This window comes from Bufo gargarizans, chromosome 2 (genome assembly GCF_014858855.1).
Source record: "Bufo gargarizans isolate SCDJY-AF-19 chromosome 2, ASM1485885v1, whole genome shotgun sequence".
Lineage (NCBI taxonomy): Eukaryota > Metazoa > Chordata > Amphibia > Anura > Bufonidae > Bufo > Bufo gargarizans.
In genome coordinates this window covers 162,679,866-162,808,693 of record NC_058081.1, presented here as the reverse complement: position 1 = coordinate 162,808,693, position 128,828 = coordinate 162,679,866, and the positions used below count along the sequence as shown (strand labels likewise).

The window sequence follows — 128,828 nt, the reverse complement described above, 5'->3', positions numbered from 1 at the left end:
GATGGAGACGCAACCAAACGGAACGCATTTTGGAGCACTCAGTTCAGTTTTGTCCTCCTTGACGATGAATGGGGACAAAACGGAAGCGTTTCCGCCGCTATTGAGGTCCTATGACGGATCTCAATATCGGAAATGGAAAGCGCAGATGTGAAAGTAGCCTTACAAAGAAATGCGCTTTGTGACGAAGTAGAATTTATAAATACTTTGCTCGCCTCTAATCATAGACTCATAAAGTGCATGATGTGCTGAAACCATATGTTGCTAGAGTCATCACCTTTACCAGCAAAAATACCGGACAGGTTTAGGACGCGTTCACACGCTATAGATTTTAAAAATTTTTTTTGCAGAATTTAGCACATCTGAAAATCAGTTCCATTCACCTGAATGAGGCTTGCAGAAATCCATGTTCTTGCCGCATTCAAACAAATGAAACTGATTTCAGTTGCGGGAAAATTCTGTAACAGAATCCGCAGCAGGTGAAGGCGCCCTTACAGGGTAAAAAAGGGCATGGATTTAGGGCTGCGCCTTTGCGGGCTTGATTAAAGGGGTTCTGCAGTTTGTTTTAACTGATGATCTATTCTCTGGATAGATCATCAGCATCTGATTGGCGGGGGTCCGACACCCGGGACCCCCGCCGATCAGCTGTTTGAGAAGGCAGCGGCACTCCAGCAGCGCCACGGCCTTCTCACTGTTTACTGCTGGCCGAGTGACATCACGACTAGTATCAACTGGCCTGGGCGCGGCTAACCTCTGTTCACTTGAATGGAGCTTAGCCCCGCCCAGGCCAGTTTATACTAGTGGTGACGTCACTGGGCCTGCGGTAAACAGTGAGAAGGCCGCGGCGCTGCTGGAGCCGGACCCCCGCCGATCAGATGCTGATGATCTTTTCAGAGGATAGATAGAAACATAGAATGTGTCAGCAGATAAGAACCATTTGGCCCATCTAGTCTGCCCAATATAGATCATCACTTAAAACAAACTGCAGAACCCCTTTAAGGCTTCATGCACACAGCCATATGTATTTTGCGGTCTGTAAAATATGGATGATGTCCGTGTTGCATCCATTTTTTTTGCAGACCTGTTGACTTCAGTTGGGTCTGCGGACCGCATTTTGCGGCCACATATAAGACATATTCATCATCTGTGTGCTTTCCGTATCCATATCTCTGCTCCACCAAAATATAGAACATGTCCTATACTTGGCCGCAAAATTCACTTGAATGGATCCACAATGACGGAGATGTGAAACGGAAGCACTGATCGGAACCCCACGGAAGGACTACGGAAGCTTCCGTGGGGTTTCTGTCCATGCCTCCGCACCGCAAAATAATAGAACTTGTTCAAGTTGAATGGATTTCGATCCGTCCCGGCCGCCACATGGACGTTGCCCGTGCATTGGGGAACGCAAATTGCGGTCCCCAATGCACGGAACGGATGCACAACTTTCGTGTGCAAGAGGCCTTTCTTGGAGGGAGATGGGAAAAAAACAGCAGAACTGTCACTGAGTTTTTACATTGGCATTCATTTTTCAGTATTTTATTCTCTGGGTCAGTACGATTACAGCGATACCAAATACTTATAGTTAGTTTTTTATGTTTTACTACATTTGTGCAATAAAACCCCTTTTTTTTAAAAGAAGAAAATCTTTTTGCATCGCCGCTTTCCAAGACCGATAACTTTTTTAGTTTTCTTTCTAAGGAGTTGTGTGAGGTCTTGATTTTTGTGGGACGACTTTTAGTTGTCATTGGTGTCATTTTGGGGTAAATTACTCCTTTTGATCGCTTGTTATTAAGTTTTTTTGGTGGCGGCTAAGGGTACTTTCACACTTGCGTTGTGAAGATCCGGCAGGCAGTTCAGTCGCTAAAACTGCCTGCCGGATCCGGAAATCCGTGTGCAAACGGATAGCATTTGTAGACGGATCCGGATGCGGATCCATCTAACAAATGCATTAAAACACCGGATCCGTCTCTACGGTGTCATCCGGAGAAACGGATCCGATATTTATTTTCTGCATTTTTAAAGGTCTGCGCATGCGCAGACCAGAAAACCGGATCCGTTTTGCAAGACATCCTGATGCATCCTGAACGGATTACTCTCCATTCAGAAAGCATGGGGATAAAACTGATCAGTTTTTTTCCAGTATTGAGCCCCGATCTTGACACACAATGTAAGTCAATGGGGACGGATTTGTTTTCTTTGACACAATAGAAAACGGATCCATCTGCCATTGACTTTCAATGGAGTTCATGACGGATCCGTCTTGGCTATATAAGACATAATTCAACAGGATCCGTTCATGACGGATGCATGCAGTTGTATTATTGTAATGGAAGCGTTTTTGCAGATCCATGACGGATCTGCAAAAAACGCTAGTGTAAAAGTAGCCTTATCTTTAACATAGCCAAGACGGATCCGTCATGAACTCTATTGAAAGTCAATGGGGGACAGATCCGTTTTCTATTGTGGCAGAGAAAACAGATCCGTCCCCACTGACTTGCATTCGGGGTCATGCTGGATCCGTCTTGACGGAAAGCAAACTACAACAGTTTACAGTTTTTTTCTGGTATTGAGCCCCTATGACAGATCTCAATACTGGAAAACTAAAACGCTAGTGTGAAAGTAGTGTGACACAGTGGGAGGTTTGGTCTGGGAAAACAGGTATTTTCCTTCCCGCATGTGCTGCTGGGCTGATTTACAGACAGGTGAGGTCAAATACCTGATCGGATTTTAAGTGCCGGTCTGGGTTTCGGCAGCACCTGGCTGTCCTTAAATAGGCAGCTGGGCTCAGAAGCCAAGTCTCTGTGTTGGGATCTGGGAGCCTTGTGTCTGGATGAAGGCTTGCTACCTGTTTGGCGTGAAAACAGGTTGGTGCTGCTATCTGCAAGGAGTCTTTGAGGCAGAATTGCCGCATGGTGTGAATTACCACCAACACCGCAAGGTGACTTTTTGTTTGAATATGACTGCTTGTTTTGTCACTTGCCTAAAGTGTGAATAAAACACTGAACTGTTTGATCCAAAGAACTTGTTGTTGCCTCTATACTGCGTCCGCTAATCCTGTCTACCAGAGCGAAACCCCACAGTAGCCTAAGTTCATTTTCAGGTAATGTGAGAGAGAATAAAGTCTGATTATGTGTTGTTTTGGCTTCAGTGCCATGCATTATTCATCGTCTCCTTCACCAAAAATATCAGCACAGAGACCAGTATGGTAAAAAGTCCCCATGATGCCAAATTCCTGCCTGGGACCTCCACTTTGGATACTTCACATTCATCATCTGCTGGATTCTACTGACCAAATCAGAAAACCAAATAGCGTCCCCTGGAGTGTCTCAGCCTCTATATTGTGGGCAGCATGGTGGCTCAGAGATTAGCATTGTTGCCTTAAAGCACTTTGGTTCTCGTGTGGGTTTTCTCCGGGTACTCTAGTTTCCGCCAACACTCCAAAAATACACTGATGCGTTCTTTGGCTTTGTACCAAAATGACCCTATTTATCATACCATCAAGTGTCCAGTGATATTTATGCATTGGATGTTTTTAAATAAAAATGTCTACAACATATGCATTATTTCTATTTTTTTTTTATTTTTTTATTTTTAGGGGAATTATTAAGAATATTTTTACGCAGCTTTTTATTGACGCAGAGTTTGGAACATTTTCCATTCTGAAATCCATGTAAAAATGCTTATACAACATGTTGCGTTATGTTCAACTGCATTTTTTCTCCATGCACAGAACTAAATCATGGCAGAGGTCCCACATGGAAACTGCGCCAAATAGCCACATGCGGATTAGCCCCAGTGAAAGTGGCTAATCCTCCACAGTTGATATCTAGGGTGAGCCACAAATTTCTGCCACAATTCCACAGCATTTTTCCAATGTGTATTTTGGCCCCATGAACATGTCCTTAGGTTTCCTCTATCATAACCATTCCTATAAGGGCTCATGCACACGACTGTAGAATGTTTTGCAGTTCACAAATTTCAGATCTGGAAACCGGCTGTGTCCATTGCACATTTTTCGGAACGGAATGTATTGCGGAACGCAACGTACTGCCCTCTATAGAACAGTCCTATCTTCGTCATTAAAACAGACAAAAATAGGACATGTTCAACAGAATGGACATACGGATGCGGACAGCCTGCATTTTTTTAGAAATATATAAAATGGAGGGCACTCTGCTATCTGGTGTTGCACAGATTGATCAAATGCGTATTTATAAACAAATATTTATTATCAAACAATAAAATAGAAAAGAAAAAGAAAAATTGAAAGTTAAGGGTACTTTCACACTTGCGGCAGGACGGATCCGACAGGCTGTTCACCATGTCGGATCCGTCCTGCGGCTATTTCGCCGTGCCCGCAGACTGCCGCTCCGTCCCCATTGACTATAATGGGGACGGGGGCGGAGCTCCGGCGCAGCACGGAGCTGCACGGAGAAAGGCCGCCGGACTAAAATTACTGCATGTCAGGCTTTTTAGTCCGGCGGCTTTCTCCTTGCTGCGCCGGAGCTCCGCCCCCGTCCCCATTGTAGTCAATGGGGACAGAGCGGCGGTCCGCAGGCACGGCGAAATAGCCGCAGGACGGATCCGACAGGGTGAACAGCCTGTCGGATCCGTCCTGCCGCAAGTGTGAAACTAGCCTAAAAATATAGCAGATAAAAATAATTGCACATAGTTCACATCTATATCATAATTAGCTGAACATGTAGGTTAGTTCACAGTCTCAGTAGCAGCTGGGGTGTTGTGAGGGTGTGAATCTGCATTAAATCTCTGAGGGAATTACTGTCTACATGGATAGTTGCCGTGATGTCATAATAGTGGATAGCACGTCACTCCCTTCAATTGATCAAAAAGGGTTAAAAATAAATACAGATAAAATATGAAACAGTAAGTGTCCACAATTACGAGCAAAGAAAACAATTGCAATCCTCCTTTTAGTTATCTTGCACCGCCAGATACTGGATAAATAATGGATAGATAACCAGTCTGATATTTATAGCTATTAATCTTAAATGATAATCCCACTTGTAGATGAGTTGATACTTTGTTAGAAGTAGAAATAGATTCCGTCTATAATAATAACATCATTTCACTTGTATTTAGGGCTCTTTCACATCTGCGTTATAGTCTTCCGGCATAGAGTTCCGTCGTCGGGGCTCTATGCCGGAAGAATACTGATCAGCATTTTCCTAATGCATTCTGAATGGACAGTCCGTCCTTCAGGATGCATCAGGATGTCTTCAGTTCCGGAACGGAACGTTTTTTGGCCGCAGCAAATAGCGCAGCATGCTGCGCTTTTTGCTCCGGCCAAAAATCCTGAAGACTTGCCGCAAGGCCGGATCCGGAATGAATGCCCATTGAAAGGCATTGATCCGGCCTTAAGCTAAACGTCGTTTCGGCGCATTGCCGGATGCGACGTTTAGCTTTTTCTGAATGGTTACCATGGCTGCCGGGACGCTAAAGTCCTGGCAGCCATGGTAAAGTGCAGTGGGGAGCGGGAAGCAGCATACTTACCGTCCGTGCGGCTCCCGGGGCACTCCAGAGTGACGTCAGGGCGCCCCAAGCGCATGGATCACGTGATCGCATGTACACGCCATCCATGCGCCTGGGGCGCTCTGACGTCATTCTGGAGCACCCCGGGAGCCGCACGGATGGTAAGTATGCCGCTCCCCCGCTCCCCACTACTACTATGGCAACCAGGACTTTAATAGCGTCCTGGGTGCCATAGTAACACTGAAAGCATTTTGAAGACTGATCCGTCTTCAAATGCTTTCAGTACACTTGCGTTTTTCCGGATCCGGCGTGTAATTCCGGCAAGTGGAGTACACGCCGGATCCGGACAACGCAAGTGTGAAAGAGGCCTTAGTTGGTTTATAATTGTAGCAGTTATTTGTTATCTCATTAGTCAGTTCATGTTTTGGTTACAAATAAACTGTGTACGTTACCACTCATTGTGGACGGATCACCCCTATAGCCAGACTGTGGCTTAGTATAGATGTCCGCTGAAGGATCTCTAGCTCGGCTGTAGCAGCTTCCCACGTGGCGTCCCACGTGTTTTGGAAGCTGTAGCTTGAATCGGCCGCCGGCTAGCGGTGCAAGATAGCTAAAAGGAGGATTGCAATTGTTTTCTATGCTCGTAATTGTGGACACTTAGGCCCCTTTCACACAGGCAAGTATTCCACGCGGGTGCATTGCGTGATGTGAACGCATTGCATCCGCACTAAATCCTGACTCATTAATTTCTATGGGGCTGTGTACATGAGCGATGTTTGTCACGCATCACTTGTGCGTTGCTTGAAAATCGCAGCAGGTTCTATATTCTGTGTTTTTCACGCAACGCAGGCCCCATAGAAATGAATGGGTCTGCGTGAAAATCGCATGCATTCGCAAGCAAGTTGCTAGGAGATGATAGGGATGAGCAACCCCGGACCCCATTAAAGTCTATTCACTGTATTATTTTCCCTTATAACATGGTTATACGGGGAAATAATAGCATTCTTAATACAAAATGCATAGTAAAATGTGCCTTGAGGGATTAAAAAAGAATTGTCTACTTTCTTCTTCTTTCAGGACCTGCAAAAGGACCTTTGGTGACGTGGTGAGCGCGATTACATCATCAAAAGTTCCTTTTGCAGGTCCTGAAAGAAAATAAGACGATGCCAGCTGTTATAAGGGAAAATAATAAAATCTACAGAACACCTAACCCAAACCCGAACTTCAGTGAAGAAGTCCGGGTTCGGGTCTGGGTACCACATTTCGTTTTTTACTATGCACATGCGCAGGAAAAAACTGAACAACGCAATCAAAACTGACTGAAATTGCGTGCGCACTCGCGCGAGTTTCCCGCAATGCACACGCGACACATCCGTAGCAAATCCGGGACGCCCGTGTAAAAGAGGCCTTACTGTTTTTATATTTTATCTGTATTTATTTTTAACCCTTTTTGATCAATTGAAGGGAGTGACGTGCTATCCACTATTATGACATCACAGCAACTATCCATGTAGACAGTAATTCCATCAGAGATTTAATGCAGATTCACACCCTCACAACACCCCAGCTGCTACTGAGACTGTGAACTAACCTACATGCTCAGCTAATTATAATATAGATGTGAACTATTTTTATCTGCTATATTTTTAACTTTCAATATTTATTTTTATTTTCTATTTTATTGTTTGATAAATATTTGTTTATAAATACGCATTTGATCAATCTGTGCAACATCAGATAGCAGAGTACCCTCCATTTTATATATTTCTAAATTACTCGGTCGACGGTGGGTGTTGTGGAGTGCGCACCTGGACCATAATTTTAGGCTGGTTGAGCCACTGTGACCTTGACTCATTCAGCCTGCATCTTTTGCATCCCCATTGAAGGGAGTGGTTCCGCATTCGACCCGTACAAAATGCAGATCGGATGTGGGACAGATTATTTTTTCTCTTTCCTTTGGGGGGGCACTATATGGGTCATTACTAGGGGAAGTCCAGACAGAATGCAGAGTTGGGTTTTTGCTGTGGCCCACATCTCACCTCATAGGCCCCCTGCTCCGTATCTTTATTAGAGACAACTGGTGCAGACAAATACAGAAGGGCAGCTTCTGGGGCAGTATATTGTGCTGTACTGTGGTATTTGGTTCTGCTGGGGTAGTATTTTGTGTTGGAATTGCTGACCCTGCCTACTTGCGTTTGCCCCATCTATTTGTGTTGCTCACCTTCTGTCAATTTGGACCTGCCTACAACATGGGGGCCACTTTAAATTTTTTCCAGGGCCACATTAAATTCCCAGTCCGCGCCTGGCCACAGCACTGGTTTTGTAAGTGTGGACCTCCAAGAGGGAAGAGAGGTATGCGAATATTAACTGTTAATACTTCACTGGATTCCTTCTCCTCAATGACTGCATAGCATTGTCCTTTATTGTGCCTAGTATTTTCTTCTAAAACTCAGGAAAAAGTATTTCTGAAGAGTGCTCCATGTGAAGGACTGATAGCCTGCCAGTAACAAAACCAACATTAGATGAGATCAAATAGAGTCTGCCACCAGGAAATTCACTGATAAACCAGGCATAGTGATCAGATCATCCGCTTAAACTTTTTACACTTGCGGCAGGACGGATCCAGCAGGCTGTTCACCCTGTCGGATCCGTCCTTCTGCTGTTTCGCCGTAGCGCCGGACTGCCGCTCTGTCCTCATTGACTATAATGGGGATTGGGTGGCGCTCCGGCGCAGTACGGCAGTTCGCGGTCAGAGGCCGGCGGACTAAAAATTCGGACATGCAGGACTTTTAGTCCGGCGGCTTTTCGCCGTGCACTGCCGTACTGCGCCGGAGTGCCGCCTCCGTTCCCATTATAGTCAATAGGGACGGAGCAGCGGCACGGCGAAACAGCGGAAGGACGGATCCGACAGTCGTCTTTAGCCTCTTCCATTTTCTAACAATTGCTCCAACAGTTGATCTATTTTCACGAAGCTGCTTGGCAATTGCCCTGTAGCCCTTTCCAGCCTTGTGGAGGTCCTCAATTTTGGTCTTGTCCATGGTAGTAGTTGGCGTCTGACTGACTGTGGGGTGGACAGGTGTCTTTAAAGAGCTCAGACAGATGCTACTAAGTTAGATTAATGAGTGGAGTATAGGTGGACTTTTTAAAGGTACAGTAACAGGTCTTTGAAGCCAGAATTCTTGCTGTTTCTCAGGTGTTCAAATACTTATGTTCTTCAGTGCAAGACAAATAAATTCTTTAAAAATCATACAATGTGATTTCCCGATTTTTTTTTCTTCCTTCTGTCTCTCAGAGTGGGAATGCACCTACAATGTGAATTTTAGACCCCTCCATGATTTCTAAGTGGGAGAACTTGCAAAATCGCAGGGTGTTCAAATACTTCGGTTCCTCACTGTATTACAGTTATAGCTTGACGCTCAAAGCTGTAGTGGATGGTGAGATATGGAGTCTGAAAGTCAAAAGTTCAAAGCATTGTTACCCTTTTGCTCGTCAGTGTATGTGTAGTTTTTTTTAAAACAAAAATTGTAAGGAAAAACCTGTATTTTTTTATTTGGATTTTTTTTACGTAACCCTTTAGTCCACCAAGAGACTTGTACCTGCAATTGTTTGTTTGCTAACATAATACATTGTGTGGCGAAACCAACCTCGCCACTGGGTTTTGGAGAGGCCTGTTTACCAGCCTCTTGCCTCAGGATTATGGCCCATACTAACTTTTAAACCCCTGAACCTATTCAAGTGAATTTTGGATAGGTTTGTCCCCGAGTTATACTGGTTAAATTGATGTAAGTTATATGTATGGACAATGTAAACTCACAAAGTTGTAACAATTTATAATAAGTCTAACTTGTCAGCTTGGGAGATAGTTGAGTGGATAGACAGAGGGGAGGAATATGCTGGGTGTGTTTCTTATTGTCCCATTGTTCTATTGGCCCATTGTGTGTTCAAATAGTGATGTCTGTCCTGTTGTCTCCACATGTGTATTGGCGATTTCCTTTTGTCCTGAGAGATAATTGGATTGCTCCTCTGTTGTCTCCAGGGCACAGAGGAGGAAACCATGATGCATTGTGGGGATGTGTGGTGTCTGTATCCTGAATTGCTACATATCTGTCCTGTGTCGCAGTCTCCCTTCTGGTCCCCTAGGGGCGTGAACGATTGGTTGCTGTACTTACATTGTATGTGTTGTAATATATTGATTGGTTGTATTTCAAAACCCTGTGGGCAGTACTATGTTTGTGGTTTGTGAATAAAAGAGGCTGTACGTGAAGTACAGTCAGTTCCTGTTTTAACCCTCAAAGTGAAGTGTCGTCTCATTCTTGGGGGAGGATTTATGGTATGCTGTTCCAGTTTGACTGCTAGGAGCGTAAACCTATTCGTATGGTTTCCTATTCAACTGTCCACAGCATTCATATGCTTGAGGATTTATATGGTTCTTCGGTTCGGTGATGGTGGTGTCTGCCAGAGTGCTTGGAGACCTCAGGAAACGCTAGGAGCATCCATCAACGGAGGTACTCAGTCGGGGTGCCAGGTGATCCGTTACACATTGCATTACCTATACCTATTAGACCAGGCATGGCCAACCTGCGGCTCTCCAGCTGTTGTAAAACTACAGCTCCCACCATGCCCTGCTGTAGGCTGCTAGCTGTAGGCAGTCTGGGCATGCTGGGAGTTGTAGTTTTGAAACAGCTGGAGAGCCTCATGTTGGCCATCCCTGTATTAGACCTTCCCTCTGTTGCAGATGGGACCCAGGGGTGCACCACCAATGAGCACCAGGTAGGGGCAAGAGGGGGGGGGGCAACGGAAGGGCCATGGTCAATGAGCGCTTTCATTGTGGCAAAGGGGTGAGGTTAGAAATTGGCATTGGGGGTTGGGGCGCTGTTTCAGTTTTCGCCTCAGGCAGCAGAAAGGCTGATTATATAATCCCCACTGATTATATTCATTTGGCCAAGTGTCTACTTGTACTACACCACACAGTTTTGCTAGAATAGTTTATGGTTTTTTGCTAATAGTTCTGTTATCACTTGTAGACCGCAATGATTCTAGGGTTTATTCCTAATATCTCTTGTGGTATAGGTTGTTGAAGAGTTAAATAGTATTATCTGAGGTACTCTAAGGTAGTTTTAAAGAGATCTGTAACCTCTCCTCTCATGTTTGTTTTAGCAACTAGATGCATCCCCTTTGGGGCTTGTGCACACAGCAGAATTTGCCAGCAGAATTTTGTCACGTGGTAGGCAATTCTGAAGTTTGTGGGCCAGTGGTTTAAAGCCATGACCGCACTAGGAAGTGACATATCCCTTCCTAGACAGCGTCAGGACGTAGTGTACCTAGGCGCCCACTATGACCTGATGCTGTGCAACGTCAAGTCACACACAGTGCACAGCAGGGCCTGGAAGAAGACCAGGGAAGCGAGCGGTCCTGGAACTTCAGCACTGTCCAAAAGTAAATGAGGTAAGCTTCTTTATTTTTTTTAATGTCTGAGGTCTGATGAGGGTTTGATCTGAGGATGCTGGAGGCTGGGTGGTCTGATGGAGAGCTGATCTGAGGCTGATGAAAGCAGGGGGGGGGGTCAGATCTGAGGCTGATGGTGTCTGATCTAAGGCTGATTGGGGGTCTAAACTGAGTCTGATGGAGGGTCTGATCTGAGGCTGATGTTGGCTGGAGGGTCTGATGACAGGGTGATCTGATCTGTGGCTTACAGAGGTTCGGGAGAGGACTGATCTGAGGCTGATGGAGTTTGGGGGTCTGATGAGGGTCTGATCTGAGGTCTGATAAAGAATGGAGGTCTGATTTGGAAAGCTAACCACGAAACGTGTTTTGGGGTGTGGTGGCCCGCTGTAGCACAGACTTGCTCATTTCTGGACGGTATTGTTATTTTGATTATATTTTATAATAATCATTTATCTATTCATGTATGGCCATAGATGCCAAGCGAACCATGTTTACATTAGCCTTTGTCTAGTTACATAGTTTCATACCTGTGATTTGTAATACGTGCTTCTTATACATAATGTTACTGCCAGCTACTTTACTATTGCACTAGCACTTTATATACGTTTATCCTGCCTTCTGACCACCACTATATGTGTTTGTTTTTAACCGTTTTAATTGCCAATCATGTTTATATTTTCATGCTAATAAAATAAATTGTTCAATTATATTTACAATGTGGTGATGTAATTTTTTTGTAGTACTAAAAATCTATATATTCTTATTGGTTGTGGTCTTGGTACGGTATATGGGTTATGATTACTTTGTGTGGGAAAGTTGTTTTTGGTGTTTCAATTGTTTGGTCTGCGATCTGAGATATGATGGAATTTTTTTTTCTTTTCTTATTTTCCTCCTCCAAATCCTAGTGCATCTTATAGGTTTGTTTAATGGTCCAAAAATATGGTACTTATAATGGCACATTTTGTCTAAAGAGCAATTATTGGAAGAAATAAAATGGCCGCCGTCCTATTAGTACACACGAAACCTGTCCTAATCACACAGCAGGACAAGTTACTTCGCAACACTGAGGTAAAGAGCTGCCTCATCCTCCTCTCTGCTCTACTTGTCATAGTGCTTCCGATCCGCGCCTCCGTTCCTCACTGTATCTTCCGGATTGCGGACCCATTCAAGTGACCCACTAAAGTGGCCTCTGTTTGCGAGCTGCAATATGGGCACAGCCGGCACGCGGTCATGTGCCTAGGGCCTTATTGTGAGGCAAAACCAGGTGTAGGTCAAACACACAGAACAGGTATAGATGTTACCATTATACCCTATCTCTATGTAGGCTTCACCAGGGGGTTTGGCTCACAATGACTGATGGAAATAACGGATCAAATAACAAAAGTGTGAACTCAGCCTAAGACACCCAAGACTTGTCAAAAACCAACTGAGCAAACAGACAAACTTCAAAGCAAAGCAATGAAAGAATGTAGGACTACAGATCCCAGGAAACTGATATAACATACTAACCAGAAAAAGATACACACAGCAGTCTAACCCTAGCACTACAGCAGAAAAAGGCTTGGACATGTTAAGGCTACTTTAACACTGGCGTTTTGGCTTTCCGTTCGTGAGATCCGTTTAGGGCTCTCACAAGCGGTCCAAAACGGATACATTTTACCCTTAATGCATTTTGAATGGATAAGAATCCGCTCAGTTTGCATCAGTTTAGTCTCCATTCCGCTTTGGAGGAGGACACCAAAACGCAGCCTGCAGCATTTTGGTGTCCGTCTGACGAAACTGAGCCAAACGGATCCGTCCTGACACACAATGTAAGTCAATGGGGACGGATCCGTTTTCTATGACACAATCTAGCACAATAGAAAATGGATCCGTCCTCTATTGACTTTCAATGGTGTTCAAGACTGATCCGTCTTGGCTATGTTACAGATAATACAAAGGGATCCGTTCTGAACGGATGCAGGCGGTTGTATTATCTGAACGGATGCATTTGTGCAGATCCATGACTGATCCGCACCAAACGCGAGTGTGAAAGTAGCCTGAGCAATCACCAGCTGTACCCAATGTTAACAATGCTAAGCTAGGTGATAACCTAACCAAGACAGATGCAAGGCAGTTAAAAAGAAACTTTCCCAAATGCTAGTAGATACAGTAGGTGAACATGAACCAACAGCTAAAGTCCTGTTGCTCGTACAGTAAAGGAACGCCCAGAGAACACTTAGCAGCACATGACAGATTAAAATGAATTTTTCTAGGTCATGCTCCTATTAAGAACATCCAGATAGGTATGTTTAAACTGGATTCCAGGTCACTTATCTAGTGATGTCAGCAGTTATACAGGGTTAAACTGCTGACAGATTCACTTTAAAGGCGGTTTCCGGGATTTTTTAACTGATGACCTGTCCTCTGGATAGTTTATCAGTATCTGATTGGTGGTGACATGACGTGAGGAGGTGTGTCGCGCCGCGCAGGCGCATAACGACGGGGTAGGGAAATTTCACAGCAGAGTTAGCTGGACACCGGCCGACACTGCGCATGCGCTGGGAGCCTCACCAGCGGTTAGGAAAGAGAAAAATTACGTGCCAGTGCTTTTTCCCTACCCTAACCACTGGTGAGGCTCCCAGCGCATGCGAAGTGTCGGTCCATCTGAATGGACCCTAAGGCCTCCTTCACACAAACGTTTTATTTTCCGTTTATGTTCCGTTTATTGCCCTCCGTATACGGACCGTAAACGGAACCATTCATTTCAATGGATCTGCAAAAAAATTAAGATACTCCGTATGCCTTCCGTCTTCGTATTTCCGTTCTGTTCGAACATAGAACATGTCCTATTATTTCCCGCAAATCACATTCCGTGGCTCAATTCAAGTCAATGGTTCCGCAAAGAAAACTGAATGCATCCGTATGTCTTCCATATCCGTTCCGTTTTTGCGGAACCATCTATTGAAAATTTTATGCCCAGCCTAATTTCTTTATGTACTACAAAGAAAAAAATGTGGGGAGTTCAGTCAGCACAACCTTGTATGCAGGTGCACATTGCTATGGCGAAATACACATACAAATGCAAAAACACAAATGCAATCGCACTCTGCAACCAGCACTCTGCCCTGCCTCTATGCTGGATGTTGAATGAGGCACCCTGGACTTTGTGTGGCTGTCATGGCCCATAACAGGTAGGAACTAGTGTTAGGAACCACTCATAGAAGCGACCTTGACGTGGTAAGTGGCTTATTACGCTTTAGCCAAAATGTACACCAATGCCTTATTCAGCATCCAGCATAGAGGCAGGGCAGAGTGCTGGTTGCAGAGTGCGATTGCATTTGTGTTTTTGCGTTTTTAATTTCTTTATGTACTGTTTTACATTATTGTATGCTTTTGTTTCCGTTGGCAATCCACAAAAAAGGATCACAAACGGAAACCAAATGGAAAAACGGAACGGAAACATGACGGGGGTACTGGTTATTTACACTTGACCCTTCACCCCTTTTTACCTTAACTCACGCCATCCCACTATATCCTCAGTATCCCAACCTTAACCCAATAATGACACAGACACCATATTTTGTATTAATTTGGCCACAGCAGCCTTTTATTAACAAACATACAAAAATTAACCTTTTTCCAGATACCAACATTACAAATGTTCAGTCCCCGAGGGGGAGGTCCTTGAAGCCCCAAAACCACTGAATAACCATATTGGGGTGAGCCACAGCCGCCCACCAACCAATGGGAGTCCAGCCCCCACCGTGGGGCCCTCCCATCCTCATCACCTGATAAACTCACTAACTCCAAGGACCTCCCACCGCCCTTGCCGCCGTGACAATTACCCCCCAATATGCCCTCCAAAGCAACCCTCATAGTTGCACGATCCCAACTGTATCCGGCAACACAATGCCCCACCTCCCTTAAGGCCACCTGCCACAAAATAACAAAGGGGAGGGTGGGTGGCAGGTGTTCCTTTTCCAAAAAATGGCCCCTCTTTACCGGCCGCCCTCTTCATTTAAGCCCATAACTCCTCCCCGACCCCACAAATCTCCCAATCCCTACCCAGGGTCTCCTTAAACCACCCCCCCGTCATGGTCGCCTCCCCCTAGGCTATAGCCCTCAGTCCGGCTCTTCTCTACTGAAACGGAAAAACGTATCTGTTTAAAACGGACCTTAGGGCTCATGCACACGAACGTATTTACTTTCGGTGTCCGTTCCTTTTTTTTTTTTGCACACTGTGTGCATTCCGTTTCCGTATTTCTGTTCTGCAAAAAAATAGAACATGTCCTATTATTGTCCGCATTACGGACAAGGATGGTACTATTCTATTAGGGGCCAGCTGTTTCGTTTTGCAAAATACGGAATGCACACGGACGTCATCCGCATTTTTTGCGGACCGCAAAATACATACGGTTGTGTGCATGAGGCCTTATTTGTGGATTTAAACTCTATTGAATGTTATGGTAGAAATTTGTGGAAAATCTGTGAACGATCCAAGATAAAGGGCATGCTACAGATTTGATGAAGAAATCTACATCTAAAAAATCCCCAGCATGGGAAATTAGGCTTACAGGTTTGGAGCTCTGCTAAGTACTTGGGCAATGTAAACAGAAAGAAGCAGAAGTGGTGCGCTCACCTGAGGCAAATAGAGGATGCACGGACCATGCCAGGAACCTTGGCGTGAGGGTATATATCCAATAAAAAAAGAGAAGGGTCCAGCTTCCAAATAACGTGGAATCTTTTAATTATTCAGTGCAGTAAAACCATAAACATCCAAGTCTACGCGTTTCGGACCTTAACAATATAGATCCTTACTCATGACAATGTGGTTTGCCCGATGTAAAATAAAAAGGTACCTCCACCCAACAACACCCATTGGTTTGGCGATCAGCTGGTTGCAACTAAAATAAGTTTACCAGAGCAAGAGATCCTCTCTGTTAGGGCTCATGCACATGAACGTATTTTCTTTCCATGTCCGTTTTTTTTTTTTTTTTTTGCAGATCATATGCGGAACCATTCACTTCAATGGGTCCACCAAAAAATGGAAGTTACTCCGTGTGCATTCCGTTTCTTTATGTCCGTTCTGCAAAAAAATAGAATATGTCCTATTATTGTCCGCATTACGGACAAGGATAGTACTGTTCTATGAAGGGCCAGCTGTTCCGTTCCGCAAAATACGGAATGCACAAGGATGTCGTCCATATTTTTTTCAGACTGCAAAATACATAGGGTTGTGTGCATGAGCCCTTAGTGGCTTGCTGTAGGGCCTTATTCACATGTCAGTGAATCATGGACATGTGATGTCCGTGTTTTCTACTGAGATTTGAAGTTTTAAATATTTATTTTAAAACTTTGAATTTTTTCCCACTTATATTAAGTCCCCTTAGGGGACGTGAACATGTGATCATCAGATCGGTATTATCACTACTCGCAGACATTATCCCTGGGTGTCTCTGTGGGAAACACGCCCACGTCGCCTGCTCTGCTCTGGAGCAGGCGCAAGCTTTACAGCGTGGATATCCATGGTACATGTACAACAGATATCCTTAAGACCTCGTTCACATTTCTGTTTTCACTGACGTGTGCTGTCCGCATTTTCTGCTGGAAATTAATTTTCAACTGAGCAACGTTAGTGAATTACAGATGACACACGGATGGTAAAAAACAGACACACGGAAGAACCACAGATCCTTCACGGACAGCTTCAAGGATGAAATACATACATTTTTTTTCACAGACGTGACACTGACCCTGAGGCCTCTTTCACACGGGCATGTGCATTGTGGGAAACCCGTGCGAGTGCGCACGCAATTTCAGTCAGTTTTGACTGCGATTGCGTTGTTCAGTTTTTATCACGCGGGTGCAATGCGTTTTGTACGCGCGTGATAAAAAACTGACTGTGTTAACTGAACCCGGACTTTTTCACAGAAGTTGGGGTTAGATGTTCTGTAGATTGTATTATTTTCCCTTATAGCATGGTTATAAAGGAAAATAATAGCGTTCTTAATACAGAATGCTTAGTAAAATGTGGATTGAGGGGTTAAAAAATAAAAAAAATTAACTCACCTTATCCAATCGATTGCGCAGCCGGCATCGTCTTTTTGCTTCTTCTTTCAGGACCTGCAAAGGGACCTTTGATTACGTAGATCCTTCTATCTTCATTGAGCAGGACCTGCGCTGACGTCACCACGTGGTGAGCGCGATTACATCATCAAAGGTCCTTTTGCAGGTCCTGAAAGAAGACTATGCCAGCTGCGCGATCAAGTGGATGAGTTAATTTTTTGTATTTTTTAACCCCTCAATCGACACTTTAGTTACGATTCTGTATTAAGAATGCTATTATTTTCCCTTATAAAATAATACAGTGAATTTACTTTAATGGGATCCGGGGGTTGCTCATCGCTATCATCTCCTAGCAACCATGCGTGAAAATCGCACTGCATCCGCACTTGCTTGCAGATGCTTGTGATTTTCACGCAGACCCATTCATTTCTATGGGGCCTGGGTTACGTATAAAACACACAAAATAGAGCATGCTGCGATTTTCACACAACGCACAAGTGATGCGTGAAAATCACCACTTATGTGAACAGCCCTATAGAAATGAATGGGTCCGGATTCAGTGCGGGTGCAATGCGTTCACCTCACGCATCGCATCTGCACGGAATACTCGCCCGTGTGAAAGGGGCCTTATTGTTCTGTCTCTGGTTCTGGTACACAAGAAATAACATCTGGAATTCCTGTGGGGGGGTCCTAGCCGGAGAAACCACAGTTCAGCTGTGAGCGATGAGAATTCACATGGACATTGGATGCTGCTTGGAAACCGTTCTCCTAGAGGCAAACCCCTGTAATCTGAAGAGGAAATGCAGACATTTGGAACACATTACATTTTAGCCATTCCTGGACAACATTTCAAAACATGCAAAACAAAAATGTGACCATGAAGAATTTGAAAAACACGTTCATTAGAAACGTTTACTTAAAGGGAAACTCCAACTAAAGATTTACTTGTGTAAGGCCTCATGCACACGACAGTATTTTTTCACTGTCCGCAAAACGGGATTCCGTTGTTCCGTGATCCGTGTCCGTTTTTTCTTCCGTGTGTCTTCCGTGATTTTTGGAGGATCACCAGAGAAAAATGTCGCTTTGGTGTCCGCCTGGCCGTACGGAACCAAACGGATCCGTCCTGACTTACAATGCAAGTCAATGGAGACGGATCCGTTTGACGTTGACACAATATGGTGCAATTGCAAACAGATCCGTCCCCCATTGACTTTCAATGTAAAGTCAGGAGTCCCTATCAGAGTTTTCTCCAATTCGATGGTATATTTTAACTTGAAGGGTCCCCATCACCATGGGAACGCCTCTATGTTAGAATATACCATCGGATTTGAGTTACATCGTGAAAACTGAGATCCGACAGTATATTCTAACACAGAGGCGTTCCCATGGTGATGGGGACGCTTCAAGTTAGAATATACTAAGAACTGTGTACATGACTGCCCCCTGCTGCCTGGCAGCACCCGATATCTTACAGGGGGCTGTGATCCGCACAATTAACCCCTCAGGTGCCGCACCTGAGGGGTTAATTGAGCGTATCATAGCCCCCGTAAGAGATCAGGGGCTGCCAGGCAGCAGGGGGCAGACCCCCCTCCCTCCCCAGTTTTAAATTCATTGGTGTCCAGTGCGGCCCCCCTCCCTCCCTCTACTGTATTAATTTCATTGGTGGCCAGTGCGGCCCCCCTCTCTCCCTCTACTGTATTAATTTCATTGGTGGCAAGTGTGGCCCCCCCTCCCTCCCTCTACTGTATTAATTTCATTGGTGGCCAGTGCGGCCTCCCCTTTCCCCCGCTCATCATTGGTGGCAGCGGAGAGTTCCATCGGATACCCAGTTTAATCGCTGGGGCTCCGATCGGCAACCATGGCAACCAGGACGCTACTGCAGTCCTGGCTGCCATGGTTACGTAGAAATATTAGAAGCATTATATTTACCTGCTGCGCTGTTTGTGACCGGCCGGGAGCTCCTCCTACTGGTAAGTGACAGGTCTGTGCGGCGCATTGCTTAAGCACAGATCACAGGCCGCACTGGCCTCAAATGAAATTAATACAGTAGAGGGAGGGAGGGGGCCGCACTGGCCACCAATGAAATTAATACAGTAGAGGGAGGGGGGGGGGGGGCCCGCACTGGGCACCAATGAAATTAATACAGTAGAGGGAGGGAGGGCTGCACTGGCCACCAATGAATTTAAAACTGGGGAGGGAGGGGGGTCTGCCCCCTGCTGCCTGGCAGCCCTTGATCTCTTACAGGGGGCTATGATACGCACAATTAACCCCTCTGGTGCAGCACCTGAGGGGTTAATTGTGCGGATCACAGCCCCCTGTAAGAGATCGGGTGCTGTAAAAAATCTTTTATGCAGACGGATCTTCGGATCCGTCTGTATGAAAGTAGCCTACGGACACCGATCACAAAAGCGGATGACAATCTTGTATGTATCCGTGTTTTTTCACAAACCCATTGACTTGAATGGGTCCGTGAACCGTTGTCCGTCCAAAAAATAGGACAGGTCATATTTTTTTGACGGACAGGAAACACGGATCATGGACGTGGATGAACAACGGTGCATTTTCCGAGTTTTCAACGGGCCCATTGAAAGTCAATGGGTCCGCAGAAAATCACGGAAAACGGAACAACGGACACGGATGCACACAACGGTCGTGTGCATGAGGCCTAAGTCTCAGGCCTGTTAGATCCAACTTGCGAATGCGGACATCCGGTTCTATGACGTTCTCCCAGTATCGCGAGACCACACTCAGTATAAATACCGGACATGCGCAGGCCCCTTAGCGCAACGCCACCTTCCTCTAATCAGCTTGTCTCAAGGTATGTAAGTGACATGAATGTATGCAGTTTATTTTATGCATTATTCTCTATGTGTGTTCAGTACTTTCTCTATCTTAAACCATTAACTGATTTAGATTCATCCAGAAAGTTAAACTATTGTTGTACTGACACCCATATAGACTCAATGATCAAACTGTCTGCAGCCCTTCTCTTTTTCTTTATATACAAATGTTCAGATTGCGACTGTTCCTTGGAGCTCTTACATCTAATATCATACTCATTATACTCATTATACCCATAATCGTACTATATCTCTATTGGGAGTATTTCTGATGTAAATTCTTGTGTTTTCATGTACTTGCTTTCACCACTTTGATATTCCTCAATGTTTTTGAAATAGACTATTTATTGATTAATTTCTGTGACCACTATCCCATTATCAGTATATTTATTGATTTTTTGATGTACATTTGCAGCTTTGATTATCATAGTAGTATTGTATTCTACTATATATATATAGACACATGTAAGACTTGCCCCTAGATGTTTGTATAGTCTCTTTTTTGTTAAAAGTTCTTATTATTATCTTTTCATATTATTTTTGCATTGTACTGATTGTATGCTATTATAATTAATAGGCCGTGACCAAGGTCCGGGAGGACCGAAACGTTGGCCCTTGTAACTGACGTCTATCGGTGGCATGTCAATACAATAAAAATTATTTCATTCATTTCAAGATTTCGAGTGCCGTGAATTATTTTATGGTATTATTGGAGGCAATCTCCATCACTGAGCACCGAAGATACCATTTAGTGGAGTGCCAGCCATCACTTCTGTTAGATCCAACCACACTGCATAGGAGCTGTCTGACCAGGCTTCTGGACACGCTTTCTTCTCTTCAGAACATGTATGACGTCATTACATGGACTGTACAATAAACACAAGTTCCTATCAGAGTTAGGGCTCATGCCCACGAACGTAAGGGCTCCATGCCTGTGCTACGGATCCCATACGGCGGTTCTGCAATACACGGGTCACCAGTCCTTGAATGTGTCCGCTAATCCGGAGATGCGGTGCGGAAGCAAGGTTCGGAACCCCACGGAAGCACTATGAGTCCAGCGTGAAAGAGCCCAGCACCGCCCCGCATCTTCAGAATCTCCTGCTTGATCCCCGACGTCATAAAGCTAGTGCGCCGTAATCTCGTGATGAGCGAGCTAGCACATGCGCTGTTCCTTCGCTGAAGCTGATGCCAGCACAGGGAAGAAACACTATGAGGATACTGCGCATGCGCTAGCTCGCATATCGCGAGATTACGGCTGATGAGCGAGCTAGCACATGCGCAGTTCCTTCCCTGAAGCTGATGCCAGCACAGGGAAGAAACACTATGAGGATACTGCGCATGCGCTAGCTCGCATATCGCGAGATTACGGCTGATGAGCGAGCTAGCACATGCGCAGTTCCTTCCCTGAAGCTGATGCCAGCACAGGGAAGAAACACTATGAGGATACTGCGCATGCGCTAGCTCTCACATCACGAGATTATGGCGCTCTAGCTTTCTGTTGTCGGGGGGCAAGGAGGAGATTCTGAGGATGCGGGGCGGTGCTGGGCTCCTTTACGCTGGACTCCTCTCAAGTTAATTTGCATATGTATCAAATTGCTTTTTTTTACACAATAAAAGCACACAGAGCTATGGGGACTGGGTATTGCGGATGTGCTAGCGGCCATCTAGAAACCCATGACCTCAGCTCTATACACAAAATCCCGGTGACAGGTTCCCTTTAAGGTGCCCATACCAAATCAACATTCATCTAACTGTATGACCGCTGATGGCAGGGCATGTGACCAGACCCATTCATCAGCCGCCTATATTAAGGCCTCATGCACACAACCGTATGTATATTGTGGTCCGCAAAAAAACGGATCCACAAAAAATACGGATGACGTTCGTGTGGATTCTGTATTTTGAGAAACGAAACAGCTGGCCCCTAACAGTACTATCCTTGTCTGTAATGCGGACAATACTAGGGCATGTTCTATTTTTTTGCAGAACAGAAATACGGACATATGGAAATGGACACTGAGTACCTTCCTTTTTTTTTTTTGCCGGACCCATTCAAATGAATGGTTCCGCATATGGTCCGCAAAAAAGACGGAACGGAAAGAAAATAAGTTTGTGTGCATGAGGCCTAAATAATACTTCACACGGCAAGAGTGAACCACAGTACCATGTGCAGTGTATCCAGTGGAGGTCACATGTTGACACCACAGCAATGTAAGGGGAGGCACTTTGCAAATCAAGACCTTGGCACATATGTTCTAATAACATTACATTAGTAAGTGAATTGCCGTTTTCAGTTCACATTTGGAAGATAAATTGGTCAAACCCTTTAAAGGGGTTTTCTGTGACATTTATATTGATGTCCTATCCTTTGGATAAGGCCTCTTGCACACTACTGTATGCCCTCCGAGATATACGGTCGGTGAGCGGGCAATATGTCCTGGAGCGGCAGTGATCGTGCGGACGGGAGCACACAGCATCATAGATTATAATGATGCTGTGGACGTCGGGCCGCCCACGGGAATATTATTGATCATATGATCTTATCAGTATCTGATCGGTGGGGGTCAGCTGTTTGAGAAGGCATCGGCACTCACAGTAGTGCCGCGGCCTTCTCTCAGCTTTGCCTAGGTCGTGTGATATCACGTTCACTGGACGCAGCTCAGCTTCATAGAAATGAATGGGGCTAAGCTGTGATACCAAGCACAGGGGCTATACAGTACTGAGAGAAGGCTCACAGTAGCGCCGATGCATTCTCAAACAGGTGATCAGCGGGGGTCCCTGGTGTCATAAAACCACTTTAAACTCAGAACACATTTGCGGAGATTTGCTAAGCTAAATGCACCAGATTTCTGACTTAAAGGGGTTGTCCACCTTTTATTTATTCTCAGGATAGGCTATCACTAGCTGATCAGTGGAGTCATGACACCCTGCACCCCACCAATCAGGTATTCGGCTTCAGCGCTGGAAGCAGACATCTCCATCAGCTTTGTCGCTGCAGTGCTACTTCAGCGCTGTAGTAATGCTGAGAACTGAGGAGTAAAGCCACAAACAGGCTGATGGCTCAAAAATGCAACAAATCCACAGCAAAAACTCCCTGTGCCTTAAGGCTCATTCACACGACAACATGGTCGCTGTGCCCGTGTTGCGGACCGTAAATAGCGGTCCACAATGCACCGGCAATGGCCGTGTGAATCCGGTATATCGCGACACTGACTTGAATGGACCTGAAAGCCCATGGCAGCGCTTCTGAGTGTTTCCGATCCGTGCCTCTGCTCCGCAAAGGATAGGACATGTCCTATCTTTTGCCATACTTTGCGGATCGCAGACCCCTTCAAGTTCACACGGCCAGTGCCTGTGTATTGCGATCCGTAATACAGGCACCACGGCCATACGGTCACCACTGTGCAGATCATAAATTGACAACTTGCAGATATCAAATCACCACATAGGGCAGTTAATGCTGTGGTTTTCTTGCGCAGCGTGTGGATGAGATTTCTTAAAAATCTGTACAATGCTGCGGATTTGCCCCTGGAAAATGTGCAAAGAAAATTTGTGAACACACCCTGATTGTGCTGTAAACTGCTGCGCGTCTGCAATTGGAATTTGCACTGAAAACCTGCCACCGGCGTACCAGGGGTTTTACTAAGACCCAGCTGGAGTGCAAGTAGGTGCAGTTTACTTATCTAATACATACTTTCTTTCATTTCAGTATGGAATTTGTGGGAAACATCATTATTATTAGGTCATAATCAGTGACGTCACCGTGGAATTCCTAGAAAACCATGAATACATCATCTCCTCATAAATCCGCCCTTACTACCACAGTGTGACATAATCCATCTGAAAACTACGATTCCCATGATGCTCGTCTCTAGAAGAGCTGACGTTAACTGACGTACTGCTCGATCCCTGTGAGGTGACATCATTCAGCCCCCAGTGTCGGCCATCTTTACTACTGGCAACACGGCGGCGATTCAATTTAACCTAGGCTACAGAGGCCGTTCTTTACTAATAGTGCTCCTTATTAAACTCACTCTGATATCCGCGCTAACGTGTGATAAAGCAAAGCAGCCTAGCTGAATAAACCAATCTTTCCTATACCTAAGTAAAGATGGCGGCTGCCCGATCAATGCTTTGTATACGATACTGGAATGCCGCCACCTATTGGTCGGAGGATAGAAGCGGTACCCTGGACATCACTCACTGCAAGGGATTACAGGGAGACTGCAGGGTAAGATCAGCGATGCTTCTTTGTACCCGTCGTGCTGTTCATGTGCATGTCTTACAGGGTGGTACCAGCCATTGGGGCACAGATGGTTAATAATATTGTGTTCCCTTCTGTGCTGCACCTGTAATAAGGATGGCAGCTGGGTGGGCTTGCTGCAGCATAGTGATAATAGCTGTGAAGTCATGCTTGGGTCTGGATAAAGAGGCATTAGCCTTCTGTGTGCAGCATGGGCATGGGTGCAGTGGATGGGGGCACACTGGTGCAGGTGGCAGCGCTGTATTGGGTGTGATGGAAACTGGGTGTGTGTAGTGCTCTCCATCACACTGCACTGGTGAGCGGCAGACACTATAGGGAAGCAGGGAGGGGATGATTAGTCGTGTAAAGGTCTGTCTCTTGGTTTGCTGCAGGCAGTGAAAACCAATGGCACAATAATAGGTGATAGCTGTCTTGATACTGTATATATATATGTGTGTGTGTATGTGTATATATATATACATACACTCTGTACAGGTTGTGGTGCTGAAAGTAAGCTCCATGCGGCAGGATGAGTGGCCGCTGCAGCAGGACCCAGTGATTCCTCTCTACCTGTTATTTATAGGACAGATTTGGGGATTTCCTCCTGGCTTGTCATGCCCTCCCTCTGTATTATGTAATGCTGCTATGATTGAAATAAAGGAGGATTACTAACAATCTAGAGTAACACTGATCTGTGGTCATAGTAGGATAGGTAGAATAATAATCCTGATCAAGTCTAATAAATGCTATTATTAGTGGAATAGAAAACATAGATCAAGCATAAAGTAGAACACACAGAGGGCTCAGCTAATATTTATATGCCGGGGTGAACTGGAAAAAAGTGGCCCTGGAAAAGACCCATAAATTGGCCCCAAGTTGTAGGCAACTCCAAATTGACAGAAGGCGTGGCAACAGAAGTAGGCAGAGACAAGAGAAGTAGGCAGAGACAAGAGAAGTAGGCAGAGACAACACAAGTAGGCAGAGACAACAGACGTAGGCAGAGACAACACAAGTAGGCAGAGACAACACAAGTAGGCAGAGACAACACAAGTAGGCAGAGACAACACAAGTAGGCAGAGACAACAGACGTAGGCAGAGACAACACAAGTAGGCAGAGACAACAGACGTAGGCAGGGTCAGCGATACCGTAGTGCAGGACAAAATACTGCCAGCAGAACCAAATACCATGGTGCAGCATAAAATACTGCTGATCACCTTACTGAGGACAGTGATAGAGTTGAGTTCAGGAGGGCATAAGGACCTGATACTCCTAACGTTAATTAATGCTGAGAGCATCGGATTATTCTGTACCTGGCCTGGAAATTTCCCTGTAGGGTATATGGACTGTTCACTCCTGTTTAGATGGATTTTATGGGTCTGGAAATTGTACTCTAAGGCTTCATTCACCTGACCGTATGGATGGGTCCACATCCGTTCCGAAATTTTGCGGACCCATTCTTTTCAATGGGGACGCAAAAGATATGTGCAGCACACAGAGGGCTGTCCACATCCATAGTTCCGTTCCATGGCCCCGCAAAAATTATAGAGCATGTCCTATGCTTGTCTGCGGACAAGAAAAGGCATTTTCTATATAGCGCTGGCCCTGTGCGAGTCTGCAAATTGCAGAACGCACACGGCCGATATCCGTGTTTTTCAGATCCGCAATTCACGGACCGCAAAACACGGCACGGTCATGTGAATGTAGTCTAAATTATATGTAAATGGAGGTGGTCATCCATGATAATGTTCTGTTCTGGGATCTGAGCAGACAATGCCAACCATAGACATAATACAATTGTTTCGCCAGTGCATCCATACACAGTTTAGTCTACATTGGACATTAGGCTGCTTTTACACAGTGTTTGGTCAGTGTTTGATCAGTGATTTCTGTCAGCGATTCTGAGCCAAAGCCAGGTTCAGGTCAAAAACACAGAACAGGAGCAATTCTTTCCATTATATCTTATCTCTATGGAGACTCTGCTTCTGGGTTGGCGTACAATCACTGATGGAAATCACTGATCAAACGCTGATGTGTGAATAATGCCTTACTGTTCAGAATGGACATACATGATCAGTGACAGTAGGCGAAGGACGAACAATCTTTTAGAGAACGTTTGTGGATGGAAAATCTTAGAAAATAAGAACCTTCCTCTGACTATTGGGTGAAAGTCGTAAAGACAGATGCCTCCTTTCCAGGAGTATGTATTCAGTTGGCCAAAGAGATTGTTGGTAAATTTCCCCTAAACCTTCATTTTGGTTGGAATTAACTGGTTTAGTCAACTTTAGCCTAATGTGGTCTCAGTGGTGAAAGCTTTGTTGAATGGTTAAGTACCCCACCAATCTCCACTAGACTACTGGAACCGATATGTTCTTCACTCACATCCATGTGCTGTACAAATCTGTTCAGAAGTCACAGTCCTTCTATATAAATGAAAAGATCTTCCATATCTTTGACAATGGAGTACAGAACCACTGACTGTTTCCATAGGGCAACCAAAAGTATTAAAAAGCAGCAGTTCATATGGATGGATATAGCAAGAAAAATAAATCAGCAGACAAAAGGCAAAAGTAATGCAGCATTGCTCAATGTTCTTTAGAGTAGAACTAGCAGAAGGACCCGGCTTCGAACAGGTATATTTCATCTATTTCACTTATTGTTTGTGTGTATCCCCCATAACAGTGACCTCTACAGCACCCCGCCCCTTTAACAGTGAACTCCACAGTCCCCCACCCCTTAACACTGCCCCCCCATAGTGCCCCGCCACTTTAAAACGGGACCTTCACAGCAGCCCATTCCCTTAACTTTGACCTTCACAGCAGCCTGCCCCCTTAACAGTGACCTCCACAGCACCCCACTCCCTTGACAGTGACCTCCTCAGGGGCCCGCCCCCTTAACAGTGACCTCACAATACCCTGCTGCCTTAACAGTGACCTCACAATACCCTGCTGCCTTAACAGTGACCTCCACAGTGAACGCCTCTTTAACAGTGACCTCCACAGTGCCGCCCCTTTAGCAGTGACCTCCACAGCGGCCTGCCCCCTTAACAGTAGCATCCACAGTGTCTGCCACTTTACCAGTGACCTCCACAGCGGCCTGCCCCCTTAACAGTAGCATCTACAGTGCCCGCCTCTTTAACAGTGACCTCCACAGTGCCGCCCCTTTAGCAGTGACCTCCACAGCGCCCTGCCTCTTTAATGCTAGGGCTACACGACGACATGTGTCGCGCAACAAGATGGATTTTTCTGTGACTGTCGCATCGCAGTCACAGGATGTCACATGTCGCAGTGCAACATCTCAGACTATCATTATGAAAATTGTTGTGCCCATCAATGTCGCGCAACACATTTAGCAGTGTAGTTGTGCCCTATGTGTCGTGCGACACATGTCTTCGTGTCGCCCTAGCCTAAAGCTGACCTACAGCAGTGAAGAAAAATGGCTTGATTGTTATGGAAACCTGGAGTAAAACTGTGTCTATGTGGAGACTAAGAGCCTGCGAGCTTCTATTGGCTTATAAGGGACATGTGACAGTGTGTTTCGGTTGGGATATGAAGAGAAAGACTTGCAGGCTTGTATTGGCTAATGCAGGTAATTTTTTGGGAATATCTCAGGAACGGTAAGTCCTAGAGAGCTGCGACCCCCACAAGATTTCTTTCCAGGTAGCAAGGGATGTGTATACCAAGTTTCAATGAAATCGATGGTTGCGTTTTTGAGTGATTGCGGAACATACATATATACGTCCTTCTTTATATACCGTATATAGATTACACCTTTAGACAGGGACGTAGCTAAAGGCTCATGGGCCCTGATGCAAGAGTCCAGCTTGGGCCCCCCTTCCCTCAGCGCTGTGTGGCCAGGGGCAGTAGAAGCAGCACCCCCATGCCAAATTTTCCACCTAACCCCTTCCCTTCAGAAAGAGGTGTAACGACCAGTATGCACTTTCTATAATACTGGTGTCTTCTTATACGTCACCAGGGTCTTTGGGACCCTCAGGCTCCTGGGCCCAGAGCGACTGCTATCTCTGCACCCCCTATAGCTACACCTCTGCCTTTAGCTTTGGCTGTTGGCGCTCACCCTACCTTCGTGATTCCTATGGTGCCCCTGTTTCTAAAATGGAATGGTGAACCGTGATGGATAAGCCTGACTTGGGTCTCACTTTCATTAGGTATTGAGCAGGCTAAATCTTTATGCTATCCATTTTTCCCTGCACCATGTATACGGCATAAATAATGTTGCGATTATTTTAATAGAGCAACTGGTTTTGAAAACCAACAGAAGGTTCTACTTAGACTTTATCATGGCCGCTCATAGCCTTCAATGGTGCACATACCGTAAGTGATTTATTTCCAGAACATCCTCAGTAAATCAATACCTGCAGGAAACACATATGTTTGGGGCGGTAATGGAAGGTCATATCATATGCATGAACTTTCAGCTGCTATTAATTGGACAGTGGATTCGGAGGAAATCAATATAAGTAAAGCTGTATGACAAAGGGAAATGCCTGTTTGCAAGCTAGACGTGCATGTCCTTAGCTCATAATGTTGATGCCATCTCATTCAGGTCTGATGAGCATAATGTATGCAGCGTCCTGGAAAACAGGGGCCGCCAACCTGTTGCTGTCCCGCCTGCTGTCAGGACATAATGGGGGAGATTTATCAAAACTGGTCTAAAGCTAAACTGGCTTAGTTGCCCATAGCAACCAATCAGAGTCCATTTTTCAGAGCTGCTTTGGAAAATGAAAGGTGGAATCTGATTGGTTGCTATGGGCAACTAGGCCAGTTCTACTTTACACCAGTTTTGATAAATCTGCCCCAATGGGTGATGTAGTCTCGCAATAGATGGAGAGCTAGAAGTTGGAGACCACTGCTGTTGAACATAGTACTGTACATGTAGACCCCTCACAAACCAGTTGTTACTGGTACATATCAGTTTTATCTAATCATTATCTAAATCTGCATAAATACATACATTTTGTTTGATTTTCTTGTAATTTTCCACTAAAAACTTTAAAAATAAGTGAAAAGAACATAATGAAGATGGATTGTATAAATGTCTGGTTTTACATTTCATGACTTGACTATATAATCAACTGATAAAAAATAATAATAATCCGGTACTTTTATATGTATGGCCTATCCGATCGGCTGTTCTGCGGTAGCTCCGGCGCCGACTTCCTGCTCCAGTTGAAATAAATGGGATTAACGCTGCAGTAACCAGCTCCGTTCACTACACAGTGGTGCCAGAGTTACCGCCGTACAGTCACCTTATTTCTGTTGGTTTACGTCATATGACGACTGCTGTTCTTTTTTTGTGTTTCTGTTCCTAGAATGGCACAGAAAACGGAAGAAACAACACAAACGTGAACATAGACTAATTTAGGGTCCATTCAGACATCCGTAGTTCAGGGTCCGCATCCGTTCCGCAAAAAAGATAGAGCATGTCTTATTCTTGCCGGCAATCGTGGCCAAGAATAGGCATTTCTATCACAGGGCCGGCCATGTGCGGGCCGCAAAATGCTGGACGCACACGGCCGGTATCAGTGTTTTGCGGATCTTCAATTTGCAGACAATAAAATACGTGCGGACGTCTGAATGGACCCTGATTCTATATTTGTACAGAGGAAGGCACCAACAGTAGATACCTTGTCTCTTTTAGATTGAGAACTTACATTATAAAAGATTTTCATGGAAAGATGTGTCGTTTTATACAGTCTTACATGAATGTGATTATTAGGCTATTATTTATAATGATGAGACCTTAGTTTTGAAATGGAAAGGGAATATGACAATGAGATCATTGTGATTGTCCTAATTTCCTCATAGACTTCAAAAGCTTCCAGGTCCTTTGGAGAAGACAAGAGGGTCATCTCTAACAAGGCTGTTTTTAAAGAAAAATGGCTCAGAATAGGCTCAGGGAATCAGGTTTTAAAATTTAAAAATAATTTAACTCACCTTAATCCACTTGTTCGCAGAGCCGGCATCTCTTCTGTCTTCATCTGTGAGGAATAGGACCTTTGATGACGTTAAATTATTATTATTATTATTTTTAACCCCTCCAGCCCTATTTTACTTAGCATTCTGTATTCAGAATGCTATTATTTTCCCCTATAACCAAGTTATAAGGGAAAATAATAATGATCGGGTCCCCATCCAATCGTCTCCTAGCAACCGTGCGTGAAAATCACACCGCATTCGCACTTGCTTGCGGATGCTTGCGATTTTCACGCAGCGCCATTCACTTCTATGGGGCCTGCGGTGCGTAAAAAACGCACAAAATAGAGCTTGCTGCGATTTTCACGCAACCTACAAGTGATGAGTGAAAATCACCGCTCATGTGCACAGCCCCATAGAAATGAATAGGTCCGTATTCAGTGCGGGTGCAATGCGTTCAACTCACGCATTGCACCCGCACTGAATCCTGACCCATTCATTTCAATGGGTCTGTGTACATGAGCGGTTTTTTTCATGCATCACTTCTGCAATGCTTTAAAATCGCAGCATGCTCTATATTCTGCGTTTTTCACGCAGCCCTGGCCCCATAGAAGTGAATGGGGCTGCGTGAATAACGCATTGCATCTGCAAGCAAGTGCGGGTGCAATGCGTTTTTCACTGATGGTTGCTAGGAGATGTTGTTTGTAAACCTTCAGTTTTTTATCACGCGCGTGAAAAATGCATCAAAACGCATTGCACCTGCGCGGAAAAAACTGAACAACTAAACGCAATCGCAGACGAAAATGACTGAACTTGCTTGCAAATTGGTGCGAGTTTAACTGAACGCACCCTGAACGCATCCGGACCTAATCTGTCACGCTCGTGTGAACTCAGCCTAAGGCCTCTTTCACACGACCGTTTTTTTTTTCCGTTTTGCGGGCCGTTTTTTGCGGTCCGTATACGGTCCGTATACGGAACCATTCATTTCAATGGTTCCGCAAAAAAAACGGAATGTGTTCCGTATGCATTCCGTTTCCGTATTTCCGTTTTTCCGTTCCGTTGAAAGATAGAACATGTCCTATATTTGGCCGCAAATCACGTTCCGTGACTCCATTAAAGTCTATGGGTCCGCAAAAAAACGGAATGCATACGGAAATGCATCCGTATGTCTTCCGTATCCGTTCCGTTTTTTGCGGAACCATCTATTGAAAATGTTATGCCCAGCCCAATTTTTTATATGAAATTACTGTATACTGTATTTGCCATACGGAAAAACGGAACGGAACAACGGAACGGAAACGGAACCACAACGGAAGCAAAAAACGGAACAACGGATCCGTGAAAAACGGACCGCAAAACACTGAAATGGACATACTGTCGTGTGAAAGAGGCCTAAGGCCTCGTTCACACTTCAGTGTTTGGTCAGTGATTTCCATCAGTGATTTGTGAGCCAAAACCAGAAGTGGAGCCTCCATAGACATTAGGTAGAAGGGAAAGATCTGCTCCTGTTCTATGTTTAGAGCTGCACCTGGTTTTGGCTCACAAATCACTGATGGAAATCACTGACCAAACACTGAAGTGTGAACTAGGCCTAGAGTGTGGCCACATGGGGTGGATTTTCTGCAGCAGAATTTCTTCTGCGGACCTTGCTATGCTTCTACAGAAGTCCACTGTTAGGCCACTTTCACATAGTCAGTGTTTGATCAGTGATTTTCATCAGTGATTGTGAGCCAAAACTAGGAGTGGAGACTACACAATGATACGGTGTAATGGAAAGATTTGCCCCTGTTCTGTGTTTTTGATCCACTCCTAGTGTTGACTGATTGATGGATCTTTGATGGAAATCACTGACCAAACACTGACTGTGTGAATGCGGTCTTACATGCAGATTTATTATGGTTTTGCAAAGGGTGGAATCTGCAGTGGAAATCTGCTGCATAAATTGGCATTAATTTAAAATCCACACCACAGTTTAACTTAAGCTTTACACCGGATATGAACCAGTGCGCCGTATAGTCTGACGGAAAAATCACAATCTCTCTTTAGACAGCTGTAGATGTGTAATAGATGTAGTACATACTTACCAACACTTTAGTTGGTAAAAATCAGGGCTTCTAGGGCTGCCATGCCCCGCCTGGGAACACCCACTTATGGATGGGGTTTGTATTCGCCCCCCCCCCCCCCCCCCCCACCACCTCCCATCCATTTTGAGCCCGAGATAGCCCCTGAATTTGCTGGGACTGCCTCTGAAAATCAGAGACAGTCCTGGCAAATTTGGGATAGTTTGCAACTATGTGTAGTGCGGTCAGAAATGTTGTGCCATAGGCCTCATGCACACAACTGCATTATGGGTCCACCCACGATCCACATTTTTTGCAGATCGCACGTAGACCCATTCATGTCTTTGTCATCCGCGTGCTGCCCGCATCCGTGCGGCCATTTCTCAAATTATAGAACTTTTCCTATTCTTGTCCATTTTTCAGACAAGAATAGGCATTTCTAAAATAGGGTCCAAGAAAGTTTGGGATGCACACGGCCGGGATCCATATTTTGCAGATCTGTGGCTTATGGACTTCAAAACGGCAGTGGCCATGCAAGTTATGTACAAGGCCAGGATCGAGAACTAATTTTGGTGCAAATCTACGACTGCTAATAGCAGGTTTCAATGTGATTTAATGACTTTTAGACAGAACCAGTTACACCAGATTTATTAAATGTTATGTGCTATTTAATACATTGGTACAAATAACTTCAACTATCTTTTTTCTTAGATTAGTGTAAGGCCTCATGCACACGGCCGTTGTTTGGCGGCTCGGATGCGGACCCATTCACTTCAATGGGGCCGCAAAAGATGCGGACAGCACTCCATATGCTGTCCGCATCTGTGGCTCTGTTCTGCGGCCCCGCTAAAAAAATATAACATGTCCTATTCTTGTCTGTGCTTTGCGGACAAGAATAGGCATTTATATTGCCGGCGCCCGTTCCGTTCCGCATATTGCGGAAGGCAACACGGGCGGCTTCCTGTTTTTGGGGATCCGCGCTTTGCGGACCGCAAAAAACGGCACGGTCGTGTGCATGAGGCCTTAGATGCACAAATCTTAGTAAATGTGGGCAGTTGAAAGAGATTTCTGAACATCTAGACAGAGCCTGCAAGAAAGGAAAGGGCGCTTACAAGCTTCTGGAAGGTGATGAAGGTACCACCTTCCTCTAATACAATAATATTAGGCATATAATATATAGGTTTATGGAAAACCATAGGTTAGCTTTAAAAAGGACACTGAGCTTTCACAAAATGTTTGATATGTTATAGTGACATATGAAATGTTTTAATCAGTGGAGGTCCTGGTGCTGAGACCTCCACTGATCGCTAGAACAAGAAGAGAGAAGTTCTCACATACAGTTAGGTCCAGAAATATTTTCACAGTGACACAAGTTTTGGCATTTTAGCTGTTTACCAAAAAATATTCATACAGTTATATAATCAATATGGGCTTAAATGAGTTGTCTCACATTTATCATGTAGAGAAAGTTAATACAAGCAACTTACAAATGTATTGTTATTATACATATTGCTTCCTTTGCTGTCTGGATCCATCACATTACACTGCTCGTTTCCATGGTTACAACCAACCTTCAAATCCATCAGTGGTGGTTGTGCTTGCAGAATATAGGAAAAAGAACTAGCCTATGTGCACTCCCATGGTCCTGGCCACCAGAAAGGCTAATGCTTTTTCCTTCAGTGTGCAAGCACGACCACCACTGATGGATTTGAGTGTGGTCTGTAACCATAGAAACGAGCAGTGTATAATGTGATGGAAAAATGAATCTAGACAGAAAAGGAAGCAATATGGACAATAACAATACATTAGTAAGTGCCTTGTATTAACTTTCTCTACATGATAAATGCCACTTGCTGAAGTGAGACAACCCATTTAAAGTGCAGACTCTCAGCTTTAATTTTAGGGTATTCACAACCTAATTGGAGAAAGGGTTTAGGAATTGCAGCTCATTAATATGTAGCTGCCTCTTTTTCAAGGGACCAAAGATAATTGGACAAGTATCTTAAAATCTATTTAATGGGCTGCATTGGCAGGTAAAAGGTCTGGAGTGGATTCCAAGTGTGGTATTTGCATTTGTGAAGCCACAACGTGCGGTCAAAGGAGCTCTCAATGGAAGTGAAACAGAACATTATTAGGCTGAAAAAAGGAAGTAATCCATCAGAGAGATAGTGGAAATGTTAGGAGTGGCCAAATCAACAGTTTGGTACATTCTAGAAAGAAAAACTGAGCTGGTGAGCTTAGGAACTTAAAAAGGCCTGGTTGTCCATGGAAGACAACAAGGTGGATGTTTGCAGAATCCTTTCCATGGTGAAGAAAAACCTGTTCACAACATCCACCCAAGTGAAGACCACTCTCCAGGAAGTAGGTGTATCAGTATCTAAGTCTACCATAAAGAGAAGACTTTATGAGAGCAAATACAGTGGGTTCACCACAAGATGCAAACCATTAATACGCCTAAAAAATATCAAGGCCAGATTAGACTTTGCCAAAAAAACATCTAAAGAATCCAGCCCAGTTCTGTATTCTTTGGACAGATGAAACTAAGATCAACCTGTATCAGAATGATGGGAAGAAGAAAGTATAGAGAAGGCTTGGAACGGCTCATGATCCAAAGGACAAATCATCCTCTGTAAAACATGGTGGAGGCAGTGTGATGGCATGAGAATGCATGGCTTCCAATGGCACTGGGTCGCTAGTTTTATTGATGATGTGACTGAAGACAGAAGCAGCCGGATGAATTTGAAAGTGTGCAAGGATATACTTTCTGCTCAAATGACCCATTACATACTGCGAAAGCAACCCAGGAATTTGTCACCAGTTTTATGATGTCTTAACTAAGTGCAACATAAACTAGTGACAGGTCCCCTTAGCAAAATGCTTGGTCACGTTCTTTCATTGACTCTGATATTGTGCCAAAATCTTATGCTAAACAGCTCCAGCTTATATGGAAAAGAAACTGCCAGATGGAGGAGGGCGGGGAGAGCCGTGAGCTCATGAATATAGGGACTCATTGGCTTGAGCTGGAGATGTTAGGATTTAAATGTGAGGGCAGCAGAAAACTGGTGACAGATTCCCTTTAGGGCAAAGAAGAGCACTATTCTGCAATGGCCGAGTCAATCACCAGATCTCATCCCTATCGAGCATGCTTGTCACTTGCTTAAGACAAAACATAAGGCAGAAAGACCCACAAACAAGCAACAACTGAAGACAGCTGCAGTAAAGGCCTGGCAAAGTATCACAAAGGAGGGAACCCGAGCCTTTGGTGAAGTCCATGGTTTCCAGATTTCAGGCAGTCATTGCCGGCAAAGGATTCTCTACAAAGTACTAAAAATGAACATTTTATTTATGGCAATGTTAATTTGTCCAATTAATTTAATCCCCTGAAATGAGGAGGCCTTGTAGAAAAATGGTTGCTATTCCTAAACATTTCACAGGATATTTTCATTCAGCCCCTTGAATTAAACCTGAAAGTCTACATTTCAATATCATGTCAGTTGTTTCATTTCAAATCCAATATGGTGGCATGCAGAGCCCAAATCATGAAGATTGTGTCACTGTCCAAATATTTCTTGACCTAACTGTAGCTGCAGGAGAGGAGGCGAGACGAACTACGAGTGCTTCTTTTTCTGTTCTATTGATCAGTTTGATTTGTTCTCAGCACTCAGACCCCCACTGATAAAAACCCTTGGTATGTTGCTATGACATATCAAAAGTTTTGTGAAAGCTTAGTGACACTTTAAAGTGAATTTGTGGGGGCTCACATGTCCTGTTGCAAGGATACTATGCGATAGGTAAAGACCTACTTTGTGCAATATATCTAAATCCTGGCTCCTACAATCACTAGTGAGTCCTGGGAGCAGTCCTCGTACCCAACTTCACAGCCCTCAGGTAGGGCAGGTTATAACCCTTGACAGGTGCACCTTAAAAAGGTTTTTCAACAAATATGAAGTACTGTATTGCACAATATCTCATACTTTCCATGTAAACACGGTGTAGAGGCCAGTGTGCATTCTACCAAACCTATAGATCCAGTAGATCATAGATTTTCAGTCTTTTTCTGCTGGAGCCTCACCAGCTATACCATGGTTATGCCACATTTTTTCTAAAGATTTCACTCCTGAATTTAGCAGAACATTAACATACTGTATACATACAGTTATGTACATTTGAAAAGGCAGGTACAGTATATGATAACTTATGTCAATGCGGCCTCCCCAGCTGTGACTTACCAACCACTGGGGGGTTCTTCACCAGTGGGGCCTGCCTCGGAGTTTGAGAAACACTACAATAAATGAAAGGTTGTTTGGACTAAAAAGATGATACCTTTAAAGGCGAGCCAAGAAAATACAAGTGCAGACTTTCTTCTAACTCCTTCTCAAACACAGAGCTATGGTAGATGAATCTGTTGCTTACATGCCACACAAGAACTAAGATTAATAATGTATCGACATAATCTTGTTGGAGCCATTTCAAAAACTGCTAAGTGTAAACTATGTATTACACGAGTCAACATTTTCATTAGAAATTCAACAAGTAGCCTCTATGGCTAATTGCAAATATTTTACATTGTATTGTATATGTTCCACTCTGTGGCAGCCGATCCCAAAATAACCCCCAAATGGAAAGAGTTCTCTGACAGAACTTTATGGTGGCAGAAAATGCTGCAATAAAGAAGATTATGTAAAAAACCTATAGTTTAAGAACTGGGAGTTGTATCCCAAGTCCTTGGTATCTATTATTCTCCTTTTATGGTGTTTATAGACATAGAAAATACATTTATACATATCTAATACTAATGTTTCTATGAGATCACACCAGGCAGTCCTATGGAAATCCATATTTGTTTGTAGGTAGATGGATTAGTTGAGGGAGTCAGAGAGATTGTCATAAACCTGATAATCCATTCCTGCAGATAAAAACAGTGTCATCTCCATGGAGACATTTTCTTAATCATTTATAATGCGCTTGCTTCTTTTCCTCTGTAAGATATATACTGTCACCCTGTCACTAAATCTAAACAGGTTAGGGGATAATCAGCATGTTCCCTGATGAGTATAGAATAGTATTATGATTGGACTACTGTATCTCATTTTCGAAGAATGGAGTGATTCTGAAGATGTAAGCCCAACCAGTACCTTCAGAGGGCACATTATCAAGTTTCAGTTCTGATGTTATATTACATGGCATCTCCTCCAAAGAGCTGGAGTCAGGAGTCAGACCCTAGCCGATCTGATGTTGATGACCTAATTTAAGGATCAGAAAACCCCTTTAATGATATTTACTAATATAGATGACAAATGAAAAAATAGAAGCTCTCCTAAGGTTAGCCAGAAGCAAAAATCCTTGGAGGGATATCCACTGAACCATCCCCTAGTCTACCTAAACATCAGTGTTTATTCAAAAATAAAATTAAATCCTTCCTTTGAGTAAAGTGATATATAAGTAAATGTGATTTACCAATAACTCACAGGTGCACAAGTGTTCATCAATTAAAATTCAGTAGGTATATTAAATGATGTGAGGTGCTCACATAGATCCTATGTGGTTAAAGTTCAGCCTCCTATGATGACAACTGCGTTTGTGTCTGCGAAACGTCAACAGCAGGGCAGAATGATCATCATGATGCAAGTAGATTATCATTGCCCATGCGCACGTAAGTGTCCATGCGCGTGGTGTAACGTCAGAACAACCTTGCCAGTATTACAAATGGTACCTACTGCATAACTGTGCTGACCGCGCATGTCCATGTTGTGGGGGCGGTAACCATAGAAACAATAGCAACGCTAATGAAAAGATAGAGACATAACAACGCTAATTAAAAAAATAATAAGAAATCAATAAATGATCTATGCTTAACGTGCCACAGGCATTCTCCAGAGTATAAAAGGGAACCATGGTGAAACTCAGGGAATGCGTGGTCTCTGGTAACAAACCAGGGGGTCACGCCTCCACTAAAATAGGGTCGGGTACGGGGGCACCATAAGTGTCCTCGGTCTCAGCCCTAAAGTCCCCCGGACTCATCACTATAAATTTATTGCCAGCATGAAATGCACCATGTATCGACAATGTGTATGGAATTCACCAAGGGAGGCAAAGCCCCAGTGGATCCGGAGGTGCCCAGAGGAGTACCATTCAGTGTCCCCCAACGCAGAAAAAAAGTGTTCCAAACAAATTGTACAAGTGTTCCAAACTGGTTGTATAGAAAACCACAATATTAGTGAAATAGGAGAAATAAAGTATGATGGTCAGCTACATGTACATTACAGACCAAAAGTTTGGACACACCTTCTCATTCAAAGAGTTTTCTTTATTTTCATGACTATGAAAATTGTAGATTCACACTGAAGGCATCAAAACTATGAATTAACACATGTGGAATTATATACATAACAAAAAAGTGTGAAACAACTGAAAATATGTCATATTCTAGGTTCATCAAAGTAGCCACCTTTTGCTTTGATTACTGCTTTGCACACTCTTGGCATTCTCTTGATGAGCTTCAAGAGGTAGTCACCTGAAATGGTCTTCCAACAGTCTAGAAGGAGTTCCCAGAGATGCTTAGCACTTGTTGGCCCTTTTGCCTTCACTCTGCGGTCCAGCTCACCCCAAACCATCTTGATTGGGTTCAGGTCCGGTGACTGTGGAGGCCAGGTCATCTGGCGCAGCACCCCATCACTCTCCTTCATGGTCAAATAGCCCTTACACAGCCTGGAGGTGTGTTTGGGGTCATTGTCCTGTTGAAAAATAAATGATGGTCCAACTAAACACAAACCGGATGGAATAGCATGCCGCTGCAAGATGCTGTGGTAGCCATGCTGGTTCAGTATGCCTTCAATTTTGAATAAATCCCCAACAGTGTCACCAGCAAAGCACCCCCACACCATCGCACCTCCTCCTCCATTCTTCACGGTGGGAACCAGGCATGTAGAGTCCATCCGTTCACCTTTTCTGCGTCGCACAGTCTCCTCTTAACAGTTGTTCTAGAGATGTGTCTGCTGCTAGAACTCTGTGTGACATTGACCTGGTCTCTAATCTGAGCTGCTGTAGTGTTAACCTGCGATTTCTGAGGCTGGTGACTCGGATGAACTTATCCTCCGCAGCAGAGGTGACTCTTGGTCTTCCTTTCCTGGGGCGGTCCGCATGTGAGCCAGTTTCTTTGTAGCGCTTGATGGTTTTTGTGACTGCACTTGGGGACACTTTCAAAAGTTTTACCAATTTTTCGGACTGACTGACCTTCATTTCTTAAAGTAATGATGGCCACTCGTTTTTCTTTACTTAGCTGCTTTTTTCTTGCCATAATACAAATTCTAACAGTCTATTCAGTAGGACTATCAGCTGTGTATCCACCTGACTTCTCCACAACGCAACTGATGGTCCCAACCCCATTTATAAGGCAAGAAATCCCACTTATTAAACCTGACAGGGCACACCTGTGAAGTGAAAACCATTTCAGGTGACTACCTCTTGAAGCTCATCAAGAGAATGCCAAGAGTGTGCAAAGCAGTAATCAAAGCAAAAGGTGGCTACTTTGAAGAACCTAGAATATGACATATTTTCAGTTGTTTCACACTTTTTTGTTATGTATATAATTCCACATGTGTTAATTCATAGTTTTGATGCCTTCAGTGTGAATCTACAATTTTCATAGTCATAAAAATAAAGAAAACTCTTTGAATGAGAAGGTGTATCCAAACTTTTGGTCTGTACTGTATACAGTTGTCCATTCCATTCATAAATAGAATTAATCATAATTCAGTAAAGATGTAAAATCACATGGGAATCCATGATGAATGGTTTCCTCACTCGAGTACTGCAGTATCGTATTCAAAATGTTTTCCTAAAATACCCCCAAAAAAAGAAAATCAATAATCCATCGTAGGCACTGGTCTAGTCAGGGGCGTAGCTAGAAATGACTGGGCCCCATAGCAAAAAAAAATTATGGGCCCCCCTCCCGGATCTACCACCCCCACATACCTCTCAGACCTCCCACCCCTTCCAGAGCTCCCACACAAATACCCCTCCAGGACCTCCCACCCGAACATCCCCACACCACTCCTAGACCTCCCACCCTCACACCCATCCTAAATCTCCCACCGCCAGTCCCCAGATATAATGGTCCAGACATCAAGTGTCCTGCTCCCCCCTCCTGCCTATATAAGGGTCCAGACCTCCAGGTTCCTGCTTCCCCCTACTCCCCATATATAATGGTCCAGACATCCAGGGTCCTGCTGCCCCCTATATATTGGTCCAGACCTCCAGGGTCCTGCTCCCACCTTCTCCTTAAATTAAATGGTCCAGACCTCCAGGGTCCTGCTCCCCCCTTCTTAAATATAATGGTCCAGACATCCAGGGTCCTGCTCCCCCCTTCTCCTTAAACATAATGGTCCAGACCTCCAGGGTCCTGCTCCCCCCTTCTCATTAAATATAATGGTCCAGACCTCCAGGGTCCTGCTTCCCCCTCCTCCCCAGATATAATGGTCCAGACCTCCAGAGTCCTGCTCCCCCTCAATAAATTGGTCCAGACCTACAGGGTCCTGCTCCCCCCTAAATATAATGGTCCAGACCTCCAGGGTCCTGCTTCCCCTCCTCCCCAGATATAATGGTCCAGACCTCGGGGATCCCACTCCCCCCTCCTCCCCAGAGATAATGGTCCAGGACTCCAGAGTAAGTTTTACCAGTCCCAGCCAGAGTCAGCCAGCCCTCACCTCACAGCCACTTGAACGTCTGCGCACCCACACTCCAGCAGCGCTTCCAGGCCCAGCAGCGCGCAGCTTTGCTGTACACACCGCCTCCTCCACTTCCAGCCAGTAGGACTGCGGCCCAGACTGGGAGCGGGACCACTCCCTCTCCTCACTGCAGGTAAGCCTCTCTGCCTCCGGCCGCCCCCTATCGCACCGCCCACCGCCCTGCAGATAGCGCTTTCTCTGTCTGTCCTGGAGGGGCCTGCGATGCTATGCCACATGAATAAAAAAATAAAATAAAATCCTTAGCCGGCGGCCTGGGCCCCCAGTGGCGTAGGGCCCCATAGCCATTGCTATGGCTGCTATAGTGATCCCTACGCCCATGGGTCTAGTCCTACAACACAAGAGAAATTAGGAAATCTAATGCGAGTATGAGGGTTAAGTCACCCTGAAATCTACATTCAGACCTTTTGGTTTTAAGGATTGTAAATGGAAAATCCAGTAGAGTCTCTGTTATTGTCTCTATCTTTTCATTAGCTTTGATATTGTTTCTATGGTTACAGCCCCAACAACATGGATGCGGTCTTGGGCGTGCGCGGTCAGCACAGTTGTGCAGTAGGTTCCATTTGTAATACTGGCAAGGTTGTTCTGACGTTACACCACGCACACGGACACTTACGTGCGCATGGGCAATGGGAATCTCCTTGCATCATGATGATCATTCTGCCCTGCTGTTGAAGTTCCGCCGACGCATAGGCAGTTGTCATCATAGGAGGCTGAACTTTAACCACATAGGGTTTATGATGGGAGGTGAGCGCCTCACATCTTTTAATATACCTTGTCACGAAATGGAGGGAAGAGTGCAGCCCTGAAATCCACCCACACCTCTATCCCTACCTACCTGCACGACCCGTCCTAACTGGCGGTGTACAACTTGGGGGCAGTCCCTAGCTTATGTACATGTAGGGGCCTAAAGATGATAGGAAAAACCGTGAACAGTCAGGGAAGCAAAAGTCAAAGCCAGGAGGTCACGCAGGTACACCGGGAAAAACACAACAACAAGGTCAATATAATTCAAAGTCAGAAGCCAAGAGGTCACGTCAAATCCAAGGAGGTCACAAGGTCGAGGTCAAAATCAGAGCCGAGGTCAAAACACACAGAGTACACAATATAACAATATGCTGTGTAGGGTAGCAAGACCAATCACAGGGAACCTGTGGCCAGCAGGCTGCCTGTTTAAATAACCCCTGCAGGTGAGTCACGTGACGTGGCCAGCATTACGTGACTCGTATTGCGCATAATACAGCTGAGCGCCGATTCATTATTATCGGCGCTCAGCTCCCCTGCTGCTCGTTGTCTAGGGGATGAAGGACGGCAGCCACGCTGAGGAGGCGTGCATAGCCGGGTCATCCCCTCCCCCTGGTCACCATGGAGACAAGGACGCCGACCGCGTCCTCGCTCTGCTATATGCGCGGGATGCCGGCGGCGCTGCCAAGGAAGAGCGCACCGCCGGCTCCCCATGACAATACCTATTGAATTTTAGTTGATGAACACTTGTGCACCTGTGAGTTATTGGTAAATCACATTTACTTATATATCACTTTACTCAAAGGAAGGATTTCATTTTATTTTTGAATAAACACTTAAGTTTAGGTAGACTAGGGGATGGTTACCTTGGGATGTGCAATATGAATTATCACTGTATTGATTATGTAAATTAATGTTCACTTTTTAATTAAGTGTATTATTGATTAATCATGACAACCTGTATTGGCCTTATATAAACTTGCACTGGGCACTGTTATCACTGCTTGACAAAGGCTCCATTGAGATGAGCTGAAACATTGCATTGGGTGTGATAAAAGATCCACATATTTTTCACCAAGACTGGAGTGCTGCCTTGTTCATCTCTACCTACTAATATAGATGACTATTGCAAAATACAGGTATACATAATAGAAACATAGAATGTGTCGGCAGATAAGAACCATTTGGCCCATCTAGTCTGCCCAATATACTAAGTACTATGGATAGCCCCTGGCCCTATCTTATATGAAGGATAGCCTTATGCCTATCCCATGCATGCTTCATACACTCCTCCACTGTATTTGCAGCTACCACTTCTGCAGGAAGGCTATTCCATGCATCCACTACTCTCTCAGTAAAGTAATACTTCCTGATATTACTTTTAAACCTTTGCCCCTCTAATTTAAAACTTTGTCCTCTTGTAGCAGTTTTTCTTTTTTTAAATATTCTCTCCTCTTTTACCTTGTTGATTCCCTTTATGTATTTAAAAGGTATTTATGTCTCGTCTTTCTTCCAAGAATAATAACTGCAGTAGAACCGATTAGACATTCAGTGTTGGACTGGCCCACCAAAGTACCAGAGGATCCTCCGGTGGTCCCATATACCATAGTGGGCGCCAAAGGTCCAGAGAATAGAGGATTATTAATACAAAAGGAGGAAAAATAACATTGTGCACTAAAAATAATAATACTACTGCTGGTATAATGAAAAACTATAGTGAAACCTCAGTGAAACGGGCACACAAAATTGTAAAAATATTGTGTTTTATGGAGGTTGTCTTCTCAAAGAAAAACAGTATACTGAATGAAGATTTAAAGGGTAACTATTGTTTCCATGAGTACAAACAAATATAAGAAACTTTATATTATATTTTATTACAGACAGGGGCGTAACTAGAGGTGAGTGGGCCCCACAGCTAATTTTTGTATGGGCCCCCCCGTGTAAACCCCGCTCCTTTGGCTAGTCACGATCTAGACCAGACTAGGCTGCCATGCCATCCTTTTCCTATTATATATTATATACATACACACACACACCCTATCTGTCATGTAGTGTCATTCTATCATGTCAAAGTCTTAGGCACCTTTCACACGGGCGAGTTTTCCGCGCAGGTGCGATGCATGATGTGAACACATTGCATCCGAACTGAATCCGGACCCATTCACTTCAATGGGGCTGTGCACATGATCAGTGATTTCCACGCATGACTTGTGCGTTGCATAAAAATCGCAGCATGCTCTATATTCTGCGTTTTTCACGTAGCGCAGGCACCACAGAAGTGAATGGGGCTGCTTGAAAATTGCATTGCATCCACAAGCATTGCGGATGCAATGCGATTTTCACGGATGGTTGCTAGGAGATGATAGGGACCCGAACTTTATTATTTTCCCTTATAACATGGTTATAAGGGAAAATAATATCATTCTTAATACAGAATGCTAAGTAACATGTGGCTTGAGGGGTTAAAAAATAATAAAATAATTAATTATTCACCTCATCCACTTGATCGCGCAGCCCTGCTCGTCTTCTTTCAGGACCTGGCAGGAAAAGTACCTTTGGTGACGTCACCGCGCTCACAATGTGGTGAGCGTGGTGACGTCGGAGCAGGTCCTGCTGAATGAAGATAGAAATCTTCTATCTTCATTCAGCAGGACCTGCGCCGACGTCACCACGCTCACCACCAGGTTGCAAGGAGATATTGTTTGTAAACTTTTAGTTTTTTATCATGTGCATGAAAAATGCATCAAAACGCATTGCACCTGCGCAGAAAAAACTGAACGCAATCTTAGACAAAACTGACTGAACTTTCTTGAAAAATGGTGCGAGTTTCACTGAATGCACCCTGAACGCATCTGGAGCCAACCCGTATCGTTTGTATGAAAGGGGCCAGCCATTCCCGTATTGATGACCGCATATGCGGATCAGCAATAAATGGGCACCCTTCCGTGTGCATTCCGCATCACGGATGCGGACCTATTCACTTTAATGGGGTTCCATTCCGCACTTCCGTTCCACCAAAAGATAGAACATGTCCTTTTTGCAGAATTGTGCTTTCCTGGGTAATATACCCGGAGAGGTGAACATGACATCACACTACACTGTATGTACAGTATGACCCCTGCTGTAGCATAGGCGCCCATTCTATGTATTGCTGCAGGGCTGACATCGACTGTAGTCTGTCCCTATGGTCTGAGCCCCTGGTAACCAGTCGAGTAGCTAGAAATGACTGGGCCCCACAGCAAATTTTTAAACGGGCAGGCAGGCGTCATACAGTGGCATTTGATTCTTTAACATACATGTGTTTTTACTAGACTATGACGTACACAATACAAAAATAGAGTACTCCACGTTCTTGTATTCTGCACAATCCGGTAAAAAAAAATATTATATATTTTTTTTTTTTTTTTTACAATGAAACTCTATGGTGAACGGATGTCACTGTCATGGCATCAGTATGAGTATCACGATCGGCGTAACTGTCACATACGTGACACGGAGGGAGGAAAAGAGGGAGGCCCTGCCCTAGTGAGAGGGAAGGTGGTGACCCCTGACTCACCTTGCGTCTGGCACCTGGCTGCCCTGTCGTCCCTAGACGGGTTCCTCACCCGTACGCCGATCACGTGCCTAAAACCCTGGCTTTCCCTAGGATGAGCCCTAGATAGTGAACAGGGCGGTGGGAACACTAGTCCGCACCACTAGCTCTAGAGGAAAACACCAAGGGGAGGACAGACAATACAAACTAAACATATAATCCCAGGAGGGCAACAACAGGAGACAACAAAAGCCCAACAGGGATCCGGAGGGTAGCACTCTGGAACAACAACCAGATTCTCAGCTCCAGTGGGTCAGCATAGATGTCCAGGCAGGAAGCTCTATAACTGGCAACAAGAGAAGTGTGAGAGGAGAATATAAGGAGTTTGGGAGTGGCAGACAAGAAACAGCTGAGGAGGAGAAGCTACGGATCCCTGAGTGAGACAAAAAGGATAGCAAGGCAAACACAGAAAACAAACACTAAGAAACACCGTGATCTTTAGACATAGAGCGCGCAGCCACCCGCTGCGACTTCCTGACCCCGGGTATAACGGAGTCAGACGTGGCTCTTGACACCCTCGTGACAATGAGGCATCCGAATATGTTTTTTTGTATACGTTAAACGGATGGGAAAAACGTGATGTGAACCCAGCCTTAAAGGGGTTGTCTGGGTTCAGAGCTGAACCCGGACATCCCTCCATTTTCACCCCGGCAGCCCCCTTGACATGAGCATCGCAGCAGTTCATGCTCTGATGCTCTCCTTTGCCCTGCACTAAATTGTGCAGGGAAAAGGCATTTTTTGGAGATCTGGTGACGTATCGGGGCTCTCCATGGGGCTGACAGGAACCCCGGTGACGTCACTGGCACTGATGGGCTGGACTTGGCTCTGCCCTAGCCAGTAAAACGGCTAGGGCAGAGCGAAAGCCCGCCCCTCAGAGCCGGTGACGTCACCGAACACACTGCCGGGCGGAAACAAAAGAGCCCGTGCCCTGCGCTATTTAGCACAGAGCAAAGGAGTGCATCGGAGCATAAGAAAATAAGCTCTGAACCCGGACAACCCCTTTAAATGTTGGACAAAAATGTGATGTGAATAGTGGTGCATTGTACAGTTGTGGAAAAAACCATACTCGCCTGCTCCACGCCGCTCCGTGATCTTCCAGTCCCCATTCTGGCCTCATACTGGTGTCCCCAAGCTGCACATGGGCGCCCAGAGGAGTGTGGCATCAGATGGATAGGGGGCCTAGAGGGCAGGGCATCAGATAAGTAGGGGGCCCACAGGACAGGACTGGGGGGGCTTCTGAAAGGACAGCAGATGAATGCAGCTGGGGGGGCTACATGAGATGCAGGACAGCTAGGGTTGGCAGGCATAAGCCTGGAATGTATGAGCTCCTGATAGTGACACAGCATCTTCTTTCTGCAGCACTTCCTGTCACTATTCAGTCTCCCCTCTCCCTCCTGTTACTGCCGACTACAGAGCAGTCTCTGTAGCAGGAGCTGGGATGTACTAATAGTTAGGAGAGGGAGGGGAGACAGGATCTCCCTGCAGCACACTGTACTGAGCCCTGGCTACACTATCAAGCAGCCAGGCTCCTCTATGAATGGTCCGTGCTGATGGGCGGGGCTTAGCTCCCTGCTCTGCTCCGAGGACATTCCAAGCAGCAGTGAAGTGAGTGTAGAGGGGGTGTGGCCAGTCTAACTGTTTACTACTGCTCCGGGCCCCTTGTCAGCCCGGGCCCCGAAGCAGCTGCTTCCCCTGCTTCCCTGGTAGGTACGCCACTGATTACAGACCACATGACCTTCTTCCATTGCTCCAGAGTCCAATCTTTATGCTCTCTAGCAAATTGAAGCCTTTTTTCTGGTTTTCCTCACTGATTGGTGGTTTTCTTATGGCTACACAGCTGTTCAGTCCCAATCCCTTGAGTTCCCTTCGCATTGTGCATGTGGAAATGCTCTTACTTTCACTATTAAACATAGCCCTGAGTTCTACTGTTGTTTTTCTTCAATTTGATTTCAGCAAACGTTTAAGTGAACGCCGATCACGATCATTCAGGATTATTTTCCCGCCACATTTCTTCCTACAATACGATGGGTCCCCACTATCCTTCCAGTTTTTAATAATGCGTTGGACAGTTCTTAACCCAATTTTAGTAGTTTCTGCAATCTCCTTAGATGTCTTCTCTGCTTGATACATGCCAATGATTTGACCTTTCTCAAACAGACTAACATCTTTTCCACGACCATGAGATGTGTCTTTCGACATTGTTGTTTAAGAAACGAGAAGCAGTAGATGTACAGAGAAGGCGGTGGCAAAGTTCATTAAAAAGTGGAGAAGGTTAGTTGAACATGCTTTAACGGGGGAGGAAATGTAGGAACTGATGACCCCCTTTACCCAAACAAAATGGTACCTTGAGGCAAAGGTTAAGGGTACGCTGGGTAAACTGGAGATATAGAGGCGTTGATAAATAGTGAGAGAGTAGTAAGACTGATGGTTATATGACTTATATTCTCAGTACTATAACATGAACGGCAGAGGTTGGGGGGGAGTTATGGAGATCAAGGATTATCAAATGCTGGAAGGGAAAAGAGAACAATATTTGTCTTTGTATGCAATTGTACTTTATGTACCGCAAATATTGTTTTTTAAAAGGAGGTACTAAATGTGATGGATATATGGCATGCTTGCCAACAATGTGTATGACCTGTGATTTACTTCCGAATAAAGAAAGTTATAAAAAAAAAAGAAACGAGAAGCAACTTATTGCTCCAGTTGGGGTTAAATGAATGGTTGCCAGCTGAAAGATAATCGCCCATGAAGTAATTATCCAATAGGAGGCTCATACCTATTTGCTTAGTTAAATCCAGGTGGCAACTCTTTTTTGGACAGGCAGTGTATAAAATCGTTTGCTTTGACACAATAAATGCACACAGAGCTATGGGGTTTGGATATTGCGGATCTGCTAGTGGCCATCTAGCAGCCCAAGTCCTCAGCTCTATACCTAAAATCCAGGTGACAGGTTCCCATTAAGGGCTCATGCACACAAAAGTTTTTTGCGTTCCGTATATACGAGCCGTATTTTGATTCCGTATACGGTGCGTAAAAGGAACCATTCATTTCAATGGGTCCGCAAAAGATGCAGACAGCACTCTGTGTGCTGTCCGCATCCGTTGCGCCGTTCCGTGGCCCCGCAAAAATTATGAGGCATGTCCTATTCTTGTCCGTTTTGCGGACAAGAATAGGCATTTCTATAATGGGCCTCCAGTTCCGTTCCGCAAATTGCGGAAGGCACACAGGCGGCATCCGTTTTTTTGCGGATCTGCAATTTGCGGACCGCAAAAAACGCCACGGTCGTGTGCATGAGCCCTAAAGGTCATCATGAAAGCCTGAGCAACAAAGTACTATTGAGATTTTAGTTTTTTCATACTTCCATACATTTTTCTTACTTGATCTGGACAAAATATATGCAATGTATTAAAATAATTTACTTCCATTGAGGTGCATTTCATGGAGCAAGAATGTTCAGCACATTTTTGTGTTGTATCTTTGATTTGTGTATTTGCTAAGAATTGTGATTCCATAATGTTTGCCAGAAGTTGTATGAAAGGATCAAATGTCTCCTCTTCAGGGATATTCCCACACCTTGGCTGGTTATGTGGGAATAGTTTAATCAGTTCAAGTCAACTCTTATGTTACAGTTTCAGTGCTGGACTTCACTTACTTCACTGTTCTAAGATTTTTAATTTTTCACAAACTGCAATACCTCAGTATATGTAGAGCTCCTTTACAGATATAACCCAGAATTAAAAAAGCATTGTGGCCAAATGGACTTGTGTATGCATTTAGTCAGTACTTTATTTGATTTAGAGCTAAACCAGGGGGCAAGTCTAAAGTGCGGTCTTCTCCCTTAACCCACAAAGAGGTATGCAATTTGCCACAGGGAAATCCCGGGTTACTACTCCTGGAGTAGTCTTCTTCAGCTGAGTCAGGCAGGTGATTTCTAGGTACTGTAGACTAGGGTTGTCACGATACCAACATTTTGATTCGATTTAGATGCCATAAAAAAGTATTGCGATACTCGATACCACGTGAAAAAACCACCACCCCAAAAAAGCCATGTGCATTCCGCATTTTATGGAATGTCCGGCCCATAATTGAACAGTCCTATCCTAGGGGAGAAGGTGACTAAAAAAATGGCGAATCGCACAGTTTTTATTTATTTATTTTTCTGTTACGGCTTTCACTGCATAGGGGATTTTTTATATATTTTAGTAGTTTGGACTTTTCGGAAGTGGCGATATGCAATATGTTTATTTATTGTTTATATATAAAATTGGGAAAGGCGGTGATTTATATTTTTTATTTAATAACTATTTCCCCCCTTAGGGGCTAGAACCTGGGATCTTTTAATCCCTTGTCCTATTCACCCTGATAGAGCTGTATTAGGGTGAATAGGATCTTACACTCTCCCTGCTGCCCTGTGCTTGGTACACACAGCAGCAGGGAGCTTACCATGGCAGCCAGGGCATTAGTAGCATCCTGGCTGCCATAGTAACCGATCACAACTGCTACTGCACCACCAGAGAAGAGGGCGGAGGGGACCCTGGGGTGGAGGCATGAGGGCACCAATGTTTTTAATACTGGGGGGGGGGGCGCACTTTGCCACCAATGATAATTAAACTTAATACAGTTGTAGAAGGCGGGTGCCGGCTGCAAAATCACATAGCCTGCACCCTGCCTCTATGACAGGGAGCTGCGATCAGTGGCAGTTAACCCCTCAGGTAGAGATTCAATGCCGGTACAAAAGTATTGATTGGGTATCGATATTTCTATACCCGGTGCAACGCTACTGTAGACAAAATATGTAGTAAGATGGTCAAGACGGTCAGAGTTAGGCTACTTTCACACTTGCATTGTTAATTCCAGTATAGAGATCCGGCAGAGGATCTCTATACCGGAATTAAACTGATCCGTTTTGATTTTGGACATCAGGATGTTCCGTGTGTGAAATCAAAATGGGCAAAAATTGATCCAAACTAAATATATTGAAAGTCAATGGGTGACGGATCAGTTTTTGTAGGCTCCTAAAAAAACTGATATATCACCATTGACTTACATTGTTTTCAGTGCCAGATCCATTTTTTCCATTTTTATGACCTGACACAAAACTGCAGCTTGAAGGGGTTTTGTGTCCGTTTACAAAACTGAATGCTGATGTAGCAGAAGGCATTCTGAATGGATCTTTTTCGATTCATAATGCATGAGGACTAAACGGAAACATTATTTTCTGTTATTGAGATCCTCTGCTGGATCTCCATACCGGAACACAACAACGCAAGTGTAAAAGTAGCTTTAGGTTGGAAGCAGAGACAAAAAGCAGAGGTCAGAAAGAGCAACGGAAAACTAGAGAAGATTGAGGTAACAAGCTTGATCGGTAATGTAGAATTCAAGCAAAGAAGAAACTTAATGGCCCTTATTACCCAGTATTATCCTTTGGCAGAGGTTAAGAGCATACTGGCCCTTTAAGCTTGAAGCTGGAACATATGTGTGACCCAGGGACAGAATGGCGCAGTGCAAGAGGAGAGTGGCGGGTTTGACATAACATGACAATGTGACTGCTGTCCTTGGCTTGTGTGTGGTATTGTACCTCAACCATTCAAGTACATGAGGCTGGGTGGCACTGTTTTTGGAAATGAAAAAAAAATAGACCCTTTATTTTAATCTTGTGCCGTACTAATTTTGGACTATTTCTTTCACGGGTACGTGGCTGTTGGTAACTTTTTTTGTTTTGTTTATACCAACCTAAAAAGGTAAGAGCCGTTTTTTAGGAACCCCCTTTTGGCTTTGTAAATTGTGCAGTGAAAATAAAGTACAGGGTGGCCCCACGAAAAAGTAGCCCGCCTCCAATATCTCCAAATCAAACTGCCAAATAAAAACATGAAACACAACCATGGGTGACAGTAGCCAATTGAGTATACACACGGTGGTGTGGCTATATAGATAGACTTCCCAACATTCTATATGACTAGACAAGCTTTTCTAATTACAAGGAAAGAACTAAAGCTCATAGGCTTCCAATAGTGAAAAATAGTATACTTTATTCATTACAAAAAATCTATGGATAATAAATACCATAAAACTAGGGGAAATAAGGGAGCACAAACACCATCCCAGCATTACAATGTCGACATGAATAACATCATCAATAATTAGCATGAAATTGATAAACATGAGTCCTAATATGGAGACATCACGGCAATTACCGGACAATATACAGTAATTGTAGCAGGTAGTATCCAGGGGGTATTTCACACAGGAAAACCCGCAACCACAAGCGGTTGTATGAGCCCACTGGAACTATATAACAGAAGCCAGGAATGAAGATGAAAATGACATGGACGCTGCTATCGTTTGGTGAGTCCATGTCATTTTCATCTTCATTCATGGCTTCTGTTATAAAGGCAGGCTATAGTTTCAGTTGGCTCATACAACCGCTTGTGGTTGCGGGTTTTCCTGTGTGAAATACCCCCTGGATACTACCTGCTACAATTATATTGTCCGGTAATTGCCGTGATGTCTCCATATTAGGACTCATATTTATTCATTATTTCCCCTTGTTTTATGGTATTCATTATCCATAGATTTTTTGTAATTAATAAAGTATACTATTTTTCACTATTGGACGCTTATGAGCTTTAGTTTTTTCGTTTTTTTCCAAACTGCCTAATAGTAAATCTGTCCTAGTTGCCCATAGCAACCAATCAGAGCTTAGTTTTCAGTTCCTACAGGGCTCTGAAAAAATTCAATCTGAGCTCTAGTTGGTTGCTATGGATAACTAAGACAGATTTACTATTAGGCAGTTTGATTTGGAGATATTGGAGGCGGGCTACTTTTTCGTGGGCCACCCTGTAGAATAGGGGTCTTGACTCTGATTTGCCCCCTTTAAGGTACTTTAAATAGTACAAACACAGTTCTCATGATAACACGTTTTATTAGGAACGTTTCTTAAATAATTTGTTCATAAATGTCTTTTGACGTATGACACTTAACTTATATCATAGCATGTGATTTTTCAAGGTTTGTTTTCAGCCCTACCAACAGTAACATGATTGTTTTGCTAGGGCCAGAAAGTACAAAGCTGTTGTTGAAGAAGACACTGACATTACACAGACCCCAAACAAACAGTCCCATGTACTACATATGTTTTGTTCATTTTCTATCTTCCAGTTCAGGGTAACCAGCGGTCATGTATTCACAGATTAGAATGATATTACTGTATAAAGTAGTTAGAAAAAAGTCCAACTAACTATTTTACTTAGTTGTTTAATATATTCTTAAGACTCATCATGCACCAAAGTAGAATGATAAGTAGTTCTTTGGTTATAAGGTCAGTAGATGTGAAATTTAGCATCACTGTAATATGTATCTTTATTACCTTTTTACTGTTTTACTTTATCTTTAGTTTGGTTTTACTGTGTGCAATATGGAAAGAAATATATTTAGTTCCTACCTGGGTCTGGTCAGGAATTTTGTTAATACTAGGGCCAGCATGATTCAGATATGAGATCCTCAAGATACAATGGCCTCAAGATACAACATTTTCAACATACGTAAGTTGAAACTAGATTCAACATACAATGCCTCAGACTCAGATGCAACCAGTCAACATGTCCTGTATTACCCCCTGTCTGTGCCAGGATACTTTGCTTCTTTGGACACCATTTTTTGGTACAAGTATGAACTTTGCAAGACCCTGAAGAAGCTCCTGCCCTCACCATAGAAATGTACAGCTTACAGCTTTGATTCCTGTCTGTTTTACGTAAGGACTTGCTTTACAGGCCTTGGTTATCTGCTTAATTTTCTTTAAACTTTACTTTTTCTTATTTCGGGGTGACATTTTTGGACTTTGGAACCAATTACCAGTTTTCTCTAGAGTGATGGACTCAGGTTACAATGGTTTCAACATACAATGGACATCCTAGAACCAATAAATATGGTAACTTGAGGAACCACTGTATATAATCTATAAATATGATTACTGCAGTTGTACCTTCAGAAACTCTCACGCAATACATGAATGGCTAGGTCTACCAGAGAAAGGGCCACTGTGTGTTAGCCACTGTTTGCTCTGGCTAATAGAGGGTGTTCATGAAACAACTGCTCTAAAGAGGTTGTCCACTCCTTTCATCATCTGATCAGCAGGAGTCTAACCACACCACCACCGATCAGATGTTTCAGAGTATCTCAGGATCCAGAAGTAGGCACCGAAACTACACAGCCCCTTCTACTGTGTAGCGGATGGAGCTGGTTAATGCAGTGCTGCAGTTCCAAGCCCCTGCTGGCCATCAGCACTGCAGCTACACTACCCTGAAATAGCTGATTGGTGGGGGTGCTGAATGTCAAACCCCAGCAAATCAGATTTTGATGGCCTGTCCTGAAGATCAGTAAAGGAGTAAACACACCCAAGATGTCAAAGATCCACATGGTACTTACAGTAGTACTCCCCAGTGCATTTAAACTATTTGATAAAAAAAACATTTTACAGATAATATATCCCATAACAGAATCTTGGTGATTTTCTCCAGATAGGAATAAGTTATTTTTTAAACTGTGCAGAGAGGAAAAAACACTAAAAAGTGAAAGTTGCAAAAACGAGTAATATAGAAGAATTATGTGGCACAGTATCTTCACATTCAAGTGTCACTGTTATAGCAAAGGTAGAGTGTGGCGCTGTCACAGTGAAAGGAAAGAGTGAGCAATTAGGTCTGCAGCAGCCAGAAATCTCGACAACATCCCCCTTTAAGGCACCATTGTAGAGATCACAGTAACTGATGTGTAAATTCAGATATTGAGCAGATCTTTGGGAGGTTGTTTTTGGAGATGATTGGGGCTCAGCAGTTGTAGGGAGGGAGTATGTTAAAGCTCAAGAGGGGAAAACAATTACATGGATTCTCTGGGCCTACAAAATTAGGCCATCAGTGTTCAGATCGGTGGCTCTCCAACTTTTGGCACCCCTGCTTTTTTACCAGGCACAGCTCCAGTCAGTGGAATGGAACTGAGCTGCTCTGAGTTGTAATACTTTGCACTGATGCTACTAAAAGTATGGAGCTGAGTGATGGGGGTACAACCCTTCAATCAGCAGAGATGCCAGGTGCCAGACCTCCATCGGTCTGATATTGATGGCCTATCCTAAGGATTGGCCAACAATTTGTAGTCCTGAAGAACTCATTGGTAATTTATTTGGGAGTCCTTAGGCTGTATTTTTACAGTCAGTTCCCATATGTAATTGCTTAATCTAGGTGAAGATATTTAGACAAGTGCCCTCTGTGCCACTTCGGGTGCTTCAAGGACTTGTCTGTATGAAACTTCACAAAACATTGTGGCATTGGCAATGAAAGGAGGGGATCTTAGCTGCCTTGTCAAAGGGAACATTCTCCATGGATACAGTGCATGAGGAAGGGCTTAGACAATCGCTACACTATTCTTAAAAACCTTGCTGTTTGGAAAGCCTCAGTGTGAAATTGAGAACTGCAATGTTAGCTCTTACTGTATTTCTTATAGTTTAATTGTCTAGAATTTTCTATTTTTAGTAATATATTATTTACACATAATCATAAAAGTAAAAAATATTAATTAATTAATTAGTGGAGTATTCAGATTATCAGACTTAAAGGGAACCTGTCATCAACTTTATGCTGACCTTGAAAAGAGTCAAATCTAGCACACAAGAGGTTAATTGGTGAAGGCAGGAGCGAGCACATATAAGGAGAGTGCCTAGTAAGACCAACTAGTTTTCCTGACGAAGGACAGCATACTGTCCCAAACGCGTCAATAGGTATTGTGGTATCTGCAACCATCTGTAGTTGTAGAAGTGACGTCACTGGCTGCTCCGTGCAAGCGCGAACCACGACCCTGTACTCACGCCAGCCGCGCCACCAGCCGGGGTGCGACTCCCGAGTCTAGGCACTTAACCTGTGCCTGCAATAACCCCATACCTGCGCCGTGGAGAAATGAGGATCCCAGAAGGTTTGAAGTTATCAGTAAGGTAATTTAGACTGAGCAGATCATCAGGGGTATCTTTCAACAGGGGGGTGTTTTGCGTGCTTTTTGGTTGTAGGGAGAGAAAGGTATTTATATCATTGTACTTGATCAGATTTGGCGATATCTAAATGTCCCCTGTTCGTCACCCTTTAATTTCACAGTACTGTACTGATGAAGTCCCCGCTTAGTCCCCGCTTAGCACAAACTCTAGCATTTTAGCATTTTTTTTTAGCATTTTCACAATTTGCTCAGTCTTGGGCCTCTTGCACATGAACGTATTTTCTTTCCGTGTCTGTTTTTATTGTGGACCATATGCGGAACCATTCATTTCAATGGGTCTGCAAAAAAAACAATTGAAGTTATTCCATAACATTCCGTTTACGTATGTCCGTATTTCCGTTCTGCCCAAAAAATAGAACATGTCCTATTATTGTCCGCATTACGGACAAGGATAGTACTGTTCTATGAAGGGCCAGCTGTTCCGTTCCGCAAAATACGGATCAGTTTTTTGCGGACTGCAAAATACATACGAGGCCTTGCACGGGGTGGGACAATTTACCAGTCAGCCATTGTGGCCTGGGAAGGGTTTACCACTTTATTAAAGCCGTTCCTGCTTTTTCTATTACTGTCACTATTTCAATTCTCTTGTAAATTTGCAAATGTTTATGAACGATTTATTCTCCAGACCTCTAATAGGCTTAATGCTCTTAATCATCAGAGTATCCTTTAGTTAATCTCCAGTTCTTTTAAGCACAGGGAGCTAAATATAGTTTGGTTTTGTCCTGGAATGTATTACTTTCTGTCTCTTGCTCTAAAAAAACAGTTACTTTTTTATCCTGTTCTTCTGAAATCTGATCCTAAAGCCAGAATCTATGATAGGCAGTCACAGGACCCCCCTAAGGGTCCATTCACACGTCCTGTTTTTTTCATCCTGAAAAACGGTCCGTTTTTTGCGGATCCGTTGTTCCTGAAAATGTTTCCGTATGTCATCCGTATGTCATCCGTTTTTTGCGGATCCGCAAAAAACGGAAACATGTATACATTTCAATAATCAAATAAAGTTGTTTGGATTTCTTTGAAAAAAAATTGAAAAAAAAAAAAAAAAAATGTGTTATGTGTTTCCAGGAACGGAATCCGCAAAAAACGGATGACATACGGAATGACATCAGAATGTCATCCGTTTTTTGCGGATCCATTGACTTTGTATTGTACCAGGATCCGATTTTTCAGGACAAGAATAGGACATGTTTTATATTTAAACGGACATGCGGAACGGAACAACGGAAACGGACAGCACACATTGTGCTGTCCGATTTTTTCCAGGACCCATTGAAAATGAATGGGTCCAGATCTGGTCCTGATCTGTTCCTGAAAAAACGGAACAGATCAGGAAAGAAAAAACGGACGTGTGAATGGACCCTTACAGTGAGACTACTGTGCCCAATTAATGTGGATTTAGTGCCCCCCCCCAGCTGGTATATAGCATCTGCACCATAACTACCAAGTCAGATACTCACGTGAGCAGCTGACTGCAGTAGATGTTCCCTGGATATCCTGCTGTTGACCAGGGATCGCTGCTGGAAGAAGTCTATGGGAGTCATTTACGAAAAGAGTGGAATATCTGGCACAAATTCTGTCACACACCATGTTGCCTCAGATTCTGCGACTTCTTCCCCACTCACGTCAGGTCTAAAAAAGGGGGCGGGGAAGGGAACTTTCATTATTTTCTACTCCTGGTTAAGACCTCTTGCACACGACTGTATGCCCTTGAGATATACGGTCCGTGAGCGGACCATATGTCCCAGAGCGGCATTGATCGTGCGCACAGGAGCACACAGCATCATACATTACAATGATGCTGTGCACGTCGGGCCGCCCGCGGGACTATTATTAATCATAAGATTATATGAGCACGGGACAATAGTCCCGCGGGCGGCCCGACCTGCACAGCATCATTGTAATGTATGATGCTGTGTGCTCCTGTGCGCACGATCAATGCCGCTCTGGGACATATGGTCCGCTCACGGACCGTATATCTCAAGGGCATACAGTCGTGTGCAAGAGGTCTTAACCAGGAGTAGAAAATAATGAAAGTTCCCTTCCCCGCCCCCTTTTTTAGACCTGACGTGAGTGGGGAAGAAGTCACAGGGCATACAGTCTTGCGCAAGAGGCCTTAGGCATAGAAAATGGTCTAAATGTAAGACAACAAGAAAGCGATCTTACATTTACAACCTGCGGTTGATGCGCCGAAGTTATGGAGAGGCCGGCGCCTCTACATAACGTCGGAGGCGCCGATCTTAATAAATGTGCCCCTATATGTCTGTCAGGAGCGACCAGTAACCCACTATTCCTTCTTGGTGAACTGAGTGCAGTGGACTTGTCTGCATCTGCAACCCCTGCACCCTATGGTGTAGAATTATCAAACTGGTGTAAAGTACATCTGGCTTAGTTGCCCATAACAACCAATCAGATTCCACCTTTAATTTTTTAGAGCTCCTTTGGGAAATGAAACATGGAATCTGATTGGTTGCTACGGGCAACTAAGCCAAATCTGTTTTACACCAGTTTTGATAAATAAGTCTCCCCCTATGTGTGTATTGCATATAATATTATAATGTTATAACATATTATAATGTTGGATGTTCTCACCCCATTGGCCACACAGAATAGGTCATCAGTATCAGGTTGGTTGGGGTCTTCAGTGTTTACCTGCTGCATGCTGTCTACATTGTAGTGGGGGGAAAGTGTAATTACAGCTATGTGTACTATTCATTTGAATGGGAGGAAAGTCCAATTACACTGCTCATGCGAGTACGCACAATTACACTGCTCATACGAGTATACACAATTACACTGCTCATGCGAGTATACACAATTACACTGCTCATACGAGTATACACAATTACACTGCTCATACGAGTATACACAATTACACTGCTCATACGAGTACACACAATTACACTGCTCATACGAGTACACACAATTACACTGCTCATACGAGTATACACAATTACACTGCTCATACGAGTATACACAATTACACTGCTCATACGAGTATACACAATTACACTGCTCATACGAGTACACACAATTACACTGCTCATGCGAGTACACACAATTACACTGCTCATACGAGTATACACAATTACACTGCTCATACGAGTACACACAATTACACTGCTCATGCGAGTACACACAATTACACTGCTCATACGAGTATACACAATTACACTGCTCATACGAGTATACACAATTACACTGCTCATACGAGTACGCACAATTACACTGCTCATACGAGTACACACAATTATACTGCTCATACGAGTATACACAATTACACTGCTCATACGAGTACGCACAATTACACTGCTCATACGAGTACGCACAATTACACTGCTCATACGAGTACACACAATTATACTGCTCATACGAGTATACACAATTGCACTGCTCATACGAGTATACACAATTGCACTGCTCATACGAGTATACACAATTACACTGCTCATACGAGTACACACAATTGCACTGCTCATGCGAGTACACACAATTACACTGCTCATACGAGTACACACAATTATACTGCTCATACGAGTATACACAATTGCACTGCTCATACGAGTATACACAATTGCACTGCTCATACGAGTATACACAATTACACTGCTCATACGAGTACACACAATTGCACTGCTCATACGAGTACACACAATTACACTGCTCATGCGAGTACACACAATTACACTGCTCATGCGAGTACACACAATTACACTGCTCATACGAGTACACACAATTACACTGCTCATACGAGTACGCACAATTACACTGCTCATACGAGTATACACAATTGCACTGCTCATACGAGTATACACAATTACACTGCTCATACGAGTACGCACAATTACACTGCTCATACGAGTACACACAATCACACTGCTCATACGAGTACACACAATTACACTGCTCATACGAGTACGCACAATTACACTGCTCATACGAGTATACACAATTGCACTGCTCATACGAGTATACACAATTACACTGCTCATACGAGTATACACAATTACACTGCTCATACGAGTATACACAATTGCACTGCTCATACGAGTATACACAATTACACTGCTCATACGAGTACGCACAATTACACTGCTCATACGAGTACACACAATCACACTGCTCATACGAGTACACACAATTACACTGCTCATACGAGTACGCACAATTACACTGCTCATACGAGTATACACAATTGCACTGCTCATACGAGTATACACAATTACACTGCTCATACGAGTATACACAATTACACTGCTCATACGAGTACACACAATTACACTGCTCATACGAGTACACACAATTACACTGCTCATACGAGTATACACAATTACACTGCTCATACGAGTGATGCGTCCCCTCTAAACAGCTGATCTGGGGGAGGGGCCAGGAGTTGGATCCCCACCAATTGATCGGACAGGTTATGAATATCAGAAAACCTCTTTAACATCAATGGGAGGCCTGTAAACCACATCAAAATACACACACAAAATTCACCATTAACCGCTAAAAACTGAAAACCGCATAAAAAATAAATGGACGGAAAAAGTGTGGAATTTTGATTATACACCTACAGTTTTGGCATGCTAATACAACCATGTGAAGATACCGTACAGATTTTTTAAATGTCATCTACACATTATTATCCGTGTGTAAATAGATTTTTGTTCCGGATTTTGAAATCGATACTTTCTAGGGATTGTTGTGGACTTCACCCATAGCAATGCAAAAGGTGAAATCTGGGGAACTCTGCAACAGAATCTGCATGTAACACATGCAGACTATGCCACAGATTCTTTGTGGAAACGCAAGGGTATCCAAATTCCGATCCAAATGGAAACTGTCTGTAAAAAATATTCCTGTGTGCATTTGGCCTAATGCTGGTTTTTACACAACAATAGGTTAATTTACTTTATGATCCATTGCTGCTCCAATATGTCACAGTTTATGTTCTCCATCTCCAGTAATGTCGGCTGTTTGATTACTGGTGTTCAGAATGAGATGCCAGTAATAATGATCTCACATTTACAATGCCCTTTCTGTCCCTTCCACTCCAGTAGATAAGAGAGAATACATGGCCACATTCAGTCTACACCACAGGGGCGTAACTATAATTTATAGAGCCACCTAGCAAAATAAGATGGGGCCCCACCACCTAGTGTAAGAAAAACAGCAGCATAGATAGCAATAATTAAAGATACGTATAATATCACCATGGATCAGAAAACACACTTTATAGCAAAAAGCCACCATAAAGGTACAATGGGGCATATTTATTAAGAGAGACGCCTATCTTAATAAAGCCCATTGCTGGCGATGGATTGTCGAAGTTATGAAGAGGCGTCGGCCTATTCATAACGTCGTTGTGTATCCAGTGCCTCTTCTAAATGTAAGACAGCTTCCCAGCTAATGCATTGGAGTCTATGAAAAAAGCTATCTAATCATTGCTTTTAAAAATGTTAAAAAATATAAAAATTCAAATCACCCCTTTTCCTCAAAATAAAAATAAAAAAACATAAATAAAAAAAAATTATCAACGGCATCGAAAGCCAGTACTATGGAAATATAAAAAATATTTATCTCATGCGGCAAGTAAAAAGTGATCAAAATGTCATACACACCCCGGAATGATGTCAATGAAAAGTACAGATCCGCAAAAAATGAGCCCTCATACAGCTCTGTGCACACAAAAAAAAGTTATGGGGGTCAGAGTTGAAAAAAAATAAATTGTATTAAAACACAAGAAAAACTATACATATGTGGTATCATTGTAATCGTAGTGACCCGGAGAATAAAATTAACAGGTCAGTTTTACCGCATAGGAAATGGTGTAAAAACAAACAAACATAAAACTGTGTTGGAATGGTGTTTTTTTTTATAATTCCATCCCATTTGGAATTTTTCCCCGCTTCCCACCACATTGTATGCAACTGTGAATGGTGTCATTAGAAAGTGCATCTTGTCCCGCAAAAGACAAGCCCTCATATGGCTATGTGAATAAAAAAAGAAATCTAAAAAGTTATGGCATTGGGAGGGCTGGGAGTAAAAAATGAAAATGAAAATAACCCAGTCTTGAAATGGTTAACCTCTGAACCCCATGGCAAGTGTTATGGCTGCTGTGGCTATAGTTACGCCCATGCCATGCATGTCCAGAGTTATACTTCATTAATTCTTTCCTTATTGCAGGAGAACCCTTCCAGATCATTCAGTCATGTCTCTGCCGTTCAGGAAAGACTTTGACAAGTATAAGAATATAAATGAAGATGAGATTCTGAACAAGTTATCTGAGGAAGAACTGAAACAGCTGGAGAGCGCGCTAGAAGAACTGGATCCTGAGGTATGTGCGCTAAGCCGGTAGATGCAGTCACCTTCCCGGTACAGCGGAGGTGTGCACCGACTGACAACGGATTTACATCATCATCATCACCAATACTGCTAGCTACAGTATAGAGAATTATTATGGCTGCTTTACAGTTTTTATGGATAGACTAAGGCTACACTCCCATGTGGCAGTATTTTCTGCAACAAAATACGCAACATCAAGATGTCCCCCATGTTAGACTATGGGGAAGAAAAGAGTCATTACCTACGGTACGTTATGTTCCGCTGTAGAATTAACATTCTGAGGCAGAACAAACTGCAAATAAAGTTTTGTTGCCGATTTCCTAAAGCTGACTGTCTCCATTCATTTCAATGAAGATGTAATCTGCGCAGAAATCTTCAGCATAATCCGCGATAAAAAACACAACTTTGAAAAACTTCCACCTGCAAATTTAGTTGTGAAAGATTCCGCCACACAGAGTGTACCATTAGGGGGCCTGCACACGATGTGGATTATTCCAGTTTTTTTCTGAGCATAATTACTGCAGAGTTTCCGCGCAGGTGCAATGTGTGACTTGAACGCATAGCACCCACACTGAATCTTGACCCTTTCATTTCAGTGAGTCTGTGTACATGAGCGTTGTTGTTTTTTTTCACGCATCAGTTCTGCGTTGTGTGAAAAACGCAGCATGTTCTATATTCAGCGTTTTTCACGCAGCCCTTGCGCTGTAGAAGTGAATGGGGCTTCAGTGAAAAAAGCTATGCAAGATGGTTGCTAGGAGATGTTGTTTGTAAACCTTCAGTTTTTTATCACGCGGGTGAAAAACGCATGAAAAAGCATTGCACCCGCGCAGAAAAAACTGCACAACTGAACGCAATCGCAGACAAAACTGACTGAACTTGCTTGCAAAATGGTGCGAGTTTCACTGAACGCATCTGGACCTAATCTGCCACGCTTGTGTGAAAGAGTCCTCTTTCACACGAGCGAGTTTTCCGCGCGGGTGCAATGCGTGAAGAGAACACATAGCACCCGCACGGAATCCTGACCCATTCATTTCAGTGAGTCTGTGTATATGAGTGTTTCTTTTTCATGCATCATTTTGAACTTGCTTGCAAAATGGTGCGAGTTTCACTGAACGCACCCTGAACGCATCCGGAGCCAATCCGTCACGCTCGCGTGAACTCAGCCTTAGGCCTCTTTCACACGGGCGTCATGTTTTTTGCCCGGATAAGAGGCGGGTGCGTTGCGGGAAAATGCGCGATTTTTCTGCGCGAGTGCAAAACATTGTCATGCGTTTTGCACTCGCGTGAGAAAAATCGCGCATGTTTGGTACCCAGACCCGAACTTCTTCACAGAAGTTCGGGCTTGGGATTGATGTTCTGAAGATTGTATTATTTTCCCTTATAACATGGTTATAAGGGAAAATAATAGCATTCTGACTACAGAATGCTTTGTATAATAGTGCTGGAAGGGTTAAAAATAATAAAAAAGTTAACTCACCTTCTCCTCTTGTTAGCGTAGATCCCGGTCTGTTCTTTAGCTGTGGACTGAATGACCTGAGGTGATGTCAGATCACATGCTCCAATCACATGGTCCATCACCATGGTGATGGAGCATGTGATCTGACGTCATCAAAGGTCCTTTAGCCCACAGATAAAGAACAGACCGGCATCTGCGCTAACAAGAGGAGAAGGTGAGTTAACTTTTTTATTATTTTTAACCCCTCCAGCACTATTATACAAAGCATTCTGTAGTCAGAATGCTATTATTTTCCCTTATAACCATGTTATAAGGGAAAATAATACAGTGAATAGACTGTCACCTAGAACCCATGCGTGAAAATCGCACCGCATCCGCACTTGCTTGCGGATGCATGCGATTTTCACGCAACCCCATTCATTTCTATAGGGCCTGCGTTACGTGAAAAACGCACAAAGAGGAGCATGCTGCGATTTTCACGCAACGCACAAGTGATGCGTGAAAATCACCGCTCGTGTGCACAGTCTCATAGAAATGAATGGGTCAGGATTCAGTGCGGGTGCAATGCGTTCACCGCACGCATCGCACCCGCACGGAAAACTCGCCCGTGTGAAAGGGGCCTTACAGTACCAGAAAAGTGAATGATATTTGACAAATTAGCTTTTTACTTCCGTGTGGAAATTGACCTGTTGTGTTGATTTGAAAATCTGCAGCATGTCAGTTGTTTGTGCGATTCCGCACCTTCTGTAGAGTGGTTTTCTCCATAGACTTCAATCAAGTTGTTTAAAGAAACTCAGAACGAAAATCCACAACAAAAACCGCATAAAAGAAAAATGCACCAAATCCACGATAAATAGTGCAGATTTACGTGTGTGTGGATTTTCTGCTTACAAATGATTTGTTTCCTGTGTCAGAGAGAGGAATCAATTTTCAGCACGCCATGTGGGATTTATAAGTCATCGTGATATTACATTGGTGTTTATGCAGAGTGGACTATTCTGTTCTTAATTTGTCCCTGTTTTCCAATGAAAGATAAAAGCACCACAGTGTTCTTAGATCAGTATGTACAGTCCCTGTTTGGAGACATTTATGGTTAGGCCAAGAGACAGCTGAGGCCAGTGCTTGCAGCAGTAGTCACTTGGGTATACGGGCATATCATTACCGCAGCAATGTAAACACAAGGCTGGCAGCCAGCGCCGGAGCTCAGTGCCAGTACAGTGATGGTTCTTTTATTATTTTATCACATTACCCGCTCTTGGACATTACCTGATGTACTCGGAAAACCCCTTTAAGGGAGTGTCTGGCAGCCTCCATGCATGTAAAAAAAAACGTAGATCTTTTTTGGAGCTTCCGACATGTAGAAGCAACGTTTCAATTAGAGATGAGTGAAGTATTGAAAATTTTTATTCGACTGCTTTATTGAATTTTACCAAAAAATTCGCTTCAGCGCATTTCTTTGTAAGCAGGGGGTGCAATGACAGGAAGCAGCGATTGCGCACCCCCCCCCCCCCCCCGGTCATTGTACCCCTCAGATGCCGTGTTCGTAGCTGATTGTGGCATCTGACAGTATTAATACAGTGTAAAATAAAAAAAATCATACTTACCTTCGCCGGTGTCATCTTGATTGAAGATATAGCGCAAACTCGTGCGCTGCCTGTGATGACGTCATATGTCACCGTGCACAGGATTTCGTGCAAGTTCTTTAATCAGTTCAATAGTTCAATAATCTTCGCGCTTAAACGGTGGAGGTAATTATGATTTTTTTTTTTTACGATTCGCTACCACGAAGCACAAGGAAATTCGGCCTCGCGGTGAACAGAATTTTCCCTGAAATCCAGACACTATGTGGACTTCAATTCGCTCAACACTGGTTTCAATCCTCTGAGGATTTTTGTCATGCGTACATTGTACTGTATATAATCCCATATTTCACAAACCTTCAGCCCCTGGCCATGACCAATCACGTTTCATTGATTAATTCCAGGCAATCGAAACCTTATGTGTATACATACTGGTAAATAATTAAGAAAATACAGCAATCAACAGCACACATTATCAGATGACATAGACAACCATAATTAGAACCAAAAGGGCCAGCCTTCATCATTGATTACATCACAGGGTGCATTGCACTGGGCGTCACAGCATCCCAGTAACCTAACAACTGGTTAAGGCTCCATTCACACGTCCGTAACGCGTTTTGCGGATCCACGGATCCGCAAAACACAGACAGCGGCAATGTCCATTCCGCATTTTGCGGACCGCACATCGCCGGCACTAATAGAAAATGCCTGTTCTTGGCCGCAATTGCGGACAAGAATAGGACATGTTCTATTTTTTTCGGGAACAGAATTGCCGACCTGGAAGTGCGGGTCCACAATTCCGTGTCCGGGCAGCACATTGTGCTGCCCCATAGAAATGAATGGGTCCGCAATTCTGTTCCGCAAAATGCGGAACGAAATTGCAGACGTGTGAATGGGGCCTTAGGCTACATGCACACAGCCGTTTCCACAGGCAGTTAGAGTTTAGGGGGTTATTCACATGGCTGTTTTGTTAATGACCATCAAAAATTGGACATGTTCTATTTTTAGACAGACCCCATTAAAAGCAATAGACCTGTTTTTAATGCTGTTTACAAAGGAATACACCTGTCTAACTGGCGTTAAAAATTGGGTGCACTGTAAAAGAAAAAGGGCAATCAGGGGTTAAACAAACATACTCACCTCATCCACTTGCACGCACAAGGACACTCGCTCCTTACTAGAGGCCGCAGGACCTGAATGGGGGGACATTATTGCCATTGTGAGGACATATATACAAGGTGCACTATGGGAGCTATTATATATACTTGGGACACTATGGGAGCCATTATATGTTCAGGGGGCACTACAGAGGGGCATTATATATATAATGAGGGCACTGGGGGGGGGGGATATATACTGAGGGCAATGCAGGGGTTAGAATTTTTATAAGAAGCCTATGAAATTCATCCACTTTTAATGGCTGTTTTTAATGGCTGGTAAAAACCGATACAAAACAGCCATTAAAAACAGATACACTGCCAGAAAATGGATGTACAGACTGATCCAAAATGGCCATGAAAATCTGTCAGTGTGAATGCAGCCTAAACCGGAGAGAAGTCAAAAAATAAAGCCTCCTTCTTGAGGATTTGGTCACTCTGGTTGTCCTCTGCATACCAACATTTCATCTTTCTTCTGACATTCTCACACCTTTGTCATAGCTTACTGACCATGCTTGATCTCGTGCCCTCTTTCTTTTTGTGTATGGCGCAGCGTAACTGATTGAATCCAGTTAAATCATGCAAAGGTTTCACAATTCATGCCTATGGTGATAAAATGTGCTAATGCAATACTGGAGGTATCAAAAACAGACATCTGTGAAGGACCAAAATGATGAAATGTGAATCACAACAGATCTTTCTAGAGTCGTATTTTTGAAACCTCCAGCATTATGTTAGCATCTTTTATCACCATAGGCATGAATTGTGAAACCTTTGCATGATTTAGGCTACTTTCACACTAGCGTTCGGGGCTCTGCTTGTGAGTTCCGTTTGAAGGCTCTCACAAGCGGCCCCGAACGCATCCGTCCAGCCCTAATGCATTCTAAGTGGATGCAGATCCGCTCAGAATGCATCAGTCTGGCACCGTTTGGGCTCCGCTCAGCAGGCGGACACCTGAACGCTGCTTGCAGCGTTCGGGTGTCCGCCTGGCCGTGCGGAGGCAAACGGATCCGTCCAGACTTACAATGGAAGTCAATGGGGACGGATCCGTTTGAATTTGACACTATATGGCTCAATTTTCAAACGGATCCGTCCCCCATTGACTTTCAATGTAAAGTCTGGACGGATCCGTCTGAGGCTACTTTCACACTTAGGCCCCTTTCACACGGGCGAGTTTTCCGTGCGGGTGCGATGCGTGCGGTGAACGCATTGCACCCGCACTGAATCCTGACCCATTCATTTCTATGGGGCTGTGTACACGAGCGGTGATTTTCACGCATCACTTGTGCGTTGCGTGAAAATCGCAGCATGCTCCTCTTTGTGCGTTTTTCACGTAACGCAGGCCCTATAGAAATGAATGGGGTTGCGTGAAAATCGCATGCATCCGCAACCAAGTGCGGATGCGGTGCGATTTTCACGCATGGGTTCTAGGTGACAGTCTATTCACTGTATTATTTTCCCTTATAACATGGTTATAAGGGAAAATAATAGCATTCTGACTACAGAATGCATAGTATAATAGTGCTGGAAGGGTTAAAAATAATAAAAAAGTTAACTCACCTTCTCCTCTTGTTAGCGTAGATCCCGGTCTGTTCTTTAGCTGTGGCTAAAGGACCTTTGATGACGTCAGATCACATGCTCCATCACCATGGTGATGGACCATGTGATTGGAGCATGTGATCTGACGTCACCTCAGGTCATTCAGTCCACAGCTAAAGAACAGACCGGGATCTACGCTAACAAGAGGAGAAGGTGAGTTAACTTTTTTATTATTTTTAACCCTTCCAGCACTATTATACTATGCATTCTGTAGTCAGAATGCTATTATTTTCCCTTATAACCATGTTATAAGGGAAAATAATACAATCTACAGAACATCAATCCCAAGCCCGAACTTCTGTGAAGAAGTTCGGGTCTGGGTACCAAACATGCGCGACTTTTCTCACGCGAGTGCAAAACGCATGACAATGTTTTGCACTCGCGCGGAAAAATCGTGCATTTTCCCGCAACGCACCCGCCTCTTATCCGGGCAAAAAACATGACGCCCGTGTGAAAGAGGCCTTAGAATTTTTTCTACAATATAATGCAGACGGATCCGTTCTGAACGGATTCCATCGCCTGCATTATATGAGCGGATCCGTCTGGGCGCAAGTGTGAAAGTAGCCTTAACTTGATTCAATCAGTTACGCTGCGCCATACACAATTTTATATTGTACATTTTATTGTATTTTTATTGTGTCTGTTTCTAGGATTATAAATACTGAATAAATAGTAATTTTTCATGTGGTGCACGTGTATTGAGTGCCAGTCTTATATACTTTATTCCATTTTTGCAAATTATTTTCTGATAGGGTGATCAGTTTAAGACTAGAGCACCTATTCCATGCTATTCACACTAACTATATTTACCATGCATAAAGTGCCTAGTGCAAACAATATCAAGTAATGTATTTCACAAAATGAATCCCACCATCTGGAATAAGCGCGAACGAAACACGTGTTGGGACAGGGAGCTGCATATTACAGTATATAGCATGCCATAATCCTTACCCCATGAACTTTGGCTGCTGCTGTGTATTATATAGTGCGCCATACCCCCCATTAACTGTGCCTGCTGCTGCATATTATATAGTATGACATACCCCCATGAACTGTGCCTGCTGCTGTGCATTATACAGTGTGCCATACCCTATGAACTGTGTCTGCTACTGCATATTATATAGTATGCTATACCTCTACGAACTCTGCCTACTTCTAATTCAATCTGAATGGAAAGCTGGTATTCAAAGTAAAAATCCCAAAGGCTTCTCGTAGCAAGATTTTTTTCTTATTGTTACCTCCCATTTCTGGTGTCGTCACTCTCTCAAACGCAAAGGTACGTAGGCCATCAGTATTATGATTGTGTTTGTGGATAAAATGGTTGGCTGCACTAGATATGCCTGTTACCTGCGGATTTTCTTTATAATTAAGGTGTTCACCCAATCTCGTTTTAAATTGTCTACTCGTGCTCCCTACGTACATTAAATCACATGGGATGTATTTAATGCCGTAAATTACGCCCGGTGTATTACAATTAATATAATTGGGTATGGGAAACGTATTAGTATGTAGAGAATTTTTCAGAGTATTATACAGTACCTCATCATCATAAAGTATCGGGAAGGCATTTCCGAACCACTGGATTTGAGGAAACTGCCGACTGTACGTGAGGACTAGAATTGGTTTGTCTATTTTATCCTCTTGGGGTCTGTTCATATTTTTATTTTTACTTTTATTTTTGTTTTTATTTGGACTTTTGTTGTTATTAGTACTGTTGTCATTACTAATATCAGGTTTGGCAGTGTTAATTTTAAATAGCAGATCTTTTCTGCATTTATTGGACGCTATATTGAGAGCTTTGTAGAGCATCCAATCAGGGTAGTCTCTCCTTTTGAGGCGATTCCAAACCATTTGAGATTCCCGTGTAAAAGCCGCGTCCGTACTGCAGTTTCTGCGTGCACGAGTAAATTCACCTACTGGGATGGCCTTAATCGTATGTCTAGGGTGATGGCTTGTAGCCTTCAAAATGATATTGCCCGAGATTGGTTTGCGAAATGTTTCTGTGAAAATATTACAATCAGGTATGCCTGTTAATTTTAAATCTAAAAAATTTGCAGTATGGGGGGGTCCACAAAATGTGTAAATTTAAGATTATAGGGATTGTTATTAACATAGTCGACAAGGTCTGGTATGGCAGACACACCGGCGTCCCATATAATGAGCAAATCGTCGATGTATCTGCCATACCAAACCACCGCTTCCACAAACGGGTTCCCAACAGAAAAGATATAACGTTCCTCCCAGTATGCCATTGTGATATTAGCAAGGGAAGGTGAGTACTTGGCCCCTATTGACACACCCTTTGTTTGTAGATCAAATTTATTATCAAAAGAAAAATTATTATGGGTCATGAGAAAAAACCCAACACTATAGGTCTCAACCTACACTCTTACGTGTTTACACTCTTACGTGTTTACACTCTTATGTGTTTTGGGTAATGCATGGATAATTGGTGTTATTGGCACCTCCACACACAAGAAATCATACACCTTTTGGGTAAAAAAAACTGCATTTAATCCTTTGTCTATAATGGACATTAAGGCGTTCCTACGCGCTGTAAAACGCTCAACAGGCAAGAACCAATGATTCCCTAAGGGAATGGTTCTCACCTGAGCGTTTTACAGCGCGTACTTCTGTCTACAGTCCAAACAATAAATGTATTATTCCAGCTCACCCAATTCTTCTGCATATTTGCAAGTCTTGCAGGGATGACCCCCGCATTTGGTTAAACCCTTAAATCCCAACCAAGTATTTTCAATTTTAATCGTAATGCGTCTGAATAATGATGGAGATAAAGAATTGGCCAAAATTTTAGTCCTCCTCGAAACAATCAACATGGAATCGGTCCAATTATCCCGGGATTTTGATCGGAGATGTTCTGGATTGAGCTTTATGTTTAGTATACCTTACCAGGTGTCCACATGTGTTCCACCATATCTTTTTATTAATTGTTTTCAGGGTTGTTGTCACGTGTATGTTGGGTGTAGTTTGCCCATTTTAGAAAGTGCGGTTTTTTGTTTGTCCCCACCCCTGTTGTTTTATTGGAGGCGAAGGCTCATAAGAGCCGCACATATGGGACAAACAGAGTGATCATGATTAAGAACCAGGAGGTTCGAAACATTTTGATCTGATGGGAGGTGGAGGGAGGTGAAGCTCACTACGTTTTACCTGTCATGTGAATACTGGAATAAAGATGCAGTAACGTATGATCTATACCAGTGTATTACTGTACTGTGGCAGCAGCAGGGAGCGCACGGCGTCATAGCAACCAATGACGCCGTGCGCTCCTGCTCTCAGCAGGAATCCAGGCCGCGGTTCCACAGACCGCTCACGGCCGTGAAAAACGGCCATGTGCATTCGGCCTAAGAGATCAAAGTTCTTAAAGGCACTAATCAGTAGGTTAAAATTGACACAGATAAGGTAAGGAGAGAAATGGCCAATAAACTGAGTGAAATGGAATATATAGTAAATCGCTGATTGATCTGCAAGTTTACCGCCTTGTCAATATAATACACATGGAAACGCATTATTGTGGGTCCAGTGGTGTGTCACAGGACTGCAGCGATGCAGGAAACATACGTCTATAATTAAGGAAAATGCCTGCATGTTGTTGTTAGGTACTAAACATAGACAAGTCACTTGAAAATCATTCGGCTTTGAATTAATTAATACCAGTCACGTTACTTGTAATTGCACGCCTTCCGCTGTACTTTCTCTTGGATGTTGTCTACGCGTCTCCCGCATGCTGGCAGCTGCTCTTCCCACAGAAGCCAAGAACAACACTGAAAACCTCCTTACTGACTGCAGAGTCACCTTACTCCTCCTGAAATCAAACATGTGTTGCTTTTAGGGAAGGCAAATTTGCAGAAATTTCCATTCCGTCAGGTAAATGAGTAACTTCAGTTTTCTCATAATACTTGGCAACCAGAAATAGCAAGTGATATCATTATGTGCCTGATTCCAGATCAAAATAGTGCTGCCTAAAGGAAAACCTAAATCAATAACCCCTTAATTACCAGAGACTTCTTTTTATAGTGGAATAAACGTGTGGAGTGTTCAGCGCGGTTCAAGTAAAAAAAAATTCACATTAACTGAGGATTGAACAGAACATGGCGGCAGCCCGAAACCATGACACTCCCACCACCATGCTTGACACCATCTGAACCAAATACGTTTATCTTGGTCTCATCAGACCACAGGACATGCTTCCAGTAATCCATGTCCTTAGTCTGCTTGTCTTCAGCAAACTATTTGTGGGCTTTTTTGTGCATCATCTTTAGAAGAGGCTTCTGCAACAGGCACGTCCCCTCTGGGGCACTCTCTAAAACGCGACCCAGGTGTAGGAATGCTGAGTGGTATAGTGCGGCCTATCTGTTTCTTTATGTGTCACGGTGCTCCTACCTGGATACGGCTTGACCCCAGGCTTTGGCTCCAAAGCAGTAAATTGGGGTAATAAATGAGGTATATGAAAGAATAACTTGAGTCCAGACCTTGAGATGAAGTTCAATGGCAGCTTTACTTTGAATAAACGTTTCTTCAAACAGTTTTCAGGCTTTGTCTTGGTTCCAGCAGGCTTTAGCATTAACTCGCTGGCAAGCTCAGCTCTGCTTTATCTCTTTCTCTCTGCTGTACCGACAAGCTGACTTGGTAACTTGGCTTATTCTTTACGCTGCACTTCACTTTTTAGCCAGACTTATCTTCAGCCAAGAAATAGGTTAGAATCCTGGAAGCTTCAACATGGAGTCTTAACCAGCACAAACCAGAACTGACCCACCTCCTGCTAGCAAGCAGGACTGGCCCACTTCTGACCAAAGGGGAGGAGAATGGAATGGTGAGCTCCTTTCTATCTAACTATAGCTCTGCTGTGTTTGCTGCCACCTGCTGGTGAACCAGGCACATTACACAAACTGGTACATAACATTATTATAAATGCACAGTGTTGAAGAACCTGGTTATAAATATATAGGTGACATACAGGTTAGACCATGAAAGATAGTAGCAAGGTGCAGAAGTGGTAACACCACTCTGGGGTGTTACACTTCCTTTTGGGACGGCAGCTGTGCAGACAAATTTGATGCAGTGTGTGACGTATGGTCTGAGCACTGACAGGATGACCCCCTCACCCCTTTAATCTCTGCAGCAATGCTGGCAGCACTCATATGTCTATTTTAAAAAGACAACCTCTGGATATGACGCTGAGCATGTGCACTCAACTTCTTTGGTCGACCATTGCGAGTCCTGTTCTGAGTAAAACCTGTCTTGTTAAACCGCTGTATAGTCTTGGCCACCGTGCTGCAGCTCAGTTTCAGGGTATTGCCATTCTTCTTATAGCCTGGGCCATCATTATGTAGAGGAACAATTCTTTATCTCAGATTCTCAGAGAGTTCTTTGCCATGAGGTGTCATGTTGAACATCCAGTGACCAGTATGAGAGAGTGTGAGAGCGATAACAACACATTTAACACACCTGCTCCCTATTCACACCTGAGACCTCGTAACACTAAAGAGTCACATGGCACCGGGGAGGGAACATGGCTAATTGGGCACAATTTGGTCATTTTCACTTAGGGGTGTACTACCCTTTGGTTGCCAGCGCACCAAATTTACACTGTTATACAAGCCGTACACTAACTACTTTACATTGTATCAAAGTGTCATATCTTCTGTGTTGTCCCATGAAAAGATATAATAAAATATTAACAAAAATTTTTGGGGTGCGCTCACTTTTGTGAGATACTGTATATAAATGAAACCTGACTTCTAAAATAAGAACTCATTTCCCTTGTGTGGTTTGTACAGGGTAGTGATCGGGCCTCATTCATCAAAAACTGTTTTTGTTGCCCATAGTTATTAATCAAACCTCAGCTTTCATCTTACCAGAGGAGCCTAAGATGTCAATGTGGCTCATCATATCCTTCCCTGCCAGTCCGTTGGTCCACCTTGCGGAGAGCACTAGCACTTTCGCCAAATCAAGATTGGTGGGCAAAAAGCAGTATATATGGTTTGATGCAGAAGTAGTGTTAGGCTGCGTTCACACAGTCCGTTGTTTTGGTCCGCATCCGAGCCGCAGTTTTTGTAGCTTGGATGCGGACCCATTCACTTCAATGGGGCCGCATAAAGATGTGGACAGCACTCCGTGTGCTTTCCACATCCGTTGCTCTGTTCCTGTTCCGCGGTCCGCAAAAAAAATATAACCTGTCCGTTTTGGGGACAAGAATAGGCAGTGTAAGAAGGAACAAGGAGCCGTCTTTGACGGAAGATACGTGTCACCGAGGTTCCTGGCCTCGGTGAGGTAAGAGCCGGGTTTTTTCCTGAAGTGTCAGGTCTGTAGTGCAATCTGACACTTCAACTGTTAGAATGGCTGTAAAGCCAATCCGGGCCGGTTCTTATTGGGAGCAGCCAAAGAGCAGGGTGGGTGGCTGTTCCCCACGGTTCCAGGCCGGGTTTTGGCTGGAATATAAAAAACCCAGCCAGCATGTTCAGGTGGAAAATTATCCTCCATGACAGAGGGGCTGAGGAGTCTGTGGTTTGAGACACTGAGGCATCTGTTTGTGTGAGCCATAGGCTGGGGAAACAGGCCACTAAAGACTGCTGCGGACTCTGGGTGAAAATCATCTGCTGACCAGGTGACGTCTTTTTGCACTGTGAACTTTGTGTGGTGTGAACAGGCACCAAAACTGAACACTTTCTTTTGGCTTGTTTTCTTGCTATGTGTGAATAAACACTGAACTTTGATTTGAACCTTGTTTTTTGCCTCTGTACTGCGTCCGCTTACCCTGCCTACCAAAGCGAATCCCCACAGCAGTTATAACAATGGCTGTCCGTGCCGTTCCGCAAATTGCGGAATGCACATGGACGCCATCTGTGTTTTGCGGATCCGCGAACGGTTGTGTACATGAGGCCAATCACTGCTAGAAATCACTGATTCGAACACTCAAGTGTGAACTAGGCCTAGCACTTGATCTAGTGCTGATGCTGGAAAAAATAGAAAACCATGTGTTCGGGCCCCTGGCATTGTTGAAGAGATCCAGGAGCAGATTATGAGAAAATGATCCCAGCAGGGACACGTGAGCAGAACATGTCAGCATGTGCTGAAATTGCCATAAATGAAGACTGAAATCTACAGTAGCTCTGAGCTGACGTACATTTTGGTTTAGGTGCATGGACTGCACCTGCGCTTCGGCATAAACTAAGAGCATCCTCCGGCAGCACAGGGGACATCAAGACTGGCGCAGCATACGCTGGTCTTAATAAATCTCCCCCCTTTGTCATGGTCTCTGTGGGGGAGATTTAGCAAAACTGGTGTAAAATAGAACTGGCTTAGTTGCCCATAGCAACCAATCAGATTCCACCTTTAATTTTCCAAAGTAGCTCTGAAAAATGAAAGGTGGAATCTGATTGGTTGCTATGGGAAACTAAGCCAGTTCTATATTACACCAGTCGGATAAATCTCCCCCTGTGTGTTAATTCACCTAACAATAGCTACTGACACACAGAAAATTCCCACGAGCTGCACCAATGCTTTGATGACAATGTGAACACAACCATGTACGTGGACATCTTCCTGTGCTGAGTTCATGCAGCATTCACAGAAGAAGATATAGTGAGCAAAGAGTTGTGTCCTCCACAGTCACCAGATCTAAAGGTGGTGTTATCTGAAGGGTAGGGTTTAGGAAACTAATTCCCAGACAGTGCCCAAACTGGAGCAGAAAGTTAAAATTCATGTCCGGACTATGGAACATGTAGTGTTCCAGAACCTGATAAGATGGGCACAACTTTACATAGCTGTTGGTGGAAAGCACTCCCAACATCTCCGATAACGGGTAATTACTTCATTCTTCCATTATCTAGTATCCTGTACAAACCACACAAGGGAACCGGAGTTTTGTTTTTCATGGCCCAACCTGTTTTTTCTGAAAGTACATCTCTTCCTGCCCTGCAATGTAGCAGCTATGTCGTTAGCATGTACTGCAGTAATAATATGCCTCAGTGATGCTAAGGGCATCAAGGGGTTGGCCCATCTGGGACATTGGGGCCATATCGCTAGAATATGCCCCCAATGTCTGATAGATGCAGGTCCCACCTCTGGGACCTGCACCTATCCTTAGAACGGAGTCCGCAAAGTGACTTCTATGGGACTTCCAAAAATAGCTGAGTGCTGGTTTAGTTATTTCCATCAGCCCCATAGAAGTTAATGGAGCAGTGGCCGTGCTTGCACGGTGCGCCTCCTATTAATTTCTAAGGATAGCAATATGCCTCCAATGTCCAAGATAGACCAGCCCTTTTAAGCCCTTAAATGGCAGCGAAAGGGTTAGTTCAGCTAGTTAGTTCACATATAATGGTATATGCGGGCACTCTAATAATATGCATTATAGTAGTACCCATATAATAGTGCTATGCAGGGTCCACATAATTGCCACTTGGCTATGTAACTGATATCAAGCATCAATTACAATGCTGCTGCAGCTGCCTATGGTTTTTAGTGGTCCGGACTTGCTAGCCCTCCTCTTCCCTCCAGCAGTACGCCTGGCCGCCGGAGGAATAGGTGCTTCTAGCTTGCTAGTCCTTAAAAAGGTGTTCTGTTTGTCTGCCTATGTACTGACCATGTCCCGGTTCTTGACTCTGATTCTCTGCTGCCTGATCTGACCAGTGTCTGATCACTGTATTCACCCTTTGCTGCCTGCCCTGATCTTGGACTGTTTCTCAGATTTACAGGTAATCCACCTGCCCTGACCCTGAATACGGTTTTGCCTGATCCCTTGGTGCTTTGCACTGGTGTCTCTGATTCAATTAAAGAAAGGGACCCAGCATTGCTAAGGGGATCTGCCACTTGCTTATGTTGCCCTTAGTTAGGACACCATAAAACTTGTTCCAGATTCCTTTTAGATTTTGCCCAAAGTCAGACCTGTCGATTGACGCAGTGGTTCCACACAAACTGTCCATAACACAAGTCACATGACCTGAAAGCAGTGGGTCCACATTGCTTTATAATGGCAATTACATTAAAAAGTCTTCTTTCTTTACAGGTTCACACAGATGAGTGTGAAGGTGTTAGGAAGTCCCAGAAAACCCCTTTAAGCAATTTATTTATGATCATTCAGTTAGTGATCTGGGATTTATCTACCGCTGTGTGATGGTAACATCTTATTTTTGCACAATTTAATACCGTCTGTTGATTTTCAGAATGCCTTATTACCAGCTGGGCTCCGACAGAAAGATCAGACAACAAAGGAAGCATCTGGAGCATTTGACAGAGAGCATCTTCTGGCGTATTTGCAGAAAGAAGCCATGGAGCACCAAGACAGGGAGGACGTTGTGCCTTTTACTGGAGAAAAGAAAGGTAATACAACCTTTGCCGTTAGTTCCTATCCTGCGATGTCACCAATGATGTCATCATCAGGTGAGAGGAGACATTTGTAAAAGTATCTCCTACAGTTTAAAGGAAGATTGTCACCTACATAAGATGTTTTAAACTGATAATAGAGCTCTGTGGGAAGCAAGTACCTAACACTGATGGTACTTTGGTTTAGTTTTTGAGAGACTCCAAAGCACCAAAAATTAAGTTTTAAAGATGTGCAAGTTAGATATTGCAAGTGCCCAGGGGTGGTGAGTGCGCTGCAGGTGCCCAGGGGCGGCGAGTGTGCTGCAAGTGCCCAGTTCTCCCCACCTTACTTGCGCCTGACCCTCCCCTCTGTATCGTCCGGCCAGCCCTGTATCCTTGTGGCATAATTCTTTTCTCTATTCATAATCCAGTGCCTGCACGTGTCACCACCGGGCACGCTCAGTACATGCACCATTTAGGCACGCTCAGTACATGCACCATTTACTGGTTACTTAACCGGCGCATGTGCACTGCAAATCACTATGTCTATGCATGCTGGCACTGGATTACGAATGGAGATAAGAATGACGCCACAAGGATACAGGACTGGCTGGATGATACAGGAGGGAGGAGTCAGACGCAAGTAAGGTGGAAGCACTGGGCACTTGCAGCACACTCACCGCCCCTGGGCACTTGCAACAGCTAATTTGCATATCTTTAACATTTTGTTTTTGGTGCTTTGGGCCTCTTTCACACAGGCGTCGCGTGTGAGGGCCGGATAGGATGCGGGTGCGTCGCGGGAAAATATGCGATTTTTCCACGCAAGTGCAAAGCGTTTTAATGCGTTTTGCACGCGAGTGAGAAAAATCGGCATGTTTGGTACCCAGACCCGAACCAGGACTTCTTCACAGAAGTTCGGGTTTGGGATCGGTGTTGTGTAAATTTTATTATTTTCCCTTATAACATGGTTATAAGAGAAAATAATAGCATTCTTAATACAGAATGCTTAGTAAATTAGGAATGGCGGGGTTAAAATAAAATAAATTAAACTCACCTCATCCACTTGTTCGCGCAGCCCCGCTCGTCGTCTTTCTCTTCTTTGAGGACCTGGGAGAAAAGGACTTTTGGTGACGTCACTGTGCTCATCACATGATCCATCACCATGTTGATGGATCATGTCATGGACCATGTGATGAGCGCAGTGACGTCACCAAAGGTCTTTTTCCTCCCAGGTTATCAAAGAAGAAGACAGAAGACGAGCGGGGCTGCGCGAACAAGTGGATGAGGTGAGTTTAATATTTATTTATTTTTTTAACCCCTCCATCCCTAATTTACTTAGCATTCTGTATTAAGAATGCTATTATTTTCCCTTATAACCATGTGACAAGAGAAAATAATAATGATCGGGTCCCCATCCCAATCGTCACCTAGCAACCATGCGTGCTTGAGGATGCTTGCGATTTTCACGCAGCCCCATTCACTTCTATGTGGCCTGCGTTGCGTGAAAAACGCACAATATAGAACATGCTGCGATTTTCACGCGAATGGGATGGGTCCGGATGCAGTGCGGGTGCAATGTGTTCACCTCACGCATTGCACCAGTGCGGAAAACTTGCCCGTGTGAAAGAGGCCTTGGAGTCTCTCAAAAACTAAACCAAGGTACCATCAGTGTTATGTATTTGCCCCCTATAGAGCCCATTCTTTCATAATGACTTCTTGGAGTTTGTCAGAATTAGTGGGTTTTTGTTTGTCCACCCGCCTCTTGAGGATTGACCACAAGTTCTCAATGGGATTAAGATCTGGGGAGTTTCCAGGCCATGGACCCAAAATGTCAACGTTTTGGTCCCCGAGCCACTTAGTTATCACTTTTGCCTTATGGCACGGTGCTCCATCGTGCTGGAAAATGCATTGTTCTTCACCAAACTGTTGTTAGATTGTTGGAAGAAGTTGTTGTTGGAGGGAGTTTTGGTACCATTCTTTATTCATGGCTGTGTTTTTGGGCAAAATTGTGAGTGAGCCCACTCCCTTGGATGAGAAGCAACCCCACACATGAATGGTCTCAGGATGCTTTACTGTTGGCATGACACAGGACTGATGGTAGCGCTCACCTTTTCTTCTCCGGACAAGCCTTTTTCCTGATGCCCCAAACAATCGGAAAGAGGCTTCATCAGAGAATATGACTTCACCCCAGTCCTCAGCAGTCCATTCACCATATTTTCTGCAGAAGATCAATCTGTCCCTGATGTTTTTTTGGAGAGTGGCTTCTTTGCTGCCCTTCTTGACACCAGGCCATCTTCCAAAAGTCTTCGCCTCACTGTGCGTGCAGATGCGCTCACACCTGCCTGCTGCCATTCCTGAGCAAGCTCTGCACTGGTGGCACTTCGATCCCGCAGCTGAATCCTCTTTAGGATATGATCCTGGCGCTTGCTGGACTTTCTTGAACGCCCTGAAGCCTTCTTAACAAGAATTGAACCTCTTTCCTTGAAGTTCTTGATGATCCTATAAATTGTTGATTGAGGTGCAATCTTAGTAGCCCCAATATCCTTGCCTGTGAAGCCATTTTTATGCAACGCAATGATGGCTGCACGCGTTTCTTCACAGGTCACCGTGGTTAACAATGGAAGAACAATGATTTCAAGCATCACCCTCCTTTTAACAGGTCAAGTCTGCCATTTTAACCCAATCAGCCTGACATAATGATCTCCAGCCTTGTGCTCGTCAACATTCTCACCTGAGTTAACAAGACGATTACTGAAATGATTCCAGCAGGTCCTTTAATGACAGCAATGAAATGCAGTGGAAAGTTTTTTGGGGGATTAAGTTAATTTTCATGGCAAAGAAGGACTATGCAGTTCATCTGATCACTCTTCATAACATTCTGGAGTATATGCAAATTGCTATTATAAAAACTTAAGCAGCAACTTTTCCAATTTTCAATATTTATGTAATTCTCAAAACTTTTGGCCACGACTGTACAAACTCCATGTAGATGTTGTCTTTTGAACTTAAGACTCCAGCGCAGCAAGGCAACAGTGCTAACCACTGAGCCACCATGCTACCTTCTCACAAATATATGTATAGTATCTAAATCCCAAAAATTCTAAATTCTGATAATGAACTGCAAATCATATATGTGTCATTTTTTTCTGTATTTAGACAGCTGTATGTGATATCATCCGTCTGAATGGAGCCTTAATATCTGACATTCAGTAAATCATTGAGTTGCAGACATACTGTATCTTAGACCATCTTTAATAGTTTACAAATGCTAGAAATATCAATTTTTGGCATTCAATATGTATTGCAGCACTGACACATGCTAAATAATTTAAGCTTTGTGTCTTCAGGATACCATGTGTGTTACAGAATAATAAGCTGGTGTTCATTCAAAATTTTCACAAGCTGTAACATGACAGTTAGGGCTAATGCACACGACCGTGCCGTGTTTTATGGTCCGCAAATTGCAGATTCACAAAACGCGGAGGCTGCCCGTGTGCTTTTCGCAATTTGCACAACGCAACGGGCCGCCCATAATAGAAATGCCTATTCTTGTCTGCAAAACGGACAAGAATAGGACAAGTTTCAATTTTTTTTGATGGCCCAATGGAACAGAGCAATTAAGGTGAGTTAAATTATTTTTATTTATTTTTTAACCCCTCCAGCCCTATTGTACTATGCATTATATTTTTAAAATGTTATTATTTTCCCTTATAACCATGTTATGAGGGAAAATAATAATGATCGGGTCCCCATCCCGATTGTCTCCTAGCAACCATGCATGAAAATCGCATCCGCACTTGCTTGCGGATGCTTGCGATTTTCACGCAGCCCCATTCACTTCTATGGGGCCTGCGTTGCGTGGAAAACGCACAATATAGAACATGCTGCGATTTTCACGTAACGTACAAGTGATGCGTTAAAATCACTGCTCGTGTGCACAGCCCCATAGAAATTAATGGGTCCGGATTCAGTGCGGGTGCAATGTTCACCTCACGCATTGCACCTGTACGGAAATCTCGCCCGTGTGAAAGGGACCTAATGGTTTTATTTGTGTTATTCACCCTTTAACCCGTATACAGGAATCTGGACTTTGCTGCAGGGGAACCACTAGGCTGCTTTCTCATGGAGTATTCTCTGTATGGTTGATAGCTGACTGCTTGAATCAGGCTGAATCATAGAGACTGGGCAAGGTCAGGGCTGGCAGAGTACGTGTAAGGCTACTTTCACACTGGCGTTTCTGGGTCCGCTTGTGAGATCCGTTTCAGGCACAAGCGGCCCAAAACGGATCAGTTTAGCCCCAATGCATTCTGAATGGATAAGGATCCGTTCAGAATGCATCAGTTTGCCTCCGTTCAGCCTCTATTCCGCTCTGGAGGCGGACATTTGATGTCCTTCTGACGATGCGGAGCCAAACGGATCCGTCCTGACTTAAAATGTAAGTCAACTGGGACGGATCCGTTTTCACTGGGACAATATGGTGCAATTGAAAACAGATCCGCCTCCCATTGACTTTCAGTGTAAGTCAAAACAGATCCGTTTGCATTATCATGAACAAAAAAAAAAAGTGTTGTCGCAGGTAGTAGCCTAATAGGTAAACAGTCCAAGGTCAGCGCAAGCAGCATATGTTCAATATAGAGGTCAGGCAGTGGTGGGTCAGAATTCAGGAATCGAGCACAAGTCAGTACACGGGCAGTCAAACGGATATATAGCGCATGTTTGCAAGAACTAGCAAGCTAGGTAACAAATTGCTCAGGCACCCTACCATTGGGTAAGGTGCCAGAAGTACCCCTGGTTTGCCAGCCATTGGCTGGTGAAGATTAGTATGTGTGTGCGGTGCCTCTTTAAGAGCCAGATGGAAAGAGAGGCCTCGTAGGCAAGCAGGCTGCAGTTTGCATGGAGGAACAGAGCAGGCTTGGCTGCAGGGCCTGCCCAGGAGATGACGGTGGTAAGCGGGTCTAGAGTGCCGGGTAAGTGGAGCTGAAAAGGAGGCAGCCAGCATCTATTGCCGTACTAATGGGTCTTCTTTCCTTAGTGTTCACCATTGATTAGAAGCTTGTATTTCTTCTCATTGCAGATGTAAATCTTAGGTTATTTTTTACTTTGAACATCTACATAAATAAGCTAAAATGGTATATTTTCAGTGTGTATTATGAGCATGGAAGATCCTGCATGTATTTCTCCTGTATAATACTGATTCTGCTTGTTTGTCTGTCTGTAGTAGGAGGAACATGTGTTTTCCATTATCATGCAGGGAAGCCAATTTCGTACATTTGATGCACTATGAAAAAGTGGGAATGGTTAACATCCACACATATAAGGTTTGAGTCATCTCCTGACTAGTTGCATAAATCGTCAGTACTGTCCTTTAACCCTTTGCTTCAACTCACTAGGCCCCATTCACACAACTCAATTTTTTGCGGATTGGATGCCGACCCATTAATTTTTAATAGGGCCGAAAAAAATGTGGACAGCACACCATGTGCTGTCAACATCTGTATGTCTGTTCCCCGCAGTCCCTCAAAAAATATAGAACATGTCCTATTCTTGTCCGTTTAGCAGACAAGAATAGGCATTGTTACAACGGATCCACACAAAAAATGGAGGAAACATACATGAATGCAACCTTATCAAGATAATTTATACATTTTAAGGTACCATATGTCTAAAATATAGATTGGTGGCCTACTAAAGTACTCTTAAAGCGGTTCTCCGGTCCCATAATTAATCTTTTCTATCTGCATTCAATACCCTAAACCAGTGTTGGCGTACCTATGGCACGGGTGCCAGAGGCGGCACTCAGGGCCCTCTCTGTGGGCACCCACGCATTGGAAAAGGTCTATGTTGTACCAATATGCCTTCAAATTTTCCTGCCATTCATCAGAGCAGGACGCACTATGAACAGCACAGGCAGCGCACTGACTGTAGGCAGGATATTATTAAGTACATGGAAGATATATTTTATTGGACTGTAGTGTTCAGGTTAAATTGCCGTGTTGGCACTTTGTGATAAATATGTGGGATTTGGGTTGCAGTTTGGGCACTCAGTCTGTAAAAGGTTCGCCATCACTGCCCTAAACACTGTATATTTATGCCCTGCTTTTCATGTTTGTGCTTTCCTTCTCTCGTTCTCGGCATCAGCTCATTTCTTTACATGCATAACTTTTAGTTTTCCTCAGCAGGTTTGATAGCCAAAGCCAGCATGCTGTGCTGTGTAATGTTTCACAGGACTTGCTCTGCCTTCCTAGCTGTTTCCTCTGCAGTAATCACACCCCCTACATTTCCCCTCTCATTGTAAAGGCTCATGCCTGGCCGTGTGCACTCCATTTGCAGATGCAGACCCATTGACTTGAATGGGTCTGAGGTCTGCAAGATACGGGAAAAGATAGTACATAAAGTGCTTTGTGGTGCTTCAGTGGGCTTCCGATCCGTGCCTCCTCCGCTCCTCAAAAGATAGGAATTTACCTATCTTCCATTGTATCTTGTGTATTGCGGACCCATTCAAGTCAATGGATCCACATCCGCAACGGAGTGCACACGGCCAGTGCTCGTGCATTGAGGACCACAATTTGCGGTATGCTAGCACGGGCACTGAGCCCTTGCGCTCATGGGCATGAGCCTTTATATGGAGAAAGCAAGTGTGGGGGTGTGATTACTGCAGAGGAAACAGCAAAGAAGGCAGAACAAGTCCTGTGAAACATCACACAGCACAGCATGCTTTGGTTATCAAACCTGCTGAGGAAAACCAAAAGTTCTGCATGTAAAGATCCTGCCAAGATGAGCTAATGACGAGAACTGGCCATAATAAGGGCACTGAACCCTTACATTTGTATGCATGAGCCCCTAATGTGAAACATTACAAAGCATGCTTGCCAGGATGCAGTGATGCTGATAATAGTGGAAGGAAAGTCCTGACATGAAAAACAGGTATATGGGGCAAAAATATACAATGTTTGTGGTACTGAACGCAGATAGCAAAAAATTTCTATGGGACTGTGCTATGTATATTATGACCTATTTGCAAAATAGGTCATCAATATCAGATCAGAGGGATCAGACTCCCAGCACCCACGCTTATTAGCTGTTTGCATGCGCCGTGTCCTCCGCAGTGTTTATCTCTCCATCATAGCGTCTGCAGTGTAATTACAGCTTCCTACCACATTAACTTAAAGGGTTGTCCGGGCTTTTACTATTGATGACCTATCCCCAGGATATGTCATCAATATCAGATGGGCAGGAGTATGACACCCGGCACTCCCGCCAATCAGCTGTACGAGGAGACTGTGCGCTCAGTGCACACGTCCCGTCTCCCTTCTCTCTTCCTGTCCTATGGTCTTTGCCATAGACAGCAGTGGTGAACAGGAAAAAAGACGGGAGACGGCACATGCGCACTGAGTGCGCCGTCTCCTACCGCTGATCGGCGGAGGTGCCGGGTGTCAGACCCAATCTGATATTGATGACCTATCCTGGGGATAGATCATCAATAGTAAAAGCCCGGACAACCCCTTTAAATGGAACCAACAGCAGTGATTACACTGCTCCGCCGCTACAAGGGAGATGGCGTGTAGGTGAACATTGAAGAGGACGAAGTTGTCGCACAAGCGCAGTAGCCTATTCAAACAGCTTAATGGGGGTCAGGGTGCAGGGAGTCAGACCCCCCACGATCAGATATTGATGACCTATCCTGAGTATAGGTAATCAATATCTGTAGTCTGGACAATCCCTTTAAGGGCTCATACATACGGCCGTTGGTCCCCAATGCACAGGCAACATCCGTGCAGATTCCGCAGACGGATCCAGACCCATTCAACTTGAAACATGTTCTATTTTTTTGCGGTGCGGAGGCACAGAGAAAAACCCCACAGAAGTACTCCGTAGTGCTTCCGTGGGGTTCCGTGCCTCCGTTCCACACCGGAGCTTCCAGATGGCGAACCTATTGAAGTAAATGGGTCCACATCCGTGATGCGGGGTGCACATGGCCAGTGCCCGTGTATTGCGGGCCGCAATACGGGCCACGGCCGGCAACGGCTGTGTGCCTGAGCCCTAAATGTCTTATCACTGAAAACACTGTCCTTAATAATATTACCCACATCTTTATTTGACACAATAATAAAGCTTTGTTAGAATGATGAAATCTGCAGTTTTTTAGAGAAGTAAAAAATGGAATTTAGTACAGCAAGCAATCCATTCACATTGCCAGAGCCTCTTTTTGTCCCTACAAGAAACTCATAAAAATTTTTTAGCCAGTCCAAGTCGTTTTGCTATATTGTTTGAGTTTCATTACCACTTTGTGGCTTGAGAATTGAATGCCCTGATATAGTTTGACTGGATTTGAGTTGGCAATAAATGCCATTTTTACTACTGGTGATGGTGAAGTGGGTATATATCATCTGCGACAAAGACTTGCTGAACTGTATCAGGATGTTCATGTAACCATCTGCAGCCTGTATGCTTATAAGTTCATATGATCGTGTGGAATCGTACAGCAAACTAGGCTGAGACCAGTGAAAATAATCCCCAGAGAGGGTCAGAACGTGTCTCTGAACACTCTCTCGGGTATCCAGCAGCGAGTACTCAGATATTCTTAGATCATAAGTACATAAAAAACATAAGTCTACAGGCAGGATAGGTGAAGGATGAGAGCGCCAGCAAAAGGACACCATCCGATAGCAAGAGAGTACACGGTAAAACTAGAATTATAATGAAATGTCCGATAAGGGCAGTAAAAAAAAGAATAATATCAGGCATACTTCCCAACTTTTGAAAATAACAAGGAGGGACCACCCTTTTTTTAAAGAACACGCCCTCAAAATGCCCTTGAATCAAAAACACCCCAGAATAAAAATGATTGTTCAAAAGTTAAAAATAAAATATGGCAGCAGCATATGGAAAATAAAAAAAAATCGAAAATTTTCCGCTGTTACATCCTAGTCTGAGTGCTTTGTTTCTATGGCTGCAGTGATATTGCCTGTGACATGCTGGACTTTCTGGCATCATTGCTGCTGCCATGTAAACAAAGACTGACAGGCATGTAATGGGCAAGTGTGTATATCTGTCACAGTGTTGGTGATGTGCAGGTATATGGCATGTGAACACTGCAGCCAGTCCTCCGCATTAGACCACTGATTGGTGAGTAACATGTCATATACCATCAATCCTTGCTGCAGTTTGTTAACAGACCAGAGCTCCAGAAAATGGCGCTGAAGAAATAGATGACACATATTTGGATTACATTCACCAATACCAAGCATACAAAATTATAAAGCATCACATACCTCATACATGCAGTGACGTCTCCCCTGATGTAGACTTTCTCTTTTCTCATCTTCTCTATTTGGCCCAGACCGCCATGACGAGTTCTTTCAGCCAGATCTTCTCTCTGCAGAGTTTGCCACAAAGACACCTTAGATTACCCACTTTTCTATCATCTTTCTCCTCCTCCTAGTGTCCCAACAGTGTTATCCTGCTGCTACCCCCAATACTGTGCCCGCTGTGCTCCCCAATATCCCCAGATATTATACTGTAGAAGTTGGCCCCCTATAGTAACAGTGCTCCTCAAAGTCTCACTAATACTAATAATTCTCTCCCAGAGTGCCCTCATTAGTAATAGTGCCCCAATAGTTATAATGCACCATGAGTAGCCTTTTTAGCTGTAGTGCCCTCCATATTGTACCAAATAATAGTAACACCCCCAATAGTACCCCTGGTAGTAGTAATAATTCCCCATAATAGAAATAATTGTTCCCATAGTGCCTCCAGTAGTGCTACCAGAAATAATAAGGCTCCTCTATAATGCTCCGAAGTAATTATAATACCCCTTATAGTGCCTCCGGTAATTATAATACCCCTTATAAAGCACTCAGTAGCTTAAACCGTCCCCTCTAGTGCCCCAAGTTGCTTAAACGATCCCCTCTAGTGTCCCCAGTAGTTTAGATAGCCCCTGTAGTGCCCCCAGTAGTTTAAATAGCCCCCTGTAGTGCCCCCAGTAGTTTAGATAGCCCCCTGTAGTGCCCCCAGTAGTTTAGATAGCCCCCTGTAGTGCCCCCAGTAGTTTAGATAGCCCCCTGTAGTGCCCCAAGTAGTTTAGATAGCCCCCTGTAGTGCCCCCAGTAGTTTAGATGGCCCCCCTGTATTCCCCCCAGTAGTTTTAGATAGCTCCCTGTAGTGCTCCCAGTAGTTTAGATAGCCCCCCTGTAGTTCCCCCGGTAGTTCAGATAGTGCCCCCAGTAGTTCAGATAGCCCCCCTGTATTCCCCCCAGTAGTTTTAGATAGCCCCCCTGTATTCCCCCCAGTAGTTTTAGATAGCTCCCTGTAGTGCCCCCAGTAGTTTAGATAGCCCCCCTGTAGTGCCCCCGGTAGTTCAAATAGTGCCCCCAGTAGTTTAGATAGCTCATTGTAGTGCTCCCAGTAGTTCAGATAGTCCCCATAGTTCCCCTGTGATCTGTGGCTCAGCAGTGAAATGAAAACAAAAATGAAATACTTACCTGATTCCTTCTCCGTGCAGCTGTCCGTGATGTAGGATGCAACCCACAGGCCTCTTCTACCCAGCCTGCAGCCTGAGTTGAAGTCATCACAAATGCGCAGACGTGATGACATCATCATGTGGCATGCCGTCTACACCGGGACAGAGGTATTGAAACATTAGGCTGCAGGCTGGCCTGAAAGAGGCCCTTGGCCTACTGTACACCACAGGCGACACCTGCATGGATCCACAGTATTCACTGCGAATGCGCCGTGAATACTGAAGATGATTTACTGGCAGGCTTTTTTTCTGTCAAAAGCTAAGGACTGCAGAAGAAAACACCCTGTTTTTACGGACTGTCTGTGAATCTACAGACGGTTGGCAACCCTGACTGTGCCCCCTCGCAGTAGTAATGCCCACATTGTGCCCCCTTTCAGTAGTTATACCCACATTATGCCTCCCTTTCAGTAGTAATGCACATATTGTGTCCCCCTTTTGGTAGTACCATCTCTTTTAATAAAACAAACTAAATAGTCACCTAGGTGCACCCCAGCAGGCACAATGCATTTACACATACATCACGCTGCTGGGATGTATAGGAGGAGCACAGAGGCTGATTTCTAGGCCTGTACACTTCTCCTACACGGCCCAGCAGCGCAATGTGTGTGTAACTGCTGGGGAGCGCCGGCACTTGAATGGTGAAGCAGGGAGCGCACAGCTCAGAGACAGGATGTCCTAAGGATGCAGAGACAGTTAAGAGTGGGACATACCTCAGCCCACCTGGGACTGCAGGACAGCCACCGAAATCTGGAACTGTCCCACGGGATCCAGGACGTTTGGGAGGTATGACAGGAATATCAGAACTGAAATAGGAAGGGAGAAGTACAGTAGTAGCTCAGGAGTCAATGATGAGTGCAGTACGCAGCCCTGAAGGGTGAGTGATGGAGAGGTCACAGGGGTAGTTACTAACCGAGGGTGTTTTTGGTACTCAGTTTTTCATATACCCTGGGCAGGCGTACAGCAGTGATGGAGAGGCTGGCACATGGATCCTCTGGGGCGCTCTCTGTATATAGGGACCAGGCCGGATGGTAGGTGAGGTGACCTGGATGTTGCAGGTTTTTAATGTGCCGGTGACAAGATCCCTTTAAGTTCGTGATGCCAGTGCCGGTAACGGTGGAACACCGATTTATTGTAGTAATAATTGAGGAACACAAGTTGCAGTAAACCAGAACTTCCTTTTATTGAAACAGTTCAACTATTTACAGCCTTGAGTTGGTTCCATATGTAAAAAGGTTGAATACAGGCAGGCTTTATACAAAACGGCAGGCAAAGTCTTTGCAAGATACTCAGAGGGCATAAACACTTACAGATCAGGCTGCACTTTTCCTCCAAGGCCCGTATGCCCTATTGCTGGCTTTATCCGTGGGTAGGGAAAACCTTCCTCTGGTATATGTCTCCTTGCTATAGGATATACTTCTGCCCTTCAGCTCTCTGCTTGGCTGGAATATAAACCATGTCTCTGCACTGCACCTTTAAGGGAACTTGGGTTTCTCAGGAGGCAAACCCTTCTCCTGGTGGCAAGCTAGTAGCCTGGGCTATCTAGCTGCATTTCAGAAGCTGCTCCTCAGCTCTCCTCTGGCTAGAGTCCACACTGACTTCTGACTACACACACACTAGACTGCTTTTCCTGTCCTGAACCTGACAATATATACTAGGGGATACCTAGCTCCCTCTACTGTCTAGGAGGAGGAACTACCCCTAACAGGCCTGGTACAGGAGATAACAGGAAAACTCACATAAAACATCATATAAAATACAATGACCATGTTCCACAGAAGGTGGGGAACAATGTGGCCCAATTGACCCTTGTGTAGTGCCCACATTTACCTAGTGGGACACTACATGAGGTCCTCATAAGCCTGAGTGCAGAAATACAAGAACATATTGAGTCAAGCAAAGTAGGGGCAAAAGGCTGACTGAAGGGATATACTCATTTTGGAGGTTTGAGGCAAAGGATAAGAGGCAGTGGCGTAGCTATCAGGGAAGCAGGGGAAGTAACTGCTTCGGAGCCTGAGCTTAGTAGGGGCCTGGGAGCAGTAGCAGGGGTGTGGCCAGCAGGGCCATATTTCTAATAATTTAATGTTTTTTCATTTATTTTATATTTTCTCTGTCTGAGGGGAGGTGGGGGTTGTAACGCTGCATACATAAACAAGAGGAGAGGGGAGAGAGGGATTCTCCTACCTCTCCTCTACGCTGCTGCACTGTGTTATCAGATTTGGGGATCCGCAGTGAGCGGAAGCTGCTTCTCCACCAATCATTTTTCAAGTGATAAACAGAGCTCACTCCTAGACGACAAGAAGCACCATGTGGACCCCGGATGTAACTGACTGCCCGCCCGGCCAGCCGACTGCCTCTCTTGCCTGCCTATCTCTTATGTAGCGCCGCTGACCTCCTGCTCTGGCTGTAACAGACAGCCATAAAGCTGGAGCAACCATGAGAAGAAGCGCTGTCTCAGCCCTCTGAGCACCGCTGCAGCCTGCCAGCCAGCTAATGCTGCCGACCTCCTGCTTAGGACTCACTGCCAGCCTGACCAAAAATAGTGAGTCTGTGCCTCCTGTACTGTGCCCTCTGCCCTGTACTGTACCACCTGCCCTGTACTTAGCCACCTGCCCTGTGCGACAAGCCCTGCTCTGTACTGTGCCCCCTGCCTTTTACTGTGCCCCCTGCCTTTTACTGTGCCCCCTGCCCTTTACTGTGCCCCCTGCCCTTTACTGTGCCACCTGCCCTGTACTTAGCCACCTGCCCTGTACTTAGCCACCTGTCCTGTGCTACAAGCTCTGTGCCCCCTGCCCTGTAATGGGCCCACTATCGTGTATTTGTCCACCACCCTTTACTCTGCCCCCTGCCAGGGTCCTATTCCTTGCACTATGCCCCATTATAATACTGTGTAGGAGGAATATTACAGGAGTATAAGGAGATATCCCTGTACTGTGCCTACAGTCACTGTATGGCTGCGTTATCCAGTCATTGTATGGCGGCATTATCCAGTCACTGTATGGTGGTGCTATCCAGTCACTTTATGGCCATGTTATCCAGTTACTGTATGGTGGTCTCTAGTCATTGTATGGTGCTGTTATCCAGTCACTGTATGGCAGTGTTATCCGGCCATTGTATGGTGCTGTTATCCAGTCACTGTATGGCAATGTTATTCAGTCCCTGTATGGCAGTGTCATCCAGTCACTGTATGGCAGTGTTTTCAGCCATTGTATGGTGCTGTTATCCAGTCACTATATTGCAGTGTTATCCAGTCACTTTATGGTGGTTATTCAGTCACTGCAGTTATTCAGTTACTGTATGGTAGTGTTATCCAGTCATGACATGGGGCTATAATGTTGCAGTGTTTGTTATCCAGTCATGGTATGAGCTATTATCCAATATGGCGGTATTTAGTCTCTGTATGTTGGTAATATATAGTCACTAAATGTATTATTTTTAATATTCGGGGGTAGGACTAATACCTTTACAGTATATACTGTAGATTCCAGTATATGATACTGTGGAGTTCCCAATAGAATAAATGAGCCTTGTAGAACACAGTCCTCACCACTGATCACCAGGACCAGGCTACTGTACTATAGCATCCAGTACATGGCAGCCTCTCTTCTCTGCGATGCCGCTTTGCTGTGTACTAGTACTTGGCACTTGGCACTATAATGGCACACTAAGGCTGGGTTGACATCACGTTTTGCCATCCGTCTAACATATACAAAAATTGTATACGTTAACGGATGCCTCAATCTGATACCATCCATCGCCATAGAGTCCTGTTGTAAAAAAAAAAATTATACATTAACATATAAGTTTTTTTTAACTAACATTGCAGGAAGTAAAAGCGTTGTGTGCTACCCTTTGGTATCCTTTTTTTTTTTTTCAATGAATATGTCAACTGGACGGCAAAAACATAATGTGAAACCACCCTTACATATGCACACATGTGATGCCACGATAGTCAGGGAGGAAGGGGGTGGGCCTGTACAAAATTTTTCTGTGGGGTCCAGGCAATTCTAGCTACGCCCAGAGATAAGAGAGATAAGAGGCATAAACTGCAAGGCATAAAGTAAAGAGCTTAAACAGATCCCTAGAAATAAAGGGGAGCCACAGACATAAAATCAATTAAAATATATGGCTGCACCAGAAGCAGAGATCAGTCCACCATACTTCAGAAACCTCTGCTTAGGCCTTATAGAGTCCTAGAGGCTGCTCGGATTGTTTCTGGATGTCTGCTTGTGGATGTCATAGAGGATTACAGCGCTCACAACAGTCCCACAGAAGAGAATGGAGTGCAGGACACACAGGCGCACTAACACTGACGGCACTTCCAGACACTCATTATCGTGATCGCTTACTGCATTTTGCAACTGGGAATAAAGGCTAAATAGACGCATTAATCCTGAAATCAGCACATAATGAGGATTATTCTGTTCAGTAGGCCACTTATATTAATTATATTCGACTTAGGAGCCACAATTAGCCTGGATTTAACCTCATTGGCCTTTGGTAAGTCAGTTGGGGAAAACCAGATCATGAGAAATCCGTTAAAGGATAACTGTCACATTTAGACCCTAATTTCAATTTTCATATATGTAGTTACTAATAACATGATATTCCAGAATCAGTTACTATTAGACTGACTTACCCCATATTTAATAAGATTCAGCCCTTAGCAACCAGTCTGCATAAAACTGCAATTTGACTATTCAGTTAAGATGGCCGCCACTGCCCTCACCCTGAGGCTAATCCTGCCTGCCCTCTCTAGCCAGTAACAATAGCCCCCCAAAAGTGTCAGCAATGTTGCTTTCATTTATACACTGAGCAGACGGCAGATCTCCCTTCCCTGGTCTGCGCTGCTCCAACTCTGCATTTTCCAAGTCTGCTGAGTGAGGGAGCGTCTGCCAAGCGCAGGGACGAGGAGAAGTGCACACAGCCCAGGCACTGTTATCAGCTGCTGGGGACGACCTGGCTTTAATCATTTACTTACAGTCCCTGGCTGTCAGTAATCTGACCTTGCACGCTGCGTGCTTCTGCGTCCTCCATCCTTCAACATATAGACGGACCATGCCTAGCAACCCTATTTTAAGCACAGGTAAAAGTAGGCAGTACAGGGAACAAAACTGTGGAATTAAGGGGTAATTGAATACACAGTGAAAAGTTGAAATAGGGCCACCAAGGTGATATTAATCACCACAATCCAATACTCCAAAAAAAATAAAAAATACGACAGTTATCCTTTAAATATGTTAAAATAGAAGCTATGGTGCCAGTGGGAGTAGACCCTAATTATGCAAGTTTATTCTCACGCATGGTCATTAGAATAGGGATATTCTGACTGTGGAAGATTGATCGGCCACAGAAGCCAGGGTCCAGAGGAGCCATCCCCATACCACATTGCCTGCTCACGATGTCTATGGCTGAATGCATAGATTGGCCACCAATCACCCGTATAGAACAATACAGAATGCCAACCCCAGCATTTTTGACACTGTAGAAAACAAAACAAAAAACGTAGGGACACACATACAAAAAATATATAAAGATTTATTAGGTAATGACAAATAATTACAACGACACATGATTCAAGACAATAATCTAAAACAAGTAAAGCAGCAATACAGGTAGTGTTGCGAGAAGTAGCTCACGTGCTGACTGGTAAGGTATAAGATCCCAATATCTAAGCTTGCTCAGCACAAGGGCAAATGAGCAATAACAAATTGTAATATATATACCAATGATCACCTGAAACCTATCTCATAATCCCAAATGCCCTGTATGCCAAAAAATCCACACAAGGTACTTGAAAAGGCGGAGCGAAACTTACTTCGGGGTGTGCTCACAGCTGACTGGAGGTTGGATCTCCGTATTGTACCACTTCCCAGGTATTTTCTGTCCCTCTTTCCTTTTAGCTGCCTGTAGTTTGTATATCCATTGATGTTTTCCTACTGGTGCCTTGTGTGGATTTTTCTGCATACAGGGCATTTGGGATTATGAGATAGGTTTCAGGTGATCATTGGTATATATATTACTACTACTATATATAAACTACAGGAACCTTGGTCAGTTTTAATTGCAGGCTTTGTATGGTTAATAAGCCCTTTACAGATGTGCCGTTCTTTAAATGAAACTGATGAACATGTAAATGCAGTACATCATGTTATAGAGCAGGAGAAGCGGAGCACATTGATATATTGAATCTTTTCCCATAAAACTATGTAACTTGTATTTTATTCATTCAAAGTGTGTCCGAACGTATAAATAAAGTTTACTAAAATATACTGTAAATGCCCTAAGATGATTTTTGCTCTTTGCAGTCCAAAATCCCCTCTACATGTCTGTGTATGGAAGTACAGATTCCCCTGCAGCCGCACTGAATGCTGTACAGACAGGGATCCATAGCATATGGCTTCTCCTGTGCAAGCGCTGCTCTCCTAAAGCCTGGCATAGAAGAGCCATGAGTGGCCACCAAGCTCCTGCCCTGCACCCCCCTCTCTGCTAAAGTCTATCTGTCTGTCTATCTATCTATACATTTATGGTCTATCTATCTATCAACTCAAATCAAAAAAGCTTTATTGGCAGGTCTAAAATTATACATTAGTATTGCCAAAGCATGTGGGAAATAGGGGGTTGAGAAATGGGGGGGCACCCAGGGTCAGTATATAGGAATCCGTGGCATATCATGACAGGGGGAGAGGGGTGGGGTGCGGACACACCCCGGGTCAGGGTATCGGAGTCCATGGCATATCAGGCTCCTCTCAGTCTGTGGCAGGCACTGATATATTGTGCTGCTATGTCCACAATGTTTTCTTTCTCTCCCAACAGGATGGCCAGCTTCTCTTCCTCCTCCATGGAGCTGAAGTCTGGGAGTAGATCTGTAGTCTTGAGACAGTATATCAGGAAGTGGGCCTCATCCTCCACCGCCTCCAGGTGGCACTGCTGGCACAGTCTGCTTTCTCTAGGCATGTAGCTCTGTCGATGCCGTCCGGATTCTATGGCCAGGCTGTCTGTGTTCAGTCTGTAGCGGCTCAGAATTTTCCGGTCTCTGGTGTTCCCTAGTTTATCCAGATATGGGGCCATTTTGTAGTCTCTCTGCAGGCTCTGGTTTACCGTCAGCTTCTGGGATGCTCTCACCTCCTTCCTCCTTTCACTGACGTATTCCTCTTGTCTCTTGTTTTACTGTGTTCCTGATGCCGGCTTTTGTGAGGTGGTGTGGGGTGATTTTCTGGTCGGGCTAGGTTTCAGTAAGTTGATTTTGGGGCTTTGCCTTGCCTGGGATACCTTGGTGTAGCAAGGCATATGGTGATTGGAGCCTTCACTACTACCATGTAGATGGCCCCAGAATGATAGCGCCCAGCTCCCCTCGACGGTTGTGTAGCGTGAAGGTAGGGGGCCTGGCGGCCTTTTTTTTCTTTCTCTGGAACACCACAGTGTTGGTCTTTTTTAAATTGATGGGAAGGGCCCATGTGGTGCTGAATTTCTCCAGAATGACTAGCTGGTCTTGGAGACATTTCTCAGTTGGTGATAGTAGGAGAAGATCATCCGCATACAGGAGAAATTTCACCTCAGTGTCATGGAGGATGAGACCTGGTGTTGAGGAGTACTCCAGAGCCGCTGCCAGCTCATTGATGTAAACGAGCTGGCAGCTCTATCTATCTATCTATCTATCTATCTATCTATCTATCTATCTATCCCACCAGTCTGTCCATCCATTAACTATCTGTCTGTCTATCTATCTATCTATCTATCCCACCAGTCTGTCCATCCATTAACTATCTATCTATCTATCTATCTATCTATCTATCTATCTATCTATCCCATAGCTATCTAGCTATATCTATAATCTATCTTTCCCACCAGTCTGTCCATCCATTAACTAACTATTTATCTATCTATCTATCTATACATACATTTATGTTCTATCTATCTATAAATGCAAAAAAATATGACATGGACCAAAAATACAGGTCGTGTGCATAAGGCCTACATTTTATCTCCACAAAACTATACATCAGTCTGCTCAGCGCCTCCTGCTCTATAACATATTGATTGCAGTTTGCACTGCATTTCACAGTGACACGTTCCCTTTATATTTATGTTTTCACTATGTAACTAGATCAGTGGGGACTAGGGAGGGGGGTGTCATCAAAAAACAGTAATTAATAAACCCATATAGGCCACCACTCAGTGACTATGAATGATGTCTCCTCTGAGTGAAGTTGTTCTCTTTCCTTTTTCTACAACTTCTTTCTGTATAACTGAACAAACAGAACACAGATATTTAGTATCATTACCTCCTCGTATGGCCCTACTTAGTAATCCTCCCCATTTAGGTCCAAGTAGATATAATGCCCCCCAGTAGTGCCTCTTAACATATAGTGCCCACTAGCAGTGCCTCTTTACATATAGTGCCCCCCAGTAGTGCCTATTTACATATAGTGCCCCCAGTAGTGCCTCTTTACAGATAGTGCCTCACAGAATTGCTTCTTTATATATAGTGCCCCTTTTTATATAGTGCCCCCAGTAGTGCCTCTTAATATATATACAGTATAGTGCCTCCTCTTTGGTGCCCCAGTAATGTTCACAAAGGAAAAAAATAAAACAAGAGCAAAATACTCACCTCCATCCGGCTCCCTGCGTTGCAGTACAGGCGGTACTCCTGCATCGGGTCTCTGGCAGTGTGATGACGTTGTCACGTCGCTTCTGACCCGACACAGCAGGTCGCACTGATGTCAATATCGCGACCATCTTGCACCTTAGCACTGCCTCATAGGCATCAGGCCTTGCAGCCTTCAGTCTATGAGGCTAGACAACGTGGCACAGGAGCCAACAGTTCCTGTCCCCGTCATTTAAAGAGGACCTTTCATGGGTCCAAACATAATAAACTAAGTAGCCGAACATGTGGAGGTTAATGCAGGGATGTCCCTGCAATTACTATTATTTCTGTCCGGCGCTCCTTTCGCCCGCTATGGCCCCGGGTACCTTGTCCCGCGCTGTATGCTAAGTAATAGCATCGGAACATCAGGGAGGAGACATTAGCTTCTCTCCTGGGCATTCCTTCTCCCTGGCTGTAGCGCTGTCCAATCGCAGCGCAGAGCATCACAGCCAGGGAGAAGGTGAGTTATTTTTTTTCTCCCTGGCTGAGACTGGACAGCGCTACAGCCAGGGAGAAAAAACACCCACTGAGAAAAGCTGATGTCTCCTCCCTGGTGTTCCGATGCTATTACTTAGCATACAGTGCAGGAGAATGTAACGGGGGCCACAGCGGGCGAAAGGAGCACCGAACAGAAATAATAGTAAGTGCAGGGACATCCCTGCATTAACCCTACATGTTCTGCTACTTAGTTTATATTTGGACCCATGAAAGGTCCTCTTTAACACCAGCACACTCCACAGACCAGTACCAGATGATCCACGGCCCAGAACTGGTCTGTGGCCCGGTGGTTGGAGACCGCTGAACTAGATAACTGCCTTCATGCAGTGAGATCAAAACCTTTGGTAGTCCCATCTAGCGTGATTCAGCTTGCACAGCTAAATAAATGTGTCTCTTGGCGCTGTATCCTGCTAAAATCCTATAGCTGGCAATAATGTAATGGGGATTTGCAAAAACAGGATCTCCACTTTAATTGCTTCCAGATGCAGTTTATATCCACAAAGCCACAGGAGTGTTCCACAAACACAGAAATGTGGCGTTCCTTTTAATCTTGTTTACTTTGATCGTGTTAGCAAAATGTGTGACACTCATTACAAAGCTGTTCTACAAATTGCTTAATTTCAGATGTTTGACATTGTTAGGGAAACTGTCTGAAATAGATTGTTTTTGGGAAATGGAAAATTAGCAATATGATATATTCCTATTACTGCATTATATTTAAGCTCTATAGCCATTGATATAATCAGTCAGTAGTTTTGACCATGCTGAAATACTGACCGCACTATATAGGGTCTGGAGACAGCAGGTCAAAAATACGTATACTTTTGCTATCAGGAGTAGTGAGAATGTGAAGTTTTATTCTGCCATGCACTGCTCCTAAAGTGCCCGGGAGGCAGAGCTTTCGCTGTGAAGTGCTTCATATTCTCTGCTTCACAGTCTATCCCCTCTGCTTTGTGTGATAGCTGTAGTGGTCTCCTGGTTGGATGCTACAGCTGTCACTCAGAGTAGAGCAGAGAACTGTGAAGCAGCTCAATGCAGAGAGCACTTCACAGTGAAGTTCTGCATCTAGTGCACTTCCAGGAACAGTGCCCGGCAGATTAAAAGTTCATGTTTCTCACTAATCCTGACAATAAAAGCTACACAAAAGGGGTATTTAACCTGCTTTCCAAAGTCCCTACCTAGTGCTGTTAGCAGTTTAGCATAGTCAAACCAGCTGACTCTGTTTAGGTTAGGCTTCTTTCACATTAGGAACAGCTTGCTGGATCTGTACTAATGCTTGCACACGTGTGCTGCCGGAAGTCCGACCGTCCCCATTCACTATAATGGGGACGGACGGGAGATGCTGTTTTTGTCTGGCCGCCTGTCGGCATGTTCGCATCTCCTGGCCATCCCCATTATAGTTCAAAATACAAAGGAAAATGTCTCTAGTTATCTTACGGTAAATCCTCGGGGCTGCAAGCCGCAAATAGTGACATGGGTTTTGTCACTTAACCAAAGTTCAATCAAAAAAAGAGACTGCGCTGCCAAAAGAATATACTTTTTTTTTATTTTTATTTTTTTCTTCTCCTTCCTCTTTTCTTCTGCAAACTTCTCTCATCCTGAAGAAGCGTTGTAGTGAAACCCGGGTCGGGCGTCTGTGCAGGCTGATCTGAATGCTTGTTATGTTTTTAGCTTTGCGGGCAGGTGCTGCGCTGTACGGCGCTGGTACCCTACTAGTTAAGGAATTTCCAAGAGGGATAATAGAGAAACAGTAAAACACAGAATTCATTGTATCAGCGGAGATGCTGGCAGTCAGACCTGCACTGATCAGAAGGTGATGGCATATTGTAATGAAATGTAATCTGGTGGGAAAACACCCTGCAATGGAGGAAGCTTCATGAACGTTACGCATGTTGTGTACCTGTCAGCTAATTACTCGTGATCTCATAAAAATAATGGACACATTCCTCGAGTGCATGCTTCTTAAGTGACTGCAATCAGAGTTCATTTTCCTTATGACCTTTTTGTTATTACACTACTCCTCCAAAATACATAATTAGTTTAATTAAAGACCCTTTACTGTTCTATGATCCATGACAAACAACCCAGAGTGAGGTCATTTTCACTTTGATAAATTACATTTGTTAAAACATTATATATGAGCTAAAGTATTCAGAACACTTAAAGGGATTGTGTCATCAGAAAATGACCTATTGTTTAAATCATGTTTTATGTTGTTTTTGTGACTTTTTTCCCCCCCATGTCACTGTATTAAAAAAATATATGTCTGTTGGTCAGTAACTATTTTCATTATCACCACAGGCAGAATTACAATGACAAGTAACACCTCTATATAGATAACGCTGAATTCACCACTCACAATAGGGATTCTTAACATATTTTAGGCCTATTTGTCAGTGTGAAAGTTGCTGGATTATATACAATGTAAGGGATTGCTCTCTCAAGAAGGGCGGTGATGACAGACTCCTCCTCTGACAACAAGGTTAAAGTCCAAATGGTGCTTTATTTTGGCACTTCAGTACCAGCACAAAAATAAACATCACAAAATAAACATCTGCCCGTCTAGGCACTAGCTAATACATAGGTTGTCTCTACCTCACCTATACACCACAGTTCACACACAGGGGTATCAGGCTCCAACACTTAGTAGGTCAGCTCACCAAGCATAAGTCCCGCACCAGGGGAAAGATCCGTCTTCACTCAGCCTCCTGGTCCCCCAGCCCTCCTGGCTGGGACCACACCAAGCCTCACAGGCTTTTCCCTCTCTAGGGTCACTTATTCAGCACACCTCACCTGTGATCTCCTCCTCAAAGGAAATACGTGTACTGGAAAGGTGTGGACTACCAGTCCCACTACCAAACCTATCCACAAGTCCAAATAAAATCCAGCCCAGAACACAGATCTGTTTCTGCAAACTACACTTTGCTGAAACGACTGCAGCTTTCTGGATTTCAGTTATCTCACCCAGCTGAGGTATCTGGGTGGGATATACACGCCCTCCAGCACTATACTGTACACATTACCATAACAATTTTTGAAATAGCTAGTGACATGAAAAATAAAAACTCACCAAAAATTATAAAAGAATATGTTTAACATAAAAACATGATTTAAAGGGATCCTGTCATGTGGATATTTGATTATAATCAAACTAATTATATACAATAATTAACTAAAACATAACTTTTACTCCTGATAAAAAATACAGGCGGTGAGACGTGGATGTCGGGTGACACTTCCCCGCATCACACCGGGACACGGACCACTGTCTACTAGTGTCCCTGAAAAATCGGACTGGTCGATACATCCGACATCTCCAGCGTTCAACAGAACAACTACTGAAGCGTTAACCCTCTAAGATCACACATCTCCCCTGATGAGTCCCCAGACAGTGGGACGAAACATGTTGGGACATTAGAGAGGGAATCCATTAGGGATTTAGGCCCCTCACAGGGAAAGGTTCCTGACGGGGTGGGTGCTCTGTATTTCTGATAGGCAGGGCCTAATAGTCCCCATCCCAATATAAGAGTTAGGGATTAGACTTAGGTCTAGGTATGACCCTGTCCCATGGAAGACTCCATTCAGTAAATGCGAGCCTAACTGCATACCAAATCCGTTTGGACCCATACAGACGGGTGTAACTTGGACAGATTTGAATCTCCTGATCTGGTAAGAACATTCCATATCATTATAGGGACTGTCCAGTTACAGGTATAATAATTTTTTGTTATCACTGTTAAATTTGAATATAGATAGTGTTTCCCCACTATTTTAAGAGCAAACTTAGTAAAAGTTATGTTTTAAGTAAGCAATAGCCCAACAAAGTGGTTTCGATATAATTGTGCTGAGGCCTATTAGTTGTATTACATTCAATATACAACACCTAGATTTTCTTACAATCATTAACTACTAAAAAGTGCCTTAGATGTATTCACTTACTGGTGTGACAGATGGTTACCTCATAATATACACACAAAGATGCCGCATGCTAATGAGCTGATTGGAGTCCAGTGTGATGTCATTGAGTCCAGCGTATATTTAATTCAGAGCTATAGCCACTCCCCTGCCCACCTGCTGCTGATTCCTATGGAAACAAACTGTCATTCAGCAGCAGGTGGGCGGGGAGAGCCAGGAGCTCATAAATATTCATGACTCATCATTATGAGCTGGAGCTTTTCAATACAAGATGTTGGCAGATTGACTGGGTCAATTAAAGAAAGTGACCCAGCATTTTGCTAAGAGAATCAGTCACTTATTTATGTTGCCCTTAGTTAGGACACCATAAAACTTGGGACAGGTTTCCTTTAAGCAGTAGATATTGACAGATTACCATCAGTCATGTCTGGACATTTCAGTTATTTGCGGGTTTTTGTTAAGGAGAAATGATGTCTTAGCCATGAAGATGTATATCGGACCCACATACAGATACGCATACTCATAAACAGCAGACTGCCCCTATGAAAAGTGCCAGCTTAGTGTCCCTCATACACGATAGTGCTCCACATACACAGTAGTGCCAGGAGAGTGTAGCGGTAAATCGCCAAGCATCAAGGGTAGTAAAATGGGTAGTGTCACTTATGTTTTGTTGTAGTGTGCCTCACACGTGAGAGATTTTGTTGCAGAGATTTCTGCAACTGAAAATCAGTTTTATTAATCTGTATGGACGGACAGAGGTGGATGGGGAACTTAAAGTGGCCCAGGAAAAAAAAAACTAAAAGTGGCCCCATGTTGTAGGCAGCTCCAAATTGATAGAAGACGAGGCAGCACAAGTAGGCATGGACAACAGCAGTAGGTGGGGCTAACAATACCATCGTACAGCAGAAAATACCACCCCAGCAGAACCAAATACCCTTGCCACAGTATTCAACTGTATCACCGTCCTGAGGGCAGTGAGACAGTTGAATTTAGGAGAGCACCTGCGGCCGTTGGTCTGGTGAATAAATACCTGATGCTCTCAGCATTAATCAATTCTGAGAGCATCAGATCATTATGTACCCAGCTGGCCGCCATGAGTCTTCTGCACCAATTCCACACCAAGACCCCATGTGTTACTTTGGCTTTGATGCGGTTTTGCTGCAGATCTCACCCTTGCATTAAAAAGGGTAAAATCTGTAGAAGAGAACTGCACAAAGAATTGACATGCTGCAGATTTCAAAATCAGCACAGCAGGTCAGATTCTGCATTAAACTAAAAAGTGTACAGGAGATTTGTCTTATCTCATACACTTTGATGGTACTGTAAGACACTACGTTTTTTTTTCTGCTCGGATGTGGACCCTTTTACACCATGTGTTGTCCACATTTGTATGTGCGTTCTGTGGCCAGAATGCACATGGCTGGTATCCGTGTTTTAAGGATCTGCAACTCCAAAAACATCCCTGTTTATGAGCCCTAAGTTTGTGGATGTAATGTGAAAAAAAAAATTGAAAAGTTCAAGGGCTATAAATACTTTTTTTTTTTTTTACTCAGGTGACCTAAACCTATCTACTTATACCTTTAGTCTGATAGAGGCACTGTTGGTGACTTCCTGGAGAACCTGTTTACATCACTGATTGCAAGTCACTGCAAAGTTTCATTTTTGGGTTACAAAGGAGTGAGAGAACACATGCTATAAGCTCAGCCTAACCCCGCTCACGGCCCCTGCACTAGTCATTCTGGAACGTGTTCTTTCACAAATATAATTTTCTCTCCTGTCCTGATAGCAGCATACAGGGCGTGTGCAGTTATCGCCCATGACAAAAATGTGACATCTATTTACTAAGCTCTTTTTTGTGTTTTAACACATGACCTGCTGGAAACTGTGATTGAATCCCCTAGTGTCTGTAAACAACCCGCCTGCATTACTCAGTGCCATAGGGTTTAAGAATCTATTACCCAACAAGATACAGAGAGCAGTCATGCTGACCAGAGACTGATCACAGATGTCTGTTGGCAGAGAGGAAACATTCACCCTTGACTGTGTTCTGCACAGGCCAAATTATGATGAAAAATGGATGAATGTATCTTGCCAAAAAAATTAGCTTGCAAAGTCCTTACACAGTGTATGTTCCTTGTAATGAGGCTTTACCACATAATGAAGTAACTGTTTATGGGCCTGAAGTAAGCCTGGTTGGATAACATGTGACACGATCATACAGTGTTTCTAATAGCTCTATTGACAGGTTATGGATGAAGGTGTCAGCAGTTGTCACGTCACCTAGTGTTGTCATCATAAACAGTCTGGAGCTAATGAGCATTGTCAACTCTGTCTATAGAGCAGCATGATGTAATTATATTCCTTGTAGCTTAGGGTGTTGAAAGAGTTCATGGTTACACCCTTTGTGATCTAGGTCCATGAAGGGGTTTATGGTTACATCCCTGCTTGTATAAATGTGTGCTTCGCAGGTGAAGGCACCTGTATTGGTCCCATGTTCATACGTGTCCGCATTACTGAGAAAAATGAAGTTTTAGATATGCAAACGAGCCTCTAGGAGCAACGGGGACGTAGCCCTTACACCTACAGGCTCAGCTCTCTCTGCAACTGTCGAGTGCCCTGCATTTAAATTGACTTTAGCAGACATCAGAGCCAGGAATGATCACGTTTACACTGCCAGGCCCTGTCAATCATAGTGCAGAGAGTTCAGCAGTTGCAGAGAGAGCAGAGCCTCTAGGTGTAATGGCAACACCCCAGTTGGTCCTAGAGGATCATTTGCATATATTAAAGGGAACCTGTCATCAACTTTATGCTGACTGAGGGCAGTATAAAATAGTGACAGAAATGCTGATTTCAGCGAAGTGTCATACATCAGCTAAAAGTAAGTGGTTGCCGAGAACCAACATCACAATGATTGCAGACTGGGCCTGAAAAAGAGTCCCGGCCACCTGAGAAGAGTCCTGGTTACTCATGACTTCCTGCTCTCCTGCCCACCTGCTGATGGTTGACAGGCTTCTACCTAGTTTTCTCCCTTTCTCTCTAGTAGAGAACATAGCACTTACTCCTACAGGAGACCTGGCACGCACTCTCGTGCGCATGCGCAACTCGGGTAGACACGTGCTTTTTAAATAGACGGCGCTCCTCTGTACAAGCGGCTAATTATCCCTGCAGTGTGGACGCACGCTTTCCCTTTGAGCGCTGACTACCTAACATCTACCTACCCTCTTCCCACAGAGGCACCAGGTATTCCCTTATATGATAATATCTATGCTAACTGATTGCTGTCATGTCCATATATACTACCATAACATAGTACCTATAGTTCCTTGACATGTAACATAGCATCATACAGTATCATCTATGCCTACCATGGGACCTAACTATCATCACTACTCACCTTGTGATCCGGTGGACCAGACAGATACAAATTGACAGCTTGGAAGAAATCATGCTTATTTTCATGTATTATTCCCATGTTTATTTTACGTCTATTTTCACTTAAAATTTTATTTCTAGTACAATTCTGTCAGATCATGTGATTTGGAATATTTAATTCATGTGACTAATTGTCCTTATACTAAGCTGACCACTGCCATTATGTACTTTGATAAATCATGATATCTGTCATTTTCTTTATTCTGTTATAGTTTGATAAAGGCCTAAATGGCCGAAACGTAACACCAGCTGCAGATTCAATAAAAAAAAAACCAGGAATGATCCAATAAGCTACATTTAGGGTCCATTCACACGTCCGTTTTTTCTTTCCTGATCTGTTCCGTTTTTTGCGGAACAGATCAGGACTAGATCTGGACCTATTCATTTTCAATGGGTCCGTTGTCCCGTTCCGCATGTCCGTTTAAATATAAAACATGTCCAATTCTTTTCCGCAAAATTCGGATCCTGGTACAATACAAAGTCAATGGATCCGCAAAAAACGGAAGACATTCGGATGTCATTCCGTATGTCATCCGTTTTATGCGGAATCCGTTCCTGGAAACACATAACAATTTTTTTTTATTTTATTTTTTTCAATTTTTTTTCAAAGAAATCCAAACAACTTTATTTGATTATTGAAATGTATACATGTTTCCGTTTTTTGCGCAAAAAACGGATGACATACAGATGACACATGGAAACATTTTCAGGAACAACGGATCCGCAAAAAAACGGACCGAAAATCGGGATATAGGAAAATACTGACGTGTGAATGTAGCCTTAATCGTGATATTTCTGGAGTTTTTCTTCACATATCTCCCTGTTTGGACATTTCTGACTATGGAAGACCTACATTAACATGAAATCCCACCCCATTTTCAATAAAGAATTTTTTTTTACAATACATTGTTAGAGTCTATTACATACATTATGATCTGTTAGTTTAGTGCTATTTACTTAGATTATAGCCCCTTATTCTGTTTCAGTTTCATATTTCCATCTCTTTTACTTTGAGTTCTCTACTTTATGTTTATCACTCATTTAGTCTTTTATTTTACATACAATTTACAAACAACACAAGGAGCTACTGTTTGCTTCAGCCACCCCGATCACATGCTCCAACTAGATTCTGGGAAATAGTATTCATACCATCCTTATAAAACGGTTATAAACTGTAATAGTAAACCTCCTTTTCTGAAGAGCAATTGGCATGTTTGTATAGGATTAGAAATCATATTTATAATGGCTGATATTGTACTGTATAATTCTCTAGAAGAAGAACCAGTATCTAGTATCCGCAATGATTTATGCCTCTGCAAACTTGATTAAAATCCTATGGTCTCTTGTATTCTTGCAGGAAAGGTATTTGTTCCCAAGCATATGCCCCCGGAGCAGGAGCTAGAAGAGAGGGTGACCTTGGAGCCTGAACTGGAAGAAGCTCTTGCAAGTGCCACAGACACAGAGCTGAGTGACCTTGCTAGTAAGTGACAGAAATAACCTTCTGAACTAATGACTGTACCTGACCGACTGTATCATTACAGTGTACATTGATTCCACACCGTCTAATATAGAGTATGCTGCCACTGAGCATGTGTCTGGTATAAGGAAATGTCTGGGAGCTGCCCAGTTGCAAAAGACTGGGCATGTGTTGCCAATGGCGGCCAGATGGGGTTAGCAGTTCTGCTAATGGGTGGAAATGTTTAATCCTATTAGGGCACTTTACACTAAGAATACAAAGCCACACGATGTGAATAGCCATACATTGCAAGGACCCGCGTTGGCAATGAGGACTACATTGTATAATATATTTTTTTCTAATTTATCTTCATTGATATTTTTTTATTTTTGCCATTATTTCATATTCTTAGAATATTATACATTTTTAGGAATATATTTGATATGTGAAATTAAATGGTTTTATAGACATTACTGTTTGTAGAGCCAGAGCGCTGCGATGTCGAGCGGGTAAACAACGAAGGAAAGGCTGCACTCGCATGGAGCGCGGTCTTCTCTTCAACCAGCTGATGGCGGGGGTGCTGGGTGTTGATGACCTATCCTGAGGATAGGTCATTAGTATTAAAATCCCAGAAAACCCCCTTTAAGATAGCAATACATCCAGTGTATATACGTTTTCTCTTGTGCTAGCATGTTCAATGACAAGGAAGCAGATTTATGTCATGTCTGTATTCTGGTCTTGTGTATTTTAGCTGTCCTAGGAGTGCAACATTTTTCCAGCAGACCACAGGGAAATGAAGTCGGCTCAGAGGGAGCAGATCTTAGAAGTAAGGATATAGCATGCTGTCTACAATAAATGGGTGGCTGTTTGCAGGATGTATGCTGTCATCAGGCAAGAAGCTACTCGGTTGCTGTCTTTTCCATTCCATTACAGACAGTATAAGTAATCTATGTGTCATATGTGAGCTAAAAACCGCAAACAAACATGTTACATGAAGTAAGATTTTTTAGTTTAGTGCTCTCATTAAGAGAAACAAAATAAGAGTATTGCAGGTTTGATACCTTTTAATGGCTAACACAAATAGAAGTAATGATGTTACATAGCGAGCTTTCGAGACATCACCAGTCTCTTCATCAGGCGTACTACAAGAATATATGAAGAAACAGCAATATATATACAATAAGAACAGAGGCATGGGGGGAATGAATAGACATTTGAAAAAAAAACAGAGCAACATATTAAAGATCTTGAGAATGAGTCCTTAATTATCTTACAGATAAGGGGTGTGAAAGTTTTATGGTCTCTAAATTGATGTTATCTCAGAGACCTGGTGCCCCGACTATGTCTTCAGAAGACTCTTTAGATCTTGTAGTGTGTCATAAATCCCGGGTACAAATTCAGTCCAGTATTCAAAGTGTCAAGCAGTGTTCTAAATTTGTATTCCCAAATTCTTCTAGCTTTTTGGGATTTGAAGTTACCTTTTAATATGAGAACTTTCATATGTTCTACATTGTGTCCTGGGCTACAGAAATGCTTAGCCACAGGAAAGTGTAGCTTCTTCTCTTTGATTGTGTGGTGGTGGGACCTCATCCTTGCATTGAGTCTCTGTCCTGTAAGATTTTTTGACATGAGACCTGTTCAACAAGGCTTACCATGTTCTCAGTACAGGGGTGGTGTCTTTGGAGGCATGTACTGTATTGTCCTGTTTTTTTTTTTAAGGAATACTAAACCTAGAAATGAATTCTAAAAGTAAATAAGATATTAGTTCACCCCATCACTGCATTTTCTGCATGGTCCTGGCACTAACAGAAGTCCTGCAGGTAACACAAGGGTTAATCTTCTGCTAATCATTGCCATTTTCAGCTAAGATGAGTGGGCTTAGGAAAAGAGGGAGCAGGCTCGGTCTGGCCCACAGGGGAACAGGTGAATCCCCCAGTGGGCCCCTGAGCAAGGTGGGCCCCTAGTCTCCCACCCCCTGCACAAGTGGCACATAACACAGTAGACTTACTGCACTACATACATATATTCAATGTACAGCACCTCAACCAGCCTATGCTCATATAAAGAACTTGATAGATTATTAAAGAAACGCCCAAGTTTATTATTATAGACACGATCAGAGCTGAGATGACTTCTGAGTATAGAGGAAAGCTGCCAGTGTCCTCTTCTCCCCAGTACCTACCTTCTCAAAGTTGCTGTAGGGACCCCTATATTCAATCATCTAGTAGCATCTTGCTGCTGTGTGAGCAGGTAATATTTGAATGTATTCATACTGTGGGCCCCCAAAATAAATTTTACTGGTGGGCCCTAAGCACCCCAGTCTGACACTGAGAGGTAGAGTTTAACAATTCTTAGGACAGGGCAGAGGAGGGAGTCTCCTTCTCCAGCTAGTTGACTTAGAACCAGTCACATGATTGTGAGGAGGAGGGACATGATTGGCCTTTTGGGAAAGGATTTCTTTATAGTTATATAGTTAATACGGTTGAAAAAAGACGTAAGTCCGTCAAGTTCAACCAAGAAATAGGGATAGGTGGGGATTCGAATCCCAGAAGGAATTGAGACTCAGATTTCTACACGTTTTCATAAGCATTAATGTTGTTTACTTTCAAGAATTAATCTAAACCCTTTTTAAAACTGTCCCCTGTTCCAGCTGTGACCACGTTCTGAGGAAGTCTAGATTTACAGTTCTTACAGTAAAGAAGCTTTGACGCTTCCGGAGACTGAACTTTTTCTTCTCCAGTCGGAGGCTGTGCCCCCTTGTCTTTTGAGCGCATTTTACATTGACAGTTTTTCACCGTATTTTTTTGTATGGCCCATTTATATATTTGTATAGGTTAATCATGCCCCCCTTAGAAGTATCTTCTCAAGACTAAATAAGTTCAGTTATTTTAATCTTTCTTCATAACGAAGACCCTCCATGCCCCTTATTAATTTAGTCGCTCTCCTCTGTACTTTTTCCAGCTGTAGTGCGTCCTTTCTATGTACTGGTGCCCAGAACTGAACTGCATATTCCAGATGAGACCGCACCAACGCTTTGTAAAGTGGTAATATTACATCCCTGCCCCCCGAGTCCATGCCTCGTTTAATGCATGACAATATCCTGGTAGCTTAGAAGCAGCTGATTGACATTGTATGCTGTAATTTAATCTACCATCCACAAGGACACCCAAATCCTTCTCTATAAGTGACTCTCCCAATGTTACTTCCCCTAGGACATATGAAGCATGGAGATTATTACTACCAAGATGCATAACTTTACATTTGTCCACATTGAACCTCATTTGCCAAGTTGATGCCCAATCAATCAGAGTGTCCAAGTCAGCTCGTAGTTTATGGACATCTTCCATAGACTGTACAGTTCTACATAGCATCTACATTAGTGTCATCTGCAAAAATAGAAATGGTGCTATTAAAGGGAACCTGTCACCAGGATTTTGTGCATAGAGCTGAGGACATGGGTTGCTAGATGGCCGCTAGCACATCCGCAATACCCAGTCCCCATAGCTCTGTGTGCTTTTATTGTGTAAAAAAAACTATTTGATACAAATATTTGCATACAAAATATGCAAATTAACCTGAGATGAGTCCTGTCCCTGACTCATCTCAGGGACTTAAAACTTGGTAGTCAGAAGAATGGCGTCACAAGGGGCGCCTACCGACTAGCCAAAAAAAAGGAGAGACAACGCCAGTCATACATACACCTGGGGAGAAGACTTAGTGGAGGCCCAGGGGGGCAAGGTGCATAGTAACATGGGGAGTAGTGAATCCCCGTAGAGAGGTAGAATGGTGGTGGTAGTATAGGTAAATGAGTATGATAAATATTTATATGAAAAATTAAATAGATTGGGGGTGCCACATTGGTAATAGTAAAAACAACATAAAACACAGACACCATTAAAATATTTAAAAGTATATACGGAGTTAAAACTCCAGTTACCACAATTCACTGGGGGGTTGCCACCAGGATAAAGCTCAGGACACTTGGGACAAAAAAAAACCCGTCCGGGATCGCCTGTAGTATAATAGAGATGGCTGTCTACGTTCCAGTGGTGTGGTGAAGATGGTATACAGCACACGGATCAGCAACTCGTAGTCAATCTCTTTATTTCAAGTAATATACGGCTCAACGCGTTTCGGGGAAGTCATAAAATCCCCTTCATCAGGAGCAATAGTAAAACAGATACACATGGGAAGGTATATATAGGAGCAAACATAAATTGAAATTCCCACCATCATGATGTCACTTCCGGTTTCTGGGCAAACTGGAAGTGATGCGTTCCACTGTGGAATGCATATCATATGACACAATAAGAATAAAGGCCACAACTGAGGAAAAAAATACCTATATGTATATATTATATTGGTGGGGGCGCTCGGGTCCTAAACAAGGAGGTTGGACCTCTGTAAGAATCCCGCCCGGGAGAGCGGTGGTTGCCGAGGGACCCGGAAGTACGATACCAGTGGAATATGCCGCTAAACTGAAAACCAACCCGAATGGGACTTTACTCAACACTATTTGGGAACAATCGAAGACTTTATTCGGAACGAAATAGATGGCAAACTTACCCTCCACCGCCACTTCACTATTAGGAACCTCTCACGCAAAATAGATCCCACCGATTTTGCTTCCATTGCCCAGGTTACTACTACTGATAATAGTATTGAACCACTTCCTGACACCTTAAAACCATCTATCATTACGGATGCCCCATCATCCGCTTTAGCCTCAATCGACCTGGAGACTCTGAACCCCTCTCCTCTCGAGAGCCCACCCGTCCCCATTCCATCGAACATCCAACCAAGGTCCTTATTCTATCCCCTCGAAAGCAAAGGTCCTCACATATAGAGCTTCTATAACATGGTGATGTCAGACGTCAAAGAAAAATTCACCACACCGTCCCTGTCTGTAGGTAAAAACAATTTGAATCTCCAATTATCTAAAGCCCTACGGACCCTTACTGATAACAAGGAGATAATCATTAAAAGTGCTGACAAAGGGGGGGGACATAGTGCTCATGGATTCGTCTTACTATATCGCGGAATCCCTCCGCATCCTTTCGGATAAGACATATTACCAAACCCTGCACTCTGGGGGCTGCTGCACAGAGAGGCCGGGGCTGAGAACCGTCGCTGCACTCTGGGGGTTGCTGCACATACAGGCCGGGGCTGAGAACAGTCACTGCGCTCTGGGGGCTGCGGTAATATGGCTGAAGTGTGTAGGGACTAAGACCCATATGGGAAGTGCCAGTCTTTAGTAAATGACCCCCAATGTTTTTTTGTGACTGAAAGGCATCTTTATGATGCCAAGGTGCCCTTCCTGATAATGTGCACCTATGATGGGCACACTCTGAATAACCCGCTCCATCAGATTTGGGGGGAACAGTGACCCCGTTCTTGGTTGGCAACTAAGAGATATTACTGCATGGGGGCATCAAGGAGACATTATGATGTATGGGGGCAACAAGGAAACACGAGTACATGTTTTGAGTGTTTTTTTTTCTAAATGGGCATTTATTGCGATATATATTGTTATCGCGATAAATTTCTTAATATCGTTATCGTGGGAATATTTTTGATATCGCCCAAGCCTAATTTTCAGATGTGATGTCAAAGTCCATAATTATTACCAATTGGGACACAATGTAATCTGCCCATCTGTTACTACAATGATCTTCTTTTGTAGATGTGGTGAAAGCTGAAAAGGTAAAACCTACGTTTGAAGATCCCCCAAACCCGACTAATGTGGAAGAGACCTTGCAGAGGATAAAAACGAATGATCCTTTTCTTGTTGATGTCAACTTGAACAACATTAAGGTTCGTATTTATAGCTGAAAAGTAACATATTGGACAATATAGACGAAACAGGTCATGCCTGCCCTCACTGCAGCAGTTATAAAGTTGTATGTGTATTCATAAGTCAGACAAACTAACCTAAAGCCCCCCCCCCCCCGGGATTGAAACTTAATACTGATGACCTATCCTCAGTGGGGGTCGGTGCCCAGCACTCCCACCCATCAGCTGTTTCAGGAAGCTGTGGTACTCCTCCTCACAGGTCACCAAGCACAGCGCCATCCATTTTATAGCAGCTGTGCTTGACATTGCAGCTCAGCCCCACTCACTTCAATGGGACGGAGCCACGCCTGGGTCATGTGACAGATGAGTGTGACATAGTCTGATCTGCGGGGTTGTCGGGAGTCAGACACCCACCGATCAGACACTGATGATCTATCCGGTTTTTGTTTTCGCTGGTATTCTCTCTGGCTTCTTGTGCATGTGCATAAGTCTTTTCTTGGACGCCTGTGCCGCCATTTATGCTCAATGATGTGTGTTCAGCCTGAAACTTGAATAATTAGGTTCTGATAGGGTTGGTAATGCTGATTAAAACGATACCTGTCTTATGTCTGTCGGTGGTATCGTTGCAGAGAAAAATAAACTTTGAAAATTATGCAAATGAACTATTCGAGTACTAGAAGGTTCGAGATTAGTGGGGGTCCAGTGATGCCCCTGGTTCTCCGTAATGACGCCCCTCTGCTTTTCCTCATGCCCCCTGCCTTTAGATTGACAGCGCTAGACTGCACTTGTGCCTAGAACGGCGCTTGCACATATCTTCGGCTTCATCCCGATTAGCAAAGATATTGTGCACACGCTCTGTTCTGGACACAAGTGCAGTCTAACGCTGTCAATCTGAAGGCAGGGGGCATGATGAAAAGCAGAGGGGTGTCAATATGGAGTATCAGACACGTGCCACAGCGCCCTAAAAGGGTTATTCATTTACCACAGGTCATATTATTTCTTGTACTTTTTAGTTCATTATCTTCTTGCATATATTAGCACTAGTGTTGGGCGTGAATATTCAAATCGTGAATTTTAATTGCGAATATCGCCACTTCGAGAATTCACGAAGATTTTGAATATAGTGCTATATGTTCGTATTCACGAATATTCTAGATTTTTTTTCATCTGAACCCATGACCCCTCCCTGCTTCTTGCTTGTGGGCCAATGAGAAGGCTGCAATGTCTTTGTCTGAGCTTAGCAACATCCCTAGCAACCAATAGGAAAGCTGCCTACCCCTTCTTACTATATAAGAACCTCCCCAGCAGCCATTTTCTACAGTTTTTTGCAGTTCTGAGAGAGACAGCAGTGACATTGCTGTGCTCTGTGCTTTCCACTCATTACATTAGATAGTTAGATAGCTCATATATATATATTACAGATAGTTAGTGGAGATAGTCAGTGTAGGTTATATCCTGATATAGTGTAGCTGATAGGTTCAGCTGTTCATACATGCTACAGACATAGTGCTGTGATGTCACAACAATACTTAGTGCACCAATCAGTAATATGTAGTCAGACCTGATATAATGTGAAGTTGCATGTATTGTACAAAAATATGCGCATCATTAATTGCCGATTTGCGCAATCACAAATATATTGGAGCACTCTATCTGCATATAAAGCTATTGTAATGTTCTGCCGTGCCAACCATTTTCTCCAGTCTCAGGAAACTTCTAGCAGTTGAAAAATGTAGCAAAAGTGACCCACGCCTGTTTTGGGCGTGCAATACGCGCATATTTTATTGCTGATTTTCGCAATCAAGAAAATAGCAAATTCGCAAATTTATGATTAATATTGCGAATTCGAATATTGACACTGTCGCTCATCCCTAATTGTCACTTGCCTTTTAGATGTGTTTATTTATTTTTTCATTTTCAATACCTGTATGGGACCTTCATTATGAAAAACTGGTAACTGTTTTTACAGCAGTTTGGTAGCTTCATCTTTGGAGTCCATGTGCACATTGCCATTGTGCTTATACTGGGTATTTTGTTCACAATTTTGCTTCCTTTGATGTTTTGATATTTGGGCTATTTCTTTTTATCTTCCCTTTTTCTGAACTATTGGGAATTGTGCTGTGGGTGGAGGTTCTGTCATGTCCATGTATTTTTGTTGAGACCCCCTGGTTTTTGTCTGCTTACGTTTTTATTTATTGTATCATGTTCTGTCCAGTAAGGTTTCATCACTTTTGGGCGATGTCAGGCTTTAGCGGAGCGGCCACAGGCAGGAGCAGCAATGTGGTATGTGAGCTCCTGCCTGCGCCTGCCCACTCCGCTCTACTGTCTAAAGCCTTCCATAGCACAAGGATTTAGCAGAGGGGAGCAATCAGGTGCAGGCAGGAGCTCACATACCACATTGCTGCTCCTGCCTGTGGCCGCTCCGCTAAAGCCTGTTTTAGATATGCTATGTAAGGTTTTAGCAGAGCAGCTCTCTTACAGGTAGCAGCAGCGATGCTCGGCCCCTGCAGTGCTCAGTGCGGCTGAAGAGGAATCCGTATTCCCCTACAAGGGGGTGTACGGGAGTGCGGATTCTATAGAGCAATAGGCTCTTGAACTTCAGATGCCCATTTTAAATAGGAAATAGTAAAAATAATAATTAAAGAATATTAAATAATTTTATTTTCGGGCAGTTAGATTTGTTTTTAATAAAGTATATTCCAACGTTTAGGTACATGTCAACTTTATTCTAGTAGAAATTAGATGGATATGTTCTGAAATAAAAAATATAAAAATCAATGCGGACTGTTCACACAATGCAGTTAAAGCTGCACCATGCCTTATTTTTTATGCTTAGTCACCATATATAGTTATCACAGTTTTGCCTTTGATTTTGCTGCTGTCCTTAGGATGCAGTATTGGGCCCATGTGAACATACCCTTATAACGTCTGCAATGTAAGAATAATGTCCTTTTAAGTGAATGACTCGTTACTTATTTACTGTCATGTTTAGTTCCTTGAGAATGTAGTGTTCTTTTCTGCTCATGTTCAGAAAAGGGAAGCTTCCTGGGCTACTTTGTCCAGTGAAAAAAATGGAAACTTGCCAGATCCATTCTAAGTCAATGTTATTTGTAAGGATCTGTTTCAAAACAAACCTTATTTCCATTTTTATAGGAGTCATGATGCTAATGTGAACAGAGCCTTAAAGGGAATTTCTTTTTACTGGGAAATTCACTATTATTCCAGGTGCAACGCCTTGTAGGGCTAGCCCATCTGAAAGTAATATATTTTACTCATCCATCGTTCCATTCTGGAGAAAAAGTACTTTCAGTCCATATGCAAATGAGCAGTTAAGTGCACAGAGGGTGGGCCCAAGCCACTCTGTACACTCTTACTTCTGCTTTCTCTACCAGCCCTTCCATCTACTTCCTGATTGACAGGACCAGGCGAGATGACTATGCAGGAAGCTAATCCATAAGTGGACACCCACCACGGCTTCAAGCAGCATCTGTCTGTACACTGCGCCAAGAAAGGACATGTTCTTTTGTGAATCTAAACCTCTGGCCACAGGAACTGCAGCACTGCCGCATATTGTAAAGAATGGGAAGCAGACACCATGTGGCAGGTTAAAAATGTATACAACAGATAAGGCGGCTCTCCACTGGTTTTCTGGCAGCAGGTGCTCTTGCCCAATTTGACTCACCCTCGTCAATAAATGGATCCAAAATGTAAAATAGTAGCGGGCAGGCACTCTATTTTTGGGTTCATGAAAAGGCAGTTTTTATTATTTAAAATACCAATATAATAGCAATAAATAACAATAAAAAATATAAGAATTAATAACAATCTCAATATAGCAGCAGATAAAAAATGGCAATTAATGGATAGCAGCAAGGTTGGCAAAGGATCTCTATAGTTAATTTGATGAGAAGTCCATATATCAATCACCCTGTGTAAACCACTATTTAGTGGAGATCAGGTGTATAACAGTGTTTGCAACAATGTTCTTAGTAGTTACATTACACCATATTCATTCAATAGCTTCTTATCCTCCTTTTATATGTCTTCATATATCACTTGAAAAATAGCAGTTAGTGAATGGCAGCAATATTCGCAATAATTATAAAAAAAATGTTATAGCAGGAAGTCTTTACACTTGATTTGGTCACAAGGTTGCAACAATGTTGTTAACAGCTGTGAAATTGACAGCATTTGATCATTATATATCTTCTTGTGCTCCTTTCATTAGGTTTCCTTTTTATCTAGGAAGTCTCTTATTGAATGCATTCAATACTTTAAATATTTCTTTTACTCACGGTTAGGCTGTTTCTCTAGTGCGGCGTCCCGCTCCTATTCTGACAAACAGACTGACCTTTGCAGCTTGAATCTTTCAATCGCAGCTTGTTCAGAAGTCGGCGTGCCACATGCTATGGCGACGTCTCTCTTAGTCACTGATTCCGCCGCTTTAGTATTCAGGTCGCCTCTTAACTTCTTGATTTCAGCTGCTAGTGTTCCGCTTTTCCAGGTAACAGGTCAGTTATCCGTGAGTACTTTAAGTTCAAATCCTATTAGAGCGCTCCAGCGATGTGAATTCATTCAAAGTATGCTTTTTCAGTCAAACATGTTTCGGAGCTTTTACTTCACATTCTTGGATGTGAAGTATGCTTGACTTCACATCAAGAATGTAGCAAGTTAAGCTCCGAAACATGTTTGACTGAAAAAGCATACTTTGAATGAATTCACATCGCTGGAGCGCTCTAATAGGATTTGAACTTAAAGTACTCACGGATAACTGACCTGTTACCTGGAAAAGCGGAACACTAGCAGCTGAAATCAAGAAGTTAAGAGGCGACCTGAATACTAAAGCGGCGGAATCAGTGACTAAGAGAGACGTCGCCATAGCATGTGGCACGCCGACTTCTGAACAAGCTGCGATTGAAAGATTCAAGCTGCAAAGGTCAGTCTGTTTGTCAGAATAGGAGCGGGACGCCGCACTAGAGAAACAGCCTAACCGTGAGTAAAAGAAATATTTAAAGTATTGAATGCATTCAATAAGAGACTTCCTAGATAAAAAGGAAACCTAATGAAAGGAGCACAAGAAGATATATAATGATCAAATGCTGTCAATTTCACAGCTGTTAACAACATTGTTGCAACCTTGTGACCAAATCAAGTGTAAAGACTTCCTGCTATAACATTTTTTTTATAATTATTGCGAATATTGCTGCCATTCACTAACTGCTATTTTTCAAGTGATATATGAAGACATATAAAAGGAGGATAAGAAGCTATTGAATGAATATGGTGTAATGTAACTACTAAGAACATTGTTGCAAACACTGTTATACACCTGATCTCCACTAAATAGTGGTTTACACAGGGTGATTGATATATGGACTTCTCATCAAACTAACTATAGAGATCCTTTGCCAACCTTGCTGCTATCCATTAATTGCCATTTTTTATCTGCTGCTATATTGAGATTGTTATTAATTCTTATATTTTTTATTGTTATTTATTGCTATTATATTGGTATTTTAAATAATAAAAACTGCCTTTTCATGAACCCATAAATAGAGTGCCTGCCCGCTACTATTTTACATTTTGGAACCATGTGGCAGGTTGCCAAAATTCCATGGGCATAAACCACCATGCGAACATCCCCTTTAAGTCTTTTAGTAACTTATATTTATTTGTTTATCAGCTCCAGGCAGTTTTTCTTTTTTTTATTCATTTTGTTTTTGTTTCTCTTTAAATTTTTTTCAATGACCTGCAGAACATCCCAATACCGACCCTAAAGGAATTTGCAAAGTCTTTGGAATCAAATACCCATGTGAAGTCTTTCAGCCTTGCAGCAACGCGAAGCAATGATCCAGTAGCTATTGTAAGTATATATTAAACATGGACCATTGATCTGTACCATTGTGATTGAAAACATACCATAATTATAAAGAGGGCTATCATTTGTGTGAATTCTTACAAAGTTGTTATGACGATATATAGCATAGTTTAGACTCGGCACCACTTACACTATACACCGCTTCCTCTTGTTTGGGGGGTGTTTTGGAACTCAGAGATTCCCTTTAAGGGACAATTGTTTTTGGAGCTCCCAGAGAATCTAGATATAGATGTAGGACTTCAGTGCAAAACATGGCACAGTAAATTGTTCACACTCCCAACTGATTGGCCACACTGAAACAACTGCATTGTACATTCATGAGAAAAATAAATAAAATAAAATATATATATATACAATTTAAAAAAAAGGCAGTACAGCCTGAAATCAAATGTGGGTGCGCAGCCCTCTGGGAAAAGCCAATCCCAAAATTGTAGGTAGGAAAAAGGCAGCACTCTAAAGTGTTTTTAATTTTATTTTTTTGGAGTGCTGCCATATATATATATATATATATATATATATATATATATATATATTTACGTATCAGGACATAATGATCCTTAGAAGGTCTTATGATAGATTACACCATGTCATTATTTAACAAAAACTAGGACAAATGCAGAAGCTGTATGTGAAAAATTAAAAACATCCATCCATTGGAATTAAGGGGTTAGGGTAAGTAATCAAAGTCCCTTGAATAATTGATCATCAAGTGTAACCACCTCTATAAAAGCAGAAGTTTTGGAAGTTTGCTGGTCTGCAGCATTCAGGCTTGTGTTAAACAATGCCAAAAATGAAATCTATCAGCAGGGAACTTAGAGAAGCAATTGCTGCTTCCTATCGATCTGGGAAAGTTTATAAGGCCATTTCTAAACAATTTAAAGTCCATCATTGTACAGTGAGAAAGATTATGCACAAGTGGAAAACATTCACGACAGTTGAAAATCTTCCCATAAGTGGACATCCCAGCAAATTCATCATAAACTCAGACCATGCAATACTCAGAGAAATTGCTAAAAGCTTACAAGCTACATCTTAGACTCTACAGGCCTAAGTTAGCATGTGAAATGTATAAGTTCATGACAGTATGATAAGAAAAAGTCTGAACAAGTAATGGCTTGTGTGGAAGGGTTGCCAGGAGAAAGCCTCTATTTTCTAAAAAGACCTTGGCAGCACGGCTCGGGTTTGTAAAGTTGTGTCTGATAAAACCACAAGACTTCTGGAACAATGTTGTTTAGACAGAGTGGGATGTTGACCATCATGCACAGCGCCACATTTGGCAAAAACCAGACACGGCAAATCAGCACAAAAACCTCATGCCAAATGTCGAGCACAGTGGTGGAGGGGTGATGATTGGGGCTTGATTTGCAGCCACAGGCCTTGGCACCTTGCAGTCATTGAGTTGACCATAAACTTCTCTGTGAGCCAGAGTATTCTAGAATTAAATGTGAGGTCATTTATCCAAAAGCTAATGCCTGGCCGAAACTGGGTAATGCACAAGGCAGAGATGCCAAGCACACAACAGAATGGCAGAAAAAGAAAAGAATGAAGGTGTTGGCATGGCCCAGGAAAAATAAAGACTTCCACCCATTTGTAATACTGTGACATGACCTTAGGAGAGCTGTGCGTAAATGAGTGCCCACAAACCTCAATGAACGGAAGCAATGTTGTAAAGAAGAGTCAGTCAAAATTCCTTCAGAACAATGTGTAGACCAGGGATGCTCGACCTGTGGCCCTCCAGCTGTTGTAAAACTGCAACTCCCACCATGCCCTGCTGCAGGCTGATAGCTGCAGACTGTCTGGGAATGCTGGGAGCTGTAGTTTTGCAACAGCTGGAGGGCTGCAGGTTTAGCATGCCTGGTGTAGACTGATAAAGTCATACAGAGAACAATTACTTTAAGTTATTTTTTGCTAAAGGTGGTTCTGTGACCTATTGAGTCATGGGGTGGACTTTTCGCATTTTGGCTTTATTTTTGTGGAATAAATAATGACACAGTGGAATCTATGATGTGTTGTTTCTGAGGTTGTAGTTACCTAATTTTAAGACCTTCTAAGGGTGAAACATTTTTTTTGTCCTGATACATAAAACCATTGAATTTAAAGAGGGTGCACTTTGTTTTGCTCATGACTGTATATATTGGAGGATTATATACAGTGGGAGAACTGATCAAGCCCCCTGCACCAGTAGAGGTTAGGTTACATGTCTTGTAGCAGAATGTTGCTACATTTATGTCTCTTTACAAGGGCAGAGCAGCAATATATGCTAATGGAGAAACTATATACAATAAATAAATATCAGTGCAAAAACTGTAAAGCATAGTGGGGGTGATTTAGCATGGGGGGGATTTTCAAAGTCACTTTTGCAGATGTCTGCTTTATGCCAAATTTATCAAATGTTGCATAATGTTTGACAAATGTGTTGTATCTTTAAGTCTACTTTCACACTCGCATTTTGGCTTTCCGTTTGTGAGATCCGTTCAGGGCTCTTACAAGCGGTCCAAAACGGATCAGTTTGCATTCTAATGCATTCTGAATGGAAAAGGATCCGCTCAGAATGCATTAGTTTGCATCAGTTCAGTCTCCATTCTGGTTTGGAGACGGACACCAAAATGCTGCTTGCAGCGTTTTGGTGTCCGTCTGATGAAACTGAGCCAAACGTCAATCAATGGAGGACGGATCTGTTTTCTATTGTGCCAGATTGTGTTAGTGAAAACGGATCCGTCCCCATTGACTTACATTGTGTGTCAGGACGGATCCATTTTCACTAACACAATCTGGCACAATAGAAAACGGATCCGTCCTCCATTGACTTTCAGTGGTGTTCAAGACTATGGCTATGTTAAAGATAATACAAACGGATCCGTTCAGAACGGTTGCAGACTGCTGTATTATCTGAGCGACTCCGTCCATGACCGATCCGCACAAAACACGACTGTGAAAGTAGCCTAAGGTTCACACTAGCGTTAGGGATTCCGTTATGGCTTTCCGTTATATAACGGAAAATAACAGAATCCATAAGATGGAAGGACGGATCCGTTCTTCTGCCCATAGACTTGTATTATGACTGAATGCAAAATGGACACCTGTCTATGGGAATCAAAACGGATCCGTCTTGGTCCCATTGTGCAAGACGGAAAACAAAGTCCTGTTGATAGGACTTTAATTTCCGTTTTGCATAACGGGACCCAGACGGATCCGTTATGCTTTCCCATAGACTTCTATTAGGACGAAAAGCAAACGGAATGCCTTTTAAAGGCTTCCGTTTTGCATTCTGTCTGGACGTTCCGTTATTTTCCGTTATAACCATGTTATAACGGAAAGCCATAACGGAATCCCTAACGCTAGTGTGAACCCACCCTAAGGCCCCTTTCACACGGGCTAGTATTCCACGTGGATGCGATGCGCGAGTTGAACGCATTTCACCTGCACTGAATACCGACCCATTCATTTCTATGGGGCTGTTCACATGAGCGGTGATTTTTACGCATCACTTGTGCGTTGCATTAAAATCGCAGCATGCTCTATATTCAGCATTTTTCACGTAACGCAGGCCCCATAGAAGTGAATAGGGTTGCGTGAAAATCGCAAGCATCCGCAAGCAAGTGCGGATGCGGTGCGATTTTCACGCATTGTTGCTAGGAGACGATCGGGATGGAGACCCGATCATTATTATTTTCCCTTATAACATGGTTATAAGGGAAAATAATAACATTCTGAATACAGAATGCATAGTAAAATAGCGCTGGAGGGGTTACATTTTTTTTATTTAACTCACCTTAGTCCAGTTGATCGCGCAGTCCGGCTTCTCGTCTGTCTCCTTTGCTGAACAGGACCTGTGGTGAAGTCACTCTGGTCATCACATGATCCATCACATGATCTTTTACCATGGTGATGGATCATGTGATGACCGGAGTGACGTCACCACAGGTCCTGTTCCTGCAATGAATGCTCACCACAGGTCCTGTTCCGCAAAGGAGACAGACGAGAAGCCGGGCTGCGAGATCAACTGGACTAAGGTTAGTTAAATTATTATTTTCTTTTATCCCCTCCAGCGCTATTTTACTATGCATTCTGTATTCAGAATGCTATTATTTTATCTACAGAACACCGATCCCAAGCCCGAACTTCTGTAAAGAAGTTCGGGTTTGGGTACCAAACATGTGCGATTTTTGTCACGCGAGTGCAAAACGCATTACAATGTTTTGCACTTGCGCGGAAAAATCGCGAGTGTGCCCGCAACGCACCCGCACATTTTCCCGCAACGCCTGTCTGAAAGAGGCCTAAGTCTGTCTTGATATGTTACTCCAATTTGTACTCTGGAGTAGTAATTGAAAAAATAAGTTCCAGTAAATAGATCTGGCTTAAATCAGCTTGACAGACAGCAACACCCACTTTTCAAAACTGGAATGAGTGGTGTAAACATGCAAAAAGTAGAAAAATGTGTGCATAAATAAGCCCGCAAAGTCACAATGCCCTATTTTACAACTTTTTCAGACCAGAATTCTGGAGCACAGGGCTTGATACATTCTCCCCAGTGTTTGCAAAGTAACTCTACTTTAGATTTCAACTGTAGCGTTATGTGACATGCGGAATTAAGGGAGCACCCATCGCTTTAGGTTGGGGAACATATGGTAGATGGAGCTACACTTAAAATATATGTAGAGTTAGGGGAGCTGTCAAAAGCGTGTATTAATGTCTGTGCCTTATTCATCACTTACCAAACTATCATTTGAAAGGCTTTTGCAGATATGTTAAAAGTTAATAAAACATTGAGGAGTCTCAACGTAGAAACAAACTTCATAACGGGAACTGGGATTTTGGCTCTTGTAGAAGCTCTGAAGCAAAACAGAACCCTCTCAGAGATTAAGATTGCTAATCAGGTAATGGTATAATAATAATTTATTTATCACTGGATTGTATGCTGTAGCTCAGATGTATCTCACATCATTTTCCTTGTCTGCAGAGACAGCAGCTGGGGACTGCCGTGGAGATGGAAATTGCTCAGATGCTTGAAGAGAACTCAGCAATTCTTAAATTTGGATATCAGTTTACACGGCAAGGTCCAAGGACCCGGGTAGCTGCAGCCATTACAAATAATAATGACTTAGGTAAGTTCTGATGTGATATCATTACCAGCACAGAGCACCCAGCAGTGGGACTGCAAGTGATACCAGGTATCACATGCTATACCAGTATGATCAACAGATGTCAGACATCAACGATAAGAAAGTCTTTTTTAACCAGACATCAGGGAAAGCAGCTCCTAATGTGAAGCAGCAGAGTATAGTCATTGCATACAGTGCATTTGGTAAGTCTTCAGACCCTTTCACTTTTTTCAAATTTTGTTATGTTGCTGCCTTGTGCTAAAATAAAAAGTCAAGTTTTCACCCATCGATCGGCACTCCATACCCCATCAGAATTGTAGAAATTTTTGCAAATTTATTGAAAAGGAAAAACAACAATTTCAAATGGAAATACTGTAAGTATTGATCATCTTTGAGATGTTTTTACAGGGCCTTGGTAAACCTCTCCTCAGTAAAATACACATGAGAACCTGCCTGAATTTTGCAAAAAAAGCACCGAAAGGACTCTGACAGTAAGAAACAAGATTCTCTGGTCTGATGAAACCAAGATGGAACTTTTTGGGCTCATTTCTAAAAGTCAAGTCTGTAGGAAACAAGGCACTACACATCACCTGCCCAATACCATCACTACAGTGAAGCATGGTGGTGGCAGGATCGTGCTGTGGGGGGTTTTCAGCAGGGAGACTGGTCAGGGTTAATGGAAAACTGAATGGAGCAAAGTACAGAGAAACTGTATTCATAATGAAACCCTGATCCAGTGCGTTCTGGACCTCAGACTGGGCCGAAGGTTCACCTACCAACAATAAAATGACCCTAAGCTCACAGCCAAGACAACACAGGAGTGGCTTAGGGACAACTCTGTGAATGTCTTTAAGAGGCCCAACCAGAGCCCTGACTTGAACCCAATCAAACATCTCTGGAGAGACCTGAAAGTTGCTGCCCAGTGACTATCCCCACCATCCAACCTGACAGCTTGAGAGGCTCTACAGAGGAGAATGGCAGAAAATCCCCAAATACAGGTGTGTAAACCTCAAGAAGATTGGAGGCTATAATCTCTGCCAAAGGTGCTACGCACTGAGTAAAGGGTCTGAAAACTTATGTCAATGCAAGATTTTAGTTTTTCCTTTTTAATACATTAGCAAAGATTTCAGACATTCTGTTTTTTACTTTGTCATTATGGGGTATTGAGTACAGAATGATGGGGGAAAACTTGTATCTTTTTATTTTTTATTTTAGCACAAAGCTGCAGCATAACAAAATGTGAAAAAAGTGAAAGCATCTGAAGAGGTTTCGAACACATTGTATGTAAATGCTCCACCATTTTTTTATATTCATATAGAGACTTCTAGTAGTAGTAGTATAGAAAATGTATTCAAAAGGTAAGATATATTGCAGAGCTGTATTCACAGTTCTGCTTTTTGGGACTGAAAATAAACATAAAGCTTTTAGCCTGACACATCCACACCGGCATGTTGTGTCTGAGGTTTGTGAGCAGTGCCTTCAGCTCTCAGGAGAAACGCCCAAATATTAAAGTCTTCAGACTAAGAAATCTAACGTAGAGGTGCATAAAATATACCGGACACGAGATTTGATGCTGTGCAGTTGACATTGAAATAACACAGGGCTGGTTGACTAGAGGTGGAAATGGTAATGAGATTGGAAACTACTGCATTTCCTACCCTGGATCAAAAATACCGATCAGATAGTAATGCCGTCTGGCAGCCGCATACTCTTGTAGCCCAACCAAGCGTCTCTTCCAACTCTGAGTCATCTACATTTATTTCCAGATTGTGTCAGCAGGAGAAGGGGGAAGTTCCCCCCTCTGATCGCTTCTCAGTCTAATTTTAGTGAAGTAACAGAATCATAACTTTTCCTTCTATGTATTTCTAGTTTCTTTACAGATAGGAATGGCACAACTGAGGGAATTGACCCCTGAGCCGTACTGAGCGTATTACTAATATGAAAGCACCCGGCATTATTATTTACAGATAAATGCAGAGGAAACAGTGTTCAGATAAGGTGCATCCCTTCCTACGCTCTGTATGCCACAGTTGTATGCAGGGGCGGATTGGCCATAGACCTTACAGGGAAATTTTGCGGCTGGCGGATGCCCAGAGGGCCGCCCAAGCCTTCCTCTCTGCCCTTGGTTGTTACCACTGAGAGCTTATTATGTACCGATTGTGAGAATCAGGTACTCATGTACCTGGCCAGAGACCGCACATGTCCTCCTGAATTCATCTACTGTGGCCCAGATCTCATGTCCTAAGTCCCTGCTACATATCTTAATTAGACACAACTGGAGGAGGAGGGCAGAAAATGGCAGCTATTGATGGCCACCACAGAGGGACAGCTTTTGGGGCAGTATATTCTGCTGCCCTGTGGTATATGGTCCTGATGGGAAGGTATTTTGCACTATGCTATTGCTGATGCTGCCTACTTGTGTTGCCTTGCCTTTTGTCAATTTGGACCCCCCCCCAACATTAGGCCACTTTTAAGGGTTTTTTTCAGGGCCACTTTAAGTTCCCAGTCCGCCCCTGGTTGTATGTATGTTATCCCTGTAAGGCCTCATGCACACAACTGTATTTTGGGGCCGCAAAAAATGCAGACAGCACTGTCTGCATCCGTATGTCTGTTCCGCGGCCTTGCAAAAAAGATAGAACATGCCCTATTCTTTCAAGAATAGGACATTTCTACAGGCGTAATGAACACAGCTGGGCTCCGTGTTTTGTGGATCCACGGTTTGCAGACCGCAAAACAGATACAGTTGTGTGCATGAGGCCTAAATAGGAATGGATGACAGCAGCGAGCAGTGCATATTAGGCCCCATACTTTCTTTCTCAGAAACATAGCATGCTTTGCTCAGTTCCAATAACAAAATGGCAGGGTTATAGTGTGAACAGTGTTGGACTGGGGTCAGTAAAATCAGTAAAATTTATTTTGGGGCCCACCGTACAGATACAGTCATATATTACCTGCTCACACAGCAGATTCTATCAGATGGAGAATATGGGGGTCCCTGCAGCAACTTTGAGAAGGTAGGTCCTGGGGAGCAGAGGACACTGGCAGCTTTCCTCTACACCTAGAAGTCACCTCAGCTCTGGTCGTGTCTATAGTAATACACTGGGGAGTTTCTGTAATAATCTATCAAGATTTTTATAAGAACATAGGCTGGTTGAGGTGCTGTACATTGAATGTATGTATGTAGTGCAGTACGTCTACTGTGTTATGTGCCACTTGTGCAGGGGGTGGGAGACTAGGGGCCCACCTTCATTAGGGGCCCACCGTGGGATTCACCTGTACCCCTGTGGGCCAGTACGAGCCTGAGTGTGAACGTACAATTAAATGTATTTAACCATAAAGTAATCGAGAAAGAAAAAATTCAGGCAGCCAGTACATTCAACAGGGGCCTAAATATCGGCTGAGATATGATGTCTGTCCTATCAGGGCAACCCTCTGCTATACAGAAGTAGGGCACATGGATATCACTGATGGGCTCCCACTCCAAGCTCCTCTATATTAGCTGCTGCCTTAAAAAGTGGAAACATTTATTACAATTATTAGAAATCATCCAAAAACCATACCCGCTGATTACCTGGGGTTCTGCTGCTGGTACCCCTGATGATCGACTTGCAAAACCTTTTAGATCCAAACATATAAACATCAACTCTGAGGTTCAGCTGAAGCCAGCTATACACATTAGTTATGTAAGCCAAATCAGCCAAATTTGGTGAATCTGTATGGGGGCCTTCCGACTCTCCCCCAACAGCAGATGTAGGGGAGATAAGGATCAGGCAGGTTGGATTTCAGTTGCCAATCCTTTTGTTCTTGGTGAAATAAGCTGCTACCAGGGAGGTGGCTTTCTCCCCTCCCCAATACTACGCTTGGCCAAGCATGCATGTGTATGAATGGATTGAGAGTGATAGATCTGCTGGCCCTGTCTATACCATTTTAGGGTTGTCTTTATCAGTTTTCTTCTGGAAGACAGACATGCAACTTTGAGACAGTCTCTAGGCCACTATGTGAGTTGAAAGTTATTTCAGATTTTAAAAACATAATTACAGTCATCGTGGTCTTTTCTTTGTTTGCGGGCACAAAGTGTGGTTAGAATGAAGATATGTAGTAAATGGTCCTTTTAAAGGGGCTGTCCGGAATGAAAAAAAATATAAAAAATCTTTCCCCAGAAACAGCCAGATTCATGTGACGTACCACTGTTACTGGAAGAGAGCATGTGTTTTCTTTCTAAGGGTACGTCTACACAGTGATTTTGGGGGTCGGATCTCCGTCAATCTGATATAGGGCTGCCATAGGAATGAATGTGGTCACAGCTCAAACACTGCTCGATTATTTATTTATTTTTTTACAATTTACGTCTCAGTCGCAGCAAATGTGCTGCAACCCCATCCATTCCTATGGCAGCCCCACTACAGCTGTTGTGTCCAAAGTCCCTGTGTGGACGTACCCGAATACTTGACAGCCCATCCTCAGAATAGGTCATGAATTTCAGATCGTTGGAGATCCAACTCCCCCACTGATCAGCTGTTAGAAGTGGCCGCACGGGATCTTCGCTGTTTTTCTGCATGCTGTCTACATTGCAGCGGTGGTGCAGTGTAATTACGGCTGCTCATCCCACCCACTATTGAGGAGTTACAAGAACCTGCTACAGCAATGTACAGTATGAACTAAATGTGCGTTACTGAATGTAATTATATGTAAAAGCAACTTATTCATTTGCATAATAATACAGATGCATCATATAGATTCTTGTAATGACAACGAATGTGGTAGCAGCAGGTGGAATGTGTAGGAACAAACATGAGCTGAAGCAAAATCCAATTGGATTCTTTCACATTTTGTACAAGCAACATATTTTTGTAGTAACCATATGCAGAGACTGCAATGCACATCAATATACAATGTAGTTGACGCTGTCGCCACCTGGTGGCCTTTACTGGTACTATATTTTGTCAAATGGCAGGATTTATTTGACTTTATAACTGATTTCTATGTTCTGTGCTCTTAACTATATGTGTGGATTACAATATGCTAATTTGTTTTGTCTATACAGTGCGTCAAAAAAGAGTTGAAAGGGATCATCAATAAAGTCGCCCAAGATGAATTTACGTACGCTGTCTTCTTTTGGAAGAAGGGGAGGCCAACTTCCAAGACTCATCGCTGCACTAATGTAATGCAGTCCTTTTGGACTACTTTAAATTGCTGACTTCCGAAGACTTTAAAACAGCACTACATATTTTTTTTCTTCCAAAACCTGCACTTGTACTTTCTATATGTTAATACAAAACAGGTTTAGGGTGACGTATAGCTCATAATTGTGTCAATGGAGTGCTGACGTTGCCAACCATGGGGTGCTGTAACGTTCCCTGTTTCTTTTTTAACAGGGCACCTGGCAGTGCATTGCCATCTTTCAATAGTTTCATGTATGATCCATCCTGATTTCATTTTCATTTTTATGTAGAGTTGTAAATTGTTGTTTAGGCTCCTTTAAAATGCCCAAAGCAACAGATACAAACTTTGGCTTTGCTTAGAAAAGTGCTTGAATTCATCTGCATAGATGCCCCCCATGTACACAAAGTCATGTCATACAGTATAATACAGCTGTAGTGATAAAATATAATACTTCCTGCTGAATCCGAGACTCTAAGCTCATGCCAAGAGGTCCTGTTTACACCCACATTTATCTAATGTGCACAGGGTACCATGTCTTACGCTTCTTTTTGTACTAGGGGCTAAATCTCAGATGTTCATGTACTCCCATATGTGAAACATATACAGCTCTGCCATGTCTTGGCTATGCATGCTGCCAATGCAATATACACTTGTAGCAGATGCCCAGTCGTAGTCTTAATGATATGTCAGTCATGACCTTCGTGTGCCGCTTTCCTGCTATGTATTTTCTTGTTAGCCATAACAGAGCAGACAAACTACAAATGGTAAAAACCAACAGTAAGGCTGGTCATACACGTAACATACACTATATCGGGACAGATACATATTACACCTACAGGAGCTTTTATGACATGCCACTCTAAATCCATATTGAGTTGGTCCCCCCCAATTGCAGCTAGAACAGCTTCCACTCTTCTGGGAAGGCTTTCTACATGATTTTGGAGTGTGTCTGTGGGAATTTTTGACCATTCATCCCGAAGAGAATTTGTGAGGTCACTGATTTTAAGGGACAAGGCCTGGCTCACAATCTCCACTCAAATTCATCTCAAAAATGCTCGAGGGAGTTGAGGTCAGGGCTCTGTGTTGGCCACTGAAGTTCCTCTACTTCCACCCAACCATGCCTTTATGGCCTGGGCACAGTCATACTGGAACAGAAAAGGGGCTTTCCCAAACTGTTCCCGCAAAGCTGGAAGCAAACAAATGTCCAAAATGTAATGTTATGCTAAAGCTTTAAGATTTCCCTGGAACGAAAGAAGACCCAACCCTCCATCACAACCCCTGAAAAACAACCCCATAGCACTATCCCTCCTCCACCAAACTTTACAGTTGGCACAATGTAGTGAGGCAGGTAACCTTCCCCTGATATTCATCAAACCCCAAAACGTCCATCAGACTGCACGATAGAGAACCGTTTTTCATCACTCTACAAAACATGTTTCCACTGCTCCAGAGTCCAGTGGTGGACTCCATCCTACTGTCACGCTTTGGTGTGAGAGGGAAACACCACACTGAAAATAAGAGGGAAGGGGGGAACAGGGAATCAGGCATGAGAACTAGGGAAGGAAGATAGACACCTCCTAGTGAAAACCCTAACCAAAATCTTGACTGACTACCAGTATGAACAGACCCCAAAGGGAGTCCTATCTAGCCCTTTAAGACCCTGGTACTAATGGTAGGGACGAGATTACCTGCTCCTCCAAAAGGAAGGACGAACAGGAGTCTACTTCAGGTATACAAACAATAGGGAAATGCAACACACAGAACCCAAACAAAATACAAAAGGGAAAGGAAAGACTAA

General features: G+C 43.5%; 1 protein-coding gene and 1 long non-coding RNA gene across 3 annotated transcripts; one reads left to right on the top strand and one right to left on the bottom strand.

Annotated features, from left to right (window-relative positions):
• Nucleotides 1–17,563: 17,563 nt before the first annotated feature.
• LOC122929643 lies at nucleotides 17,564–71,055 on the bottom strand. The gene is made up of 3 exons (XR_006387993.1): nucleotides 70,994–71,055; nucleotides 65,694–65,746; nucleotides 17,564–17,772 (listed from the first exon to the last, which is right to left on the bottom strand). It is a non-coding gene; the product is annotated as an uncharacterized LOC122929643 (long non-coding RNA).
• Nucleotides 24,019–128,619, top strand: LOC122929642 (tropomodulin-2-like). Of its 2 annotated transcripts, none has more exons than XM_044283274.1 (10): nucleotides 24,019–24,054; nucleotides 61,356–61,506; nucleotides 76,492–76,648; nucleotides 104,996–105,118; nucleotides 105,846–105,920; nucleotides 110,778–110,908; nucleotides 116,643–116,750; nucleotides 121,499–121,642; nucleotides 121,726–121,870; nucleotides 126,912–128,619. In XM_044283274.1, exons 2-10 carry the CDS (start codon nucleotides 61,381–61,383, stop codon nucleotides 126,944–126,946), a joined length of 1,044 nt encoding a protein of 347 aa, XP_044139209.1. In that variant the 5' UTR covers nucleotides 24,019–24,054; nucleotides 61,356–61,380; the 3' UTR covers nucleotides 126,947–128,619. The 2 variants fall into 2 exon arrangements, with proteins under 2 accessions (XP_044139209.1, XP_044139210.1); XM_044283275.1 differs by lacking the exon at nucleotides 24,019–24,054 and adding an exon at nucleotides 47,328–47,408.
• Nucleotides 128,620–128,828: the final 209 nt, after the last annotated feature.

What these genes read in the sequence shown, in the direction of transcription:
- LOC122929642 (XM_044283274.1), top strand. Translation starts at nt 61,381, where the DNA reads ATGTCTCTGCCGTTCAGGAAAGACTTTGACAAGTATAAGAATATAAAT. An exon ending in TAGAAGAACTGGATCCTGAG is followed by an intron (nt 61,507 to 76,491) that starts GTATGTGCGCTA and finishes GTTGATTTTCAG; the next exon opens with AATGCCTTATTACCAGCTGG. An exon ending in TACAAATAATAATGACTTAG is followed by an intron (nt 121,871 to 126,911) that starts GTAAGTTCTGAT and finishes TTGTCTATACAG; the next exon opens with TGCGTCAAAAAAGAGTTGAA.